Source organism: Schistosoma mansoni, chromosome W, assembly GCF_000237925.1.
Source record: "Schistosoma mansoni strain Puerto Rico chromosome W, complete genome".
Lineage (NCBI taxonomy): Eukaryota > Metazoa > Platyhelminthes > Trematoda > Strigeidida > Schistosomatidae > Schistosoma > Schistosoma mansoni.
The window spans coordinates 2264351-2408529 of record NC_031502.1 but is presented as its reverse complement, the minus strand read 5'-3'; the positions used below and the strand labels follow the sequence as shown (position 1 = coordinate 2408529).

The 144179-nt window shown below is 36.5% G+C and overlaps 7 protein-coding genes across 7 annotated transcripts in view; 2 read left to right on the top strand and 5 right to left on the bottom strand.

Moving 5' to 3' along the window:
- Positions 1–18686, bottom strand: part of Smp_142980 (putative palmitoyl-protein thioesterase) — a gene marked incomplete at both ends in the record, with an annotated part of 36809 nt that extends 18123 nt beyond the window's left edge. The window contains 4 exons of the mRNA XM_018799912.1: positions 7256–7294; positions 8635–8700; positions 11146–11344; positions 18603–18686. Of these exons, the coding sequence (XP_018653778.1) occupies positions 7256–7294; positions 8635–8700; positions 11146–11344; positions 18603–18686 (388 nt within the window). The remainder of the gene's footprint in view (positions 1–7255; positions 7295–8634; positions 8701–11145; positions 11345–18602) is intronic.
- Positions 18687–30358: 11672 nt separating this feature from the next.
- Positions 30359–44222, bottom strand: Smp_142970 (putative palmitoyl-protein thioesterase). The gene is made up of 7 exons (XM_018799911.1): positions 44097–44222; positions 43956–44062; positions 41454–41758; positions 36933–37023; positions 35572–35676; positions 33241–33312; positions 30359–30651 (listed from the first exon to the last, which is right to left on the bottom strand). The coding sequence occupies exons 1-7, from the start codon at positions 44185–44187 to the stop codon at positions 30526–30528; spliced, it is 897 nt and encodes a 298-aa protein (XP_018653777.1). The 5' UTR covers positions 44188–44222; the 3' UTR covers positions 30359–30525.
- Positions 44223–53544: 9322 nt separating this feature from the next.
- On the top strand, positions 53545–56533 carry Smp_038300 (hypothetical protein; the record flags this gene model as incomplete). The annotated part of the gene is made up of 3 exons (XM_018799910.1): positions 53545–53555; positions 53590–53726; positions 56207–56533. 3 exons carry the CDS (start codon positions 53545–53547, stop codon positions 56359–56361), a joined length of 303 nt encoding a protein of 100 aa, XP_018653776.1. The 3' UTR covers positions 56362–56533.
- A 2585-nt stretch (positions 56534–59118) lies between these two features.
- On the bottom strand, positions 59119–95202 carry Smp_142960 (glutathione synthetase; the record flags this gene model as incomplete). Its single annotated transcript, XM_018799906.1, has 10 exons — positions 59119–59242; positions 60169–60349; positions 61695–62007; positions 66951–67020; positions 87922–88004; positions 88790–89161; positions 91302–91697; positions 92830–92983; positions 94529–94938; positions 94960–95202. The coding sequence occupies 10 exons, from the start codon at positions 95200–95202 to the stop codon at positions 59119–59121; spliced, it is 2346 nt and encodes a 781-aa protein (XP_018653773.1).
- Positions 73830–74042, bottom strand: Smp_188430 (hypothetical protein; the record flags this gene model as incomplete). Its single annotated transcript, XM_018799909.1, has 1 exon — positions 73830–74042. One exon carries the CDS (start codon positions 74040–74042, stop codon positions 73830–73832), a length of 213 nt encoding a protein of 70 aa, XP_018653775.1.
- Positions 74878–75132, bottom strand: Smp_177650 (hypothetical protein; the record flags this gene model as incomplete). Its single annotated transcript, XM_018799907.1, has 1 exon — positions 74878–75132. The coding sequence occupies one exon, from the start codon at positions 75130–75132 to the stop codon at positions 74878–74880; it is 255 nt and encodes an 84-aa protein (XP_018653774.1).
- Positions 95203–108911: 13709 nt separating the features above from the next.
- On the top strand, positions 108912–134925 carry Smp_142950 (hypothetical protein; the record flags this gene model as incomplete). The annotated part of the gene is made up of 18 exons (XM_018799905.1): positions 108912–108962; positions 108995–109045; positions 109078–109214; positions 109253–109320; positions 109352–109420; positions 110961–111172; positions 115412–115554; positions 117363–117430; positions 119890–120028; positions 120941–121022; positions 122727–122786; positions 124579–124697; positions 126598–126689; positions 127814–128251; positions 129272–129594; positions 132252–132500; positions 134586–134711; positions 134908–134925. 18 exons carry the CDS (start codon positions 108912–108914, stop codon positions 134923–134925), a joined length of 2445 nt encoding a protein of 814 aa, XP_018653772.1.
- Between the last annotated feature and the right edge of the window lie 9254 nt (positions 134926–144179).

Sequence of the window (144179 nt, the reverse complement as noted above, 5' to 3'; positions counted from 1 at the left end):
TCTAATAGCTAACATCATAAATTGTCAATACTAGGAAACAGTAAATAACTATCTTGTCATAGTATGGGAAGCATCATTGATAAACAAGGGGGATCGGATGCACATGTAAAGGCGAGGATTGGCAAAGCAAGGACGGCATTTATACAATTGAAGAACATATGGAACTCAAAACAACTCTCAACTAATTTCAAAGTGAGAATCTTCAATACGAACGTCAAGACAGTCCTACTGTATGGAGCTGAAACGTGGAGAACTACTAAATCCATCGTCAAGAAGGTACAAGTATTTATAAACTGTTGTCTACGCAAAATACTCAACATCCATTGGCCGGATACTATCAACAACAGCGTTTTATGGGAGAGGACGAACCAGCTTCCAGCTGAAGAGGAAATTAGGAAGAGACGTTGGAAGTGGATCGGACATACATTGAGGAAATCACCATTGTGCATCACGACTCAATCCCTAACTTGGAATCCGGAAGGGAGACGGAAAAGAGAAAGGCCAAAGAACACATTATGTCGCAAAATAGAAGCAGATATGAAAAGAATAAATAACAACTAGAAAGAACTGGAAAGGATTGTCCAGGACAGAGTTGGATGGAGAATGCTGGTGGACGGCCTATGCTCCTCCATGAGGGGTAACAGGCGTAAGTAAGTAAGTAAGTCAGTATGGGGCTTCATAGTTCTGAACTCGCATAAAAACCGTTGAGATTGAAATCAGAAGCTTCAGGTTTTGCTACATGAGATAAATCTTGAAAATGATGGTTGTATCTTATTGTACCTTGTTATTGGGGTTTATTACTGGCCTACGATGTTTACGGATCTAGGGACAAAACGATTGAGCTACTTCAATGAGATCAGTTCTCTTTGAAATCGACAACGGCTATTTCCACACAACATAACAAAATCCTGACGGATAACAGAAAGGAAACGGTTTAAAAGGAACTTGATATTCGAGATAGGACAAGCAACACAAAACGAACTGGTATATATGTTGTTACTAAAGAAGCAAATTATGACCTTAAAGCATACAGAAATTTAGTGAACTAGAAATAGTGGCAGCCGAGCGGATGGCAAGGATTATGAAGGAAATCGAATTAGAAGAAAATGTGAGTGATGATCGTTGCCGAAGAGATTTTAGTAATTCTATAAAGATTTGATAATCCTCATGATCACCTTATCACCTTCCCTTTGTCGAAAATATTTTGCTACTTCTGAAATAGTATTGCCTGTGTTCGCTATCGTTTACTTAGTCGCGGTGATAACTCTTCAGAATCAGATCAAGTGCGCCATTAAAAAAAGAGAAGTGGGATTTTTCCTCATCAAATCATTCTTTCAGTTTTGATTGGGTCCCAAGGTATAAAAGCTTCCTTATTGCTTATTTAATTTGAATTTTCGGTTACAGTAACATAGGAGTTTCAGCATTTTGTGTTCATTGTCTATCACTTTTAAAGCTTATTTCACGGATGAGTTTTCTTGTTTCTGTCAATGATTTATTTTTTTCCGAGCATCACGAGACTTTTTGCATTTTTTTTGTTCGTGGGCTCAATTAACGATTATAGTGGTGCAAACCAAAACATCCTTGTGGTAAACCTAAATGCCTCTTCCCGATCCAGATTGAAACGCGATGAGATAATTGTGACAAGTAGTATCACAACGTGTTCAACGGACTCACAATGGGTGTGTATGAAAGGTTTTTCAGACCATCACAAAGTCTCTCTGAAATCGTGAGGCGATCGAGCTGAAAAACACAGATGAAATATCCACTTAGATAAGCAGCCAGCAACAAATATACAGCTGACAGATCTGGAAGAAGCAACAAGGGTAACTATATGTCCAGCTTTAGATCTGAAAGAAAACATCAAGTTGGTGCAAGAATAAACCTATTTGAAGCAATCTGATTATAACTCTAACTTCTCAGTGAGAAACAGTTGCAACTCGGAAGTCCGCATTGAAAGTAGGTGTTTACAGGTCCAGTTACCAAACAAAACGCAGGTTAATACCAGATATCTCTGGATATTAACGATCAGCAGAAAGCCTGCAAACTAAGGGATCTGAACTTTTAAAGAGACAAATGGTAAAGATCTCACTAACTGAGAGATGAAGGGAATCTTTAATGCCAACCTCGTAAACCGACTAAACCAGAAACTCAAAAGTGAAGAATATCCATAATCTCTAGTGCCATTTGAAAGTTTAAAAGATATTCAACTGACTCCCGGATTAGTATTAAAGAGATTAAATTCCGTTCTCTCAGAAAATTAAATAGAATATGACAGTACCCGACCTACAATACTGAAACGGTGCATAGAAGCCATCAGCACATCAGTGTGTCAACTGTCCTGACACTCACTAGATTCACACCAACACCCTTAACAAGGGAAGCGGGTCACTCTCCATCTCTACAGTCTTAAAACGGGGAGATAGAAAAGACTCAGACCACTACAGGCCAATCACCTAACCCTTAGAACTGTCGAAGTCAATGGGAGGACTGGTCAGCGAACTAATGAAGTAATACATGAATGAAAACGACGAATTTCAGGAAGCCCAACAAGGGTTCAGGAAAGACAGGTCCTGTACGTCCAATCTATTCACAGCATAGGAAAGCTGGACGAATTGCTGGAACCATACGATAGCTGTTCACGCAATGTTCCTCGATTTCTCAAGATCCTTATACGCAGTACCTCATGTTTTTCAACTGCCCCACTTTATCCTGACTAAAAAATTGTCTAGGGAACAGGATATTTCGCACCTAGGTAAATACAGTGCACGCGAGATGGAAGGTCTAAAAACCAGGCGTTTCACAAGGAACAGTCATTAGTTTACTTCCGCTGCTGATATTGATTAGCCATCTTAGCTTGACAGCACTGATCTGTCCAAACGATAAAAAAACTAGAGGTTCAAAAAAAGCGAAAACGATTTACTGGGGCTTCTAACGAACCATGTAATAAAAGAGGAATGGGCAGTAGACAATAGGTTACAACTTAACCTGTCGTAATGTCATGTCATGAAAATTCCGCCTCATTTCACACAAAACACTCACACTCTTCATGGAGTCCACTCCCAATTGCCTATTCCGAGTGTGATCTCAGTCTTGTAATCACTGGAGATGCAGCCAAGCCAAATGCAACTCTCCACTAAATATCGAGACAAGTAGGCACGGTCACCAGACAGATGTTCTCAAAACTGTCTAAAACGTATGAATTACTCAAACTTGAGGTAACCCCTCTTCAAAAGAGATATAAATTCCTTAGACCAATTACAGAGATGAGCAACCAAGTGGATGATAGGGATAAAGCATAAATCTTACGATGACAGACTCCAGCACCTGAAAATATTCACATCGGGCTGTAGGAGAATAAGAGGTAGTTTGATAACGGCACACAACATACTAAGTACATCGAGGTATGCCAACGCGAGCATATTATTACAACATCACCACCACTCATCTCAAGACACTACTCGAAATATATTGCACATCAAGGCGAAAACTCAATTACGTTTTCACTTTTCTCATTCAGAGTTATCCTCATTCAAAACGCTCTCTCATGTGAGGTGACCACAGCACCCTCAATGGATAGCTTTATGAGGAGACTTGATAAACACGTGCTCACTCATGGATTACCATCCCCCTCTCGGACCAGCTGTACCTGATGCATGTATCACAGCTTACCTACTGTTGTCATTACTTCATATCAGCAACTAGTTTCCATACCGCTTATTGTCTTCTCCGTTCCATTATTATTCATTCTATTTTGTCTTCTTAAATAATACCGATTAGGTAAATAATTTATTTATTCTTGGGACGATCATCCTCTCTTAGCATCCCTATCATCACTTTACCATTTTCATATTGTAACCAACCGACCATTTACCTGGTAATATGGTAGCTGTTAGTATCCAGAATCCACACAGCTCATAGACAAACGCACTCACTGGAATCTCATGATATACAAATCCAAAAATAACTACTAAACTAACCAGAATTATTGCAGTTGACTGGTTAAAATGCCACCCATTGGATATCACCAAATACCTGCAACCGTAATGAAACAGCAAGAAGTGAGCACAAAGACGTTAATCGGTTTATCTAAGCTCGTAATAAAGATATTGAAGAAACCAAATTTGAGGAAAATTTGTTAGTAGCTATCGTTCGTAAATTGGTGTTAGCAATTCTAATAAAGTATGATTATTCTTTTGATCGCCTTAGAAGATTTACCTTTTCTAATTTTATTCAAATAATTTTATCTTTATCTATACTCTTTATTTTCTTCAGAAAGTATTCCTGTTTTGTAGTTTTTATTTAGTGATTGAATATTGATCAGTATATTTTCCTCTGTGAAGTACTTTATAGTGTTATAGTTTATAATCTAGCGATACTTCAAGCAGTCGTAGTAGTAACTTTTTTAAGAAGTATGATATTTTGTATAAGTTGTTGTCAATTATGACTGTAATTTGTAAATTCCAAGTATTTTCCTAGTTGAATTTATGAGTCGATTGAAGCTAGACCACCATGGAAAACGTGGAAGCACTGGACAGCCGTTTCGTTCCATTGTGGGACTCCTCAGCAGTACATATCCACGATCCCGCCTCTCGAGATTCGAACCCAGGACCTATCAGTCTCGCATGCGAGCACCTAATCGATAGACCACTAAACTGGCTGGCATCCAACGGTGTTAATGTCTAAATCTACCTTGCCTCTATGTCATTTTAAGAATATAACAGTAGAGTTAATTAGGTTTAGATTTCAGTGAAGGTATACAATTTACAAGAATTTAAAGAAGTAAGTTATAAGTATCAAATATCCCCAATTTGTCCTATAACTTTTATAAGTTATGTAATATATTTGTAAAAACTATTATAAAATTGATTTATACGAATATTCGTTAAGGTTAGAAAGAATAGTTTTATAAAAATTGGGCGCCTAGTATGGAGAATTCATTATATGTGAAAAATTATATTTGAAATAGTCTTAGCGACTGAAATTTAAATAATTCCAACGTTTCATTCAGCTAACTTGTCTGGACTTCTTCAAGGAAATAATCAAAATCATCAAAGAAATATATGAAACTGATGAAATCAGAAAAAAATTTATTTGATTATTAAAATATTACTGAAAACAAATAATCAATATTTTTAAAAAAAAAAGTATATTGAAAAATAAAATTTCATTTTTGTCAGACTGATATTATTTTAAAAATCGAATTAAAATATTATTAACAAACCATTTATTAGTAAAATCTAGATGTTCACCACTTTTTTCAATAAGATATAAATCACCTCTTTTATCAAGTACTTGAAGACCTAAACGATCCTAAAATATAAGAATATATAATAAGTGATTAGATTATTTATATAATAGTTACCATGTAAATTAAATTAATGGAGAATCTTGATAAAAGTCATAAAAGATTCAATATGAATGATTCGGAGATGATATTCATTGAAAGAATATATGGTTTATAATGAAGATGAAAAAGATATCTTATTTGATTTGCATTATGTTTCAATAATCTGTTCATTGATTTCTATGTATTTGTAGAGGATTAATTCCTCTATATCTGACTCCAATAAATAAATAATATCCCGCTAACTGATTATTTACTGCAGGCTAAATCTCCTAGTAGAATTACGGGTTTACTCGAGATTATTCAAAAGCCTGAACACCAGTTATAGAGATAGTTTATTGTTGAAGCTCGGTAAAATCCGCAAGCGTACAGATAGCAAGCATATCGGGAAAACAAGTGTATGTGTGTGAGTGTCAAAAATCCATATATGTTTATGAGTGTTAATGGTTGTGGATAAATTACTGATTGTCTTTGTTTACAACCAATGAGAGAACAAATTAAGGATTGATGTGCAGACATGCGCTCAATCAGACTCACACATAAATTTACAGTGGGTTAAATGTTAGGATTACAGAGAGCACACAAAAATACAGTAGTTGAATGGGCTTGCTACATATAATTCTACTTTATCTATTAATCTTAATGGATAAATACGAAAAACAAAAGTCAGCTATTATCATACTATTATTAACTGAAACTTTATCTTATTCTTTTATATGAGAAGCTATTTAGTTAAGTTATTTCGAATGCATTCAATGGACACATTGAACCCTACTGAATTTGTTTAATTTAATTTGTGTAAACCAATAATCATGTCCGTTTAATGTGGGATACAACTTAAAGGGAATTTACTTACTTACTTACGTCTGTTACTCCCAATGGAGCATAGGCCATCGACCAGCATTCTCCAACCCGCTCTGTTCTGGGCCTTCCTTTATAGTTCAACTTTATACTATATACTCAATTTATTTGAAAATATCAAGTCGGCGTAATGTGTTCTTTGGTCTTCCTCTTCTCCTTTGGCCTTCAGGATTCCATGTGAGGGCTTGTCTTGTGACGCAGTTGAATGATTTCCTGAATATGTGTCCTATCCACTTCCAGCGCTTCTCCCTCATTTCTTCCTCCACTGGATAGAATCTGGTTTGTTCTCTCCCACAGTAGAATGTTGCTGATAGCGTCTGGCCAACGGATCCGAAGTATTTTGCGTAGACAAACTGTTAATAAACACTTGTAACTTCTGGATCATGACTTACGTAGTTCCCCAGGTTTTCACTCCATACGGTAGAACTGTCTTGACATTTGTATTGAAAATTCTGATCTTGGTGTTTGTTTACAACTGTTTTGAGTTCCAGATGTTTTTCAGTTGTAAATATGCTGCTCTTGCTTTGCCGATCCGCGCATTCACATCTGCACCAGATCCACCCTATTCATCAATGACGCTGCCCAGATATATAAAGGCTTTTAAATCCTCAACAGCTTCTCCATCAAGTGTGATCCGATCGGTGCATGCTAGATTGTATCGGAGAGTCTTGCTTTTCCCTTTTTTTATATATGGAGACCTACCGCTGTTGAGGCTTTTGTTACAGGGAATAAATGGCTATAAAAAAAGACATATCGATCTTATATGTCCGGTTAACTGACTGTTTCAGCTGTTATATATCAACATCATCAAAACTGTATTGATTGTTTAAGAGAATTCAAGTTTTTTTAGAATTTCTTAATTTGTTGTGAGAATCAATTAACAGAAAAACTTTTTCAAACTATGATCAGTTTCACTATTACTCTTTATTATTATTGTGAAATTTTATGATTTGACTATTAGGAAGGAAAGTTTTATGAAACAAGGGTTTAGTTAGTATAGTTGAATTGATTACTTACTTCAGTGTATAGAACACTATCTCGTAGCTTTACTATATGTGATGATGATCCAGTTCGATAGAATCCAAACCACTGAAGTAAAATTTAATTCATAAATATTAATTAAATTATTTTATAAATTCTCAAAATTATATGTATAAATACATGAGATGTATTGAGTGAAATGCAGATAATTATTGTACTATTTAAAAACCGATGAGCTTCCATTAGTATGACATTAAATCATATTGTAGTGGATGAGAACACGGGCGTGGACAATTGAAAGTATTTAATCACAAATTACAGACCATCTCAGTAAATTCTGATAACCATACAGTAAACAGTTAATTTACAAAATAACAATCCATTGTCTCCATCTTGACTGTTCCTTCTGCAAATATCAGTTCATCTTCTCTTATTCCATTGTTCATGCATTCTTCTACAAAATGCGTTTCATTCCTGTTCGTACCTTATCGATCTTCTGCCAAAATATATTCTATATCTGACCATCACCATATACTACTTATGTGGATATATGTAGACCACACCACAATATTTTTGAGATAAATGTATTAGCTTTCACTCATGAATACCAAGAGATATGATTAGTACATTTTCATATACTTTAGTTCTGATTAGGTAGATTAATAAATATATGTAAGAGTAAAATTGTTGGCAAGACTATAACTTATGTATGAATCATTAAGATTTAAGATTAGAAGTCTTGGATTTTAATTTGAAATTCATTGATCCATATGGCTAAATAGCATTTTAGCACTTTAGCTGGTGTCATTTCATGATGAGAACATTAACACCAATTCTTAATCTTAACTTGTAATTCTAACTCCTAATCTTAATTCCTCACACTGACTTAAAACTTTTTTGTGATCCTAGTAAGTAGGTGAATTTTCTCATTTTAGCTCTTGTCAAAGGTCATCCATGTATTATAGTCTCACCGAATCATCCTAGGATTTCATTTAATATTTATCTTGACGACAAATAATCTGACATCATTGGAAATTGATTACACAAGAGGTATAACATGTTAATCATATATAAATTAATACCGAAATTAACGAAGAATTACTAGGCATTTTTAGGATATTAACTCATTATATTCGAGTCATAACTCTTAGTAAAGATATACGTGATTACACCTTACTGTGAAGTAATATACTGTTCAGCATCCAGTAACTTATTTGTAAGCGTAACCAATTTATCACATTGAAGGTGATTTGATAGCAACAACATATCTTAAAGCTGAATTTGGCAAGTCGTGAACTGAAAATGTTAAGCATTTTCTGAATAAACTTAACATAATGTTAATAAACGAGTATTTACGATATTTATATTTAAGATGAAACAACTAGTAACCTAAAGTATATATATATATATATATGTACATTTCTATACAACGCAGTATGTATACTTACTGATGATTCGCTGGGAAGTACGACGGTGTCGTTGGTAAACTTCACCAATACTAAACGCCGAATTTTCTTCAGATTTTCACGATACGTTTCGTTTACTCGCTTAAAAGGAAAAAAAACTTTAAGATCATTAAAGTCTATGTACGTTTTGTTAAAAAGGACGGTTTTTTAACTGATTTTTTCAAAGTTACTGAAATCATAAAGTGATAAAGTGACAACTAGTCAATACTTTTCCAGTAAATTCTATGGAAGTTTACGGAAAGAAATGTACTCAGTAGCAACTGAATATCGAAAATGAAGTGGAAGTCTAAAGTTGAGAAAACGTTCACATATCCATAAGCAGATTAATCATACAGTAATTTTTCAAGATATATTTATTTTATTTAGCTTTAAATTCATCCTTGCTTAACACCGAATAACACAAGTTTGTGAACTAATTGATTATAATTTGCTAAATAATAAGAGAATCTGTGATACCCTGGTGCATTATAGGATATTCGCACCTACGAGTTGTTTACATCTGGCTGTAATTAAGAGGAAAAATAATAAAAACATTACATTATAAAATAATTACGACCTAGATGTCTTGATATTTGAAACAGCCACTGATGCACGGCGATCATTATCAGAATAATATTACGTGCATTGCTTTCTAAACACTGAAGATATATGTAATTCTTATAGGATAAAAATTATTTTTAAAGACATTTTTTTGTTATTCACTTTTGATCTAATTGTTTGAACTACCAGTTCAGTAGCTAAACAAGGATCTTTCATCAGTCTCCAAGTATTTGTATTAAAAGGAAAGTGAAATTTCTTCTCCTGTGTATATCGACATCAAAAGTTTGTAAAACCTTTAAATGTTTTAGAATTCTAATTCCAGACTTTAGTTAGATGAATTCATTCCTGACTAATAATGCACTTACATTTTCCTGATTAATATCAGCTAAAAATTGAGAATATTTGCGATAATCATTTTCTTTAAATGGATCATGCCAATATTGTGCTGGAACAAAGCTAGTTATGTAATACACAAAATGAAAAAAAATTAATGTTTAATAACATGTCTGTGTATATAAATATGCAACAATTTTTTATGTTTTGATTTAAAGTGACTTTCAGATTACTTACTTACCTACGCCTGTTACCCCTCATGGAGGAGCATAGGCCGCCCACCAGCATTCTCCATCCAACTCTGTCCTGGGCAATCCTTTCCAGTTCTTTCCAGTTGTTATTCATCCTTTTCATACCTGCTTACATTTCCCGATGTAGTATGTTTTTTAGCCTTCCTCTTTTCCGCTTCCCTTCAGGATTCCAAGTTAAGGCTTGCCTCGTGATGCAGTTTGGTGATTTCCTCAATATATGTCCGATCCACTTCCAAAGGCTTTTCCTAATTTCCTCTTCATCTGGAAGCTGTCTTGTCCTCTCCCACTGTAGACTATTGCTGATGGTATTCGGTCAATGGAAATTCAGTATCTTAGGTAGACAATTGTTTATAAATACTTGTACCTTCTTGACGATGGATTTAGTAGTTCTCCACGTTTCAGCTCCGTACAGTAGAACTGTCTTGACGTTCGTATTGAAGATTCTCAATTTGAAGTTAGATGACAGTTGTTTTGAGTTCCATATGTTGTTCAATTGTAGAAATGCTGTCCTTGCTTTGCCAATCCTCGCCTTTACATGTGCATCAGATCCTCCTTGTTCATCAATGATGCTTCCCTGATACGTAAATGTTCCCACTTCTTCCAGAGTTTCTGCATCAAGTGTGATTGGGTTGGTGTTCTCCGTGTTGTATTTGAGAATCTTGCTTTTTCCTTTGTGTATGTTGAGGCTTATTGATGCGGAAGCTGCTGCTACATTTGCTGTTTTCATCTGTATTTGTTCGTGTGTATAAAATAGGAGGGCTAGGTCATCTGTGAAGTCCAAATAGTCTTTCAGATTAGTTGAAGGAAATTTTTTGGTATTCAGATTTAATATTTTTACTTATGTTACTATGTAAGATATTAAGAAAGGCATTTAGAAAGATCTCGAATGAATATTTTATCAGATTGTTTTCATTGTAATTTAAAGGATAAACATAAAGAAATGATTTAGAAAACTAGTCCACACGTAGCATGCATTGTATTTAATATCATCAAAATAATTTATCCAAATAAGTATAAACAGAAAATTAAGTATGTCTTTAATTGTTATATTTAATAATAATCCATAAACACTAAAACCTATCAATTAAGCAGTGTAGTTTCCGACTATGGTGCTGGATTAGTTGTGCTGAAGTCAGGATGTACGCATATATTTGGGGCAGGAAGTCCATGTTAAAAAGTTTCTTCAGATATTAAGCAACAAAATGAATTATTAAAATTAATAAATTTAAATAGACACTTCAAAATAATTTCTCTGAATCTTACCGACTTTGAATATATTCAGTATACACTATATCAGATAGAAACTTATTTAACCATAAGCAATAGGGAATAAAGCCATTATTAATGCATTTTGGTATCCCAAATATACCCTGTTGAAGTCCGCCAATAGAAACAACTGTGCCGACGTTTGAGAAGTTGCATTTTTGGGCTAACGCTCTAACAAGTAATCCGCCTTGTGATATACCAATCATATGAAAACCATTGGAGAGTTTTTTATCTTTATGTATCATGCCACAAACATAATCCAGTTGCTCATTAATCGACCGAAATACCGTGTCTCTAACATCCTACATAAAAATAGGAAAGACATAATTAAAAATTGACAGCCTATTGAATAGTGAAGTGCAAAATTGTTTTATATTATTAAAATCTAACACGAATTTTATTGAACGTCAAAAAAAACGTTAAATAAAAGGAATAGCTGAATTCCATCATATTCTTATAAAATACTCAAAAGTTATTTTTTTCATCATAAATTTTAACTACTGGACCAATGTTTGTTACAGATTAGTAATGAGTTCCACGAAAATCGGCTTACGACCGAAATCTACCGTACGCTAAAAGTATACAGATTTTAAAAAATCATTTTGGTATAAATAAAGTCTTCAGACGTTATTTGATTTCCAAATGAAAAAGGTGAACTCATATATATACTTTGCACGGGATAACTAAAACACAGTAAACCCAAACTGGATAGAAATGTTTAGGCTCGAAAGAGATGATGTTGTCTTGTGGTCACGAAGAAAATGATCCTCCCGTGCAGAAAAGTGCACTGATGTTGACCGAAAAGAATAAAAAGCACGTGTAGGGTGGGAATCTCACGGATCCAAGATCATCTAAGCATCATTCAAAACAAACAAGGAGGGAATCACGATGAATGTTTTCCAAGATTATGAACCCAACAATGACAGCAACGACAACGATAAGGATCAGTTTTACGAGAGGTTGCAATCGACCATAGTGAAGTGCTCATAAAAGTACCTGTTAGTGGGACATAGATTGGATTAAAGCATGTTTTATGCATGATGGTGTTGCTGCGCGCTGATTGGCTAAATCTAAACCGATCAGCCCGGGCATATTATTGGAGAAAAATCTAGAAGCTTCTTATGTATATGCTATAAATATATGAACGTTATTCAAACTAGTGATTGCTGTTCACTCATCATTATTATTTTGAATACAATTTCATTCCTGTTCAAAGTGTTCTGATTTTGGGGTCTTGTCGAGTGTCATCGTATAAGAATACTAAGCAATAGGAATAGCTGGGTCGTTTATTAGCAAAATACAATTATAACAGTACCTGACCACCCTAATGGGAGGCCTAAACGCCAGAGTCGAAAAGGACAACACCGGGTATGAAGATATTAGGGCACGACATGAGCTCAGAGGAAGGAACGAGAATGGTAACAGATTTGAAAATTTATGTACATTCAACAAAATGGTCACACAAGGCTCTGAACTCCTTCAAAAACACATGCACAAAGCTGCATGAGTCTCATAGGATCATACTACACAGAACCTTATCGATAATATTTGTATCATTAAAAAATTCAGAAGGAGAATGGAAGACATGGAAACCAGGAGAGGAGCTTACCTAGCTGCATATCACCGTCTAGCGGTTGCCAACATGAAACTGAAGCTATATAAACACTGGACAGCTAGAGAAACAGAGTTTCAAAAGTTCAATACAACCTTCCTGCGACATATGACAAACTCACTGAAATCAAGTTGACTATCAGCAACTGGTTGCAAGACTTACAAGATCTATTAGAAGAAGAAACGACTATGAAGGACAACTAGAAGGAGAATCAAAGTAGCTTTAACCTCAACAAGAAGAAAATAACTAACGACATCTGAACAAGAACAGAAAAAGTGAAGGTACAAGCTGAATACACAGAAGCGAATAAGCAAGTGAAGAGGAGCTTTAAAGCGAACAGAAATACCCGAAACCCCTAACAACTATAGTGGAGAAAGCTGCGAGAGAAGGAAATATCAAACAACCATATGATTTAACGAAGAAACTGACAGGGAAATATAGTTAACCAGAGAGACTAGTCAGGGACAAAGAAGACAGGCCAATCACTGAGATTCAAGAACAGAGGGACAGATGGGTGGAACGTTTTGAGGCAAGCTTCATTAAATCCATTGGACATCGAAGCAGCATCTACAGATATTCCTATAGATGTCACTTCACCAACGATCGAAGAAATCAGGATGGGCATCAAACAAATGAAGTGTGAGAAAGCATCAAAACTTGACAACATGCCAACTGAAATACTGAAGTCGGACACAGAGGTAACTGAAAACATGCTCCACGTTCTATTCAGGAAGATTTGGGGAGGAGAATAAGTTCTTTTTTACTTTTTCAATTTGTTATATTGCTTAAGAAGCTTTGCTTCACCCAGAAATCATATAACCACTCAGCACTGTGAGAAAATACATATTTGAAAATAAATGCGCCAAAAAATATGCATCAGACAAACCGCCTTTTTATTTTTGAATTTATCCTTCAATATATGTAATGATTATATAATATGGAAACCCACTCATATGTTTATGATACGTTCTTCAAGTAAGTAAATAACTCTTGTGATTTTGGTACTTCAAGTTCTTTCTATGTCATTCAATAAACTGCTTTCCGTTCCATACAAAAATCCTCATATCTTAACAAATGCATCAGTTAATAAGTATGCTCATATGTATTGAAATACAGATTTATTTGCTTAATATGATCTCGTCATAATATAACCTTTTGATGAATAGAACACTTCTGAAATCTACATTCTTATGTTTGAGAGAGTGCTGCTCATTTTGCACACCAAATCTTAAATAAATTTCAAGAACTCAGTATTATTTTGACATTTGAAGGACCAGGTTCCGTATTTGTGCCCTCAAAATAGTAAGATTAGAGAACCTTTTTTGAAAAGAAATGGACTAACTAATTTTAGTGAAACTTATTTACTCAAAATTAGTTGTTTTTATAATGAGCAATCATTAATAACCATCTTATTAGGCCTTGATTTAACGTCAGTTAACAATGATTTTAGTATCCTAAGTAACTCCAGATTGAGAAAAATGGTAAAATTATATTATACAGGCATTAAAATGTAGAAAAATGTTCAATAGGATGCGACGACTTCGTAGTACCTCTGCGTTGTGTGTTATATAAGTCAATCCAAAGGGCATTTGTCAGAATTCACACAACCCAAATGAGGTCGTAAATGCTGTTCTAGACGTGTTCTTAGGCGCCACTGGAATGTGATAATGATAAGATCTGATTAGCCTTTGAAAAAATGGTGGTATCTTTTATATCATACTATTGTCGTGTATCTATGGTATCGAATAGTGATCAGTTACTAATTGTCTATTAAGAATGCGATAATTTCGCCTGATTTATCTGTTCTTTTTCGGGATTATGTGAGATGATGACTAAAAACTGTTGAAAGGGCATATGATGCCTAAATACATAAAATTGTTAAGTTTGTTTATAGCAACACCAACGCGTCTAGGATAGAGGCGTGTAGGATTTGCTAAGATTGTGGGTTCACCAATAAAAATGTGACATACAATGCTGTGCTTCCAATGTTCTTGTCTAGAAATTGATTGTAACCGGTTGGGAACACATTTTAACAGCTTGGTATACTTGTCAACGTTGAGCTGTTTCTTAACTACTAGGCGCATACATTTTTCCGCGGATGTCGTTCATCTCATGTCAACTTTTCAACGGATGCATGCTAGCTCATGGCATTTTATGTCTACTATTAGCCTACGAAACTGTAAGAAATCGATGCCGACTATAGGGGTCGAGATTTCGGCTGTGATAAAGTTCCAGAGTAATAAGTTATTGTTATCGAATACTGGTACTATGTGTCATCTCCTGTGAGTTCTTAAAAAGAAGCAATTAGCTGTTTTTTGTTGATTAGACAGTGAATCATGTTTTTTTATCTGTACGATGCAAAAGATGACTATACGGAGGGCTATGATTGATGACTGCGGCCGTAACTAGTCGTCGACTGTTCCATTTTCAATGTTGTTGAAGCCAGGTAAACATGGTTTCGTCTACCTTCTAACAGTGGTGTCGAATTTAACGTGACACCAGAAAGCTTTAGGGCAATTAGTGTGGCAGAACGTTTTCGGCGATTTATTAGCCGAGCTTTTGGAGGTTCGTTTACGGTAAACGCTTATATCAATGAACTGCTAGTAGCCAGTGCAACGGTTGACGGTCATCTTCAACAGTCAAAACAGTTATTTATGGGGTTTTACGTACACGCCATTTCTTTTAGCACAGAAAAGTGTTAGTATGGAAAAGTGATTTATAGAGATATCATTCCAGTTCCGATAGACGTTGCTTCTAACCGAAACGATCTGATATCCGAATCTCAGAAGAAAGTAAGACGGTTTTCCAGGCCAATAAATAATTCTAAACAATTCGTCCCAAACTGTGCAGGAATATTACAAACACCAACTAACGCCTTACGAAGACGTTTCTGGATGCCACCTCTCAGTAGAGACTATTCGTGGGAGCCCTGAACGAAAAGATAATGCTCGTTCAACGAGAAAGGAAAGCGCTATTAGCCATCATGACTGACGCATCGAACGTAGCAGGAGAAGCTGTGTTGCGGTAGTTGAAATGTGAAATGGGAAAACTACTTCCATTCGCTTTCGAAAAGGCTGAATTTTACATGGGTGGGGATCATAAAATTTATAAAAGAATTCCCGGCAATTCACTTGGTAATAAGACATTCTCGACACACTGTAGAAAGTACCACTTTCACTGTGCATACGGACAATAAAACTCTCACAAGAGCATTAACTGTCAAGTAAAATTATTTGAAACAAGAAATCCGACAATAAGAATTTGTTTCATAATTGACGTCCAGCTTACTACACGTTAAAGGGAACAATATTGACGTAGCCAATGCATTGTACAGGATAGCGACAGGCACCGTTAAAACAACTAGGACAGACCATTATAAACTAGCCAATTTAAAAAAAGCACACTTCAAGTTATCCAAATCGAAATCTTTCGTCATAACTCCCAAAATACTCACAACTGCTACATTCTTTGATGATAAACTAACGTATAATGTTTTAATGGGCCAAGCACGACCGTTGATTTTGACTTCATTAAGAAGTAAAGTTTCTAAAACTACACACATTAGCTCACACCGGAATAAAAGCCACCGTTAGGCCAGCAAGTGAAGGTTTCATATGACTCAACTTTATCAACAAACATGATAACTGACAGAGAAACACAAATTGAAAGTGGCCTCTACCAAAAACTGAAAGATCTCATAATCTAACGCATTTGCATCTCGAATGAAAGATGATGACCAGGACAATTCACAAGCTATGGCGGACTACGTTAGAGCACTTTTCACTCAAAAGCCTCTTCTAGACGAACGACTAAACCAAAATTCAAATTCACAGAATTTGCTGCTCAATGTGGACCTTGATTAAGATGACGTACTAAAGAATCTTAGCACTTTAGACACGGGACAATCAAATACACCGTGAAATCTTGAGAAAAACTGCATAAAACTTTACTTTCACATTCACTAAGGCATTATATGTGTCACTAGACAGAATTGGATTACGTTTAGGGTTGAAGGATGTTATGGTCACTCCGATTCAGGATTCAGTATCAAGACAACTTCCATCAAACTACAGATTTGTCATTATCACCAGCGTCATAATCACAATACTAGAAAGAATAATCACAAAGGCCATAGTAATATTCGTGAAAATCAGAAACTTGTCAAAAAGTGAACGTGGTTTCAGGAATGGATTATCTTGCATAACAAACCACTTGACAGCAGGAGGAAAATTGACAGTTTCTAGAAAATCAGAAAACAGTAGATATCAGCAAAGCATTTGATAAGGTGCCAAATAAAAAGACGTCTTTTGATGCTGAACAATATGGAAAGTGCCAAACCTCTTCTAAAGAGGAATGAGAATTTCGTGAAAGGTCACAAACGGCAAGTAAGAACAAATTACGAACGTTCCTCCTGGTAATCAGCACTTGAGGAAGTACCACAATGCTGTGTTCTATATCCTTTGCATTTTATACAGTGTGTAAATGAAACCCCAAGTGCAGTTGAGCAACCAATGCTACTCTACATGGTTGATGTAATACGTTGCCATTAAATAACAGAAGACGGAGATGTATGTGCTTCTCTGGTGGACTTAGATATACTGATTTTATGATTCATGCTTTTCAACACTGAAAAGTGAGTCTGTATTTGCACTGAAGACACAAAAGTAAAGAGACACGGCGTAGAGTAAGAGTCGCTATCCGTAGTCAAAACTCACCATGATCTTCTAGTAAGACTGAGCCATGAGCTTGAGGCCATGACACAATATCGTGAGGTTGTAGCTAAGGAGTCTACAACTTTATGGACTTTTAAATGGTCATTCACAAAGTTGTATCCTAATTTATTCACTAGAATAAACACTGCCTAGGTGAGATTTAATTTTGAAAACTGCTTTCAGGCTCCACGCTCCTGTTTATAAAGTGGCTTGAATATCTTGAATAAGCTACAGGAAGCAGCAACTCGTGCAATTTCAGAAATCCAAGGTTTACGATGCACATATTGGCTCGAGAAGTTAGACCACTTTACTCTGTTCTATCGCAGATTAAAAGGTGATACACAGATCACTAGAAAACGATTTTAAGTATGAAATATTTTTTTCATTTTCTTCCCGAAAACAAGAAATCGGAGAATATTCAAATCAAAGTACAAAAAGCTAAGAAAGAAAAAAGCTTATGTCATACAAGTTTTCACACCGAGTCGTCAAATCTTGAAACCTTTCACACAAAGAAGTGGGGTACATTTCTTCAAGTAACGCATGCAAGAGAGGACTAGACACTCTAAAAAGCTTAATAGAAAACGACAATCTTAATACGTAAACCTCCTGCCCTAAATATTCAAATACGATACTGAAATCTCAATCTGTCTGAAATAGCACATGACTGACCTAAAAATAACACCCTTAAGGCGACAGCAACGATGTGTATTCCGCAGCAACAGACCAGCTGCATTATTGTGTATTCCAGAACGGATGATATACAACGGCCGTTACAACTTGAGCATAATGATCACTATAGAAGTACTCCAGTTGACTAGCATGTTAAGGTGGATACTACAAAATTCAATATATATAAGCTTGCTTTCGTAGGTGTCAACGATACCAACGATAAGAGCAATGTGTTGACGTTCTATTTCATCCAACAGTTTAAATAACAAGTAGTAATGTCTCCAACACCTATTTGAATGTCTACCACTGATTCAGAAACAGAAACCAAATCACACAGACATGTCGACCAGGCATAAAAGTTTTCAGAAACTGGTATTTTTATATTGTTTCCGTAACGCTTATATTTTTCACTAATTTTTAGTCTTAATAATCAAACTCATCTCATGATTATAACCGTTAACTATAGTTAATATAATTATAACTACATGAGGACAATATAACAAGTTATCTGATTGTACAACTTAGCGACAAATATGGACGCATTCGAAAACAATACTTATTGTTTACCTCTTTAGCAAAACTGTTCGTTGAGATGGACTTTACATAGGTTCCAGGTATCGCTCGTTTAATCATCTGGGCTACCAACCCCATTCCATAAGAGGTTCCATGGTCACCTTTATAAAAATAAACAAAAATTTAAATACAAACTCATTCCGTGCCAGATAAGGACTGGCAATTTTTCAGATAAAATCCATGGATAATTAGAGAAAAGTAAAATCCACGTTAACACAATGTACATAACAAAAATATATTGACCTTGGAGTAGTACATAAAAAGAAAACTCTAATTTCAGTTTCAGTTTGGAAAGGACAGGAGGCTTGATGGCGCGTGTTAGTCCTGGCAATGATGGTCTCTCAGCTGATCCAACTTTCTTTTGAAGTAATCGACGGATGGAGCCTCAACCACGTGCTGAGGTAATGAATTCCACTCGCTGATTATTCGATGGGAAAGTCGGTAGTCAGCTGACAAGTAATTCGTTCTGGGCTTGTGAACTTTTTTGGAGTGTCCTCGTAGATTTTCTGTTTCGGGAGACAAGAAAAATGAGGGCATATCAGGTGCAAATTTGTCATTAAGCAATTTGAAAACTGTAATCAAGTCGTCTCTGATTCTTCTATATGACAGAGGGAATAGGTTTAGCTTGGTCAGTCTAGTACCATACGGGAGCTTCACTATTCCAGGAATCATCCTAGTTGCTGTTCTCTGAACCCTTTCCAAGAGTTCACTGTCTTTTTCTAGGCAGGGGCTAGCTGCTTGTATGCAGTACTCAAGTTTAGGGCGTACGAACACTGTATACAAAGTCAGAAACGTTTTAGCGTCGAGATGCCTAAAAGCCCTGCGTATGGACCATAAAGTCCTAAAAACTTTGGCGGCTATTGCATGACAGTGTGCAGTAGTCGTTAAGTCTTGACTAACGATGACGCCTAAGTCATTGTGTGCCTGAACAATAGGTAACTCAGTGTTATTCATCGTGTATGTATCTGTACCCTGGTGGCCAATATGCATCACAATACACTTGGAAGTGTTTATCGGCAATTGCCAGGTTTGGGACCATTCAGATAATCTCTCCAGGTCATTTGGGAGTTCTAAGCTATCGCCCTTGCTTTGTATCGCTCTCCATATCTTGACATCGTCAGCATAGAGTAAGACCGATGACGATAGTAGACGAGGGAGGTCATTTACGTACAGGAGGAATAACACTGGCCCCAAAACTGTACCCTGGGAGACTCCACTAAGCACAGTTTCCCAGCTAGACAACTTGGAGTTCACCCTTACTCTTTGTTGACGCCCAACTAGGAAGTCTTTTATCCACATCAATAGATTGCCTCCAATCCCGACATTCCTTAGCTTATATAACAGCCGGTTATGCGGAACTTTGTCGAAAGCTTTGCTGAAATCGATGTAAGCTACGTCTATATGTAACTTTTGGTCCTTAAGAGCGCACCAGCTTTCACGAGCGACTAATAAGTTTGTGAGACAAGAGTAACCTGTTCTAAAACGATGCTGCTTTTCGGAGAGGATCCGGTTTTCATCGAGATACTTTAACAGCTCCTTCCGAATAATCTTTTCTAAGATTTTAACAACCACATTAATTAGGCTAATTGGTCGGTAATTCTCAGGCTTATGCTTTGTACCTATTTTGAAGACTGGACTTACTATGGCGTTCTTCCAGTCTTTTGGTAGACGACCCTGGGTTACGGATAGATTAAAACATACACTTAAAGGGTTCGCAACAAAGTTAGCTAATTCCTTTAGTAACCTAGGATGCAGTTCATCGGGTCCAGTGGGTTTACCTATGTCAAGCTTAACTAGCAGACCAAAGACATCGAGTTCTTTAATGGTCACGCTGTCCAGTGCTTGTGTGGGGGGATTTTCATGGACTGGTGAGAAGGGTATTTCTATGGTGTATACATTGCTAAAGTACTTAGAGAATACTTGAGCTTTGCCAAAGTCGTCCTCCACTAGTGATGAGGCAGTACTGTCTCCCCATAGTGAAGGAACATTTCTTCTTCTTTTTGCCCTTTGGTTTATATACGAATACAAGCGTTTAGGGCATTCTATGGATCTTCTAACGACTTCCTCTTCGTACAGCTTTCCGGCCTTACGGAGGGTCGAGGCACAGGTATTTCGAGCCTTTTGATACTGAGATTTTGCCTCGTCAGTCCCCAGTAACCTAAATCTATCCCACATTTTCCTTCTTTTACGGAGAAGGATGCGAACCTCCCTACTGAACGACGGTGGGAAGTTTCTCGGCCCCTTAGGTGTAGTCCAAGGGATGTGGGGGCGGTAACTTTTAAGTATAAATTCCGGAATACGTCCCAAACCGTTTCGATTGATGACTCTGGGTCTATTTTCCGATCTACTGATGATGCTGATTTCATGATGTCTAGTATGTTTGCTTTCCAGACGTTAGGTCTGGATTGAGCTGAGGCGTGCTCGTGATCGACAGTTATATGGAAGTCAAAGGTTGAAACTGCATGATCACTTTTGCCTAGGGGTGGCATGTAATCCAGGTTTGCAACGTCGTCCTCATAATGAGTCAATATAAGGTCTAGTAAGGATGATGCAGAACCCGGGTCGTACCTAGTTGCTTCCTCCACGTGTTGCACTAGGGCACATGTGATTACCGCATCAACTAGTTCTTGTTCGAAGGAATTTGCTGACGGTTCAGTCCGCAGATTTCCCCAGTCCACCATGGGTGCATTAAAGTCCCCTAGGATTAGACATCGATCACTTCGTGATAAAGTGTTGAGACTGCTTAGCAGGACCTCGTTTACCTCACAGCTTGGACTGCGATAGATCAAACTAAGCATCAACTCTTGTCCCCTGCATTTCAGGCGGCAGCTAACTAATTCATACGTCCCACTCTCATGGGATACACTGTCGATAATGGTGAATGGAATAGCATTCCTAATGAATAGAGCTACTCAACCTCCTTTACGCGTTTGTATTCTATCGGCCCTTACTAATGTAAAACCCTCGAAATCAAGTTCCCTACTTGTTAGGTCGGCTTACAATAAACTCTAGAGAGGCTCATAAAGAGCCCAACCAATCAGCGATTAGTTAGAAGCTATGCTACTAAAAATGCTACTAAAATAACAAGGTCCTGATTGGCTGTTAACATACTGTTACTATGGGATCTCAAGGTCTTTTAATTACTATAAAACCCCTATTTTTCTGTACATAATTGAACCTTGTAGTAAAGTGCTTCTCTGATACTCGTGTCTTCTCTCTGGTCTTTCAAGTCGCTGAGTAGTGCTAGCCTGGGGTTATCCGAATAAAGCGTTCAACGTACAAGACATATCACTACTATCTATAGACGACGTCAGCCATGTTTCTGTGACTGCGATTATGTCTGGCCTAGTTGAGTCAATCTGTACACCTAGTTCCGGTAGCTTATTGAGTGAGCTCCGGGCATTGGCATAACAGATCCGAAGCCTATTTAGGTGGCCTCGTGCTTCACCCAGAGTGGCTTCGGCATCATCCTCTGTCGAAGCCTCACAACCCGAAAATTTACAATTTTCAGGTCTTTTTCGCCAGCTTGTAATCTGAGCTGTAGTTCTTTTTCGGCTTCCCGTCTTTTTACACGGTCCTCCAACGGTAAGTCCTTGCGGAGAAAAACTCTTGGACCCTTTAATTTGTGTCCATTTTCTAAGATTAAGTCGCGTTCGTTTGGGGATTTGAAAACGACTTTGAGCAGTCTAGACTGATTAGGCTTCAGATGCGCCGGGTTTCCTAGTCTATACACCTTTAGCAAGGTGACTCCGGAGATGTTTTGGGGCATAACTTGGTTGAGTAGTTGTTTTATCAACGCAATGTCATGCTCAAAACGAGCTTTCTATTCTGAGCTCTCACTCTCCTTGATTCTATGGAAAATGACTGATCTGTCGCTGTGATCAGAATTCGGCTTCTCGACTACTTTGGTGGGGGCAGGATTCTCTTTTACGTCGTTTTGTAGTTTTTTGCTTACGACCTATACCCAATCGTTGACGTTGTTTGGAGTAGTAACCACAGTCGCGTCAGGTGTACTGTGGGATTCCGGAAGATTCAGGATGACTTGGGAGGTTGGGTCATCTTTCGCGCTGGAAACCGATCGAGCCTTGCGATTTTGGGTTCCGGAAGTTCCCTTCTGGGTACCATTTTTGATTCGAGGGACAGAAGAGACTTTTTTTCTCGAGTTTCTGGTTGTGACAGACCTCATTGGGGATGTCCTTCCTCCTTTGGACAGTGTGGGTCAGAATGTTTTGGACTCACTTGGGCCTGCCCTATGTCAATCTGCGTGTCAACAGATTGAGTTCTGACCGATGTGTCCCGACTGCGCTTGCCGAGACACTTTTTCGCGGCATTTACCATTGAAATGGCCTCGGTTAACAGGCTATTTGCATCCAAACAGCACTGTTGACATAGCCATATGCATCCATTATTACTGAACCGCTTAAAAGCTGCAGGCGTTAGATTCGTGCAAACTTCGTGGTACCAACCTTTGCACTCATCGCACTGCATGCCGCTGTCAACGGGATATCGACATCCTGGGCGGTGGCAAATCCTTTTGTTGCACTTCAATATGTTTATCGATTACTGACAATCAGGTCAGGTATCGTAACTGTGAGACTCGTGTCTTGCAATTTTACCAAATAAAGTCGTCATAATTAGGGCTTTCTTCTAAGTACGCAGCTTTGATACGATCGATGCTGATTCCATCGGTAATTCCGTTCTTATCGATGATATAGTACTTAGGTTCATTCTGGAGGACTGAGAAAAGTCTTTCATATGCACACGTACAAACACGTGCGTATTAAGCCGTGGGATAAGGTGAACGAAAACATTAATTGATTACGATCGAGTGGAAACAAGTTTAAATGAATGTGTTGTGTTTGTACGCCTACTCGTGTGAAAATTTAAATCCATATTCATTGAAGAACGTAAACGATTTTGGTGTTTGTATGAAACAATGGCTCATTGTTATTGAGGACTGTTTGGTTGTGAATTCCAAATGCAATACATACGTTCGTGTTCATCTAATACTTCTTGAATAAGTAGAGTTGTGTAGCTGTAAATAATTCCGCAGAACCAATAGCTTTGTAAGTGTTCAACATTGGATGCTGACCACATTAGTTTTAGTGGACTCATTTGGCTGAAGGCACTCGATCGTGCATCCGTGCCAGATCACGTTTCAGAACGGCGTGCGAAACATCTCCTCAGATCATTAGCCAGATTAGATCAGTCACTTCTCGATATATTGATAACCCATCAAATATATCTTCCAACCTCCTCGCTTCTGACTTTTGATTTTACTGGGTGAGCGCGATTCGATTATAGGTGTTACTGGTAAAGAATTGTCAAACTACAATACTGGTGGTATCTTCAGTTGTTTACGGGATTTCTATTTCGTATCACAGCTCAAATATTTTTAAATATCATAATGGCACCGCGATGGAGCCTGCGTTAAAACAGTTGGACACTCATTCAACTTCTGAAGCTTTTGAGGAATATTTTGAAGGGTTCAAAATATGAAGCATGTCCAAGAAATGTATGAAGGGTGATAAAATTGTGGCACGTATTCTAGAAATGTTAAACATTCTGTGACAAATAAGACCCCATCAAAGCTATTAAAAAGAAGGATTCTTCGTCCAAATATGAGGTGTTTGAAGTCTGCAGAAATTATACATTACCGTAGGAATGATCTAGAACCCTCATTTACCAAATCACTTTGTCTTAGTTTCAACTGGGCAATAACACGTACCTAAACTACCTAGGCAGTTATTCTCCAGCCTAAACCTCAGTTTGTATTCGACAAAACGGTATACAGAAGTTGAGATAATGTTACCACCAAATGAAGATAAACATGGTCGAGACGAGCGTGGAAAGTTGTGAAAGAGCCCAACGGACATTTGTTGTGTCTAATCACCTCAGATTTTTGACAGCGTACACAAGAGCCTGTTTAATTCATCACGTCATTATTCGTACCAGGCCAGCGAAACCGTACTGCTACGGGCTTGGTGGATTCTGAACAGCTGGATGAGAAAGCTTGCACGAATTATTAAAGACGTCGCGTCACTAAAGTTTCTACACGATTGAACATATAGATGTGTCAAAGTAAAGCTTCCTTACATGTTCTTAGAAGCTTAATACATAGTTTCGGGTTTTCAAAGAAAACTCCTGTTGATGCTGGGTGAGTTTAAAAAGGTCAATTCCTTGAAGACTTCTCAAGGAAGTTATACGAGACAAGGCGTTTATAATTACATTGTTTGCCCCAGAAATGTGTTGTATTTCTGGAGTAAACTGCAAAATGTAGTCCAGTTGTCGAGACTATCGAGAGGAGTAATTGTCAGAACATGGGCTTAAATGGATGATGACAAATGAGATTCTCTGTCTGGACTTTAAGCAGTCATCAACATACGGATGTACGAAGTCGAGACCTTAGAAGACCTCATCGATGAACCTTTGACAGCTTTAGGCAGCGTTACTCAAGCCCAACTGCATGCACAAAAACTCGTAGAAACCGAAGGAAGTGATGGGAGTGGTTTATAGAATGTCGTCAGCAGCCATGGGAGATTGGTTATAGGTTTTAACCAAGTCGATCACCGATAATCACCAGTTGGACACCAGTCGTCTCGTATTTCTAGCAGCATTTCTGTTTCCGCGTCATATTGAATCTCGATTTTGTTGTCTGTCGGTTAGATCTCCATGCCTAAGAATAATCCATTCTAAATTTTCGTAAAGTGCCCAGACATCACCAGTAAATATACTAGGTGTGATGTACCTGCTGTAATCGGGTTGTAGTGCCTTTACTACTGACAGGAACTGGGCACATGGGTCTGTCTGGTCATGGAAGTCGGCATCTGTGTTGCAGAACCAGACTTCGATATTTTCGGTTAAAAATGGCATTAGCTTAAGTTTTGAAGGCGAAAGAGTCTTGATTTTAAGTAACCTAGTAATCTTTTCGGTCGTGAAGAATATAAAGTATAGTAATGAACAAGAAAAAAATATTCATATCCCTATTTATTTACTATATATTTTGGTAAAACGTACTTCGAAGCAGCAGATAAATAGTGTCTCCACAACTTATACAGTTAGTAAATTTTGTTATCTAAATGAAGTGAGTTTTTGAGAAAGATCTTCGAAACTATGAACCAAAATACGTATATTAAATTGCTATTCTACACAATTTCTTGTCAAAACACGTTTTAAATGTAGAGCTAGTGAAATTTCAATGAGCCCTAGCCAAATCATCCGGCAGTCAGGTCACTGAATATCGAACAGTTCATCGATCCTTGATAAGGTCAAGGACAACAAGTATTTGCATGCTATAGACTGACTTTGATGTTTGCTGGCTTGTCACACCATTCCAGTCTAACTCGGTAGGTAGCCAGTCATTCGATATAGGCATCTGAGTTGGCGATCTACGTAAACAACTGACAAGTAGTTTGATTAACTCTTCCTGTTATATTCACTTTCCACATCCATGTTATAAACAAAATTGCTTGTTAGGTTGCTGACGGAGTTAGACAGTAAATTAAGTCTCCGTGATTTACGATAGTGAAATGTAGACACATTTTTAATACTGTGTATCTTTTATTAGTTGACCGCGTCGACAAAACTCAGTTAATTATATTTCAATGTGAAGAAAATTTTTATTTGTGCGTATTTCAGGAATGTGAATTCTCAGTGGTAGGTAAACAATATGGGGAAAAAAGGATATATGGAGCATTAAAGTTCTGTAATGAAACTCGGAAAACAAGGTGAATCAGATTTTTGTAAACCACATTTGACACACGTGGGAGTAGATAGGGATATATGCATAGCTCCGAATATATGTATGAAAAATTCCAGATATACAAACCAATAGCTATCAAAGCTAAATATAAAGAAATAACCATTAGTATTAAAATAGATGCATGTCCAAAAACCAAAAGTTCGTTTGAATCCATACAAACCTTTTGACAGTGATTTCGCGCTTATTGACATTCATCCCCAAGATATAACTAGGCATTTAGAGGACTCCAACTCCTTTTCAGATTCAAGTGATCATTTCACGGTGTGACGGTTTGAGATGTTGTCATTGGTATTTTCCTAATCTTGAATGACTTTTTAAATTAGTAAGAGATTCACTTTTGTAATTCATTGGCTGTTAAGATCAGTAGGATATACAAAAGTTCTCTATACGTAAATTTGTAATGGTCAGCTTATGATACAGAATTACAAGTGTAATAATTCACGACTTTGTCACGTTTTCTGTCTAAGGTAGGCAAATTAAAATCTTTGTTTCGATATAAAATTTACTTAAAATTGATAATCTATTTTCTTCCATAAGACTGTATATACTTCACATTTAAAAGAAACATGGTGTCAATTAAAAAAATATTAATACTCTTTGTGGATAAGGGGTAAATAGATTAGAAAAATCCCCATTTCATCGAGACTTAGGAAACAAAATATAGCAAAATGACTCCAGATTTCAAGTCATTAACCCCAGAAAACATAACTGTTTAGTTCATAAAGAGTGACATTGTAGGTCATTATGACCTTGCATAGAAACCAGTTTCTAATAAACTATACTCCATACCTCAATAAAATATTCACTTACACAAAAGTTCTTGTGCAAGCACTGAACTAATAACAGTGTATGATTGACAGAATATGAATGTATTTAGTCTGTATAGATTGCGCATAAATGATTTCAACGAAAATACACCTGTTGTACTTGTTATTACTACGAATACTAGTATACTGTGTTAGCACTGTTTTAGTGACCCTTTAATCTGACTCCAGTTTAGATGGACGCATGAGTAGGCTATGATACAGATCTTCCATTTGACTCCATATTTCACCTACCCTGACCTCGTTTGTGTGACGGCGATAATTAGAAGTCAAATACGGGTTGTGTTGGAAGGATTCTTTTCAAGCGCTAGTTTATCGAGATAGATATTTAGAATGAGGAGAGAGAACGTGAAGACAAGCGTGGAAGGCTTGTGGGTCAAGTCGTCTTTATAAAGTCTAACTCAGAGTTTATATCCAGAAAAATATAAGCCAATAACATGTAATGAATAGGGTAAGCGATGTACATATATACGCACATATGAAAACAGTCAAGGTTAATAGGGGAATAACTGACGAGGTCAAATGGGGGTTCCAAGAAAAATGAATAAGGTGGTCTGTCCACAAGCTAAAATAACTCATGTAGTCTGGACATAGCACTAAATATTACAATGTGTCCACGACACACTTTTCTGTATTTCTTTGGCTTATAAGACACGTGTTCTAGTCTCATTTTGTTTGTGTAAGAATTCATGTGTTTTAGAAATCAAAGCTCGTATGATTCTATTCATCGAGCTTCAGTCGTCTCAGACGATTGTTAACCGTCTAATATACTGAAAAAAGTTGACATACGTACCTTCACCTATTAAAAAAAACAAGGAGGTTGTTAATCGTAAAAATATATGTTCGTGAAGTAACGACTACAGAATATACTCCAATTTCTTAGTTTCTTAGAAACACAAATATCTCTATGAATGACATTGTTTGTTTGTAAAAAATATCCACATTCGAAAAATAGCTTTCTTGGAGTTTATGAGTGGATGTTGTCCATGCAGGTCAATCTACGAAGTATTCTATATTTTAGATAATTCAGAGGTTTTTCAGGATTCGTTAAATTAAATCTCAGCACTTGGCTTTCCTACTTAATTAGCTACTATTTATTTTTTTAATGAATGGTAAACAAATGCTGTGAATCTAATAATGATATATATCACTTGACTGCTAATCAATCACAGCACAATTGTACACTAGGAATCTAAGAAATTGGTATCAAAAACTATCCAGGTAATTACCACTTACCTTTGTTGTAATTGACAATAAGGACGAATAAAATCGAACAAAATATTTCAAAATTCTAACAAAACATACGACTGCTTCTTTGTAACTAAACACAGAATATATACAGAAAAATAAAAATTGTCTGTTTGAAGATTTCTGATCATCGTTAAAACAGTAACGATAGTGGTAGATTATTAAACACCAACATGATAGAAGAATAGTTGCAAAGAAGAGTAATCGTGACTAGTTATTAGAGTAAGTTAGCTTAATGGTTTAACTGAATATATCATCACTTGAATAAGTGTAGTGAAGATACCACTAGTATCATAGTTTAACAACACTTTACCAGTAACACCTTCTATAATCGAATCGCGCTCACCCAGTAAAATCAAAAGTCAGAAGCGAGGAGGTTGGAAGATATATTCGATGGGTTATCAATATATCGAGAAGTGACTGATCTAATCTGGCTAATGATCTGAGGAGATGTTTCGCACGCCGTTCTGAAACGTGATCTGGTGCGGATGCACGATCGAGCGCCTTCAGCTAAATGAGTCCACTAAAACTAATGTGGTCAGCATCCAATGTTGAACACTTACAAAGCTATTGATTTTGGGGGTTTATTTACAGCTACAGTAGTATTTTTTGTATCCAAAGAAATAGATGAAAAATGTTGTCTACAAATATTTCACTCACATAAAACATTCTACTTAAAATAAACGAAAAAGTGATAATGTTATTTTTTCTGTTCTCTGTCACCTACTCATAAGTTTCCTGAGTGAATTAGTGCAGTTAATCGATTAATGCTTATATGATTTATGTGCTTTTAAATCGATTGTTATGTTTCATGGCTTATAAGACAATTGAAAAATTATTTCAGTTAGTTAATTTTGCTTTGACTAACAAAACACTAAAGTGACTCTTAACTTTGGCATATCAATGTCAAACCTTGATTCGAAACAATTCAAATAACTTTTAAGTTATCATTATACCTTAAGTGAAAGCTCTAGTTTGATTTTAGAAACAAATGAAATCAAATGACCCGATAAAAGGAGAGGATAAACATTCATCATCCTCTATTGACAAACACATAATCGAAACAGGCTGTAAGATTGATATAACTCGGATTTTGTGGTGTTGTATCAAGGTGTATAAGGGCGTATATTAAGGTTTATTGAAGCCTTAGCCACACGAAAATTCAAACCCCCTTTGTGTATTCAAAAACCGTTTGTTCTCACCTTAAACCTACTCTGGTAACATTAGCTTATTATCCAGAGTGTTTAGGTATCAAATTGTTTCCACATTATCTTTATTATTATTATTAGCCCCATTTTCAGACTAGACAACATTTTATTCTTATATATAAATGTTCTTAACAAGTATATGTATGGTCAGATTGTTCGAAATGTATTGCGCTGATATATCAAATAGGACGGAACGCGCGTCCTGGATTCCACTGCTAGCCATTATCCATCTTTGCTTATAATGCTTGTGAATTGAGGCTATATCGAGGTAATACGCACAGTATGCACATATGCCAATAAGAGACTGACCAGTTGCAGTCCTAAGCATCAATGGGAAGATTCAAACAAACAAAACTAAGTGAATTCAAACTTCACCCCATTGCACAAGCAATTGGCTATCAGGACTCAGTAGCTGAGTGGATAACGCGATGGCGTTTGAAGCGAAAGGTACTTGGTTCGAGTCCCACAGTGAACATTAACTCTGAGATGCAGGTACATCCAGCTGACGAGTCCCAAATAGGGCGAAACGCACGTCCTGGATTCCACTGCTAGCCACTGTCCATTTTTGCTTATAATATATCATATAGTTCTGATAATCTTCGTCTTCTTATTACACTATCGATATTAATTAATAATTTAATTATCATTTAGAATAGATAACTGATTATAATCTCTTAGGTTAATGAATACATTCCGAAATATATGATTTTCTAGTAAATTTATTTCAGAAAATGTAAAAAAGTTTTAAATGTTAAAATCAAGAAAGATTTATGTGTTCTTTGCAGTATGATAATTAACCGGTCAAAAATTACCAATTGACATATATACTACTCTGAAATGTACGAAGTAAATAGTGTATATTCTATGAATTAAAGTTATTTCAAAAAAGCAATAACAATCTTTTCAATAAACCAATTCACATCAAAATGTAAATGATCACCATCTTTTTCAATAAAATGTAAATCACCCCTTTTATCAAGTTCTTTAAGACCTAGACGATCCTAAAATAAGAGAATTTATGAAATCTTTTAAAATTTTTGTCAAGTAGTTCTGAAACAAAAAGGAATTAAATTTTGTTTTGAATAAAGAAATGATAAAATCAATGTAAATAATGATAAATTGTTCACCAGGAGACTTTCTATTCAAATTTTGATAGTTGAGACCATGAACCAATTGAAGCTAAACCACCATGAAAAACCTGGAAGCACTGGATGGTCGTTTCGTTCTATTGTGGGACTCCTCGGCAGAACAGATCCACGATCCCGCCTCGCGAGATTAGAACTAATGACATGTCAGTCTCACGCGCGTGCGCTTAACCACTAGATCAATGAGCCGGTATCCAACTGTGGTAATGTCTAACTTCAACCGATCCACGAAATTGAGCGACACATACACCAATGTCTTCAGTGGGTTTCTATCTCACAACAGAACTGGTTGAACTCCACTGGTTACTGCTTCTCATTAGAACTCCAGGAAATACCTCATCGAGCCAGTCACTAGTGAGCATATGTTGATTATTATCAGAATATATTATTTTGATTCAATTTAAGCTAGACCACCATGGAAAACCTGGAAGCACTGGACGACCGTTTCGTCCTATTATGGGGCGACTCAGTTTGGATTCGATAATTCTCTTAGACAGTTGATTTTTCTAGTTATCTGAAACGTTATAATCAAATTTATAGTTCATCCATTTGTTCAACGATCTCCTGACTAATTTTTGATCATGCTCAACATTTATTAGTCTTTTATTAAAATTGATATTGCATTGTCGAATAAACGTGATACGCTTTGTCCAATCTATTTTCCTCAATACTTACTAGGCACATCAATCTTCATGCGAGTCATCAGATTTTAACTAGACTTCATAAAACAAACCACTTTAATACACTGAACTTCACTTAGTATCCTCACGAATCCGTTAATTTAAACCAAACATTATGTCGCTTTGATAAGTCATTTAACGAATCAAAATCTCATTATTTATATCAACCTCTTATACATGGTTTAACAGCCGTCAGTCAAGTACATCGTGTTACTATCATTAAAAACAAACAGATCATCCAATCTGATTTAATTATCTGATGTATTTTGACCAAAAAACAAGAAAAGTTTACTGATTTATTTAGATGTAATATCTTTCCATATGTATAGTCTCATGATGTAACCTTCAACTTACATAAATGACATGCGTATTCAAGTTTTTGATGTCTGGTTACGAGAATTTACTTTTTGACTCTAATCTTTCTGTTGTCATCATTCATATGCTTAAACTTGTGATTGTCAGCAATCATCATATACGAACATGCTTTATGTACGAAAGTCACAGTTGTTAAAAATTTAATTAACAGAAGTCTTAAGCTTGTTACAGATAAGGAAGACCAACAATATGAATTGAATAGGATTTTATCTACACTTAGGGATAACAACTACCCAAAAGAGTTTTTAAAGAAGATTGTTAGAAAGGAAAGAAAAGCTAAACTACAATGTGTACAGAAAGATTGGAAGTCCACTGTAGTCATACCATACCGTAGTGAAACATCGGAAAAAATCAAACGGATCTTAAACAAGCATGATATAAGAGTGTATTTTAGAACCTATGACACTATAAGATCGTCATTGGTGAAGGTTAAGGATAGGTTACCAAAGGAAGAACAACAAAATATTGTCTATGAGATCAATTGTCAAGATTGTAATGTGGCTTATGTTGGAGAAACATCCAGACAATTGAAGGTAAGGTTGAAGGAACACAAACAATGTTTAAAAAATGTTCCCGAAACTTCGGTTGACTTAAGGAAACTTGAGAATAAGTCTGCAATAGCGTTACATGCGTTGGAAACGGGACACATGATTAATTTTGAAGGGGCTAAAATACTTCAGAAAGGTTTCAACACTCATAAAGAAAGATTGACAGCAGAAGCGCTGTATATATGGGCTAATTAGAACAGCCTAAACAGAAAGGATGGTATTCAGCTAGCTACCACTAGGCAAATATTCATCAACAAGTAATTTGACCTTTTCTTTTATTCAACCTGTTTACTTCACATGAATCGTTACTATGACTGAAATCAATATGAGTTATGTTTAACATTACAATTATGTACTTGATGATTCTCATTTTATTTGCAATTTCGATGATTCAGAAAGAAAAAAGAACTTTTCAACCTTCATTTTGCACTTTTATTCTTATTTTTACTTCACATAGAAACATATCAACACTGAATATCATTCATTAATAACTCATCTTTTACATACATACATACACACAATTTATGCAGTCTCCTTTAATTCACATCGTTGAACTTTTCACTTGATTCTCATTCAACTGACTCATGTTATCCTGTTTACAAAACTTCGACATCCAAATATGATTGGATTAAAAAGTAGTAGAGATTTTGATATGATTGTTAAAAAAACACTATATATTTCTTTGATGATTTTGATTATTTCCCTGAAGAAGTCCAGACAAGTTAGCTGGACGAAACGTTGGAATTATTTATATTTCAATCGCTGAGACTATTTCAAATATAATAATTTTTTCACATATAATGAACAATAGGTTAGTTTGGACATACTAATGCGTTACTTACTTCAGTATACAGAATGCTGTCTTGTAACGTTGTTGTATTTGTCGACGATCCATTCTGATAAAATCCAAACCACTGAAAAAGATTGTTTATGATATCAGAAAAAACTCATATTTACTGTAATTCATGCATTTCAAAAACTTCCTAAACTACATATAGAAAATATAGATCGGTTGAAATCATTTACACCTCACGATGAAATATAAACCACGATAGCCGTTATAGATTGTCAGTGATCAGGATCTATAGAGATGGTATTTAATTCTTCACAGTAAAAGATAACCAGTCATCGGAAACAATGAAATGATCCGTATAATTTGATCATACTTTAATTACAGAAAATTTTTTAACAAATGTCGCCTATAATATAAACACAGCTAGTGTGAGACATTCAACTAGTACACTATTGCTGACATTATGGTGCACCAAGGTCCTAGTACACTAAGTTTACTCGAATAAAGTTCAGCTAATTACTGGATCACCTCTATGCACTTAACTGAGTTACTTCAAAAATTCTGTGTGTTACTTTACTAAATATAAAATTAATGTGAATAGTCAAATGACACAACTACTACCATGAAACTAAAGTCGGTTAACTAATAAGTTAAGAGTTATCACAACAGTTGTAGATAACTTTTCAGTACAATAATTGGATTTTGTACTCATGAAAATATGTTTTTATTAAGTTCTTCAGATAACCAAAAATATAGGACAAATCTAAAACACGTTATCCATATTTACTATTCATGACTTATAAAGTAGAGATATTGAAGAGTGTAAGGGGATATTTTTATTTCCTTTTGAAAATGAAACTTACCAACTCATGTCGATAACTCGAATTGGGAATTTAACTTACGTTGGGAGATAGAATTTAAAGTCATCGATTTATTTTGATAAGAAAACGTGAGGTAATTCCTAACTGCAGAGTTTTCGACTTATATTTGCAAAAATTCAATTCAATCTACCCTTACATATTGAAAAAAGTCAATGGTCATATGCTTCAAGTTAAACCAAACTAATTGGGGATTCAATTACAGACTAGCTCAGATAAAAGACCATGATACCCTGTCTAGCTTGAATATAGTTCGACAAAACATGTTTTTGATGAGTGCAATTGATATGCAGCTTGCCGCATAGATTTTAAAACATATTAAAAAAGTATATAAAAATGTATCCTGAGACCGGAAGCTACAAAAACTCTAAATTAATTAATCTTTTGATTTATAAGTAAATATTTTTTATATATAGTTGAAATCATGAGCCAATTGAAGCTAGACCACCATGGAAAACCTGGAAGCACTGGACGGCCGTTTCGTGGATTGGTTGAAGTTAGACATTAACACCGTTGGATGCCGGTCGGCTCAGTGGTCTATCGGTTAAGTGCTTGCGCGCGAAACTGATAGGTTCTGGGTTCGAATCTCGAGAGGTGAGGTCGTGGATGCGCACTACTGAGGAGTCCCACAATAGGACGAAACAGCCATCCAGTGCTTCCAGGTTTTCCATGATGGTCTAGCTTCAATCGACTCATGATTTCAACTATATATAAAAAAATTATTAAAAAGTCTCCACAAACAACCCCCTTATAAGTAAATAGTTAAACTATACTGGAATTATTCGAAATATACTAACTTAATATAAATAAATATGTAAATGAATCTACACACATGGACAAGAATATTTATTCTGACATTAGATAAAGTCCAATGTTAAAATACTATTTAACAAAAATCATAATAGTGTAGGTGTGGATATAAAATGATAACAATATGTGTAGTCATCTATTAGATAATCTGATTTTTAATGTTCCAATTTTAAGTGTTAGTTTGAACATTGATTGGTAGATTGATACAACATCAGGACTAAGTTAAATGATATTAATCTAATTACATACTAAGAACATGGTATACTATCTATGGTCTGAAGGTTAAATAACCTAGACTTTAGGTCCTGATATTGTCGATTTTTGTCACTAAGGCATACTAGGTACATAGTATCAATAAGTATTAAAAATCGTGAATATTAGAATAATGTACTAATTGCAACGAAACTTATCATTTGTATCAGTGTTAACACTTACTTAGATGGTGGTATGTATAATATTAAAGATATAGTGACAAGCTTAAATGGCTAACTCATTTTAAAGTAGATTATTCCTTTCCAGTATAGTAATGACAGTAAATTTGATAAGTCTCGATTGTGAAATACTTTTTGTTTGATCAAATGCTTAGGATGAGTTTAGAAATTAGATGTTTAAAACAAAAGGGCACTTCCAATTAACCAATTAATCAATTATTTAAAGAAATATACATATTGTTTCAACTAATCAATAAATACACTTGCTTCAGATTCTTTGGGGATTACAATAGTGTCACCCGAAAACTTTACCAATACTAATCTTTGAATATTTTTCATTTTTTCACGATAAATTTCGTTTATTTCCTAAAACACCGAAAAAAAGAGTAAATGAAACTGACAAAAATGAAGTGGATATTCTTGTCAACAAGAGAGATTATAAAGTTTTTAGTCTAATTCAATACTCACCAAGTTCATTTAATCATGAAAAGTCATTCCAAATAAAGACTACTTATTCTTTTTCCTTGAATTTTGTTAGTCTTTAACAGGAAAGATCAGTAGAAGTTGAATATAAGCAGAGATGGATAGTGGCTAGCAGTGGAATCCAGGACGCGCGTATCGTCCTATTCGGGACTCGTCAGCTGGATGTACCTGCTAGCCACTATCCATCTCTGCTTACCATACTTGTGAATTAAGGCTATATCGAGGCAATACGCACAGTATGCACATATGCCAATTAGAGACTGACCAGTTACAGTCCTAACACATCGATGGGAAGATTCAAGCAAACAATACTAAATAAATTTGAAGTTGAATATAGACTGGAAACAGAGATGAATTGAATAACCACTGTTTAACTAATATTATACTGTATTTGCAAAATATAACTATTTCATTAAGATATAATTACATTCTTGTTTACTGTAGTGTATTAGGAGCTTCAAGACTGGTCCACTAAGAATCGAGTCAAGAATAATGCCAAGGTGAACAACTATTGACACTTACAGTTATGATTGAACCACCATAAACCGTTTATAACTAATAAATCATCCTTTATGTCCAATAATTATTTTACATTAACACCAATAATGCGATGTCTTGGTGTTGTAAAGTGATTTAAATCAGATGTATGTCTCCTTTGAAAAAAACAGACAGTCATTATCTGATACTACGGAACATGCTTCATAACTTTTAAAGACTTGTTAATATAACTTACATATCTTTCAGCATAATAGTAATCGTTAACAGAATTCAACAAGATACCTATTTTGGTGTAATTTTGACGGGACAGTTGCTACAAAACATTTAACAGTGGTTCTATTCTGATCGTCATTCGTCCGTAAGACACACTTACAAGCTTGTAAGAAGTGATTGTAGCTGTGCGAACTGAGACAGAGTCATTAAGTGTTATATCTAGGAATGTTACGCAGAACCCGAATAGGTAAGCTGCTAGAGATATCTGACTTTTAATAGAGTAATTATTATTGATTCATCTAAAAGTATAAGGGTGGTTTCTTAGGTCATGATTTCTGTGCCCACAAAGGTTACCAAAGATTTAAATTTTAGACAGTTTCAATCCAAACAAATATTATACAATTGTCTTTTAGCCCTACAAAACTTACATTTTCCTGATTAATATCAGCTAAAAATTGGGAGTATTTGCGATAGACATCTTCCTCCAATGGATCATGCCAGTATTGAGCTTGAACAAGGCTTGTTACGCAACAAAAAGAATCAAAGGATTTTTTATTTTTGTACGTGCATTTATTGAAAGGGATAATTTAATACTCTCGTTTCAAATGGTTTAAGAAGTGACCCTCGTAATTTAAAAAAACCTTTCACAACATTTTAAATACTAGAAGTATCTCCATGTCAAGGATTGTTACTGTAACTTATTTATAATAAGCTGAAATTAGAAAAAGAAGTAAAATGAAATTTTTAACAAATCGACTTTCTCTAGTTTGATGAGTTGGTGCAGTACCAAGAAGATCAGTTAATTATAGGATCACAAAAGATAATCATTTTTACGGAATCCTATTAGAATTAAACTACAGAAATCAGTAAAATGTCTGGATATGATCAGTTTACGTACTTACACCTGTTACCCGATATGGAAGAGCGTGGGACACCGACCTCGCCTTTACATCTGCATCAGATCCTCCCTGTTCATCAACGATGCTTCTCATATACGTGAATGTTTCCACATCTTCCAGAGTTTCTCCATCAAGTGCGATTTGCTTGTCGTTCTCCGTGTTACATTTGAGGATCTTGCTTTTTCCCTCGTGTATATTGAGACCCACTGATGCAGTAGCTTATGCTACACCAGTTATCTTCATTTATATTTCTCTCGTGTGTATGGGATAGAAGGGCCATTTCATCTCTGAGATCCCAATCTAATTGATTCAGAGTTTTTCATTGTATTCCGTGCTTCCTATCAAATGTGGAAGTCTAATTAATCCAGTTGACCACCAGAAGAAAGAGGAAAAGTGAGAGTAAACAACCTTGTCTGACTCCGGTCTTCACTTAAAGTGCATCTGTCAGCTGTCCTCCATGCACTACTTTGCAGTGTAGTCCGTCGTATAAATTCCAGATATTGTTGACGATTTTCTCAGGAACTCCAAAGTGTCGAATAAGATTCAATAAGATTCTCCTATCCACTCTCCCAAATGCCTAATCATAATCAAAGAAGTTGATATATAGTGACGAGTTCCATCCAATTGATTGTCCAACGATGATCCGTAGTGTCGCGATTTGGTCTGTACACGACCGATCCTGACGAAGTAAGGTCTGTTGATCTCGAAGTTGGATGTCCACCGGACTTTTCATCCGTTTCAGCAACACTGTTGAAAACATTTTTTGACACTGATAGTAGTGTGATGCCTCTGTAGTCCTCAAAATTGCTCCTTTCTGTGGTGTCTTGACGAGATATAGTTCCTTACAGCCTGATGGAACTTTTTCCTACTCCCAAATCTTCCTAAATAGAACGTGGAGCATGTTTGCAGTTACCTCTATGTCCGACTTCAGTGTTTTGGCTGGTACGCTGTCAATTCCTGATGCTTTCTCACACTTCATTCGTTTGATACCCATCCCGATTTCTTCGGTCATTGGTGGAGTGACATCTATTGGGAGGTCCGTAGGTGCTGCTTCGATGTCCAGTGGATTCAATGGAGCTGGCCTATTCAAAAGTTCCTCAAAACGTTCCACCTATCTTTTTCTCTGTTCTTGAATTTCAGTGATTATCTTTCCTTCTTTGTCCTTGACTGGTCTCTCTGGTTTACTATATCTCCCTGCTAAGTTCTTCGTTGTATCATATAGTTGCTTTTTCCGCCATCGTTGCTAGTTCTTCTATGTATTTCTGCTTGACTTCTTCTGCTCGTGTTCGACTGTTGTTAATTGCTGACTTCTTGTTCTTCCTTTCTTCAATCCTGTCCAAAGTTCTCATGGAGAACCATTACTTCGATGCTTCTTGTGCCCCAGATCCTCCTGACACGTGCTTCTTTGATCCCTTTTCAGTTGTCCTCCATCGTAGTTTCTTGTTCTTTCAGTAGATCCTGAAAAGCTAGGAACCTGTTTTTGAGAGTTATTTTGAATTCGTTGAGTTTGTTAGTATCTCGAAGAAAGGCCGTATTGAACCTTTGTAATGCCGTTCCCCCAGTTGTCCAGTGTTTCTCTAGCTTCAGTTTCATCTTGACCACAGCTAGGTGGTGATCAGAAGCCATGTCAGCTCCTCTCCTGGTTCTCACATCTCCGATTGTCCTTCAGAATTTTTTGTTGATACAAATATGATCTATTTGTCTCTCCGCGATTTGATCCCGTGAGGTCCATGTAGCTTTGTGTATGCGCTTGTGTTGGAATATTGTGCCGCCTATAACTAATTCGTTGAATGCACATAGATTTGCGAATCTCTCCCCATTTTCATCTCTCTCTCCTGGTCCATGTCGTCCAATTATATCTTCATATCCTGTGTTGTTCACTCCAACTTTAGCATTCAGATCTCCCATCAGGATGATCAGATCCTTTCTTGAGCACTTCGCAATAATTGATTGCAGCCTTTCATAGAAGTGATCTTTATCATCGTCGTCGCTATCATTGGTGGGTACATAACATTAGATAACACTTATTATGATCCCCTCCTCCTTTGTTTTAAATGATGCTTTGATAATTATGGATCCATAAGATTCCCATCCTATAGGTGCATTTCGTGCTCTCTGGACAGCATTAGAGCAACTTCCTAAGTATGTGGAGCATTCTCCTCTTCGTGACTGGAGTACAGAAGCATCTCTCTCGTATCTAGCCTTTGTTGTTCAGCTTGTGTCCAATGGGTTTCGTTGATTTCAAGTATTGCCAATTTATATCTTATTTCCATTGCTATTTGACCGGTCTTCCTGGACTTCCACATTGTCCGAATGTTCCATGTACTTATAAAAAGTGTTTGTCTGGTTGTTAGAAGTGGCATCGGCCTCGTGACTTCCGAAAAATCTCGGCTTTCATCATGAGGCGTCACAATTCTTCCCTCGATTCCCAAGGCAGAGTTTAGATAGTTTAATTTGTTTATTCTGACTGGTTCTTTTTAGCAAAGTTTTTTTCTACAGGATTGGGTTGCCTACCTCGTGCTAAAACCTTCTTGTTCACCCGAGCTTGGGACCGGAAGTAACTTTAGACGAGCTATGTGCGGATATGATCAGTAGCAAAAAATAATTCAAACCAGCGTTTACTCCTTAAAGACAGGCAAACGTTAATTGACTTCTTGCTGATATTTTCCTGAGTTCTGTGTTTGGTACTTTATTAGGTTGTATGGTCAGATAGTCAGTCATACTCATCGGTGAACTTAGAACATATGGACGTCTGTTCAGGTTGTCACGCTTGATCAACACATCGAGTTGCCGGAGTAGTGGACGTAGTACCAGGATCAGTGATAGTAGAATAAATTTGGTGTAGTAAAAACTCGAGAAAAGTGTAAAACAATAAAATCATATAATCAACACTCATTCTCTTTCATTTCTGGACATATATTTGAAACGAGTCTTAAGATTGACCTTAACCCAGACTTTGTGGTTTCGGCCAAATGTTGAATGGAGAGAATAAGCAAGTTTACTTAAGGCTTAATCGTACAAAATTTACCCCCTCTGTGAGTTCAGAGATAACTTATACTTTCACTTTAACTCCCTTAGTAGCACCAATTTAGTGACCAAAGTGGAGTGATTCATGATATTTTTCGTCTCCTCCAGTTTGTTTACTTAGTTATTTTTCGTATCAAACTTCATAACCAGTAAATGTATGATCGAATTGTACAGAAAGTAATGCATTAATATACTGCACAGTTCTAATAATGTTCATCTTCTTACTGAACAATTTAAATGACACAGCTAGCTTTTCTTGTAACTGAAGTAGTCACCCTATATATGACAGAGATGAATAACCCCTATAGACATTCCAGATGCAGGCTTATATCTTAGATGCTCAGTGAACACCTGTTTGTAATAAGATAATACACTGGTTTTGACCTTTTATACGATTGAAGATTCTTTGGCTTTTTTGAAAGCCATATGTAAATCCGGCCGCTTTTATGAACAGAAATTCACTTACTTAGTTGTAGTTCCTGATAATTTATGTACCACTCACATGCTTCAGTAGTACATCGGCCGAGTCAACTGTGCTCAAAAAATAACTGTGGTAACTTGAAGCGAGTTTTCAAACTGAGCAGTTTAGCTTTCAAATTTGCGTCTTTTAGAACTTATGCGTCTCTAATATTTTCAGAATTTTATCTAGAATTGATGAACACTGTATAGTTTGACCGACATTCTAATAAATCTGTTATAGAAAAGAGTAAACAGAAAAGTTCTCATATATTCACTCTTGATACACTCTAGTTTCACTCGTGTATTTCTTTCAGTATGTTTTTTTATCACCTAGTGACGAGAAAAGTCACAAGTAAACTTCTTGCTTAGGTAATAAGCTAGGTGTAATTTAAATTTTCAGTCAACTGTTAAAAAACTACCATTTAGACGCCTTGAATACTGACACGCTTATTTATGTATAAAACCTGGAATTAGACGTTCTCTTACCCAACTAAAAGTTGTGACAAAATACTCTCGTAAATCAAAAGCCACTAATAATTCTGTGTTAATTTGGCTAGCACTTACTGGCTCTGAATAAAATTTATATAGGCTCCATATGAAAGTAGCTCGTTCATTAATAAGCATAGATGAATAAAGCCATCATTAATGCATTTCGGAATCCCAAATATACCCTGTTGAGGTCCTCCAATCGAAACAACGGTGCCAACTTTCGAGAAATTGCATTTTTGGACTAACGCTCTAACAAATAATCCACCCTGTGATATACCAATCATATGTAAACCATTAGATAAGTTTTTGTCTTCATGTATCATGCGACAAACATAATCCAATTGATCGTTGATTGGCATGAAATATGTATCTTCAATATCCTACAAAGAGGGTGAAAAATAAGTGTCCAAAAACTGAAATCAAAGTCAGAAAGATTGCCAAAAAGTAAATAGAATTATTATCTCGGTACTGAATTGGTTGCACATAATAAGGCGATATATACAAACATTCTAAGTTTACAGTAGATGAATAAGTGGCCAGGCTGGGCAGGGGAAAGTAAGAGGACCAAATCAGGATGTGAAAAATTTTGGCGGTTGTCTGTATTTACTGTGACATTCATGAAAGTGAACTAATCTTATTTGGTGCTCCAAGTTGTTTATAAGTCTACAGATAACACAAAATGCTCGATAAGACTTGAATTTCATTGTCTAACGAAGGCGTATACTACATTGTTTGACTTGATATCTAATAATTCTTATGAATCATCATACTCGTAATTCATCATTTTTACAACAGTCTGTGTTTACTAGAATCTAGAACCAGAAATACATTTTTCAAATAACCAAAAGTGTACCAATACTAAAGTTGTTAGATTCAAGCAATAGTCCAATCTTTTAAAGTCGATTCTTCTAGACCATTTGATGTTTTAGTTCAATGTCCATCATATTTCTTTTCATAACTTGAGAGCTCCTTGTGTAGTTCTTGCTCCCGGTGATATGGGATGCATTCGGATTTTGAAGATGACATGCATGTGATAACGTTCTTTTCTCTTGGTCTATTTAATAAAGAAGGTGATTTGATTATATTACTGGACTAAAAGTTAGGTTTGATCAAAATGAATAGTTCAATAACGAGGAAATAACAAACATCATGTATTTAATGTTTGTTACTCGCTGATTCATCAATTATCTAGCTGCATATGCACAACAGTAATTTTTAAGTAATACAAATACTAATACTTGTATACTGACATTTAGCCAATTACAACACATATGAGGTTTTTTCTTCTTATCCACAACTAGTAGTTCAAAATATACACTTCAGTTAGTCAGTAATATAATGGTTATTCAGATGGTAGGTGTTCATTTCGGATCATCTTAAGTGAGATAATTTTTTCTACGGAAATCTACGTAAGAAAGTCAAATTTTATTATCCCCAGAGAGTCTGCAGGAACATTTAGTCTAACCGAAATCATTTTTGAAGTAATCTATTCAAAAACTCATTTAATACTTATCATTTTTATACTTCATCAAAAGTTCACTGTGTGTTTCTTACTTAAATATAACTTTGTTGTGCAGAATTTACACATGAAATGTACTATTTTAGTAAGGGGTCTTAACCACGACTTGGGACGCCTTGATTTAATTAGTAACTAATATCCTGTAAACAAAAGTGAAAGAACACCTATTCGTTTAAAATAAGCTGTCAGAAACTTATGAATTTCGAAAATCATTTGGATTCGCTGAATGAAAGTTTACCACAAATTATAGAACGATGAATATCCAGAGTTATCTGCTAAGCATTTATTGTTCGTTTCAAAAGCCAAGTAGCACCACGGGGTAGATAAGTGTTTATTAACTGCAACTTATGCTTGAACCTCTCCACTCCGAGTGTAGTTAAGGTATATGATTTCGTTTTAATAGAAAATGTCTCATTCAAAAAGGACTCATTCAGTCTTATTCCCCATAAACTGAAAATGTATTCAAAGTCTAACTCCGAACAAAATTACTGACCTAAACATTTGGTTACCTTAATATACACAGTTCTCCATGAAAATCAATTAAATTTCTTTTACTACTGGCAGGGGTCCAAATCAGTCTGACGTAACTACCGTGTGTAGTGCACAAAATCACCAGCAATTTATTTTCATCTTATCAATATTAAGTTGTATTATATGTAGTAGTATACTCCATTCTCTGGACACAGATTATTTTCAGTATACGAGGGCTCACTAGGAAGATAACTATGTAGTATTTTGTCACGTTTTCGAAACTGTTGAGATAGTATATGATCGCTAATTCCAAAAGTTTAAACAGCATAAAGAGTGCTTTCCTAAAGCTATTATTGTCTGTCCTTTAGGAAACTGAGAAGCACAGGATATCTGTTCTCACTCAACAGAAACTAAATTTGTAAAATATTAAGTCGCCATTTAGCTGTTCACTTATTTAGCTTAAGTAGACTTGGTACATTGCATAATATACACTTAGATAAAGTGTATATAATTTACACTTCGTATGATAACTTATTATCATGATACGTTATCCAGAAACACATGTTCCCATACAAAGATTCACTCACCTCAATTACTGAGTCACTAGTGGTAATGCATTTGACATATGTCCTAGGTATTTCGTTTTGTATCGCAGTAGCCAGCTTAAGTATACCCATACCCGTCCCTCGATCGCCTTCAAAATAAGCGAGCCGCATAAAACAACAAACCCATCCCGTGCCAGATAATAACTGGCAACTTCTCTGTCAATGTACATGACAACTTTAAAATCAGTAAAATCCACGCTAACAAATTGTGCATAACAAAAATGTTCTGACCTAGAGCCAATATCCAATATGTATGTCACGACCTTGTTTAAAGCGATCAACGTTTTTGTGCCCACTTCTTGTTGTTTCAGTACGGTTACAGGTATTCGGTAATGTCCAGTGAGTGATAGTCTAGCCACTCAACTGCACTAATTCTAGTCAGTTTAGTAGTTATCCATAGATTTGTATATCCTGAAATTCGAGTGAGTGCGTTTTTCTCTGAGCTGTGTGGATTCTGGATACTAGCAGCTACCATGATACCAGGTAGGAGGTTGGTTGGTTAAAATGTGAAAATCGTAAAGTGATGGTAGTGCTGCTAAGAGAGGTTGATCGTCCCAAGAATAAATAAGTAATTTACCTAATAGGTATTGTTTAAGAGGACAAAATAGGGTTAATAAGAATGGAACGGAGAAGACAATAAGTGATATGGAAACTAGTTGCTGATATGAAGTAATGACAACGGTGGGTAAGCTGTGATACGTGCATCGGGCACAGCTGGTCCGAGAGGGGGATGGTAATCCATGCGTGAGTACGTGTTTATCAAGTATCATCTTCAAGCTATCCATTGAGAGTGCTGTGGTCACCTCACATGAGATAGCGTTTTGAATGGGAATAACTCTGAATGAGAAAAGTGAAAGCGTAATTGAGTCTTCACTTTTTAATACGCATTAGTTTGGGTAGTGTCTTGAGATGAGTGGTGGTGATGTTGTAATAATATGCTCGCGTTGGTATACCTCGATGTACTTAGTATGTAGTGTACCGTCATCAAACTACCTCTTATTCTCCTACAGCCCGATGTGAATATTTTCAGGTGCTGGAGTCTGTCATCGTAAGATTTATGCTTTATCCCTATCATTCACTTGGTTGCTCATCTCTGTAACTGGTCTAAGGAATTTATATCTCTTTCGAAGAGGGGGGACTTCAAGTTGGAGTGATTCGCACGTTTTAAGCAGTTTTGGGAACATCTGTCTGGTGACCATGCCTAGTTATCTCCACATTTAGTGAAGAGTTACATTTGGCTTAGTTCCTGTGAAATCGAGGAATAATGCATGGACAGTTATCTTGTTGTCCAAGCGATTAGTTCTCTTACGTTGGTGTAGAAACACTTGATGTTTGGAGTAGACCTAGTGATATTCTGAATCATCCCCATCAGATGTAAAGGACTCATAACTCATGTAACTAAACAACCTATATTGATCTAAACACTTGAGACAAGTCAGAAAAATGGAGGATAAAGCATAATCAGGGAATGTGCAGACAGATGCACTATGCAAATGTAATATGACGACTGTCAGATTTAAGTCTAAATGTAAAATAATGTTCGGGCTCGGAATCCAACTGCCTAAGTAACCACAATAATCCGGACTACTTGGGAATTGACATAGTGAATGGGAATTTATACTTCACGATGTTTGCATTTTTAAAATGGTAATCAGTAATCTTACATTAAGAGAGACTTTAGACTCGTGCGACGCTGTAGCTATACATGGTCAATATTTTGGCAAATATATCACAAAAGTTACAAAAATGGGTTTGACCCATTAGCATAAACTGGCTAACGAACATGATGAACCTTTTTATCATGCAACCAATGAGCTTTTGCGGACATAAATAATATGAATCTTCTGACTGAGTTTATGAATCTATCAGTATTAGATCACTATGGCAGGACGGCCGTTTCGTCCTACTATGAAGCGTTGCACGTGATGCCTCCAGGATTCCAATGATGGTTCAACACTGATCGATTCATGATCTCGACAAAAATTCCCATAATATTCATAACCCAATCCTGATAATATAAATCTAAATAAATGTACGACGTTACAAAAGCTGAAGAAAACATAGTGCTCCATCAAGTTTTTCTGTCACACTACTCAGCAAGGCCTTGTTTATAAGGTTATTAGGATGTCTCGAAAAAACTACAAAGAGCATGAACCCGAGCAATTCCGGAAGTACGAGGTTCAAAACACATGCGTTGACTAGTGGAGTTAGATCTCTTTCCTCTGTTCTATTTAGATTAAGAGATAATATGGTTTTGAGGCGTATAAAACTTGCAAATGATTTTGGGCGTGATCTATCCTCTCATTTTCTTTTTAGGACAGTATAACTGAGAGGACGTACCAGGCAAATGCGAAAGCCAAGAATGAGCGGGATACTTGTGTAACACAGGTTTCATACCTAGTCATCAACTCTTGGAATTTTTTACATTATGAGATGATTTTCACCTCTTTAGCCGACCCATGTAGTTTTAATTTGGAAAGGATAGGAGGCTTGATTGCCTGTGTTAGTCCTGGCAATGATGTTCTCTCAGTTGATCCAACTGTCTTCTAAAAGATCCGACGGATGGGGCCTCAAACAAGTGCTGAGGTAATGAATTCCACTCGTTGATTGTTCGATGGGAAAGTCAATAGTAGGCTGACAAGTAATTTGTCAAGGGTTTGTGAACTATTCGGATTGTCCTCGTAAATTCTCCGTTTTGGAAGGTGAGGTCATCTCAGTGCAAATTTATCATTAAAAAATTTGGAAACTGTAGTCGCGTCACCTCTAGTTCTGGGCTTGTAAACTTTACTGGAGTGTCCTCGTAAGTTTTCTGCTTTGGAAGGCAAGAAAAATGAGGGCATATCAGGTGCGAATTTATCACTAAGCAATTTGAAAACTGTAATAAAGTCGCCTCTGGTTCTTCGATATGACAGCGGGAATAGGTTTGGCTTGGTCAGTCTATCGTCTATTCCAGGAATCAGCTTAGTTGTTGTTCTCTGAACCCTTTCCAAAAGCCCACTGTCCTTTTTTAGGCAAGGGCTAGCTTCTTGTATGCAGTACTTAAGTTGAGGACGCACGAACACTGTATACAAAGTCAAAAACACTTTAGCGTCGATATCTTTCGTACCTGTCTCGAAGACAGGACTTACTATGGTGTTCTTCCAGTCTTTCGGTTATCCACCCCGGTTTACAGATAGAATAAAGCATATACTTAAAGGGTTTGCAACAAAGTTAGCTAATTCCTTTAGTAATCCACGATGCAGTTCATCGGGTCACGTGGATTTGCCTATGTCAAGCTTATTTAGCAGACCAAAGACATTGAGTTTTTAATGGCCACGTTGTCCAGTGTCTATGTGGAGAGATTTGTATGGACTGACAAGAAGGGTGTTTCCATGTTACATACATTGCTAAAACGATTTGAGAATAATTGGGCCTAACCAAAGTTATCCCCCACTAATGATGAAGCATTACTGTCCCCCCACAGTGCTGGAATATTATCTTTTTTTGTCCTTTGGTTTATATGTGAAGACAAGCGTTTAGGACATTCTATGGACTCTTTAACAATTTTCCCCTCGTACAGCCTTCTAGAATTTAACGGAGGGTCGGGGCACAGATGTTCCGAGATTCTCGATATTGAGGTTTAGTTTCATCAGTTCCCAGTAACCTGAGTCTATCCCACATTCTTCTTCTCTTACGGATAAGGGTGCCAACCTCCCTACTGAACCATAGTGGAGAGTTTCTCGGCCCCCACGGTGTAGTCCAAGGGATACGAGATGCAGTAACTTTCAAGTATAATTTTCGAAAGGCATCCCAAGCTGTATCAATTAGGGACTCCGGCTCTATTGTCCGATCTACGGATGATTCTGAGTGTATAACATCTTGTAAATTAGATTTCCAGATGTTGGGTTTGGGTTCGGCTGATGCGTGATCGTTTCTGATAAATATAAAGGAGTCAAAGGTTAGAACTGCATGATCATATTTACCTAGGGGTAGCATTTAATCAAGATTCGTGACGTCATCCTCATAATAGGTCAATATGAGATCTAGTAAGGATAATTCAGAGTCCGGATAGTACCCAGTAGCTTCTTTCACATATTGTCCTAGGACGAATGTGATAACTGCATCGACTAGTTCCCACTAGAAGAAAATTTCTGACAAACCAGTTCTCAAATTTTTCCAATCTACTGCAGGCGCACTGAAGTTTCCAAGGACTAGACATCGACCACTTTGTGACCAAGTATTGAGACCACTTAGCAAAACCTCATTTACCTCACAGCTTGGAATGCGGTAGAACTAATCAATCAGCAGCTATTGTCCCTTGCATTTCAAACGGCAACTAACTAATTCACACGTCCCAATCTCATGGAATACACTGTCGATAATGGCAAATGCAATAATATTCCTAGTGAATAGAGGTACTCACCATCCCTTACTCTTCTGAATTCTGTCGGCTCTTACCCACGTGAAACCCTCAAAATCAATTACCATACTATAAATCGGCTACACCAGCCAGGTTTCTGCGACTGCGATTGTATCTGGCTTCTTAGAGTCAATCTGTACACCTATTTCTGACCGCTTATTGAGCAAGCTTCGGCAATTAGTGCAACAGATCCGAAGCCAATTAAAATAACTTCGTGCCACACCCATAGTAGCTTCGGCATCATTCAATTTCGAAGCCTCACAACCCGAAAATATACGATTTTTTAGTCTTTTTAGCCAGCGTCTAACCTAGGTTGTAGTTCTCTTTCTTCTTCTAGTCTTTTTACACAATCTGCGAGCAACAAATCCTTCGGGAAAAAACGCCTGAACCCTTTAGTTTATGTCCATTCTGTAAAGTAAAGTCCAGTTCTTCAGGAGATTTAAATACAACTTTAGACAACCTAGTTTGATTTAGTTTTAAGTTCACTTGACTACCCAGTCTATACACCTTTAACAAGGTGACTCCGGGGACATAAGTTGAATAAATAGCTGTTTTATCAATCCAATGTCATGCTCAAAACTAGTTTTAGGTTCACAGCTTTCACTGTACTTGATTCTATGAAAAATAAATGGCCTGATCAGTCTTTAATTCCACGAATACTTTTTGAAGAATGCTTTTCCTCTTATATCGTCATGTTTACGACCTGTAATCATTCATCAACTTTCGTTGGAGTATCGATTACAGTCGCGTCAAACATACTGTAGGATTCCGGAAATTTACCTACGACGTGAGCAGTTATGTTGCGTTTCCTGAAGGAGTAAGATCTAGCTTTGCGATTTCGATCTTCAGGCATTTCCTGCCAACTACCTTTTACAAGACAAAGGACAGAGGAAACATCCATTCTTGGGTTTTTATTTAGGACAGACCCCTTTGAAGTCGGTCTTCCTTCCGTTAAGCGATGTGAGTCAGTTGTTACAAGGCTTATTTGAGGCGGCTTCACGCTACTTTATGTTCCGACAGAGCGTATAGTGTTCGATATGTCCCGACCTCGTTTGTTAATACACTTTTAAGAAGCATTTACTACTGAAATGGCCTCGGTCGGCAAGCTGTTTGCGTCCGAGCAACACTGCTGACAAAGCAATGCGCAAACGCTTACACTGAACCTTTTGGAAGCCGAAGGCTTCAAATTCGTGCAAACTTCGTCCTACCAGTCTTTGAACTCACCCCACTACGTGCCGCTTTCAACGGAGTATCGATAACCCAGGAGTTGGCAGTGTATTCTCGGAAGCCCGTCGAATCGCTACCGAAAAACTTGGGTTAGCCAAAAACGAATTCGAGCATATGGTAGACTTAGGTATAATTCGACCATCGAATAGTCCATGGTCATCCCCATTGCACATGGTCCCTAAAAAGGACAGCAACGATTGTCGGCCAACTGGTGATTATCGGCGTCTGAATGCAAAAACCATTCCCGATCGTTACCCATTGCCTCATATTCACGATTTGACAGCTACCTTGAAAGGTTCAACTGTCTTTTCAAAAATCGACTTAGTTAAGGCTTATAATCAAATACCGATGGCAACCGACGACATTCCTAAAACCGCCATCATCTCTCCTTTCGGTCTTTACGAATTCTTGCGAATGCCTTTTGGTTTAAGAAATGCGGCTCAAACCTTCCAAAGGTTTATAGACGATGTCTTCTGAGGTCTCAACTTCGTACATGCGTATGTTGATGACTGTCTAATAGCAAGTCCGGACAGAGAATCGCATCTCAAGCATCTGGACATTGTTTTCGATCGACTCCAAAGGCATGGCATTACTGTCAACATTCAGAAATGCCAAATGGGAACTAACTCCTTAGACTTCTTAGGACACACTATTGATGCCCAAGGCATCCGACCCCTTAGGAGCAAAGTGGCGGCCATTCTGGATTACCCAGAACCGACCACGACCAAGCAGTTACGAACTTTTAACGGACTTGTGAGTTTCTTTAGACGGTTCATACCCAAATGCGCATCCCTTATGAAACCGTTAACCGACCAGCTTCGTGGAAATGCAAAATCAATTAGTTTGGACGACATAGCCCGTAAAGCATTCTCCACAGTTAAGGAACACATCGCTAAAGCAACCCTGCTTGCTCATCAGGACACTCAAGCGCCCATTAGTATCGCTGTAGACGCATCTGACTCAGCAATCGGAGGAGTCTTACAACAATGGGTTGACAACTCTTGGCAACCTTTAGGATTTTTCTCCAGACGGTTGTTAGACGCGGAATCTAGGTACAGCACGTTCGGTAGGGAACTCCTAGCTATGTATTGTGCTGTACGGCATTTCCAACATTCCACCGAAGGAAGAGAATTCACGCTTTTTACCGATCACAAACCTCTTACCTTCTCTTTAAATTCATCTTCAGACAAGTACTCACCGCGAGAGTCTCGACAACTGGACTACATTTCGCAGTTTACTTCAGACATACAACACATTTCTGGAGCAAACAATGTAGTCGCAGACGCCTTGTCTCGAATAAGTTCCTTGAACAGTTTCCAAGGAATCGACCTTCTTAAACTCGCTCAGCTTCAAAAAGAAGACATTGATCTTCAGCATGAGTTATCCTCGACAACTCTTAAACTAAGTGTTAAGCAGATGGGAACAGGTAAGCAAACCTTACTCTGTGACACATCTACAGGTAGGGATCGTCCAATAGTACCAAAACATTATCGACGCAACGTCTTCAATACGTTGCACAATCTTTCTCATCCAGGTGCTCGTGCAACAGTCAAACTTATAGCCGAACGCTTTTGTTGGCCTGGCATGAATAAAGACGTGAGGGGGTGGGCACGCTCCTGTGTAAGCTGTCAGAAATCTAAGGTCATAAGACACAACAAATGTCCCTTAGGCTCTTTCAAAACCACTGACGCTCGTTTCGACCACGTCCATCTAGATTTGGTAGGACCCTTACCCGACTCGAATGGATACTCATATCTCCTAACATGCGTAGACCGTTTTACTCGATGGCCAGAAGCAGTACCGATTAAGGACATTACTGCTGAAACCGTGGCCCGCGCTTTCGTCGAACGATGGGTAGCAAATTTCGGCTGCCCTTCAACCATCACTACAGACCGCGGACGCCAGTTAGAATCTGGACTTTTCCGTTGTCTGACCTCGCTATTAGGAATCACGCGCTTCCGAACGACCGCCTACCACCCACAAGTAAACGGGTTGGTAGAACGTTTTCATCGACAACTAAAAGCTTCATTATCAGCTTCAAACGTTTCACAGTAAACAGACGCTCTTCCACTCGTCTTGCTAGGTATCCGCAATGCAGTGAAAGCTGACATTGGATACACGGCATCTCAACTCGTTTACGGAACGACACTCTGACTCCCAGGAGAATTCGTGGATCCTTCAGCTTCTTTATTGAACATGGATCTAAACTCTTACACGAGTAGGCTTTCAAACGCTATGCGTTCAGTTAAACCTGCTCACACTCGACCTCAATCAACTGATGTTTTCGTTCAACCCGAATTACGACATAGTACACACGTCTTCATTCGTCGAGACTCACATCGACGACCCCTCGAATCAGCTTACGAAGGACCCTTCAAAGTTCTTCAACGCGAACCTAAGTACTATGTAGTCGATAAGAACGGTACGAACGATAGCATCAGTATCGACCGACTCAAAGCAGCGTACTTAGAAGGAAACCCTAGTTACGTCGATTTTCCTTCGGTACAATCGTACGACACGGCTCCTACACTCGTAGTACCCTACACGACAACCGACACACAACTTGATACTTCGTCAACGTCGATAGATAAACCTAAAACAACGCGTTCTGGAAGAAGAGTAAGATTTCCAGAACATCTTAACGAATATTGCACGTAGGACATAAGCTTTATCTTGAATTACCATTTCATAGTTTATTATAAAAAAATTTTCTTTAATATGCTCATTTTTTTATTTATATAAAAGAAACCAAAAAAGAACCGTTTTTTTCCCGATCGCTTTTACGCTTTTGTAAGTGTACTAGTTTATTTTTTCCGCTCATCTTGTGTCCCTACGCAAGTACGAGTGTATTTTCGACATGCACTCACACGTTTTATTTTTCCTCTTTTCCAGGACGGCTGGAAAAGAACGACGAAGTTTCGCAAGGAACCGAAATTTTCATTGTACTATATTTCTTTATTGCTATGTTGTACATTTTGGTCCCATAGTTTAAGGAAAGACGACCAGACGCTGCTAAACGAAGCAAGCTATCAGAAGAGTGTTTACCAACGACAAACTCGTTGGGTTTAAACTTCTGGCTGGTCACGTCTTAGGGGCATCACTACCTCACTAGGGGGGGGGTGATCTGTAGCTGTAAATAAATCCCCAAAATCAATAGCTCATTAAGTGTTCGAAATTGGATGCTGATCACGTTGTTTAAGTGGACTTGTTTAGCTGAAGGCTTTCGGTCATGCATCCGCACCAGATCACGTTGCAACACGGCGTGGGACACAGCTCATACGTTACAACAGCCAGTTAAGAACGAAGTCTCTCGATATATTGGTAACGAATCAAATATATCTTTCCTGTCTCTCTTCGTCTGACTTCTGGTTTCTATTCGACTGGGAACGAACGATTATAGAAGATACTACTGGATGCTAGTTGCAAAACTAGAATATCCGTTGTATCCTCAGCAGCTACTTTTATTGCACTGTCCAATCATTGATCTGAAGTCTTCAGACAGAAACCATATACTATAGTTCCCATTGACAAAAGTTATCTATGACCAAAAAAGTGTAAAATTATAAATTGATAAGACCAAAAGTGTCAACAAATACAATACAAACAAAGTACTCGAAAATATCGAGGATAAACTACTTTAGAAACAAAATAAACGATACTCCTGTCGCGTACTTCAACTGAAATGAATTCCATTAAAGTGTAAATGGTAGTCTTGATACTTTGTACACGATCAAAACAAATTAAAATTTACTCAGTGAGGAAAATACCTTAATCTTTTTAAATAGCGCGCTGTGAATTCAAGAGAAGACTGGATACTTCCATAAGCTTACTAGAAAAGGATTGTCATATAATGTAGGTCCAAATACTCGAATCACACCTGAAAAATTAAATGTCTCTTTGGATTTGTTACCTATAGTGTTAAACGGAGCCTCGTTTGAAAGTGACATGACCTTGGAGTTAGTCTGTCGTACCTAAACTTTCTAATTTTAGTGATGATAAATCGCGACTTCGTGCCTATATTAACGAGAGGCTTAGTCGCAGTGGAGAAAAAGAAAAACTGAAAGACCTTTTACGAACTCGCCTGAGTGAATGCGGCTGGAGCGAAGAACTAAAAAGCCATTGCCGAGGTTAGCTTTTCAATGCTAAATTAAATTTGCATTATGTAGTTGGGAGATTTTCTATTATGGTAATGATATTTATACACTTGTGTACCATAGCTTCGGGAAAATTTGGGAGACCGAAGATTCCTTGTCAACTAATAATTTTAGTAGCGCAATAGTATAAGTCAAGTAATGTCGCCCTCACATTCTAAGTTCACGGAATAATTTAAGATCTGTGTTAGTGTTCAGTGGGTTTAATTTAGCCATCTTACCCCAATAATGTAAATTTGTAAGGTATATTTCTCAAACCGTGTACTTTGAGGTTGACATATTTTGTATGTAACTGAGTTAGTTTTCCCTAAGTATTTAAGCTGCTTGAGGTGAGTGATGTCACTTCGCTAGATAATCTGGTTTGTTACATTAAATCTCCAAGATATAAACATTGGATGTTGTGTAGGTGAGATAAATTGTAGAAGTATAATATGAACAATTGTGAGCTAATGGTAATCTTAACAATCAAAGAGTAGATAGTGTGTGACGTAGAGAGATCAAGACATTTAAATTACTGTTTTTTCTTGTATGTTTATCTGTTGCTCCGACCCGGGAGACCACTGATGAGCTTTGGTCACACCATCTGATAAGGGATTCCAGATAACACATGCTCATACGAAAATGCAGAACTATACGTGTGTCCACTTACTGGATAGCAATTCCTCAAGAGTTACTTCATGGCTTGCTGTAGTCTTCAAATTAAGACATTCTAGACTAAGGATTTTCTGAGCATTTATGTGATTGCCCATTGTTCTTCAGTAACTTTTGGGCTGTAATTTTAGCTTGCGTTGTCAACTCTTGGATGATTAGTCTTTTAGTTTTTTAAACCTCTATTTTTGGATGTATTTGTATGACATCTCCGTATATAAGCGATAATCAGTTATTGTTATAGATAACAGTAAGTGAATTAAGTTCCAAGATACATAGATATCCTCATCAATGCACATTACGCACGCTGCTAAGTTTCACTGATATCAAGCTTTTAAATAGTTCTCCTTTTCTCAGTAAATTGTGTGTATATTATCTACTTAGTTAATAGAAATTTACGTAGATTTAGGATGCATTCATTTGATTACGCGCGTACACACAAATGTTATCTCACTTGGATCAAAAACCTTTATTTCATAAAGTAACAATTATATTCACCCTTCATTTCTCTAGTTATTACAACACTTTCCAACCAAGACTTATCAGGTAATGTCAGTCGAGTCTAAACTAACTTAACTTTCTTAAGTGCTTTGAATACTCCAGAGTATCCTTTAAAAGCGTCAATACAGAGAACTAATTGAAAAAGCAAAGTATTATAATTTGTAGTTTTGTTTGATTTCAAAAAACCACACAAAAATCAAGATGAAATATAACAAATGAGATGGGTAAGTGAAAATAATGAGGTGACACTAGCCAAAAGACGCGCAGAAATATAAAAAATGGGCGCAATGGAACCGCTGTCACCAATACTTTCCCATCGTTTAACGTATTTAACCATATATTACGTTTATTGCTTATTTCCAAATTAGGAAATGTACTTCTTACCCGTCTCAGGCCATCAGTCAATGAATTCATGATTCGGTACTATGTCCTGTGAAGGTGGAGATTCATAACCCAGGTGAACGGTTTCAGTCAAGGCTCATTCTCTGGTCTGAGTAGTTTTATTATGCTGTCGAATACCTCATTTTTACCTTAAGTTTGTGCTAATGATGCTGTTAAGAAGGACATTGAAAACTTCATGATCAAATCATTTGGTTAAGAGGATGAAACTCCGCCTAGAGCATATCTTGTCTGGGTCTCCCATAGACTTCCTACCTAGTAAAGTTATAGCCAGTACAATGCATCGGAGTAGATGGTGACTGGACGTGTGTAACACACGTATCAGCAACCTCAATCTGTGAAGGTTTCAGCCCCTTCAACCAACCTGGCACTTTTAGATGAAACGTAGGGAAAACTTTTGGTCTATGGTTTGGTTCTGACACTGCAGTCTTAAACACTTAATCGGTTCTAATAAACAGGAAAATGGGACTATGGGAAGTTGTATTGCCAAATACTGAATGAACGCACATTGTTCCATACTTGATTGCAGATAACTAGATTGACGCTGCCAGGGATTAGTTGGTGAAAAGTCCACACACATTGTATCTCTTATACACTAGAATCTGATGTACTATGGGACCTTATGTTGTCATACGACTTTTATAGGTCAGTATATCAACGTTTCAGAGCAAGTTAGTGGAGTTTCAAACTACCAAAAAACTTTAAAATCCCTTATCTATAGAATGACTGACTGTTCTCAATTAGTGAGATAAGTGGTAATTTAACTTTCGCAGCCTCATCAACCTAGAGTCATTGAAATCTGTTTTAATCACATATAGTTAAACCATAATTTTGCCTTCTATTGTAGTATCTCGAGCCTATCTGTATATTTAACTTGAATGAATACTCTCTCCATCTCCATATTTCAGATGTTATTCGAGAACGCGGGATTGAAAATCTAACGGTAGATGATTTGGTAGCTGAAATTACCCCAGTCGGTCGACGTATGGTACCAGACACAGTAAAGCAAGAGCTACTGGATGAAATCCGAAGTTTTTTGAGCAAAGAAACAGATATACTTTGACCGTTAGGCAAATCGTATCTCGTAATCTTTGAGTTTCATTCCTAGTATTCAATCTACGGTTGTGTCGTTATTCTGGATTTCTATTTTTCTCGCTAACCTCCTGTCTTTATAAGTCTATCAGTTTGTACTTTTCAGAGTAATATTAGGACTAATACTATTTCAGAGAAAAGTTAACGGGGTTATTGTATATATTCCTAATCTGTAGACTAATTATTCAGCGGTTGCAACATTTAGCTTCTATTCTGGTGTGAGCAGTCAGTCGGCGTCACTAGCTCTCACACGAAAGTGTGAGAAATAATGGTATCTACGTACTTAATTCAAGCTCGGGTTTATTCTGAAAATCATCAGCGTTGAAATACTCATATTATTTGTAATCCATCTGAGCGAGCATATGTAAGTATTCAACCACTCGTTAAAACAAATATCCGCTGTTTACTGGAGCATATTACAGATCTACAAAGGAAGAAGCTAGTGTTTTTCTTCTACCCCGGCTCACCATAGTATTTTGCAAACACTGCTATTCAAACAGTGGTTTGGTGAACTCTAATAGTGTAAGGGTTTTGAATTTGCTGAGCTAGTAGGTTTTTATTGCTATTTACTTTTCGTTGTGGAAACAATGGCTGAAGTACTGATACTGAGATGTCTACTGCCATCGTGAACAGACTTATTCTTTCATATTCTAATCACGATAAGCATGAGAAGCGGAAATCTGTATACAATCATAAAGAAATCATGTCATCTTTATGTGTGTTTTTTCAAGAACTAGTTTGTTGAAAGGGGTCGTAAGAATAAATCTAAAAGTCCCAGTAGACCAACACTAGTAAACCTAGGAATGGAGTGGATCCTTCTAAACTAAGTAGGTCATTGAGTTCCAGAGTGTAGCTATAGTGATGTTCAATATCTGTGATTACACGAGAACCTTGATGAGTTAACCGAATTGGCAGGTTTTAGGTTGATACAGTCAACATGTATTGAGGAATTTCGGGCAAACTACAGGTACATAGCCCTGTTTATTGGTGTTGTCTTGTAAATATTGTAGTTCATAAACTTGAGATTGTTGCTTCTCGTAAATTTCCTATAAGCTCGGATCTGAAAACTAAGATGAAACGACTAGGTTTCACTGAAGCTGACTATGCTTCGTATACAGCTGAGCAAGTTGCACCTCATAACTTGACGCCCCAACGTCAAAGTTTTACGGATGTTTTCTGCTCTTATAATCTATGTTCCCCGGTTGAAAAACAACGGACAGTGAGTTGCTACATATTTTCTGTATGAATATCGAGATTTCTGTCGACTCCCAAGATTTCATTGAGAATATGATAGGTAATTAATGTCTGACCACATACAACTTGGGAGGAGTGCTCAAGTATAATGGAGTCACCCAGCGATGTCAGATTTAGGTGTAGGTTACTAGGTTGTGATGGCAAATAGACTGATGGAGTTATAAATATTCATCCACTAAGGAAGTTAGTACATGTATTTAACGACTGAGTACATTAGTAATCAACAAAGGAGTATGCTGAGAGATGGTATCAGACCAAGGTACTATAAGAGCATAAAGTCATTTACAAAATGAAATCAAGAGGTTAAAAGTACGTCGGAATCCGCAAGAAAATTGTGAACTTTGTGTAGTATAATTGGAGACCAACTGAAGCGACCAAGTTGAGAACCTTTTATGAAATTCCTCGAAAACTTGATTTTCAATACTTCATATTGTAAGGGAAAATCCATAGTTCTTTATGTAGAACTACAATGGTAGTTCTTAAGGTTTTAATTTATTAGAATCCGACCACTATTAAGACCGGGTTAACATAGCTTTTATTTTGTGTAAGAAAATCAATTAGTGTCCGCAGTTCAGTGTTACTCATAAATTACTTTGGACCTGACCGTTTCTGGTGCGTTGCCACGATGTTTGGGTTTGCTTATTCTGTTGACTGATACACTTGTTCTGTTATATTCAGTAGGTCGGATGGAGATCAAGACCAAAAGCACCAAAGTTGAGGTTTAAAGGCTAATACATAATGCTAATCGCAACGAGGTGTGGCGGCAGTAGTGTTCCCCACGGATAAATAACAACCCTATTATTACTGCCTCATAAGGTGATTAGGAAGGGTCATGCTTTATTTTCCACGACTGATTACCAGTGCTCATAATAAGGTCTGTCAACCACAGAGATAACATATCGTGCGTCTTTGACCTTAAGCAGCTCACCCCTGGACTTGGCGGTCACACTTAGGTTTACAAGGACTTCGCCACTGATCCATTTTCTTCTTTAAACCCTTCAAAACGATGTGGGTAAGAGGGGAGTGTCAAACATCTGCATACCTAACAGCACTTGAATTATCCTCATTCACAATAAAACCCTTTCCTCGCTTCAAACAACCTAATACACTTTATTGGTCATTAATAAATGGATGCAACTCAGAAACTGCAGTATAAGGTGAAGGGAGTTCAGCTCGTAACAAACGACAAATATTCCCATTAGCTTGAACATGTTTAAGTAAATAACTTAAAAGTTCTGCGATTCCGAAGGATTTCACGTTAAGGTAGATCTGATAACTAATAGCTAAAACGATTATATTAACGTACAAAGAACTTAAAAAATTAATAAAATGGACTTAACCTAGTGAAATCACTAGTTTGCATTAAGGAGTCTATTTTTTATATTATAATAAATAAAGTTGTGGAATAATATATTTTTTAAAAATAGTTTTAATTGTTATTTTACTGAAGCAACATAAAAGTAATTGAAATGTATTAAACGAGGAATGGAGAATCAAGGCAACCGTAACCTGCTACTATTCCACCTTCATTCGATTCCAGTGGTTTTGATCGAAGAAGGTGACCAGAAAATTCATTTAGGAAGATTTCATCTTTACACCTGTTTGCAAGAAAATGCGTTGGGACAGTATTTAAATTACAGTTCGTAAGAAAAATCAATGAACAGTGCAAATTATACAACCCCTATATATGTCACTAATTGTTATATGATTAGGATATAACACTAACCCACTGGGTTTTCTGGCTACTATTCTCATCCCCACTTGTAATTTTGTCAGAATAAGTAAAGTAAACAACATTAGCAGTTAGATTAAGACCTCAAAATATATATGTTATGAAATTAATTAGAGAAGTGGATTTACATAACTATTTTTTAATATCTAGGTCTTAATCATTGAAATTGCATTTCCTTTCGTGGAGATTCTGCTTTTTAATTAGACTTTATTGCAAAAAATGTGATAGCTGTAAACAATATAAGAAATGGCAAACATGTGCATTAACTCATGTTGCCATATTATGTCAGCACAGAGATTCGGAAAAACGAATTCGCGAAATAAAAGATATAAAACAAATTTTAATTATGAATCTAGTAGAATAGGTGAATGCAGCTCCACAAATGAGCTTGATTTTGAGCCATATTTTTTAACCTCATTGCTAAACTCGACCAAGTAGTGTATACTTACCAACGTACGTTCGACCAATAGCCTATGATGTCATGTCTTTGTTTGGCTGTCACATAAAATCAATGAATCATAACTTCGAAAATCAAAAATGAGTTGAGTTATAATGCAATCATTTCTTATTTCAATCCGTCAACATTCTTTTCATCTGAAAGAATATAACTCATTCGAATCGCTATAATACTATCAGAGATGATGGTTTTGAGAGTTTAACCAATTTTTTATATACAGTAAACATTGTAAATTAACGACTACTAAGAAAACTATTCACTGACAGAGTATTTTGCATTGGCCAAAATGATAAACTAAAAATAAAAGAAAGTACACTACTAGTTGTTAAACTTACGCAAGAATTGCACCAAAAATACCCAACTCTGTAACCATTTTCTTGACTTTCAATTCTTCAGAAGCTGAAGTTGAATTCAATATAGAATTTTGAAAAATATATGGTTGTATACGCTCCATAAGTACATACAGTTTTCTTTCAGAATGATCCATAATTGACTTTAATTTCTGAACAAGTTCCTCTATGTATAATTAGTAAAGAGGATAACCGATTAACAATTAGATCAATCTAAATCATAGTCAATAATTTATTCTTCAAATGACATATCTATTTATCATTGATGATCAGGACTATTTTTGTATCAAACAATCCATCTGTATGATTTCACAACTCGTCCTTATAAAATCATAAGTGAGACTAGCTTTTAGCAGGATTTACCTATTTATCCAGAGTAATCAGCTCTTGTGTACACCTAAATTTGAAAACGGTACTGCTAATTTTAGTGTTTTCGATAAAGTGCCGATAAAGACTTACAAGAGTAATTGTATGAAAAACAAAGAGACATTTTATTTAATTTGATTATAGTGTTTCTAAGGTATGTAATTTATAATTAACTACAAATTGAAACTGGAAATATTTTTATTTACATATTCTTTAAAGCATCGCTCACATAGTAAGACTACGAAGTGAGTATTGCTGAGGTTATGGACATGATATTAGATAAATATGTTAAGTTAATTGATAACGCTGTAAACCTTGGTCAACCGTGATGATTAGGACAAGTGTTACTCTGTGCCCTGTCTAGGACTGTTAAATGAAATACGGGCAGGTTGGAAGAAAGCCAAGAATGAGTATATCGGAACACACTGGCGGTTCATGAAGTCATTGACTACTGGTTAGGAAGGTGTAGATTTTGGTCTAAAAACTTCTGGATATACTCACTACAAAACACTTCAATTTATTACAAAATAGCCGTTCTATCTTCACCTTCATCATTTATAACACCACTAAAGGTCCTAAAAAGTTAAGATTCTCAGCTCCCTCATCCTTTCATTATTATTATGCTAGGATCGTGTGTATGGATTATTTTACTTGATTCACTTTACCACTAATAACTCGGACAGAAAATCAACCATCAAAAGTACAGGACGTCTTACACACTGAACTTCTGGATGTTGACGACCATGGTGGACCTTGCGTTATTACAGTCTACTAAAATGCTTGATCCAATTTAAATGAGTCGTTTTCTTCAGTGTGTTATCTAACGATCTGCTTTTAACATTTTCTGGATTTCCATCAGTATTTTCACAAAGCTTCATCATCATTTGGAACATTTTATCTGGACATGCGTACACACATCTGTTTTTTTAGAAAAACCCGCTCATACTATGTACTTGTGAAGTGATAATAGTAATAACCGAAGAATCCAATATAACTCAACAAAGCATTTATGGACTGAGCCCGTAAAGAACATATTTACTGCATAAAGGCTATTAACGTAAAAAGTATCCACTAACAAAACTGATCAAATTGAAGAAAAATTAAAATGTCAGCTATCGAGAAAGATCTAACAAGAAAACCAATACCTCCAAAATAATTATTCCCTCCACCTTCTCTCTGTGGTTTCAAAACATAATTATCTGGTCTTAATAGACAATCGTTAATGGCATATTGAATTTCAGCGGAATCAGATATTCCCATTTCTTCGTCTAATGTATATTGATGAGCAAATGTAGATAAAATATTCAAATAACTTGAACTATCCGGTTTAAAAAATCTGGATAAATATTTCGGTTTTGATAGGGCGGCCTGTACAATTTTTGTATTGGCAAGCATATATTGTATACATGGGCATTTGATAGCTAACGACTGTTCAAGTTGATATTTTACATTCCATGTCTACGCAGGAAGTGAATAGAACACATAAAAAATGGAAATATGTGAAGATTTAATGGTTAAAAGTGTCATCAACCAGTTAATTTTGAGTAAAACATTCGCGTGGGACAAATTAATATTGATATTTTTACTAGATAATTGAGCAGCTAATCCGGAAAGTGTTACATATGGCCTAGAAGACTTATAAACCACAAGAGAATAGATGTGCAGATAAAGTATGTTATAGAAAGTAGGGATATAAAATACCACATTAAAATTCCGACAAACTTACGAAAGAGACACATCTACAATGCACACTGAAGACCTGTCAATAGGAGCGTGATGGGAACCTGAGTTTAAAGTTTTTCTTTATTTTTTGACCTGAATAGTTTAATGGTGGAGTTTTCATTGATCTATAGAACAACATCATTAGTACAGACTTCAGGTAGAAGTGAAATATTCGAACTTTTCCGCACATAACCTACTGATAGCATGTCCCGTCAAACTTGGTTTTGGTTAATTATTGTTGACCTTTATTCTGTCATTATCTGCATATTCATTTTGACAGGATTAAACGCGATCAAACTATCCAGTTCAGAGAATGAAACTCCATTAAAATAACCTACCTGAAATAGAAATCTTGTCTCCGCCATCACAAATATTTTCTACTAATTTAAATTCTGTTTATTTAACTAGTTAGATGTGTTATAACTTGTGGTCTGGATGGCCTGTTAATGCATAACGTGATAATACCGCCAATTAGAGAGCAGTGTTTTATCGATTGGTTTAATGATGCATAAAACCCGTGCGAGCAGTCTAGAGTACTGCTTTCTACCTAGCCCAGCCAGTTAAGTCCAGAACACCAATCTCAGCCTCTGTGGTATGAATCATTTACTTCAAACATACTGGGCTTATATACCAACCAGACAGACATCACATCATAAAATAGGAAACAACATTTGTACAAGATTTAACCAAATATGGCTGTGAATAAGGGAGATAGTGATTGATAGACTGAGGATCACTCAAGGACGGTAAATCATATAATGATAGTTCATAGGTTAGAATAAGGCTTATAATAAGAGAGACATGAATATGAATAGTTTGGTTAGCTAAAAACTATACAATAAAATATGTGTATCATATTGGTCCATAAATAGTTCTCAAATGTTACCATTCATATTTCTTATGGAAACATAACAAGATGCTTAAATTTCTAAAGCAGACTGCTGTATTAATCGAATCATTGATAAGGTTGTTTTTTACGGAGAGTAAACCGAAGCAGGTGGTTTTCTTGTGGGGCCACACCCCGAGCCTTCGACCTAAAGATCTGATCCACAAGGCAGTGGAGCATCGTGAGGAGATGCAGTACCATGGTAGCTGGTGACCAACGACTGATCCGTACGCCATTTGTTCCCTCAGGATACTGGAGCCCATGTGCAATATTGGTTTGGAATCAGGGTTTTCCAACTCCCCTAGGTGAACTTTCCGTGTCCACAAACCCGGTTAATGCGCCGGACATTCGCTTTTCGTCCTCTCACTTTCGTGAACAACACCCCCGCCACGAGAAGGCGTAACATTCTGAAAAATTTATTGCCATGATCTCAATCATTATCTGTGAGATAATTCTTATTACTGTGCATATCAGTAATTAACGAAACAGAAATTTGTTTAGTTTTACGACTGAACACAAAAAAATATTCCAGAGAGTACACGTGACAAATAATGTCTTTTAACCTTAAAAATAACGCACATTATTAGCATATTTGAGTTAATCAACATACGATTCATTAAATATTGATCATGGATTTTTATAACGAACTGAATTCGGATGCTTTTGAGTAATATGGGACCATTTATTATCGAATCATTCGGTATGCGGTTTGAGATTTTTTCGAGATAATACGCTATCTATTTTTTTTAAAAGTGCGGATGTAGTTAAATATAACTCGTCGAACAAAAAAGGTTTGTTCTCTGAATGGCATTCTCCTCATGCTATAACTTGATGTTAGGAAAGCTCAGTGACATGCTGGCCCTTAGTTGGTACCTAAACAGCATACTAAGCTAATCCCCTTTGAATGGAGGTCTGATAAACACATTTTTGCGGAGTAATCATGAGTCAATTGAAGCTAGACCACCATGATTTCAACTATAAAAATACTGAAATCTCCACAAAACCTCTTCCCAAATTCTATTTTTAACACTAAACGTACAGCCGCATGAAAATACAAAAACATGTGACATGAATGCTCCCTTAATACACATGTTTGAAACTTATGATTGAGATTTTTTAAGGATAAATATTAATGGTAGAATTGTTGATAATCTTGATTTTACATGTTCACATTTATTGATCAGTCATGTGTAAAACAAAATTTTATCAAATATCTTACGACTCTATGAAAAACGATCAGATACAATTGTTACATTCAGTAAAATACTGACATAAATGTTGAATAGCTTTCTTGATCATAAACGAAAACATACATCAAACAGATAATTGATGATATCAGAGAAAACTACGTTGTCAAATAATCCACATCTACTCATAAAAAATTTTCAACTGCTTTGTGTTATGATAAGTCTTGTTGTTTGAACGCTATATTCGGATCCTAAGCTGGTGTTGTACCCTCAAGCTAGAACTACACAGCGACTTGAACACGAGAGAAAAGGCACAAAATATGTAGGAAGCACTTTACCCCGAAGGTTCCTTTATGTACAGAAAATATAGGGTTTTTATGGTATTTTAAAAGTCCTTGGGTTTTCCCGAAAATTCTAGAATACTACTAAACATAGTAGCAGTGTAATAATCAGCCAATCAGAACCTCGACATGTGACTTTTCATTTTCGCGATGTTTCTAGCAAAACTTCTAATCAAACGCTGATTGGATAAAATGCTCCTTAATGTTTCCTGAGCTTGTCATGTCTTTTGCGAGAAATTTGCAGGATCATCCCAACATGTTACTTTGGAATAAAGTTGAAAATATTTATATTATTACGACTACTGTTCAACAACATAGTAACTTAGTCTTACGGCTTCCTGTACTTATTAGTATCAATGATATTGGCATTTAGGTGTTTGAATTCTTTTCAGAAACTATCAATTTTCTATGGTAAACACTATTTACTTGATATTCAACGATGAATCCAGATTACTTTTTAAAACACGTAAACTTAAGCGAAAACAATTTTTCGTAAATTGATCGAACTAATAGTTAGAACATTTCTTGTTATAGACGGATATATGTTATAACAGGGAAAAAATCAGATTACAATACACTATTTGCCTAACCACTCGATGATGTTGGTACTTTGGTGTCATACAACCATGAAATTTTGGCAGCCTACAAGCTGGATGTTATACTTATTGATCCTGGCCTCACGAGTCTAACTGAAGTCTAGGAAACGTTTAATTATTTAAATATTAGACGTTACTATGCTTGAACGTCATCAAACATAATATTCTGGAGTTGTTTTACCTTTTTTCCCCGGATAAATTGCACATAAGCCAGTATCCATTATACTTAACACAAATGAGAACCACATGGGAGCAAAGGTTTTTTAAAATAAATGCGGATGAGCAAACTGAAGTGTACGATACCCAGACTGCCCCATATGTCATCCCTGAATGCTCTATCATGATACAACACCCAAAATACGTATCCAGAACATAAGACTTCAATGTACGTCTTACTTGGTACTGTGGTAGAAATTCTTTCTACAAGAAGGCCATAATATCAGTTACCTGACAACTAGTAACAAAAAACAACAAAATATACGCAAAAAATTGTCCTTTTCAACTTCAAGCCTACTGCATCATATTTGCATTACTTACAACCAACAGTTCATTTCTGAAACGCAGTATCAATATGACAGATCAACTTTTACCTTGACATTTCAGCTTGAATTCCATTCATCATATTTTTATATACCAATATTTGTTGTCCTATTTTAGTAGCAAAAATTTCATCATGACGTGCCAACCAAAACGGGTTATCTAGTTTAAGGAGTGAATATTATAACATTTTTAACCATTTGATCTTCTCCGTAAATTGGCATGTCTCGTGTAACTTTATCATCATTTAAGAATAAACTATCATTGTCATTACTATTATTAGTCGAAGCATTATCAGACAGTTGGACCTTAATGAACATCACCTATTTTTTTAATTTTTAACGGTCGATGGTTTTAATAGCTTGGAAAAAACGATTGTGTGATGTAGAGGTGGTGGTAACTGGGAAAACATTCCATACATATTATTAGTCGTTCTATATTCAAAACCAGTATTATGAAGAATTTTTGTGGGTGCCACACTTAATAGCCTGTTTTTCTTCATAGTAGACATCAATGGGATTTCAAAGGGGAACGCGATTCGACCCTCTTCAGGGGCCCTGCGACAAGATGATTTATTAGTCTCTAGTTTACATGTTTTGTTACATAAACATAAAACCACAGCAGACAAATGTTCTGCGCCTTAGGCTAAATTGTTACTTACGTACGTTTTTTACTGAATGAGTGCCATCTGTAGCCTATAACAGGCTTATTTGATTTGCTAAATATTTTATATGAACTTCAATCATCAATAACTATTAAACCTACGAATGATTTCAAATGAACGTATAGTATAGTAGTATACAACAGGACTGGTTTGCAATTATATACAAAACACATTTGACAAAATGAAGATGATTAACAGTTATTTAAAACGTAAGCGATCATATGACGTGGAACATGAACGTCAATCAGTAGCCAATACACATGAAACCTAACCACCATGCCTAATTTATACTCATTATATCACCGTGAAGAACTTTACTGAATAACAGCTCTAATTCAATATTGAAAGACTGATAACAAAATAGTATGTGATAAACAAGAGGTTGAAAGATCGACTTAAAAGTGACTAATAATCCATTGGAAAAGACCACATAGCACAAACATAATCAAAAAGATATACGTCACTCACTTCGTCATCAGGGAAAGCATCTGGAGTATAGCCGGTTCTAAAATATACAACAGCTACTTCTTGATTGTCTCTACAAACAGAACAACACGAAATGGAATAAGCCTTGTTTAGTGGCAAAAAAATATATTATTATAATAAACAGCAGCTTATGCGAGCCAATTATCGATATACTGAGACGGACAATATTATTACAAGATGTTTGTGCAGATTGTTGAATTCCCGACTTCACATCACGGACTGACCTTAGTTAGACAGCCAATGAAAAATAGAAAGCACCAGACAGCTATTTCACACTAACATGGGACTCTTCAGAGGTGCGTACCCACTGACTCCACTGAAAATTGAACCTGAGACCCTTAGACCACTGAGCCGAGACCTAGTAGTTTATATGTGACACTATTCATGTGTGTAACTTCCTAACGCAGCTATTAAGTACTCCCAAGTTTTCAATGGTTCCCTGACGAAGATCAAACCTTAATATTATTTACAAAATATGGTATTTGTCTACGCTTCTATCCCTCTTAGCAGTACATATAAACAAGAAACACAGTAAGAATTATAAATAAGAGATAATAGAACCGTAGTTTATAGGATCTTCCGACTAAATAATATCAGACACGATATAATTATGTTCACACACACCAATTGTATTAGTGAATGTATATGAGGTTGAACAACGTGATTTATATTTCTCATGAGCTGCTATAATCAATTAGAAGTTTAACATCAGAGATGGTACTACAAGAAGGTAAACTGAAGGAAACTCTTAGATGCTTAAGAACATATATTCAAATGACTACCTTAGTTATTCTCTTTAAAAATGTTTTACACCAATTATGTGGTCTAGCTTACATCGACTCGTGAATTCAGCTGTGGGAAATTCTCTTACATTTAATTTTATGCCTTTAGCTAACAAAAAATTTGTATCAATAGATGAAGATTTCCGGTATCATAAGTTAAAATACAGTTTATTGAGTTCATGTTGAGAAAGGGCATAGCGTTTGAAATCCCTTTCTCACATGTCAGGTCTAAAAAAATGTTTTGAAGCTACTGTACATTTAACAAGTGGTACAGCAACTAATCATCATCATTATTTCCCTCCTTCACAGCAAGTCACTAATCTTGCTGAATCTTGTTTATCTATTCCAGTTACTTCTATTGCCTAGTATTTCTTAGACGATAAGTCAATTCGACTGGTCTTCAAAACAGAACACGGTTCAGACAAAAAAAGTGATTATATTGCAAAACAAAGCAATGATTTGACTAAGTTCACACAGTTAAAAAAAATGTCAGTATATTTATAATTTTTTACACAGAAAGATTATAATGTTTCCCACTTAACAGATTAGCGCAAATTAGCTAAAAACAAATGGACCAATCAACGTTCTAAAAAGTAATTCTGTATGGAACATGCCATAATTCAATCTACGTCCTGCTAACAAGTATAATTTCAGATCAACTTATTGAATGTAAGACACTTTAGTTTGCCTTATGAATCCATCAAGTTTCTGTGAAATAATTTATATTCGAATAAAGACCTATAGTTTCCTCACTGAAAAACCAGTTACTCAAAGAATTTATTTTGAGCTCAATCATACAACTGAAGTGTCACATTTCTAGAAAGATTCAAAGTATATGAATTTACGTAATTTGATGTTCACAATCAAGTAATTGAGCACAATAAACACGTGTTCACTATTAGCACAGTCTATTTATAACCTCAAAGATAATCAAAATACAGTATAACTAGGAAACATGTCAGAATTCATCTTAAATACACGTATGGTTATATGTACATATATGAAACATTAAAACTCCGCCTGTAGCTCCTCCAGGGGCTACTGCCGGTCCCAAGCCCGGGTAAAGGAGGAGGGTTGGGCATGGGGTTAGCGACCCCATCCCGTAGAAAATCAACTCGCTAAAAAAACGCTAACCAGAAAAAATCATTCAAACCATTCAAACTCTGCCCTGGGAGTAGAAGGAAAAATGACGTCTCATGATGAAAGCCGAGTTCCTTCGGAAGTCATGAGGCCGATGCACCTTCTTACAACCAGAGCGACAATTTTTATAGGTACATGGAATGTCCGGACAATGTGGGAGACCGGCAGAGTCTTCCAAATTTCTGCGGAAATGAGGAAATACAACCTGGAAGTGCTTGGAATCAGTGAAACACATTGGACGCAGGTTGGACAACAACGACTGTCTTCAGGGGAACTTCTGTTATACTCCGGTCATGAAGAAGAAAATGCCCCACATACACAAGGAGTGGCACTGATGCTGTCTAGAAAAGCACAAAATGCACTTATAGGATGGGAATCTCATGGACTGAGGATCATCAAAGCCTCCTTCAAAACAAAGAGAGAGGGCATTACAATGAACGTCATCCAATGCTATGCGCCGACCAACGACTACGATGAAGACGCTAAAAACCAATTCTACGATAGGCTGCAGTCAATCTTCGAGAAGTGCCCAACCAAGGACCTGACCATTCTAATGGGAGATTTCAATGCCAAGGTTGGAAAGGACAACACTGGATACGAAGACGTCATGGGACAACATGGACTGGGAGGAAGGAACGAAAACGGTGAGAGATTTGCAAACCTATGTGCCTTCAATAAACTGGTCATAGGTGGCACCATATTCCCACACAAAAACATACACAAAGCCACTTGGATTTCACCGGATCACACTACACAAAATCAAATCGACCATGTCTGCATCAACAAAAAGTTCAGGAGGACGATGGAGGATGTGAGAACCAGAAGAGGAGCTGATATAGCATCCGATCACCATTTGCTGGTCGCCAAGATGAAACTAAAACTCAAGAAGCACTGGACAATGGCGCGGACAACATCACAAAAGTTTAACACGGCCTTTCTTCGAGATGCTGACAAACTCAACGAATTTAACATAGCCCTCAGCAACAGGTTCGAGGCCTTTCATGACCTACTCAATGGAGAGGGAACCACCATAGAGAGCAGCTGGAAAGGTATCAAGGAGGCAATCGTTTCAACATGTCAGGAGGTTCTGGGCCAAAAGAAGCACCATCACAAGGAATGGATCACTGTTGGTACACTGGATAAAATTGAAGCAAGGAGGAACAAGAAGGTAGCAATCAATATCAGCCGAACAAGAGCAGAAAAAGCCAAGGCACAAGCCGAATACACAGAGGCAAACAAGCAAGTGAAGAGGAGCATCAGGACCGACAAACGTAAATATGTGGAAGATTTAGCGATGACAGCGGAAAAGGCTGCAAGAGAGGGAAACATGAGACAACTGTATGATACAACAAAGAAACTTGCTGGAAATTACCGTCAACCAGAAAGACCAGTGAAAAACAAGGAAGGCAAAGTAATCAACGATATTGAAGAACAACGAAACAGGTGGGTAGAACACTTCAAGGAACTCTTGAATCGACCAGCTCCACTGAACCCACCCAACATCGAAGCAGCACCCACAGACCTCCCAATCGATATTGGCCCACCAACAATTGAAGAGATCAGCATGGCCATTAGACAAATCAAGAGTGGCAAAGCAGCGGGACCAGACAACATCCCGGTAGAGGCACTGAAAGCAAATGTAACAGCAACTGCCAAGATACTCCACATCCTCTTCAGTAAGATTTGGGACGAAGAACATGTACCAACAGACTGGAAAGAAGGACTTCTCATCAAGATACCAAAGAAAGGCGATCTGAGCAAGTGCGACAACTACAGGGGCATCACTCTCCTCTCAATACCAGGAAAAGTCTTCAACAGAGTATTGTTAAACAGGATGAAGGATTCCGTGGACGCTCAACTTCGAGATCAACAAGCTGGATTTCGTAAGGATAGATCGTGCACAGATCAAATCGCAACTCTACGTATCATTGTGGAACAATCAATCGAATGGAATTCATCACTATACATCAACTTCATCGACTACGAGAAGGCATTTGATAGCGTGGACAGGACGACACTATGGAAGCTTCTTCGACACTACGGCGTGCCTGAGAAGATAGTCAACATCATACGGAACTCCTATGATGGACTAAACTGCCAAGTCGTCCACGGAGGACAACTCACCGACTCGTTCGAGGTAAAGACCGGTGTTAGGCAAGGTTGCCTACTCTCACCCTTTCTCTTTTTCCTGGTGATCGACTGGATTATGAAGACGTCAACATCTGGAGGAATGCACGGGATACAGTGGACAGGCAGGATGCAGCTTGACGATTTAGACTTCGCGGATGATCTGGCTATTCTATCACAAACGCAACAACAAATGCAGGAGAAAACGACCAGTGTAGCAGCAGCCTCAGCAGCAGTAGGTCTCAATATAAACAAAGGGAAAAGCAAGACTCTCCGATACAATACAATATGCACCAATCCAATTACACTTGACGGAGAAGCTTTGGAGGATGTGGAAACCTTCACATATCTGGGCAGCATCATTGATGAACACGGTGGATCAGATGCAGATGTGAGGGCGCGGATCGGCAAAGCAAGAGCAGCATACCTACAGCTGAAAAACATCTGGAGCTCAAAACAATTGTCAACCAACACCAAGGTTAGAATGTTCAATACAAATGTCAAGACAGTTCTTCTGTATGGGGCAGAGACGTGGAGAACTACGAAAGCCATTATCCAGAAGATACAAGTGTTTATTAACAGCTGTCTACGCAAGATACTTCGGATCCGATGGCCAGACACTATCAGCAACAAGTTACTGTGGGAGACAACAAACCAGATTTCAGCAGAGGAAGAAATCAGGAAGAAGCGCTGGAAGTGGATTGGGCACACCTTGAGGAAATCACCCAATTGTGTCACAAGACAAGCCCTCGCATGGAATCCTGAAGGTCAAAGGAGAAGAGGAAGACCAAAGAACACATTACGCCGAGAAATAGAGACAGACATGAGAAGAATGAACAAGAACTGGAAAGAACTAGAAAAGAAGGCCCAGGACAGAGTGGGTTGGAGAAAGCTGGTCGGCGGCCTATGCTCCATTGGGAGTAACAGGCGTAAGTAAGTAAGTAAGTAAGTAATGAAACATTAAACTAATTAAAGTGATTTCTTCATTGATGGTAAATAACGGTGGCCCCCAAATGCCCTGATACGGACGAGAGTGGGGAGAGTCAGCTCTCCTTCTCGAAATGCTCTTACATGGCCACGCGTATATAGCCTCTGCCAGGGAAGTCCTACTCACTGCCTTCTCGTGGCGGGGGTGTTGTTTACAAAATTGAGAGGACGAAAAGCCAATGTCCGGCGCTTTAACAGGGGTTGGTGGACACCGAAAGTCAACCTAGGGGAGTTGGAAAACCCTGATTCCAAATGGCGTATGAATCAATCGTTGGTCATCGGCTACCATGGAACTGCATCTCCTTACGATGCTCCACTGCCTTGTGGATCAGACATTTAGGTCAAGGGCTCCGGGTGTGGCCCCTTAAGAAAACCACCTGCTTCAGTTTGGGCACCTGGGCAGTATCACAGCCCTCACACAAATCAAATGAGATTTGTGAGGCGCATATGTATTCGGTGCTCCTTTGTACCAATATTTATGTGTTCAAATAAATAAATAAAAATAAATAACGGTAAGGAAATAGATTCTTGAAATAGATTCTTCAGAGTTAAAGACAACAATATAAACGTCTAGATATTTCAATACTGAATGAAAACTGAAATGTCGGACAACAACAATAAATATTGTATAGTAATAATATTTTGAAAATCAAAGTTTAGTACTCTACAATCATAAATTGTATTGGGTGGTTTCCTTATGTAACAATAAATTTCTTTTAAGCAATCCTTAGGAAAATATCTTCTGACTGGATCGATGCTTCTGATGACTGGAATCAAACAAAATCTTGTGCAACAGCTTATCACTACAAATTCTCGACATATTCAAGAATGGAATAACAACGGGAATCTAACATTTAGAAAAAATTACGAAAGAATAACTAAGAAGAATATATTTCAAAGTTTGGAATTTAACATTAAAAAACTGGGGGCCAATCAAATTGGAGGAAGTTTTAAGGGGAATAAGATAGGAAAATTTACAAAAAATACGAAAACGATGAATAATGTGGAAATGGACGGACAAACAACAGACAAAAATAGACAGATAAAACTGACTTGTTACTTGTTAATTTGCTTTCTGTGTTAATACGTAGTGCTTTGGATTAGGCTGATACATTTGTATTAAAACATACATTATAATCAGAAATAGATGGTGGCTAGCAGTGGAATCCGGGATGCATGTTTCGTTTTATTTGAGTACATTCAAATAACCAATACAAAAATGAATTAAACTTTACCCCATTGAACAAGCTAGTGGCTGTCTGGAGTTAGAAGATAAGTGGATAAAGCAATGACGTTTGAAGCGAACGGTACTGGGTCCGCGTCCCTGAGTGAACATCAACTCTGGGATGCAGGTAAATCAATTTGAGGTCCCAAATAGAACGAAACGCGTGACCTAGATTTCACTGCTAGCCACCATTCATTTCTTCTTATAATACTCGTCATTTAAAGTAATATCGAGGCGAACCGCTTAGGATGCACATGTGACAATTAGAGACCGGTCAATAGCATTCTTAAACATCATCGGGTAGATTCAAACAACCAATACCAAAGTGAATTAAAACATACATTCTTTATAGTAAATGATAGGGAAATGTAATATATCTAAGCATCAAAATGCTGATCACCTAATCATTTAACTCTTTTTTTCTAACAATACGTCAAAATTGTCTTGAATTTTAGCGACTTAAAATAAAATACTACGGTGTTGTTAGATCTTACTTAACACCAATAATTACTGAAGCTAAACACTCATTATTGATAACCAACTGACGTGATAAAAGACATAACCAAAAGATTAAATGAGTTAGGCAAGTAATTTTACAACTTACACAAATAAACGGGAATTCGAATCCAATTTTAGACCAGTTTTTAGATAATCAAATGAATGATATAAAACATTTACTTTAGGATTTTTCAGTAAAAGACAACCAATTAATGCTCGTTGATCATAAATATTTTTTTCATTATTACCAACAACTACAAGGATAGATATGTTTGATGTGATTAAATTTCTTCTAGAACAATCTTTGACATACATATGACAAGCAGATAATAAAGCTTCGGAAAATCTATCAGCAGAAAAGCAATCAGGTACCTAAATGTAAAATTGATGACATGAATGAAATTCTCAATATATTAAATTCATATCATTTGTATGATAGCGCCAAGTTCGAAACTATATAAATACATTCTAAGTCCTAAGGTGCTTAAATATATACAAAAATAAATAACCAATTGATAAAGTGTATATTACAGATTATCTAAGTCAATGTATAGAACAGTTCAATGAAATTGTTATTAACGATTGTAAGCCATTTAAAAAAATATAGTCTCAGGTAAGAGATACCTATCAGATAATATACATGTAGATAAATATATGTGTAAACAATGATTTCGGGATTCATATTTTAACTTAAGATACCACTTGTTGCTATTGCGTAATGCAGTCTTCAGGAAATAAACTATAATCCTAATTTCTAAATTATCCAAATAAATCAGTAAGATAAATTATCACATAGAATGACATTTTGTATATGAAACAAATGATATCAGGATTCGCTGAACTATAGGAAAAACTAACGTAGAAAGTGAAGTGATACCGCATGGACTCAAGAGTTTGTTGAGTAACAGAAATATCAGTAAGATAATAAGCTGAACAAGTCAAACTTTTGAAAGCACCTCTAACATAAAGGCACAAACCACAGTCTGTCAAAAAGGCAACAGAATTGCGAAATCACGAATAACTTTCAGAAAAAATATATGATTTACAACAAAATCTAAAATAAGCATCCGTTTTACTACGCAAGGAATTATACTCCCAAAAATGACTGAGATCATATATAATAACAATGAAGTGAATAAAATTATTATTCTTAACTTACACGATTATTTAAATCGCTTGAAATTCCATGCAAAGATAATGAAATACGATGCTGTGGAACAATACGTTGAGCAAGACCACAAAAACTACATGCGATCATATTGAATTCAACTTGTCGAATCAACAAACCATCCCAAGCTTCATCTTGAGTCTCTATATCAGACCGAGCAGCTACTACTGTACTTTGTAACCGATTCGCAATAGAAGTTCGTTTAGTATCGCATAAATTTTCTTGTACATGAAGCATATAATCAGATCGATTCAACCCTAACACTATATCCTGAGAAAACAAATAAAGAATAACGTTTGAAGGTAATTTCTTTGGTTTTAAGAAAAAGGTAAAGACTATGTACAAATGTTTCTGTTGACAAATTTGGAATGAAATTTTCAGACCTAGTAAGTGGACTTAATTTTCAAGCTAACGTCAAACGCCAACAGAACACTGTTATGGTTGAAGTGGAGTATACAGTTTTACAGTATTATGTATCTTGTTAAAAACAGCTGATATAATTTTAAGTTTCTAGTGTATATCTTGGCATTAAGTCATGCTTAAATTGAAGTTCTACTGCCATAAAACACATATTTGGCAGTAATGATACAGCTAATGAACAGATATGGAAAAAAGTCAGCTTTCACCTGAAGTTAGTGTATTAGTCTTTTTGCCTTATGAGACAAAAAGTAATGGCTATGGACTGAAGAAGTAAACATCCTACAGGGATCTTTGATCGAATCATGCAAAGGAAAGTAAGTTTGGTTTATGAGGCACTAGTCTGCTCAGAAGTTTGATTGCGTCATAACAGTCGACTGAAAGAAACTTCGATCTCTAGAGACGAGAACCAATGTGAAATGCCTCTTACTGTTCTGTTAGACAACTTTGAGAACATGCCCCAAAAAACGGTCAGCCCAGTTTCTGCACGGACGCAGAGTGATACTACCTCTTTATTGCCTATGAGGTAGATACATCAAAAACAAGAAACACGGATGAGAGCGCATCATAACGCAGAATCCCATTAATCTGCCCAAAGGGGAGGTTTTAGCAGGCTATATATTGGATTAACACATGTCCCATGCAGGATAATGCTAGGGCACGCTGATTTATCGTCTTTATTCCCCCTGATTTGTCGGCTTGGTGTGCAGGTTTTAAATGTTAAGGCGAAAACAGGGAAATAATCATTTACGATTCCATGATCTTTTATAGTCCAAGGATGAATCATTCATACTTAATTCATGTGGTACGCTCTACCTGAGAAGTTTATCAAATAATCTTTCATAAAAAGTCTAAACAGTCATGAAACTTCAAATAGGGATGGAAAGACCGTCAAGATGAATGAAGTCTGCGTAATCAATTCCAAACGAAATTTCTTCACCTGAGTAATTTCTTTGGTTCGAATTCGTGAATATATATCCCATAATGAGCGAAGATAAGGGTCAACAGAAAGAACGCTGAAAATTCGGAAACATTATAATGAAGACTTACGGCTTTAACACATCACCCAGAAATTCGTGATCCATTGCAACCCTGTGATACAACAAGTTAAAATCACATTGAATTGATTGAGCACGACACAATAATACTTTTGGTAAGGGAGATGGTAAAAGTGTACATGGTAAAATTGATGGGTTTCCATCAGCTACCTTAAGAATCCCTATACACCGTTAAACTATTTACGTAAGTATACCATTTGAAACTGCAAATTCAGATGCCACCTTGTGCATATCTAACGACCTTAAGAATGAAATTCGCCGTCTAGGTCAAGTTACAGCTGTGAGTCATATGTGGATGAATTCTAACACTTCACTTCTATCTAAAGTTTAGGCTGATGATATTACTCAGAAGAACAATAGAGCTCCACTACCAAACCACTTATCTCAGAGAACAAAACCTCACTTAAATTTAGTTTCAGTCCTCAGTGTCATTCTGCAAACATTTAGAAAGTTGATAGATCTATATAGTATGTAGTTGCACTTATTCTGTAGTGACCCGTTTCCTCCATGAGGACTCCCACTGACGAAACTGACTCCAGGTGCTCTGTTTTGTGTTCCACCTGAAAACATACTCTCTATCAACCTAAATCGCTCACTGATGGAGTGATTTGGGTCTGTAGGGTCGGTGAAATGTCACTGAATATCGAACAGATCATCGATCCCTGTCATGGTCAAGGATAGTCAACGCGCATCAATCAATTACACGCCATGGACTGGCCCACGCGGCAGTGGTTGTTCTTTCACTTCTGTAATTTCGTGGTTGTACCTTAACTAATATATTCTTGTAATAACGTCTTTTGTGTTGTACAATCTCCATAGCGTCCATGATCCTTTGATGCGTCGATGGTTCAATCCACGTAAGGGCTGGTCGCGAGGTTGACTTCAGCGTTAGTTGGTTCGTCACCATTCTCGTCTAACTCTAGTAGGCCCCCAATCATTTCGACATAGAACATCAACGTTGATGTTCTACACTGGTGAACAAGACTTCGAATAACGCAACCTATCACTACGATTTTTTCTATTGTACTCTATACTTATTATTTTTCCTTTTTACGTCTCCTATGTTAATCAGTTGCTCCGAACATTCGTTGCTTCATATCCTTGTTGATTAGTATTTCAACTGAAATAATTGGTTCAATCGATAGAACTAACCAATCAACTACGGCTATAATCGACTATCATGGTTCTTTAACAAGCATTAGCAGTATGTAAATGCTCCCGTGTAATATGTCTGTTAAAATATCAACCACTCGTAAGTATAGCCTTAAGGCAACACGAACGCATATCTGTTTGCAACTTATCCACTTGTATAACCAATACAGGATAAACTGTCGATTATAAATTCATCTTTCTGCTTAATCACTATCAACTAACTACTATCAGAAACTATCTACTAGAATATTTTACTTTCTTGACCACTGCCTGCCTAATTTCCAATTGCTGAGTTCCATGGCGAATCAGAGGATACAAATGCTAGAAATTTACGGTGAGTTTGAACTATAAATTTCCTGCAATGTTAGATCTTGTTTAGACTGTTTCGCCAGGCAATGCTACGTGTTTGGCTCAAATTAAATTTGGACGTATATCAATTCAGTCTACAACGCTTCGTTAATCTACGAATTCGATCAACAAATTTCAATTACTTGGGAGCAAGAGTAACCCAGGCGAGTTTCATAATTGAGTTAGTTAATTTCGTATAATGTTTATGATGTCTAATAACATTTCGCGGCTACTTTCACTTCGAGTAGTCATACATTCTGTCACTGCCGTCAAATTTTAGTCGAAACTATGTACATTTATGACTCGTAAGTCAACATATTCCGAAAAAACGTATTTCATGTACACGAACAATCTTAGTCCATGTCCTAATGAGACACTTCGTCGTACTTGATGTCACTTAGCGCTAGATAATATTTTTTTTACGAAACGATCACGTTATCTAAACCTAAACTTTAGTTACATTGGTGGTTACCATTTAAATTAATGTTTACTATGCGCTTTGTATTTGCTGTTATCTCACACGGTAAATCATGGCTCGATTTCCTTATTGCACGAAAGTCACTTTAATTCTGTCTTCGGCTCATTCACATGCAATACGGGTTTGGAAAATATCTAAACGACCTCTGAAATTCTCCACGAACATCACGATAGTCTTCGTACATGTTTGCTACTGCACATCCAATTACTATATTACCGATGCCCAAACGAACTTTCAGTACAGTTGTCAGTATACGAAAGAATGTTACTTCGATGTGACATTACAACACATCCGAACTATTGTAGTTATTCAACTTCGACGTCGTATTTTTTTTCATCTTATGAAGTATTGTTTCCGCGTGACTTATCTAATAGATGATTTCGGTACATCAATCGGCTGTTCAACTACTCGACGATCTAAAGCCTGTCCAGTTCAATTGGTGGTTTGACGACACTCATTCACGCGAATCATCGGTTTACGCAGTCGAGCGCATCTCCTGCAAACTGACAACGATATTGTCGTCTCGACCCCGACACTGACAGCATTTTTCACCGATATCATTGACATGAGTCCAGAGTGACACTCTTGGTTTCTTATGTTCTTTTCGACATTTTTCGGTTCAGTCATCAAACACATATTCAGCACTCACCGTTTATCATCTTTTAGAGATTTCATCGTGCCACCTTTTCGCTCTCGCTCTGTATTCTTCGACCCATATTGATTTTCACAGCAGTTATCAGTTTTTCCAAACTGACTGCAAGTTGATCAGAAGCTTCGCACAAGGAAACCACGATTTATCTTCACGGTTATACTTTTGTACTTACAGTTAGTCTGTTAAATATAGATATAACTAGAAATCAACGCTTACGAACAGTTTTCGACGACACTTACTGACTTTCTACTCTGAACCGATAGCAGTACAAGCATCGGCATCGATTGATAATACACTTATCGTACTATCACTGTGACATCACTACTCTTGCGGCAAACTTAACGTTTCTCGTCTGAGGAACTCAACCACTTGTCATAGCTGTATTTTTCAACGCGACTTGATAAAACTCTAAAATGTCATGTTTCTTTTTCTATTATTTCTATGGTTGATCGCTTAACATTCAACCAACGTCCTTGTTACGTGTTATTAATCGTTGTTTCCCGATCAGTTTCTGCAGCCTCCTTTCCATTTCTCTCACAGCTCGGCAATACCCGGAGGATTCATATTAATCGTCTGGCAACTTCCGGCGCGCGACTACTCCCAACATGTTTGGTATCGATTCAAACGGCCGTTGAATCTGGTGGGGGAGTATTGTAGGGTCGGTGAAATGTCACTGAATATCGAACAGATCATCGATCCCTGTCATGGTCAAGGATAGTCAACGCGCATCAATCAATTACACGCCATGGACTGGCCCACGCGGCAGTGGTTGTTCTTTCACTTCTGTAATTTCGTGGTTGTACCTTAACTAATATATTCTTGTAATAACGTCTTTTGTGTTGTACAATCTCCATAGCGTCCATGATCCTTTGATGCGTCGATGGTTCAATCCACGTAAGGGCTGGTCGCGAGGTTGACTTCAGCGTTAGTTGGTTCGTCACCATTCTCGTCTAACTCTAGTAGGCCCCCAATCATTTCGACATAGAACATCAGCGTTGATGTTCTACAGGTCCATTTCATTATATCTGGGTTATGAATGAGATGATATTTTTGGTGTTTCCGGTCGTTTTAACCGAGTTATTTTTTGAATGTCCCTTCTCCATACTAGTGTGAAATTCGGTCATTTAACATCAAGTTTTATAATATATGTGCTACTTATTCACATTTTATCATAATTTTCATAGTTAATTTTAGTGGATATCAGAAGGGGTTTTTGTGGATATTTCAGTATTTTCATAGTTGAAATCATGAGTCAATTGAAGCTAAACCACCATGGAAAACCTGGAAGCACTGGTGGTCTATCTTCAAATGACTCATGATTTCAACTATGAAAATGCTGAAATATCCACAAAAACACCTTCTGACTTATCATAATTGCTTGGATTTTATCTTGATGATCCTGGTGCATCACCAAGATAATTAAATCTACTTAAACTTCATATTGAATCAATCAAACAATAAGATGCATTCTTCCCTGAATCTAATGCAATCTTCGCAGAAACTGTAATGATTTATATACGAATAATCTTAGCTTTTGAACTGAACTTGATAAAGCAAACCGCACTGAATTATTACGACCTTCATCACACGTCATATATTCGTGTCCTTGTATTATCACACATATACAACCGTTTATTTGTGTGCGAATCTGTCACTCATTGTTTTATATAATTCGTCATTTTGTCACACTTCACATTGTCTGTTACGAACTATCTTAACTCTTGCGTTAAGTATCACATGTTGCGTTAAGTATCGCACATTTACCTCCTCTGCTTCGCCTTCCTACGTGTAGATTTGATGTCTACAGCCTAATAAAACCTTCAGCATTTCTAGAAAAGCTTATTTCACTTCCGTATGCAACTCTCAAGGAACTAATTTTAGACCACGTATGGTGTTCACATTTGGAATGCTGTAAAAGAGCAAAATTTCAAAAACTGATTCTTTAAGACATCATGAATTCCACTATTACTGCGTCATTCCAATCCAATGCGTACTCAAGGTTATTAAAATGACAGTTCATTGAGGAGTTGCGATACAGGTCACGTTTGGCGAATGTTTATCCTGAGGCGAATTTCACTCGTGTAATTTGTGTGTATTCGTGATGCATTATGCTTTAAATGTGGTATGATTGGACACATACATGCAGTTTGTAATACTACGATTCATTTCGTTGCAATCAATCGTAGACTTTGTAATTCTGATCCTCTTAAGTTGAGTGTTTTAAATGAATCATACTCCGATTGGATTCATGATATTATCTTGCCAGTTATGCGTTGTTCTCATTATTCATGTATTTCTAAGGAAATTATTTGCGAATATGTGGAAGATAATAATGATAATAATAATTTATTCTCAAATAACAGTTTGTTACATGAGGCATGCCGGTTTACAGGCAAGATCAAATTGTTAAAGAAGTTACAATTTTCACTGTTGAGAATTACTCAGCTGGGTTGATAATATATATATATATATATATATATATATATATGAATGTAAATGGATTTCGTAAGGAACATATCAGTATCACACTTTATGGAGGTAGCGTTGCAACATACAGCTGATGGTCGAGAATAGATACATGCGAAGTTGGAGGCTTTTAGAAGTTTCGAACTTATATCACTCCAGAATATCGGAAGCTATACCGAATGCACTAAAGATACGACCAGTATTCCAGTTTGACAACTATTTACTAGTAACACCTTCTATATTCGAATCGTCCCCCGCTTGATTAAAATCAGAAGTCAGATCCGAATAGGTAGGAAAGATATATTTGATGCGTTATCAATATATCAAGAAGCGGTTGCTCTAATCTGGCTAGTGAACGTAGGAGCTGTTTCCCACGCTGAGTCGTAACGTGATCTGGTGCGGATGTATGACCAAACGCCTTCAGTTAAACAAGTCCTCTTAAAACAATATGGTTAGCATCCAATGTCGAACACTTAAAGAGCTATTGATTTTGGGGAATTATTTACAGCTACAGCACCAAATCCCGATCAAAATTCTTGTCTTATTTTATCACATGTGGTTTGTCTTAATGATTCATTTATTTCTAGTGAAGTCCCAATTAAATGTGAGGAACAAGTTCCAAATTAGTTAAAATCTGGTTACAGTCCCTATGGTATCACATTAAATGTTACTTGTCCTCATATTGGATTTATTTATAGTGATATCCTTGATGAATGTGATAAACATGTCTCGAATGAGTCAAATTCTAGCTACACTTATGATGTTATTGTGTGAGTTGTTGGATATTCTCACAACCAGTGTATGTCCAGTAGAATCCCTAGTGAGTGGTATGGTGAATCAGAGGAAATAGAAAGTTTTTTCGAGGCAGTCAGAGAACCAGTTTATTCAGATGTGAAGTTCGCACAGGCAGAAAATTTAAATCAACCCCAGGGTTATCCTAATAAGTATCAGGCAGATGCATATTTTCCATTTGATTGTTTTGCAGGTGATCCAAGCCTGGATGAATCACATGAATTAATTACACACATCAATGCATATTTATCTCATAACTGGAACAATGGCATCTTGCATTCCAATGTGAAAGGCGAAAGGAATGTATATCACATTTTCATGCAAGTCAAATTATATGTCAGCGTGTATTTCCAAACACTCACATATATTAATGGAAGTGTGAGATATGAGAAGATAATGCAGATTCAGAACGTCAAATTAGTCATGACATCGTAACCTAAGGACCGTACATTATTTCCTGGAGGGAAAGTGTTGGAAAATCTATGCTTCAATCTCCAGATATCAGTAATTTCAGTACACAAACGACATGTTGATCATACACAATTCCATGACCCAGGTGAGTCTTTTCCTATTTCACTTGTTAATTGAAATACTAGTCGGTATATTCTAGATCATACACAGTCTACTTCCAATACACAATCGGACAGATACATGATGAACCTACGGTTAACTGCCAAAGTTTGGATTCTCATCTAAGTTGTGGAGGATGTGGTGTTTGTAAGAACTAATGATTTTTTATACTTGATATCTCCCTAGTTTCGAACTCTAAATGCAATACGTCTGTTTGTGCCCATCTAGTTATTATTATTAGCTCTATTCAATATTATATTTTTGGTACAATGTAGAATTCGCAGCACAAAGTATTTCAGCAAGCCTCCGTTTCTTAGTTGTTGGTCGATCCTTAGGATTAATATTGAGCAGGCGCTAATAAGATGCTAGGAGTTTAGGAATCGAAATCTGAATAATGTACATTCTTCTCCATGCGCATCGCATCTGATTGTGCTCTTTTCTAACTTGTACAGAGAAAGGTTGTGGACATTTCTCGAATGCACCTGAATAGGTTATGTGATTGTTTGAAATAATGATATGTTGAAACAAACAAGGAAACAAAAAACTTGTTGAAATATCTAGATGACGAGAACAGTTAACCCAGATATTCAACTAGGCCGCGCTGCGTTATGTCTGCGATTCCTAGCTCATATAAAAATCTAAATAATTCTAATGATCACAGTACTACTAACGGGACGCTGCAGAAAAAAGAAAAGCAAGCATTAAGTCAGTTGATCATAAATCCCCATGAATGTTTAAGCGTTTGAAAACGAACAGACAAAGTTATGCTGGGCAGAGATGGATGGTGAGTGGAAGCTGTATCCACAATACATGTCCCATCCTATGAGACTAATCAGTTGAATGTATCTGTATTCGAGAGTTGATGTTCAGTCTGCGACTAGAATGCAGTGCTATATGCGTCAAACGCTCTCGCATTATCCACCTAGCTACTGAGTCCAGGTAGCCACTGACTGGAGTGACAGGGTGGACTTTAATTCAGCATAAAAGTGGATGAAATGAAATTCATCACGGCTTGCAGATAGAGTGGGCATAGAACATGTACCACCTCTCGCGCATTGCCTTAACTAGCTAGTTTGATAACTCCAGCCCTGAGTTCCCATCTTACATCTACTATTATCGTGACAATACAGTTTAAGTTGTTGACTACTAGACAAAAACTAAGAAATCTCATGTTCAGTTTATTCGGTCGTACCTTCTGAAACCTGAATAATTTCCGTTTCAACTTTTTAATCGCTTGTAAATATTGTGAATGACATCAGAAACGCAGAACTCTCGAAACGTCTCATTCTTTAAACTCACAGTAGTGTGGGAGGCACTGTATTCGTTGTTCACCATCTGACACCCTCAGGGGCATATATATTCAAAACTGTCGAGAAAACCTTCAGTATAACTCCTATTCTTCATTAACGCATTTTATTCCTGCCTTCTGGAGATCGTATCCCATCACTATCTGGCTGTACTTAGCATTTTTTAAAAATCTGGTTATACTCCATAAATTCACTAATCTGATCGGTGTAACTGAGTTTACTAATATTACTAAATTCGGAAACCTTAGTTGAAAGTGTACTAGAACTTACTTATGTTGTAGCAGGAAGGAGCTTCTTTAGAACCTTCTCTCCGTCAAACAAGTGTCTCAGGATATGCTGTATCGAAGTGAATTGATTTTCAACATACAATTCTTGAAGTTGGACACATTATAAATGAGAGGATTATTATTAGCCGTCAAGCTTTTAGATAAGGTCAAGAAAAGTTAACGCAGAATTTTTAATGGGAAAGGAACTGTTCAACCATGAAGATATAGTCACTCAATGAATCCTCTTAGTCTTTTCATCAAATATATTGTTCGGTTCCAGGTAAAAAGTGTTTCTCGAAGGTTATTGTAAATAACTGTCCACTGTCATGGCAGAATGGGTCAGTATAGGCGATGACATAACTTCGACGTAAGCGCTTGAATGGTAAACAGTTCTATTATGGTAAAGTCACAATATCGCACTGGGTCCAATAATCGAGTATCAAAGATATGTGGTTGGCGTCCAATAGCGATTGACTATGATTGCCGCAACAGGAAGATTACGTGCCAGATATGGAGTTGTATCCCTCCGTAAACCGTAAATCAGAAGGCAGTTGACGAATGCAGTGAGATATGTTTGTTGGCAATCTCGTGGTATCGAATGCATACTGAGATCGTGTCAAAGTTTACAAGCTGAACTACTGAGTATAAGCGAGTTCGTGCAAGGTCACAGATAACAGAGGGATGTATGTGTTTTGTACACTTAAACAAAGAGTTACAGTAAAATAATCACTTGTACAACTGGTCATAATAATAATTGTTTCCATCATAATAATCACGTTCTCGTCATAGGGGCAGGTCACTACAGATATTTGCACCAATATCAAACTACATTTAGGTCTAACAACAAAACTGGTCAGAATATCTCCTTTACTTACTTTAAAAGCTTCTTAGAAGTTCATGAATGTTCCGTCGACGAGCAGACCATTATCTAGGACTTTTGTGCAGTTCTAATTCGCAATTAACAAGCTGATCTAGGAGACAGATATGCTCAAATTCAGTTTTTTCGCAAAATCGTCAAAGTGTTTGTTCCTCGGGTTCTGTGTTCAGGTAGCTGGTATGATCTATTGGTTATGGTGAGGTATGATTTTTGTTATGCTCCCTTATGATATGTATACAGTCAGGATAGGTGGTCTTACAAAAACCCAGCACACTGAAAGGACAAAAATGGTTCTCTGCTGAAACTATACTCAAGAAACCATCTGTTTATAGCTATCATCAACTTTAAATATGAAAAGTAACATTATTTCACAAAGCGACTCTGAATGTCGACTCAACCATGGGGATGAACAAAGGATATCATTGACCGGCCGTCTTTAAATAGGCTTGACATAAGACTGTTACTCACTCTGGCCAACATGTTTAGACTCTGACCACGACCTTTCGCCACTAATTGTTTACTATTTTCTTAAGAAAGGAAAAAAGAACACCCTGCTCAGTTCCGCCTAATAATGAAAAACTTCACGGTTTGTTTCCTGAACAACTAGAATACAACAGTGTCTGGCGAGAGGCAGGTTATCACCGAAGACAATGTAGGACGGTCGTGAAATATTAAGAATTGGTTTAAGTCGAACATTAGTACCGTTGGATGTCAGCCCAATGGTTTACAGGTTAAGCGTCCGCGCGTGAGATCGAAGTTTCTGGTTTCATATCCCGCGTGTGGGATCGTGGATGCGCATTGCTGAGGAGTCCCGTACTAGAACAAAACAGCCATCCGGTGCTTCCATATTTTCCATAGTGGTCTAACATTAATCCATTTGTAGTCTCAATCAAGACCAGAGAAGCAGCTAATTTATCATGAATCTTATGTGTACTAAATAATTTCGATTGCTATACAAACAGTTGGGCAGATATCTGCCGGTGACTTAAAACTCATTGAAAGGTACCCAGAAACTCAACCAATTAATCTCCGAGCACAATGAGGAGCCAGTGTGATTTAAATCGAAACTGACTAAAAGCCTCATCAGTTATCGAGAGGAGTAGTGGGTAGCGGAAGCAAAAGAGATTGAAAAGAAAGCGATGATGGCTTAGGACCATTAATTTTCCCAAATTATGACAGAAACAGGTATTGAAATGTCACGTTAGTGAGGCTGTATCCCAAATAAACATGGCCACGACCTAATTCCAAACTAAATGAATGTAGCGATTGGTGCGTCTCTCCAAGTGACAGATAAACGTTCTTTCGGATATCAACTTTTCGGAACAGCTGGGACTGTAAGGTGAAATGGACCCTCAAATCATAGTAAATTTGATGATACCATAGCTAGTCTAAGGAGAGGAATAGCAGCAGGCCTTGATAAATTAACCTCACAGATTTTTGCGGGTGGTCGATCACTTCAAGCAGTTGTATTGACTGAGATGTGAGCTAGAATCTGATACCAATAGATGATTGTTTCAATTTATAAGGCAAACATTCCCTACTGATAACCATATCGAAGTTAGTTTGCCCAATATAATGTCTACAATATAAACTTCCATGTACATCCATCGCTTAACTTTGAATCGTGAACGAAAAACCGGAAAAATCCATGCTGATTTCAGACGTGAAGCTGTATGTACTGATCAAACATTGGCTCTTCTTCCGACTATAACAATATTGCTTGACATTAAGACAGCATTCACATCTACTGATCGATAAGTTTTGTAGCAATGTCCTACAGTAAGAGGCATACCAAAGAAGTAATTCAACCTTGTATAGGCTCACTACTAAAACGTTTCCCGTCGAGCTGGAGCTTATGATGAACTGTTATCAGGATTGTTCTTGTCTGGAGAAATCTCGACACGAATTCAGAAAGCCCGGTTGACGTTTGAAAACTTGTATAACATGTGGTTTGTGTTGGTTGTTCCCCTTCCAAATAAAGAACGAGTATACCAACCGACGTTTTGCACCATCCTACTTTGTACCTGTGAAACGTGACCTCTAAGAATAGAGGATATCCCATGTTACTAGTACTCTGTTACAGATGCCTTTAAAGTGTTCCTCGTGTATGTTCGGACCAAAGTTGGTAACTCTGAGGTTAGACACACAAAATTAGGTACAGATGGAAAACCGATTGGTAAAGCAGTCTATGTTTATGACGTGAGATAGTTAGGACGTATCCTACGTATGGTCATCCACCGAAGACCTCGACGTGCAATGATGCTTCGTGTAGGAACAGGTTGGAAGAAAAGTTAGTGGTAAAACAAAATGTGACATCAGATTAAGAAATAACTGACTGATAGGATGAGCCGTGTAGTAGGTGTATACTTCTTGGTTATGATCTATGCGACCGACCCAGCTAAATGTTCAAGACACTGGGAGTCATGGCTCAAAATCCCTCGTAGTTGTACAGGCAGATTTACTGTTCGTCTCCCTTTAGACCTCATACTTGTTCTCCCTCCCGGCATGCAGGGTCGTTGGTGCTCACTACTGAATCTTATGTTAGGATGAACTGACCGTCCAGTTCCCTCAGTTTTTCAGTGGTGGTCTAAGATTGGTCGATTCATGATATCAGTGAAGCAAAGTTAAATACTCAAAGATAACTTGGAAGAATCCCATGATTTCATAACTGCAGATAATTTGTATCTTACATCAGCCTTATTCGACGTGAAAACACTACTCACAACCTAAACTTATGATTAAAGTTGAAATTAAATCTATTGTTCACACGCTGTTCATTTAAATTTTCGTAAATTTTCAAGTTAAAATATTCTTAGGTAATTTGTATTAATAACGTCAACTGATTCAGTGATCGAAGTCTACCTCATCTTTTCATAATACTTATTAAAAGCATTGGCGTTTACTCACATCAATGTCTATACGTTCATAAACACAGAGTAGACTGGAGTGAAGACCAACCCTGAGGTGCAGGTGTATCCAGCTGACGAGTCCTAAACAGGACGGGGCGCACATCCTGGGTTTCACTGCTAGGCGTCATCTATCTCTGCTTGTGACTTACTGGCAATACCGAGAAAATTCGCACAGGATACACGTCTGTCGAAACAGGTTGACCAGTTGCAGTCCTAAACATTAATGAGGATCCAAACAGCCAGTATATATGAATCGAAAACATGCTATGTTCTTGAATAAACAGTTGTAATTCTTAATATTTTAGTTCTTTTCGTTTGTATAGTTCGATACCACTTCAAAACCATTAGTTTACCTATGTTACACCTTGTTGTGAATTCATATTTCTGTCAGTCATGAAAATAGTAAAGATATACCCTTACAAGTGATATTTGCTTCTCAGACAAGCGCTTATATATATATATATATACGAAACGGAAAATGAAGAGGAGAACTAGATAAATTAAGGTAAGAACTCGTAAAATTATGATTATTTCTTTATATTACAGTTTTTCTATTTAACGTTTCATGAAGGACAATTACAATCACTGATAAGTTTATCTACCATTTCACCTAACAATTGTATACCAGGTGAACAATTATTAGTTTCTTTTATATGGATAGAATTATTGTTATCACTAACAATATTGAATTGTTCTGCATTGAAAACCATCTGGTCAAAGTATTCACGTAATTTCTGAGCTAATTCACGTCCAATTCGATTATATTCTGATAGGACTTCATCAATAACATCGACGAGCTTATAGTGCGTTTTTGATGAAGATAAAGAGAGTAGCAGAGCATCTGCAAATGTTGGTTCATTTAAACCATATTCTGAATAATATGGAATAACTGTTTGGTGTCCATACATATTGTTTTTCATATATTGCATTTCCTTTTTTATAGAGCAATTTGCATCAGTGGTTTGATTTGTAGACTTAAAGCAAAAAAAACAAATAGACGTAACAAATCAGAATTATGAAATTGCATTTCAACGAAAAAAGTCATGGATATCGATATCTTATTAACTACTATGTTAGCAGAGTTTTAGACGTAAACTATACACAGCTAGTTGTTTATGATACAAACATTTATTAATAAAATATGATTAATAGTTACTTACTAGGGTATACAGAGTCAGACCAACAAATCGCAGATTTCAATCATGTCCTACATTTCCCAGTTAAGATAAGCTAGTTAGGAGCACTACTAGCCCATATACAAAAGGCTTATAGTCGAATACATAAACTTGTACTTCATAAATATTTCACCGGTTTGTAGGTAAGTGATCAGAACACCGTAGAATTTTTACTTAGCTTTTCCTCTCATTTTAAAAGGACGTTGATTAGCCTAGCTTAGTTTGACATACAATTGGACTAGAGATTCAGTCAATTTGCTATTATCAATCCGTTTAGAATGACACATAGTGGTCACCAAAATCAAGATAAGTATGGTGTGCATCAGGGTTTGGGGAGAATGCGGATAAATACTAAAACAGGAGCAGTAGTCTTACATCTATCCATCTAAAACTAGTTATCTTTGCAATTTTTCTACAGTTTAATAATTAAAAACACGAAGTCCAGCGAATATATATATATATATATATACATAAATATTGGTACAAGGAAGCACCACATACATATGCGCCACACAAATCTCCTTTGATTTTTGTGAGGGCTGTGATACTGCTCAGGTGCCCAAACTGAAGCAGGTGGTTTTCTTAAGGGGCCACACCCGGAGCCTTTGACCTAAAGGTCTGATCCACAAGAGAGTGGAGCATCGTAAGGAGATGCAGTCCCATGATAGCCGGTGACCAACAATAGGTTCATACGCCATTTGTTCCATCAGGATCCTGAAGCCCATGCGTACCATTGGTTTGGAATCAGGGTTTTTCAACTCCCCTAGGTGGACTCGCCGTGTCCACCAACCCGGTTAAAGCGCCGGACATTCGCTTTTCGTCCTCTCAATTTCGTAAACAACAGTAATGCCACGAGAAGGCAGTGAGTAGGACTTCTCTGGCAGAGGCTGTATACGTGTGGCCATGTAAGAGCATTTCGAGAGGGAGAGCGGACTCTCCCCGCTCTCGGCCGTATCAGGGCATTTTGGGGGCATATATATATATATAATTCCGTGAGGATGTATCAACATTGAATAAACATGATGATGTAATAAGAAGGATATAATACTAAATTACATAGTGGACATAATAACAATGAAATATTATGTGTGTGTACAGGTAAAAATCCTTGTAAAATAATTGCGTCAACAACGGATTCTAGTGTGAACGGAGTAAAGCAATTAAAATGTTTTTGTCACAATAATTAAAGGTAATAGATAGGTTGAATAAAATGAAGCGATATCAGAAACAATTATAAATAAAATCATGGGGGTATGGGGAATAATTAAAAAATGGAATATTTCCATATACGAAATAAAATGATAATAATGACGATAGTTCATGGTCATGATAAAGATAAGACGTACTTCATTTGTACGCACAGTTCTAGCTTCATCTCGTGGATGGCAAGAGATTCGGCCGTTTTAAGGAGATGAATATGAAGAAAACTTGGTAGATTTCGGAGAATACTGTACGTGATTTTAAAATAATTCAATGAATCAGTGGAGCGACTAGAATTGATTAAATATTCATGAATAAAACTACTAACTGCTTTTCTCTCATTCTTATAAAATCACACTGGAAAATGTTCTCGTAACCGAGTTGAAAGCGAACTCTGGCTACGGTCTACAAACCTTTTTAATTATCTTATATCATTCACATTAGAATCCGTTGTTAACGTATTAATTTTACAAGGATTTTTACCTGTACACACACATAATTTTTCATTGCTATGATACACACTATGCCATTTCGTATCATAGCCTTCCCATTACATCATCGTTTTTATTCATTGTCCATATGTCCTCATGAAATAAATATTTACAAGTTCATACACAAACGATCGTACAGCTTAACAATGAAATCATTCAGTGTAGATATATACACAAATTAAAAAAGAGTATTAAATACTAGGTAAACTTTTTTCCTAAAACTTGGTTAGAAAATAATAAATCTTTACCCAAGTACGTTGAATATGTTCCCTCTCTTCAGTCAACCGTATTAAACAAGCCCATGTTGATCCAAAACGCTTTGCAATAGAGAAAAAGTTATTCCAATCTGGGTATATTTTATTTGTTGGTATAATAGGCAGATTAGATATATGCTTTTCGGTAAGAATTAAAGCAGCTTCGCAACAACTTCCCAAAAGAGCACCACGTGATAATTTTACGAAAGAAAGCCATTTTTCTTTCGATAATTCATATATATCATTAGACGTTACATTTGAATTGATATCAATACTACTTTCAACATAATGATTGTAATTATTGGTATTTGATGCATCTAAATTGATAGCTAACTCGTGAAATTCAGCTTCCATCAAATTTCCAATGGCTTCGGACACGACACTAACAACCTAGTATTAGTTATTTTCAAAATAGAATGGGGTACTTCAAAAGACTATCGGAATGACGATGAGTTCAAAGGAATGAATATGAAAGACCAATATGATAGACGTAGTTAATGGGATACAATTACTAAATCGTTTGATAGCAATGATTAAACATATTTTATACGTATACTCTTCAATACTTTAACAAATAGTTTGACAGAAATCGGGAGCTTAGTATGTATAAGACATTATAGGTAAAAATTATAATTGAAATAACCTCACAAATTGTAATCAAATAATTCCAACGTCTCGTCCAGCAATATTATCAGGGTAATAGTCAAAATCATCAGAGAACATATGAAATTTACTAATCAAATCTATACTAAAAGCTTATCCAGCCGTACAAAGATGTTGATTTTAGTCAGCATGGAGGAATGAGTCAGTAAGACGTGAACAACATGACTAATTATATATATATATATATATATATATATATATATATATATATATAAACACCACTGAACGATCACACATTGTACAAAGTATGACATGTATAAATTCTCGTTGTAGTTATCTAACATGCAGTAATTTCGCATTAATGTTATCTTTTATTGCCTGTGCACATTTTCGTTAGGTGTTAGGCCTTAAACTTACATTTATAAGTTGCAAGATTGTCCAAATAGGTATCAGACACTAGTTACTTAAGATTAAGATTTTGTTATGGGAATTCACCGTTGGTATATACAAAATGTGTCACTATATTTCCTATTCTTTATGAGCCTGTTTGTAAATATTATTAGGATTCGCAAGTATTAAATGCATACTGTGACAGAGTAACTAATGAACTGAGATTTAATGAACACTGAAAACCATGTTTCTATGTTTACTTCTTTATAATGAATAATATTAAAATGAATAAAGTCATTCATTATGTGCTTAGGTACGAGCCACACACACCAAGTTTGGCGGCTAATCATACTATACCGGCTGCCGAAACCGAAGTAGGGGAGGTAGAGTTCGGATCTGGGACTCAGTAGTCGGAAGTCTTTAGGATTATACTATGGAATACAGTTAAAACCAATTAAGCAAACTTTTTCTTAGATAGTTTTTTCTATTACTGTGGTATATGTATAATAATTTATCTAAATCGACGTACGTTAGCATGATGCAATTTAGCTAAGCTGGTAGAGACAGATGCAAGTAGAACATCCCCAGATAAAGTTGCCAATTTATTGCAGATTTCCATATTTTTCAACCATGTTTCATTATCATCAGTGTTTTGATTCAAATCATTTATATTGACTAAACTTCTAAAGAATAAACAAAGAGAAAAATAATGTGTAGAAAATGCGAGGATGATGTAGTAATACTTGAAAAAAATTAATTTCGCTTGTCAGTTGGTTATTACTAGCAAACAGTTAGTCAGTTGTAATGTAGAACCTGTTGCGTGTGAACATTGGCCCAAGATGTCATACCCTATTAGCGCAGAGAGAGTAGATTGTCAAATCGAACACCAGAATAGTAGAGGCAGTAACAATATCGGCGGTAATATAAAAGATTAGACACCGAATATATTATTTAAGGACATGTTCTACGAATGTCGTCCCAGAGACTTCCACGTCGTGTATTATTTGCTGACTCTGGGACTGGTTGGAAAAAGCGGAGAGGTGGTCAGTGCATGACATGGTGTCGTGGCATGAAAGAAAGCTACAAAGGGCTAGCTTCTGTTGGTCCTTCACGACTCCCTGGCTGGGGTCCGAGAGATGGTGCAATACAGTGGCTAGAGACGTTATCAGATATGGCTCAGAATAGAAGCCAGTGGCGAGCCTGCTGTAACCTTCTTTTACTTTCTTCATAAAGAGTGGTTCTAACTTTCTTAACTGAAAGAGTCTTCCGGTTGTATATTTCAGTCCCCCTTATCTCTTCATCCTTTTTCTTCCTATTTTCATTATTTTGTGTGGTGCATATGTATCTGGTGCCCTTTTTTACCAATATGTATGTGTTTAAATAAATAAATAAATAAAATAAATTTAAGGAAATATAAATCAGTAAGATAAAAACACGAAAAGAGTTATGGGAAACTCAGAAGGTCGGGACTCAGGTAAAGACAAAAGATGGGTGCACCTACACCATTGCAAATTATTCTGAATCATATCATTCGAAGTCGCTAATCACTGGTTATGATAATCACGCAGTCTACACCAGTTAACATGAGTCGGTTCGATTGTCAATGACTTCATAGAATAATGAGTGATACTCTCGGGCTGTTTAAATTAAGTAAAGCGGAGTTAAAACCTGTGACCACTGAGGTTTATGGTCACTAACCCATAGCTTTATAACATTAATTTCAAGAACTAGTATACCACATAGCTGAGCAAATGGACATGGACCTGGGTACTGGATTGAACTTCATATAAGGAATTACATGAGCAGTTACATGAATCTAAATTTACCACACACCTGAATACCACACGGTGACCATTAGTTTACTGAAAAGCACTTTATTCTTTTGTGTATAAACACATTAGAATAACTAACAACCATGATTCGTATGTACCACATGACCAGTCTCTAGTGATATTAATTGGAACAAAGGAGAGATGGAGTTGTCTAACTTTTTGAGTCGATTTAAACGCTAAACACGACGGTTGCTTGTGAAGTCGATCCGTTATGTTGAGTAAAACTTGTAGTCAGTCTGTGAACACTTGTTATATGAAATATTATTTTATGGACCGAGTGACTAATAGTTTAAGCAGTTATATAGTTATAATTGCATGGGAAATTAACCTTAAAATACTCACTTTCATTATGTTTTATGTTTACATGGACTTTACAATGCATGAAAATCTACTTACTTATGAATAGCTACTGCAGTATGAACAGTCTCGAATATTTCCGAGATACTGCGATGTTGACTACACAATTTTGTTGAGTTTGTGGGACTAGCATATGACTGGCCAACCAAAAGTATAATTAGCCCACCAGAGGGACGTTCAGATGTTACAGATTTTGAAAAACGATCCGATATAGCAGAGGAAATAGAAAATAAGTTGTTAACATATCTGCCTCGGAGACATGAGCGTACGGTTGAGAAAAATGGATGGTTAACATTTCCTGCCAGTCGTCGAGCTCGCGATGCTAAAGAACCAGCTTCAGAAGATAATATATTCCCTAAATTAATATATGGTGAGGGACCTCCGAGTAACTTTTCAGCCCGGGAAATTAATTTTGACCACGTTGTTGTCATGCTAGCACAGTTAACAGCCTGCAAACACAATGGTCACACAGACAGAGGAAGATTAAGGTGGGAAAGTAAGCTATCTAGATCAAGTTCATTCCAACGAATGTTATCGAAAATATCTGAATTTGAAATTTCAGGACACCGTTGAGTACCAAGATGTTGTGGCTCTGGATCGGGAAGTGAGTTAGGTTTGACCAAAATGAGTTCAAAGGGTAATATATCGTCTCTCCAGTCTAATCCAGCTAAATCAATTAAAGAACCATCAGGAAGATATTCACCATCAGACATCTAAAATAAATTAGACACAAGAACAGAGTTCTAGTCATACAAATTGTACACACATACTACACGAAACAAAGGAACTGATAAACTGAGATGCACTTTAATAATATGTATGGAGAAATTACTTTGAGTAAATTTACTTCATTACGTAAGAGCCATAATCTTGAATAAGGCACGTTTGTCAGAACAATATAGCTTCTGAACGAAAGTTACACACATCTGGTTTCGTTTTCCGAATTAGATCATTCGGCAAAAGTATGGTACAGAGACGAATAGTTCAGTATTAAGAATGCGACTTCTAGGATCCTGACCGAAAGTGATACACCAAGTATAACCAGCAGTAAAATCACTTTTTTATAGTACTCAGAACATCTGAAACGATGAAGGAAAACTAGTTTTGCCACCATGGGATTAAAGTGAGGATATTAAGTTCCCATCTCCTTTCCTGTATATTGTACATGGCAGGCAAACGGACATTATCCTTAGAATGTTACCCTAGATAAACAATCTTCAAATAAGCCTTAACCAATTTGGCAGACCAACCAGATAACATCCCTTAGGTTTTTAAACCCAAATTTGTTCAAAAATTAATTTATTATTATGGATGATCCAAGTTTACGGTGAAAATGCTAACCATCTACTTCTAATCATTACCATAAGGGCCTAAACCTAAACAAGATCAATGTAGACTTAAAAACCTACCTAGGTTCTTTTAGGGGTTTGAAAAAAACTGAGGACTCACTTTCCTACGATTTAATTTAGATCTTATTTTTTTCGATTTACAGACAGAGTAACCTTAAAAAACCTTAAACAGCTTTTTAGCCACGTAAAACTATTTCGTACTTTTGTGATATTGTCGTGTTCCTTCTTTAAAATCACTTGTTTACAAAAGCCACTATTCGGCTGGCAAATACTTATTGAGAGTCAATCGAGATTGTTTGAGGCTCTTCCCTAATCTACACTATTACCGACCATTAACGAGCGCGCTTTCTGAACGGGAAGTTTAGCCCTAACGTGATTTGCATTTCTCAACCTTTTGCTGTGTTCATAGGCAACAAAAGTACCCTTTCTTACCTAAAGAATTTATTCTGAGCTATACGCTCGGTAGACTACTTTTTTTGTTTCAGCCAACTCAATAGTTAACTGTAGATTTGCCTCAGCTCACTATTCAGTTTTTCACGTAAGGACTTGTTCCAGCTTATCGTAACCCGTTTTTATCCATTTTTGCTCGATTTACTGTACTGCGTTTCTTTAAACCGTCCTAGGCTTTCTGATTGTATCTATAAGACAGTTTACGTCAATATGGTCATGAAAAATTCATGCGAACGACCTGGATGCCGTTTTGCTCTTACATCTGGCATGCAGTGCGACAACTGCAAAGGTTGGTTCCACGAAGCATGCACAGATCTCACACCAACTGCTTACAACAGACTCAGCGAGTCGGATCTTAAATGGATATGTGTCATGTGCAACATGGATGCTGTAGTTTTGCGGAGAAACATCATTGCTCTATTGACAGGTCTGCGGAACAAGTTGTCTGGAAACTTGGAAAGTGACAGTCATACGACGGGTAGACAAACAAGGACGCGCAGTGTAAGCAAGAAGAGGGATATCGACAGGTCTACTATGGATGGAGGATGCGGTAGCACTTGTGATGACATGCTGAAACTCAGGACAATCATAACGTTGACGGTAATAGACTCCCTCAGCAAACTTGGGTCTCCCAGGACAGGGTCCTTGAGTGTAACGGTAGTTCCCCCAAAATCTGTAGGAAATCGGACCCACGTTAACAGAGTTAAAAAAGACCAGGCATCACCGTCTAAGCTGAACATCCCAAGTATTGTACGGAAATCAACTGGTGACTTGGCCGCACAGTCTACCCCCAAGAATGTCGGTCCAGTCATCAAACGACATAGGAATCAGAAACGCGCTTCGACCTCCAAACAACAAGGTGCCGGGCCTGGACGCACTGGAAAACCTAAAAATTCAATAACTGTTCGTCATGACTCTTTCATAATCATGAACCTTGAAGATAACCTTGACCTTCTCCTCAGTTTGCAGGACAAAAATGACAGGATGCTCTAGGGAGAATGAAACAAGCTTGAACTTCCTAGAATAGAGCCTCTGACTCACACAGTTGACTCGGGGGAAGGACTATAAGCATCAAAACCACCCAGGCTACTTCGTGTAACACTCAAGAATGCTTCCGACGTAGAGAACTTCTTGGTAGCTAGTCACTTACTGAAATCCGATGAAAACGTAAGAATACTGCCTGACATACCGTATTCTGATCAAAATCTCATCCTGAACATCCCTAAAGAATCTCGCGAGAAGTTTTCTTGCGAAAGAAATACTACTTGCACCATTTGAACTATATAGTTCAAATGGTGCAAATAGATGAATTCATTAATATTAATGAATTCATCTACACCATTTGTATTCCGATTAACTGATAACTGGATCAAATTTAGAAGGGTTAGTTCACAACCTTCAAAGTTGTAAAGACAGTAGAGTTTCAATGTGTTATGGGATGGAAACTCTTAACTTACCAATATGAAAAAGAGCTACACAACAGACTCATATGACCTTCGGACGACCTCAAGACGACAAATGTTGCGCGGTTGGTCATAAGTGATTAGACAGTTAAATGGGATGAATGACTGTGCATGGACAAAAAAGATTTCAGTCAAAAGGCTTTCGTATGTTGTAGAGGTGGATCACTGCCCCTCCAGATGGAAACCTGTGCATATTTAACAGGCGCAAGAGAAATAGCGTTTTTGGTTTCTGAGTGGAAATCATAGGAAGCAGAATAATTTATAGTATATATCTCCTAATATATTTCTCACGAAAATTAAAAAAGGTTGATATCCTTGCGCTTTTTCCTCGTTGTTTTGGTGCGACTACAAGTATTTGATAACGTCCTTGGTTGCTCAGGAATCTGACTCCAGTTAGGTCGGATGAATGATTGTTATTGAAATATATAAATGACTTGTAGCTGTAAATAAATCCCCAAACTCAATAGCTTTCTAAGTGTTCGACATTGGATGCTGACCACATTGTTTTAAGTGGAATTGTTTAACTGAAGGTGTTCGGTCATGCATCCGCCCCAGATCACGTTTCGCCCCAGCGTGGAAACAGCTCCTACGTTCACTAGCCAGATTAGAGTAAACGCTTCTCGATATATTGATAACGCATCAAATATACCCTTCCTACCTCTTCTCGTCTGACTTCTGATTTCTACTGGTTGGGAAAAGATTCGAATATAGAAGGTGTTACTGGTTTAGAGTTGCCAAACTTCAAGACTAGTTGTATCTTCAGTGGTGAGCCCGACGTGATACGCTTCTTCGCTCGTTTCTTGACCGACTACGATCATTACGAAATCGCAGATATCGTGTTAATGTATGACACACCCATCCTAGTATATAATTATCGACTTAACTCGCGTTGATGAATAACGTGAATAAATAGGCCAGATACAAAAATGGATGTTGAATATGTATATTTCATGCACTCAGTGACTTAAACAGGCAATAAGGGAGATGAAACAAAGAGGGAGGAGCGAAACAGATTTGAGAAGGCAAATGAGCCAACTCAGTTTAATCAAGCGTTAATCAACGTTTATAGTCACACAAAAATAAGCTACGGACATGTTATGAGTAGAGTAAGATGTGCACACACATGCTAACCCAAAAAGTCAGAATAAATATGTCAATAAATGACAAGGTGAAAATGTGATTCGACTGCACTAAGTCTAGTAATTCCGGCAGTCATCTGTGAACTTCCATATCTTCTAGTTCTAGTGAGGGCGTTTGTCTCACGATATTAGGGTTTATGGATACGAACACTGTGCACATTAAGACAGGACGCTGGTAGGTCGCTATGTGAAAAATAATAAAGTGACAATTTGGATGCTATGGGAAGACGATTGTTTTAGGAAATAAATAAATAAGATACTTTATTGGCAATGCACATACTATGAGACCAAAGTGTAGGAATAATAATCAGTTCCCAGTAGTGCCTTGGTCTCAAATTCTCGTTTTGTTTCCTGAGACCGTTTTTCCAAACGTGGTAACCATTAAGGATAGTCTGGTAAGCATCATGACTTCGTTTATTCTTACTAAGTTCCATCTCAAGAATCTCCACCTTTCTCTGTAAATTACGATCCCTTGACCTGTAATCCACTATCTGCTACTTCATAGTTTCCCACTTTATGTTTGGACTCGTTTTCCCTGGTATCGGAACTACAAAGTGACCATTGTCGAAGCGCGTGCCTCTTTCCACAATCTCTATAGCCGCTTTGTCTTCTACTGATAGTGATTTATCAATTGAATAGACATAGGCAAACTCCACATCATAGAGCTTATGTATTTGGTCTTCTAATGTCTTGTAGCTGTAAATAAATCCCCAAAATCAATAGCTCATTAAGTGTTCGACATTGGATGCTGACCACGTTGTTTAAGTGGACTTGTTTAACTGAAGGTTTTCGGTCATGCATCCGCACCAGATCACGTTGCAACACGGCGTGGGACACAGCTCATACGTTACAACAGCCAGTTAAGAACGAAGTCTCTCGATATATTGGTAACGAATCAACTATATCTTTCCTATCTCTCCTCGTCTGACTTCTGGTTTCTATTCGACTGGGAACGAACGATTATAGAAGATACTACTGGATGCTAGTTGCAAAACTAGAATATCCGTTGTATCCTCATTGGTGAGCCCGACGTGATCTGGTACACCAAGCCAATATACTGTGAGTCTGTTCCATTTTGGAATATTATTATTCATTGTTATTCTTTATTCGAATTTTATATATTGTGATATACTGTTTTTTCGCGAATTTTTTTTCCCGGATATATTTTAATTAGACATTTTTCGTTATCTATATTACTATGACGGAACACACCCAAGGTTTTTAAGTTAAAGTCTATTCCCCCTATTTCGATTCAGTTAACGCCATTTTGGCCCGACAATATCGAGTCCTGGTTCTGCTACGCAGAAGCTGATTTTTGCATGCACGGGATCACGGACTCGCGCACACGATTCCTCGCAGTAGTTAAGGCGTTACCGCGCGAGTTTAACAGGTACGTAACATCTAGTATGTTTACTAGTGATGTTTCGGAACCTTACGAAACTCTCAAACGTTCGATTCTAAAACGTGGAGACCTAACCGACCGACAACGGTTAGACCAACTCTTCCATAACATCGACTTGCAATAGGGTTCTGCGACAGACATGTTGCTAAGAATGAGAGAGGTTATCGGCCAACGAACTTTCGATGATGGCCTATTCAGACAACTTTTCTTGTCTAAACTTCCTCATCAGGTGCAGGTAGTGCTTGTTTCATTTCAAAACAATGCCATAGATGAGCCGGCTGCATCTGCCGACCGAATCTTAGAAATCACTAGATCTTCTAAGGCCGAGGTTTTTTCCGTCGAGGAAAAACCCCAATCGATCCCGACTGACATAGCCGAACTATGTCACACGCTTACACGATATCTTAGAGTTCGTAATGACCGTAGTCGGTCAAAAACCCCGCGTAGAAGTGTCTCACGTAAGCGATCTGCCTCTCGACCACGAGAGACAGACAACCCCGACTGGTGCTGGTATCACAACTAGTACGGTAAATCTTCTAGAAATTGCAGGAAGCCCTGCAATTACCCGAAGTCTAAAGCGACTGACACGATTAAGATTTCGGGAAACTTCCCAGCCGGCACGCGTTAACGGCAACCGTAGCCGGCGAACACAGCCGCCTCTTATATGTCACGGATGTGACTACGAAAGTTCGCTACCTCGTCGACACTGGAGCAGAAGTTAGCGTTCTTCCAGCAAATCCCGACGACAGACTTCGTGAGTCTGTTTTAAGTTTACAGGCGGCAAACGGAAAGCCGATCGCTACTTACGGTAAAAGGTACGTCTACCTTAACGTGGGTTTACGCAAACCCATACACTGGATTTTCGTGGTTGCAGATGTCTCTATGCCAATCATTGGTATAGACCTGTTACAATATCACAATCTACTCATCGACACACGCTCACGAAGGTTAATAGACGGAAACACCAAGTTATCTGTTTGCGTAACTCCTTGTTCTGATTGCAGGTTATCCCCAGTCACGATTAAGCACACCATAGACCCCTTGTACCAATCAGTACTCGACAAATACCCCGGGATATACCAATCGCAATCGAAATCGCCTTGTGTAACCAGCAATGTTACACATCACATCTCGACTACAGGACCACCTGTATTCTCGAAAGCCCGAAGACTCGCTACCGAAAAACTTAGGTTAGCCAAAAACGAATTCGACCACATGATGGACCTAGGGATAATTCGACCATCGAATAGTCCATGGTCATCCCCATTGCACATGGCCCCTAAAAGGGACAGCAATGATTGGGGGCCAAATGGTGATTATCGGCGTCTGAATGCAAAAACCATTCCCGATCGTTATCCGTTGCCTCATATTCACGATTTGACAGCTACCTTGAAAGGTTCAACTGTCTTTTCAAAAATCGACTTAGTTAAGGCTTATAATCAAATACCGATGGCAACCGACGACATTCCTAAAACCGCCATCATCTCTCCTTTCGGTCTTTACGAATTCTTGCGAATGCCTTTTGGTTTAAGAAATGCGGCTCAAACCTTCCAAAGGTTTATAGACGACGTCTTCCGAGGTCTCAACTTCGTACATGCGTATGTTGATGACTGTCTAATAGCAAGTCCGGACAGAGAATCGCATCTCAAGCATCTGGACATTGTTTTCGATCGACTCCAAAGGCATGGCATTACTGTCAACATTCAGAAATGCCAAATGGGAACTAACTCCTTAGACTTCTTAGGACACACTATTGATGCCCAAGGCATCCGACCCCTTAGGAGCAAAGTGGCGGCCATTCTGGATTACTCAGAACCGACCACGACCAAGCAGTTACGAACTTTTAACGGACTTGTAAGTTTCTATAGACGGTTCATACCCAAATGCGCATCCCTTATGAAACCGTTAACCGACCAGCTTCGTGGAAATGCAAAATCAATTAGTTTAGACGACATAGCCCGTAAAGCATTCTCCACAGTTAAGGAACACATCGCTAAAGCAACCCTGCTTGCTCATCAGGACACTCAAGCGCCCATTAGTATCGCTGTAGACGCATCTGACTCAGCAATCGGAGGAGTCTTACAACAATGGGTTGACAACTCTTGGCAACCTTTAGGATTTTTCTCCAGACGGTTGTTAGACGCGGAATCTAGGTACAGCACGTTCGGTAGGGAACTCCTAGCTATGTATTGTGCTGTACGGCATTTCCAACATTCCACCGAAGGAAGAGAATTCACGCTTTTTACTGATCACAAACCTCTTACCTTCTCCTTAAGTTCATCTTCAGACAAGTACTCACCGCGAGAGTCTCGACAACTGGACTACATTTCGCAGTTTACTTCAGACATACAACACATTTCTGGAGCAAACAATGTAGTCGCAGACGCCTTGTCTCGAATAAGTTCCTTGAACAGTGTTATAATTGTATTTTTTCCTATATAAACGACCCAGCAATTCTGTTGCTTAGTATTCTTATACGACGACACTCGACAAGACCCCAAAATCAGAACACGTTGAACAGGAATGAAATTGTATTCAAAATAATAATAATAAGTGAACAGCAATCAATAGTTTAAATATCGTTCATATATTTATAGTATATACATAAGAAGCTTATAGATTTTTCTGCAATAATATGCCCGGGCTGATCAGTTTAAAATTAACCAATCAGCGCGCAGTAACACCATCATGCATAAAACATGCTTAATCCAATCTATATCCCACTAACACCTCCCCCTTGAGCAGATTCGTAGGATCTGGTGTTAGGGCCCAACTGGTTTGTGCTTCCGGTCAGTCCACCTTCTAGGTAATAAGGACGTTGTATCATCCTTCGTTTGCACCTTGACTGTCCTGTCTGTTTCAGGTGTTTTGATCTCAAAGGTGTCTAGCAGAACATTAAGAGGTAATCTTTGCTGCGTTTCGTTGTTGGAGATAGAGGTTGATTTCAGTTGGTTAGCATGACGCACCCAGATTTCTGAACCAACGGACACCTCGTAAACCACATTTCCTTTCTTTTGCACGATCCGACCAGCTATCCATGTAGGATGTTTTCCTCGATAGTCCATAGCAAGTGCCTTTTGACCCACACTGAACAATCGTTTTTGTGCTCCATGATGACTATTGTACTGTTTCTCCATCATCACGTTTCGTTGCAGCTTAAGAGCTGGAGTCGGACGAATGCTGTCAAAATGTGTACGTATTTTTCTGCCAAGTAACGCTTCCGCTGGGGAAACTCCATTTGTTTTCTGAAGGTTCGGTGTCGAACGGTGTATAAACAAGAACCTCTCTAAGATCTCTTCGGTGTCCCCCTCCCCTCTTGATTTTTTAGAGCATTTTTGAACGTACCAACAAAACGTTCTACTTGGCCATTCGATTGCGGATGGAATGGAGGTGTTCTGATGTGCCTGATTCCGTTCTGCTGACAAAATGCTGAAAAGTCTTATCTGACTTCACCTGACGACACTGGAGTGTTTCGAATTGCCGCTGCTGCTACACACCGTATTTCTGGAAGCTTTTTACCTGTCTTTTTTGCATATGAAGTGGTATCTAATGATGGACACGACACGTTACACACACTGTTGATGGGTATATCCATTAATCCAAGCTTTTCTAACATATCTAGATCAAGTAGATCAAGGTTTGGTCGTTCTGTTAGATAGCATACTCCTTTACAGTTATTTCCATTGAAGGAAAATTCACACTGCAATTCGCCAACTAGTTTTAGTACGCCTCCAGATGCATTTTTAGCCGTTTTTTTCGATGGCTTCATTGTCAGCTTTCCCAGCAAGTTATACGTCTCTCTAGACACTAGAGTAATATCGGATGCTGTGTCAATTTGAAGAAGAGCCGCTATACCATTAATCTGGATCGTAACATACTTTCTCCGAATGTCATAGTCTGTTTGAAAAGCTGCTACCAGAGAAAGAGATTTAGACTCAGCTGATTTCACCACACGTGGAAGACGTTTATACTTCTTCTTGGGCTGGGACGTACGATCCGGTGGACAATGGCATTCTTTATGTCCACGTCTGTTGCACACCTGACATTTATGCTTCTTAAATGGACAGAACCGTACATAATGCCAATCGCCGCATAACCAACAGGCATCCGTTGGTTTGTTATGAGTTTTATTCGGCTTCTGACTTTTTAACCTAGTCATAGCATTTACACTACTGCAGGTTAAATTAGAGTTTACCTGTTCAATTAACTGATTGTCGTGTCTGATGTTTTGTAGTCGTTTACACTCATCTGTCGATGTCCTGAGTGTGACGTTTTGGTCTTGATCCAAACGAGTTAGAAGTCTGGTTCTAATTTCAGCATCTTGTGGTGACTGGAGAGCTTTGATGAATACAAGGCATTTAAATTGATCTTCTGTCAACGAGCGTAACTTGAACCGTTCACACTCTCTGTTGACGACGTCTGCTAGAGCACCATATTCATCGGCTTCACGTTTCACCAAATTCAGACACTGGTAGCGAATACTAACCAATGAGGAAGATTCACCGAATATCTCTGATAATTGCGTTACCGTCTCCTCGAAACTGAGCTCTCGAGGTAACTTTGGTAATATATGATCAGCATAACGTGCATGTTCATTGCTTCTCAACTTGCGCATCAACAACCGAGTCTTCCATGCGTCATCTTGTTGACAGAATTCTATTCTAAATGTATCTTCCCAACGCTTGAACCATGTGAGAAAAGTATTTCCACTTTCGGGATCATATATGAATTCTGGAATGCTGCTAGCAACTGCATCACAAGAAGTACTTGAAACAGCATGTGAACTCGAGTTTTGGATGCTAAACTGTTGCATCAGAGCCTCCAACAACCGCATTTGTGCATCAAGTTGTGCTTGCTGTTGTTGTAGTATTCGGCTGAGCTGGTCATCTGATATAGGCATTTTGAATGAATTTTCCTTTTTCCTCGTCGCCACTGTTATGATTGTGGTTTTTTTATATATAAAAGACCCAGCTATTCCTATTGCTTAGTATTCTTATACGACGACACTCGACAAGACCCCAAAATCAGAACACGTTGAACAGGAATGAAATTGTATTCAAAATAATAATAATAAGTGAACAGCAATCAATAGTTTAAATATCGTTCATATATTTATAGTATATACATAAGAAGCTTGTAGATTTTTCTGCAATAATATGCCCGGGCTGATCAGTTTAAAATTAACCAATCAGCGCGCAGTAACACCATCATGCATAAAACATGCTTAATCCAATCTATATCCCACTAACAAACAATTTCCAAGGAATCGACCTTCTTAAACTCGCTCGGCTTCAAAAAGAAGACATTGATCTTCAGCATGAGTTATCCTCGACAACTCTTAAACTAAGTATTAAGCAGATGGGAACAGGTAAGCAAACCTTACTCTGTGACACATCTACAGGTAGGGATCGTCCAATAGTACCAAAACATTATCGACGCAACGTCTTCAATACGTTGCACAATCTTTCTCATCCAGGTGCTCGTGCAACAGTCAAACTTATAGCCGAACGCTTTTGTTGGCCTGGCATGAATAAAGACGTGAGGGGGTGGGCACGCTCCTGTGTAAGCTGTCAGAAATCCAAGGTCATAAGACACAACAAATGTCCCTTAGGCTCTTTCAAAACCACTGACGCTCGTTTCGACCACGTCCATCTAGATTTGGTAGGACTATTACCCGACTCGAATGGATACTCATATCTCCTAACATGCGTAGACCGTTTTACTCGATGGCCAGAAGCAGTACCGATTAAGGACATTACTGCTGAAACCGTGGCCCGCGCTTTCGTCGAACGATGGGTAGCAAATTTCGGCTGCCCTTCCACGATCACTACAGACCGCGGACGCCAGTTGGAATCTGGACTTTTCCGTTGTCTGACCTCGCTATTAGGAATCACGCGCTTCCGAACGACCGCCTACCACCCACAAGTAAACGGGTTGGTAGAACGTTTTCATCGACAACTAAAAGCTTCATTATCAGCTTCAAACGTTTCACAGTAAACAGACGCTCTTCCACTCGTCTTGCTAGGTATCCGCAATGCAGTGAAAGCTGACATTGGATACACGGCATCTCAACTCGTTTACGGAACGACACTCCGACTCCCAGGAGAATTCGTGGATCCTTCAGCTTCTTTATTGAACATGGATCTAAACTCTTACACGAGTAGGCTTTCAAACGCTATGCGTTCAGTTAAACCTGCTCACACTCGACCTCAATCAACTGATGTTTTCGTTCAACCCGAATTACGACATAGTACACACGTCTTCATTCGTCGAGACTCACATCGACGACCCCTCGAATCAGCTTACGAAGGACCCTTCAAAGTTCTTCAACGCGAACCTAAGTACTATGTAGTCGATAAGAACGGTACGAACGATAGCATCAGTATCGACCGACTCAAAGCAGCGTACTTAGAAGGAAACCCTAGTTACGTCGATTTTCCTTCGGTACAATCGTACGACACGGCTCCTACACTCGTAGTACCCTACACGACAGCCGACACACAACTTGACACTTCGTCAACGTCGATAGATAAACCTAAAACAACGCGTTCTGGAAGACGAGTAAGATTTCCAGAACACCTTAACGAATATTGCACGTAGGACATAAGCTTTATCTTGAATTACCCTTTCATAGTTTATTATAAAATTTTTTTTAATATACGTAGGACATAAGCTTTATCTTGAATTACCATTTCATAGTTTATTATAAAAAAATTTTCTTTAATATGCTCATTTTTTTATTTATATAAAAGAAACCAAAAAAGAACCGTTTTTTTCCCGATCGCTTTTACGCTTTTGTAAGTGTACTAGTTTATTTTTTCCGCTCATCTTGTGTCCCTACGCAAGTACGAGTGTATTTTCGACATGCACTCACACGTTTTATTTTTCCTCTTTTCCAGGACGGCTGGAAAAGAACGACGAAGTTTCGCAAGGAACCGAAATTTTCATTGTACTATATTTCTTTATTGCTATGTTGTACATTTTGGTCCCATAGTTTAAGGAAAGACGACCAGACGCTGCTAATCGAAGCAAGCTATCAGAAGAGTGTTTACCAACGACAAACTCGTTGGGTTTAAACTTCTGGCTGGTCACGTCTTAGGGGCATCACTACCTCACTAGGGGGGGAGTGATCTGTAGCTGTAAATAAATCCCCAAAATCAATAGCTCATTAAGTGTTCGACATTGGATGCTGACCACGTTGTTTAAGTGGACTTGTTTAACTGAAGGTTTACGGTCATGCATCCGCACCAGATCACGTTGCAACACGGCGTGGGACACAGCTCATACGTTACAACAGCCAGTTAAGAACGAAGTCTCTCGATATATTGGTAACGAATCAAATATATCTTTCCTATCTCTCCTCGTCTGACTTCTGGTTTCTATTCGACTGGGAACGAACGATTATAGAAGATACTACTGGATGCTAGTTGCAAAACTAGAATATCCGTTGTATCCTCAGTCTGTACCTTACTGGTATGATTAATAACTCTTTTCCTAAATCCCGGGTATGATGCAGGTTCAAACACAGTACATCCCAGCAACGTTTTCACGGAGTATGGGTTTTTCCTCCCACCCAACCTCTGGTCAAATACCCAGTGGGCTTCCGGGACGTCACAACAAATCAGCAGTAGGTCTTCTCCAGAATCTAGACTATTTAATGGCACATCACCCAAATGCGGCCACTTCACTGGGCTGTTCATTGCCGACCTCGTTGGCTTATGCCCTGATATACGTGACACAATCAGAGCTCCATCAATCGTAACATGCTCAGACTGATCTAAAGAATATACTTCAGAACGCGCCTTCGTGATCTTTGTTCTTCTGTTACCACCTACGGTCTGAACTACCACTGACGCCTGGTCCTCCTTCAGCCCGAGCGATCTCAAACAGTCTGACATTTTATTATCTATACCAGCCCATCCTACGAGGTAATCAGGGGTGTGGTTTGGTAAGAACTTTTGATAAAAACACTCACTGACAGGATCTTGTATTTACAGATAAAGGTTAAACTATTACAATGGTCTCGTAGTATGACCAAGGTAAGATGTCTCAATAAAGTACCATCATTGACTTCAATTGACCTCAGCCGGCTCTTATCAAATGTACAATATCTATTGTAAGTTCTTTAAGTCAAGGCATGTTCAACTACAAGGACAATTTCATTGGGAACCCATTGTCACTACAGCCGTGTAATTTAAAACAGACACTGCCAAATACATTTGTTTAGTCAGGCATTCTGGTCATATAGCATAGCAAACCACCCGAGACACTTCTAATATACCTTAGGTTGTAAACACAGTTAGTCCACGTTTTTTGCCTCTGCAAATGATAAGATATATTTTCCTTCCGACCACTCTTATCATTTTTCATCATTTTGTGCGTAAAGCATTTTAAAGAGCATGAGATTGACACTATCCGATTTGACGCAACCAGAATAGAATAGCCGTTTTTAGTGCTTACAAAAGAGTGATATCTGGCTCTTTCGAGTAGTGTCATGTTCATTTGAATTGTCAATGTTCGACGTAACTGTTACCGTTGATATTGAACTATTGCTTTGTATTTCCCTCCACTCTCATGGACCAATCAGTGCCATAAGGGGGACCGAGGTTATTCAATAAAATGGATGTACCTGCAAAGTCTGGCGGTGATGAACCTGGAGTTCTGAAAGAGGTAAAAGTGTTCATATCCAGTAATGCTTGAAGGTTGACTGCTATATTTCCCCAGCTTTGCAGAAACAAATCCTATTGCTTTTGGTAGGTCATTTATATTACGTTTCTATATCAAGTATAAAAATCGAGAGAATTATCACACACTAGATAACGAGTCAATTAAAGAAGCTCGTATTAAGCCGAATCTTGATTTGCTTGAATTTGTTGTTAGGGATGGGCGGAGTTCTTGTGTTGAATCTGTCGGTGAGCAGATGTATGTATATGTTTTTTTCAATATTATCATTCTTTAAGAGACACATATTTACTTCGGTCAAACACCGTCACATTTCCGAGGACGTTACTTGGGTACTTTGTCAATGGTAAGCTGTATACCTATGTTTGATGTACTAGATGAATGCCACTTCATACCGCTTAAACGAGACGCTTTGGTTTTGGATACGTGTAAAGAAGCAGTTAAAGGTATGAATCTTTTTGTTGGAGTCTTAGCCATCTTTGTATACCATTATGTCTATTCAGAAGTGAAAATACCTCATATTTTGTTTCGATAACTTTTGAGTTGGGGATATAGATTCACCACCGATTTTGTAATCAGCTTTTGGGCTGCACTTCAGGAGTAAGATTGAAGGAGTGCCGTTTACTTTGTTTCTGTGCAAAATGTTCCTCTTTTTACTTCTATTCATCTCAGATGCATTCTACTAGCTGAATATAACTTACTGAGATAATCTTATAATCGTGTTTATTTTTCATAACTACCACATCTCATCAGTTTACATTATTCATGGATATGCGAGACTTTCGTTGAAACTCTCAGCTTGGTTTGAACAGTCAAGTAGTACCTGGCTGTCACATAATAATCACACTTTTAGGTCCAGCACATATATTGTCCATTACATTACAAACCATTACTGGATGCTACATACAACTTGGAAGTATAATATGGCGGGAAAGACTTAGGCCTGATAATCTAGTCTCAATTAATTAGAAAATAATCCTTGAAGTTGGTTTTATAAACGTATTTGTCTTTGTGTGATTAATCTGTCTGTAGACTTGTTGTTTTATACAATAAATCTGGCCTTTGAATCGGCAGTTGTCTTTCGTATCAGTTCATCCAATAGGTCATGTCAATACCCTCGTTTCATGATCAGTCATCACATGGCCATGTCGTATCATTATAGGTCATTTTGGTGACTGACATTTAAGTGGTGTTTCTTTCATAAAGTGCGTTTCTGCAAAAGATTTCTGCCTCACACAACTAACGTTTTTTAAGCCTCTTCATAGATACTGCTTTTTTGATCCTTTTGTACATTATTATTATTTAGCATTCATTCTGTAATTAGGCATTATCTTGTTGGGGTGATCTAGAAAACTTCTCACAAATGACAAGAAAGGCTCAGGAAACACTGAGAAGCATTTTTTTCCAATCAGCGTTCACTAGAAGTTTTGCCAGAAACATCACGAAAGTGGAAAGTCACATGTGAAGTTTCTGATTGGCTGATTCCTATACTGCTACTATGTTTAGTAGCATTCCAGAATTTTTGGGAAAACCCAAAGACTTCTAAAATACTATAAAAGCCCTGTATTTTCTGTACATGGATGGACCTTTGGAGTAAAGTGCTTCTCTCATATTTTGGGCCTTTTCTCTCGTGTTCAAGTTGCTGTGTAGATTTAGCTTGGGGGTTACGAGAATAGCTTAGGAACCGAGTGTAGCGTTCAACTAGCAGGACTCATCACATTTACTAATCTATTTCTCCCCTCGTATATTGCGATTTGATGCTTTTAGTGCCGGTCTCTGCATTTGTATTCTTACCTATGAAATAGACGTTATCTTTTTTACCTATCTTTTCTTAGCTATTCGGATATCATTTATTTCATTGACGAATAAATTTTTTTAGGGACTAATCTGATTTATTCATTATTAATTAGTTAACGAAGTACGTTTAGAATATTCAAAACTACATTTCATATGATCGTTTCTGTTTTCTTTCATAATACTTTTCAGTTGATAAGACAAACCAGAATTCTGATTCATCAACTTCAACTCCTGTGGCTCCTGCAGCGTTCGTTTCTGCCCGTCTTAGGACTGCCGATGCAATTGCACTACGAGGTCCTATGGCGAGTCGTCGTAAGCCTGCAGATAGTGATCCTGATGTTATATTTCTGAAACAACAGGTCCAAGCACCATGGTGTCCAGTACAATATAAACGATTTATTGTAGGTTCAAAATTAATTAGTAATATTTCCTGTGCCATTTCATAATTTAGTCTCGTATGATTAGTAATTTAGCTTTACAAATAATTACTAATCAAGTACTGTGTTTAGTACTTAGTAAGTACTTGGTATCAATGTACATGGATTTCGTATCTCCTAGAAGCTCAGGAAAATTAACTTTGAGCGAAAGTAAACACTTATTCACTGCATGAGAATCAAATCAAAAGTCCCCAAAGTTTATAAAAAAGTTAAGATTGAGCCCAGGACAGGGTTGAATGAAGAATGCTGGTGGCTGTCCTATTCTCCTCCATGAGGAGTAGCAGGCGTAAGTAAGTAACCAGCCACAACGTAGGACGAGACACATATATGCATCGGTTCCAGTTGTCGTACCTCGTTAGCACAATAAGATGAACACCGGATTCATATAAGTAGTTACTTCAATGATAGTAATATATGAAACAAAGATTGCGGATAAGGAAGAAAGAATTAGTTCGTAGAAATTAAGGTATAAAGTAATTTTAATCTCACGGCTTAAGGAAAAACAAATAGTATATACACCTACGCTATTGTGGTCGATTCTGAGCCATGTCACTCAGAGTCTAACCATTGGTTACGACAGTCGTGCGGACCCCAACCAAGTAGTCTGCATCTACTAACATGGCTCAGCTCAAATGCGACAAATATTTCTAAGACATCTTTGATCAAATAATAATAACTTATGAGTATCTTCTACTCCTAATGGCCATGTTTCGCAGCCGTAAAGTAGAACAAATTTATTTTATTTATTATTTAAACACAAATATTGGTACAAGGAAGCACCAGATACATATGCGCCTCACAAGTCTCATTCGATTTGTTACTGTCCAGGTGCCCAAACCGAAGCAGGTGGTTTTCTTAGGGGGTCACACCTACAGCCTTTGACCTAAAGGTCTGATCCACAAGAGAGTGAAGCATCGTGAGGAGATGCAGTCCCATGGTAACCGGTGACCAACGATTGATTCGTACGCCATTTGTTACTTCAGGATACTGGAACCCATGTGTACCATTGGTTTGGAATGAGGGGTTTTCAACTCCCCTAGGTGAATTTTCCGTGTCCACCAACCCGGTTAATGCGCCGGACATTGGCTTTTCGTCCTCTTAATTTTGTAAACGACACCCTCGCCACGAGAGGGCAGTGAGCAGGACTTCCCTGGCAGAGGCTATATACGCGTGGCCATGTGAGAGCATTTGGAGAGGGAGAGCGGACTCTTCTGACTCTCGGCCGTACCAGGGCATTTTGGGGCAGTAGAACAAAACGAACTGCCGCACAGTATACTCGTCCTTTCATTGATAAACGGGTATCTCTCCTTCGCGATAGGTGACTTAAGTTGGCAAAAGCCAAACGAGCTTTTTGAATCCATGCAGAGATTTCTTCAGACATCAACCCATTAGGGCTGATGAGACTTCCAACATAAGCAACGTGTTCGACTACTTCACTCCCTATCCTTAGGTCTATGGTCAAATCGAACAAAAATGGAGATAGTGGACAGCCTTTCTGTACACCAGTTAATGTCGCAAAATCAGATGACAGTTCTCTGTAAGCTCTGACTCGACTGGTGTTGTTTGAGCAAAGAGCATTCACAAGGTTTATGTACTTCTGAGGTACACCTTTCAATGACAGACACTGCCACCCAGCCCCTTGGTCTGCAGAGTCAAATGATGCTTCAAAGTCACTTACACTTGATTCCTTAATTTTAGTTTCTTTTATTAATCTGAAAAGCTGTTTGGTTTTACCTACAACCGCTGCCTTTTTCATCTCTTTTGCTTTCGTTCCCCATCATTGCTCACAGTCGTTCCTTAAACTTTTGGTTAACACAGATCTGATTTGTTTTCGCTCCTTATCATGTTCGGAGCCTGATAGGATGCGTTTACGAGTATCCATCAGTGCAATAGACTCAGTGGAAATCCACTGGTTTTTCGTGACCCTTTGGTTCAATTCACTGATAGATGTCGCTGCTGTTTTCATAGCTTTTCGTGTATCTTTCCAAGCAATGTTTGGGTCAGCCTCGTTTTCAGCATTCCTGGAATTCACCTTTGCTTGTATCGTCTCTGAGTTCAACTTTAATGGGTCTTTTTAATATGGCTTTTCTGCATTGAGTGAGGCGCAAGCAAATGCGTGCTCTTATTTGTGCATGATTAGTCCAAACAGGTATTCTAGAACGAGCGACAGTCTTCTATCAAGCCTCTCCAACTATGACTGATGGCAATATGGTCTATTTGAATCCATCGTTGGTTTGGTGCAGGAGATTGCCATGTTAGACGATGTCTCTTCTTATGCCTAAAATAAGTGCTTGTTAAGAATAAACGATTGTCTGAGCACAGTTGTAACAAGTCACCATTGTCTATTCACTTAGTCGGAATACTAATATGCCCACCTGAATGTCCTTCTGTTTGGCTTAAGCTACCTACCTGGGCATTAAAGTCACCTGCTACGAGTACTATATCTGAGCGTTTAGCTTTCTGAAGAGGTTCAGAAAGCTTTCTGTAAAGGTCATATTTCACTTCATCCGGGCTGCACTCAGTGGGAGCGTAGGCAGAAACAACGAAAAGGCAACGACGTGTGTCCCTATCCTCCCGAGTCCTTACGGAGCCATTTAGTCGAACAGCGGTATGGCAACTCGAACTGATGTACGTACGTACGAAGTTCTACGTTGTGACTGACTGATTGAGTCGAACAGCACATAGGCGACTGTTAACGGGGATCCACTCTAGTAGTTTGTCCCGCCCTCGTACTTAGTGCTATGCCTACACCCGCCAGTCCATGAGAACTAGCCATCGGGTCTTCAGATACACGGAGGGTGCGTCTTATCGGCTCTTCGTTTTGGCGAGGTGAGGTCAAGTGAATGCCCACACTAGGATTCTACATGTGTGTTTCGGAGACACAGCATACATCAGTGGTATGATATTCTAGGGTTTTAGCTAAGGAGGCCTGCTGATCGATTTGACATAGAGTGCGTACGTTGAATGCGCCAGTGTGTAGTTTGGAGCGAGGTTTCAGTAGCCTTGGGACAGTATTTCGCTCACTAAAATCGTTGGCTATGGTGACACTTGATGAAGAAGTCAAAAGAAGTTTAGTGTTGAAAGTCGAGGCGGAGAATTAGTAGGGATCGAAGAGGGAAATTGATTATGAATACAGTGCTGTTAGAGGTATGGGGGTGGTTCTCACTTCCAGGTTGCCCACACAGTGGAAGGGTTCTTCTAGTGATACCTGGAAAGGAAATTGGGTTATAGTCAAAGTTTTTTGATAAACGAAACAGATTTGTGTCGACAGTAGAGGAGACTATTTTCAGCGTACTTTTAGTCTTTGAATTTTATTCCTACTATTCACTCAACAGTTCTGTTCTGGTTATGTATCCTTTTTACTGAAGTGTTGTCTTTGTAAAGCTTATATTTCGTGCTTTTCATAGTACTGTGGTGTGTGCTAATTCTACGAATAGATATAAGTAGTATGTTTTCAGGAATTGGAATTTCGATGCTTACTGACAGAAGGGGAAAATGAGAAGAGTAAAAAAACCAGTTTGAGTAACAACAGAAATAAAAGGACGAGGAAGTTTGTAAAAGATAATTCAAGGAAGATGTGCAAATGGTGTATTCAATGTATTGTTTTTCATATATTACAAATTCAGTGTGTGATGTTGCATAATACAATAGATCGGTTTACCCTGCATAAACTCTTCATTCATTATAGTACTGATTAGTAGCATTTCTGAAATGAGTTAAGTCTCTCACTTTATGTAAAGCCAGATAGCGTGACTCGTATTTCTTAATCAATAGGGTGGTGATTCAGTGATTAAAGAAGTTGTATTCCAACTATTTGATCTCCGATTCAAACCTCCCCCTACCTAATTTGGTTTCGGCACCTGATTATTATTCTTAGCATTCACGTGAGAAGTGTAGCTCAAAGCCTAGTACATGAATCTTTACTTTATAAATGAGTGGGTGTACCATTTATAAATTGTACGACAGCTATATATTCTACGAGGTTTAAGTGGCGTAAATGTTTCTTTTAACAATTGTTGTTCAGTGTGTACTTCATTTTCACTAGACTAAAAAACCGGCTACAAAGTATCAGTAGAATGTAACTAATGTTATTTGTATTCATACATGAATAAACTTATTTTGAGTAAAGTAAAATAAAAACCAATTATTTGGCTATAATTTCAGGTGATTATAACAGCTGTGTAAATCATTTTATTTTATTAGCCTAGTGAAGCTTTTGAAAGGCGTATTCCTTTATTGTATTCAAATGATGATATGCCAGAATTGACTAGAAATCGTGTAACAGGCCCAAGTCAAGAAGAATATGTGAACAGTTTGTTAGCTTCAGTAACACCACATGTCGTTGAGTAAGTATAAAAATCATTGTGTTTTTCTTCAACTTGATTTTAATTATTATGAACACAGAACATCATTTTCCGTTTTGTGATTCCTTACAATTTCAATGGTAATAATGAAAGATTATTTAATTTATTTGAACACATAAACATTGGTACAAGGGGTACCAAATACTTATGCGCCACTCAATAACAATGAAGTCGTGAAGAGATGGAGAATGTAAAGTGAGTATGATAGAAAGAACAAGGGACAGAAATCAGTGTATGGGATTGAAATGAGTAATAATAATGGAAGAAACAGTTCAGGTAGCAAAAATATAACCAGGGAGAATTCTTTCAGCTTAGAAAGTTACGTTCATTTTTATGAAGAAAGTAAAAAAAAGTTACTGCAGGATCGCTACAGGCTTCTATTCTGAGCCATATCTGATAACATCTCTGGCCACTGTGTTACACCATCTCTCGGGTCCCAACCAGGGAGTCGTGAAGGGCTAACAAAAGCCAATTCTGTACAGCATTCCTTCATACCATGTCATAAACTGACCTCCTCTCAATGGAAAAAATCTCACTCAATTCTTTCAAATATTGACTAGTAATTTCCTATGTTGATAAAAAAGACCAGTACTCTGGTCTTCACTGATTATCGAATCCTACTGTTTTTGAAACATGATGTGGTCACTAAACTAAGTTACACCAGCATTAAATCAATATGCAGAATATGTGGCTTGTTCATTATAAATATGGAGTCAGTTCTCGATACGTCTATACAAATCCTTTGGTACTCAGATGGTATTACTAGTTCACAAATACACAATGAGCGTGGTGCGTAGCCCATCACTAGAGAATGTAAATTGTTTTTGTTGTACTAGTCAGTTACCACTTTACAATAAATTGGATTTTCTTATCGGATTTTCGGTGGGAAAATTTAGATGAAATCCCTTAAATTAAGTCTCGTTTTTTTATTAATCCAACAAGATTAAGGTGATTCATTGCCCTACCGAGATTTTAATTTACATTCTCCACTGCACCAATTGATAACCTATTCATTTCCATTACTTTAAGCTAGTAGGTCTAAACCCCAATAATAAAAATAGATTGTCATACCAGTTCGTGACAGTAGGTGTAAGACTTAGAGACATTATCTTCTTGTTAATTTTCAACAAAAATACCTAACTATTCTTAAACTGTTTGATGTAGATTGTTTCACTAAATTTCAATCTTTGTGTGAGTAGTTGGCTAAAAAAGGGTTTTTCAGCATATGTTATACAGAAATAAATACTTTACCATTTTTGAGTTCATACACGAGTTTTTCCCATAGGACTGGTTTAACGTTAATACAATTTATCGTAAATGGTGACATAATGGTCTAAGCACTTGGCTTTAAAATAATGAGTTGCAGGTTCGAACTCCGCTCCTTACATTTTGATTACGAGAACGTAACGGTTATTTTTGAGTTCCACAAAATAGTATTACTTAAAGCCTAGATCATAAACCTGTACTTGATGTATGATGAATTCAAAACGTTGAGTACTTGAATTAGCTTTACTTTCCACATGTACCAGGTATTTCTCTACGTTTTACATGCCAAGTACCATCTTGTAGGTTGAACATTCAGATTATACCAACTATGTCCTTGTGCTATATATATATATATATATATATATATATATATATATATATATATTGACTATTTTTCTTGGATGCATTAATCGCTAGTATGTTTTATTATCCTTATTTCTCTAATCAGTTAAGTTATGCTATTGACTAGTATTTATAATGTTTCACCAATGAATAATATATACTTTGTTCATTTAATTTTTCAGTCGTAGTCGCACGGAGCCTGTTAAACTTCCTACTTTGGGAGAACTCATTCAAACAATAATGATAAAAGGTAATATTCTTACTGTTAGTTATATATGTACAGAACATTAAATATGATTTTTGTATGTGAAGATATAGTTGGTTTGTTTAGTGTAACAAGAATATTTTTCAATACGTTACTTACTCTTTTCGATCTTTAGTTAATTATTTGTTAACAAATGAGTAAATTAGGCATACTTTCCTCGATTGAACATTTTTTACATTGAATCTAAAATCTAAAATCTTGAATATTCACATATTCAGCTAGTTGATTTAGTGATACCGTCTTTTGATATCCTTCAAGTTGGGTTTTGTGGGTTGATTCTGTGAGCAAACCATCAATTTAATCACTGTTGTCCTAACGGTTATGCATTCGCCACGATACATGAAGGTCATGTATTCGATCTCTGACAGAGTCTTTAGTGCATACTTTTGGGTAACCCTATGATAAAGCAAAATAATTATTCATTGCTATCTGGTTTCCAATAATACTATAACTGAGATCAATCTGTGACGAACACAATGTACAAATCCGTTAAATAATCATACCAATACGGTGAGTTTTCTTTGCAGCATTTTTAATTTGTTACTTCTAAAGATACAATCATCATTTTACGGGGCAGATTGTGGTTAGAGATTTCATAAGGATGAGTGGATTGTCTGGACCCAGATATTTTTGTAATTACTATAAATCAAGTTCTTACAGGTGTTCAATGCTCTGGATTCAACTTTTTAACTGGATAATTTTTGTTGACTTTTAAAGTTACATCATTACGTAAATGAAGTGATCTGTGTTATCTGAAATGTGATTGTCTGTTACCGGTAATGTGTATACTTAGTATCTGCACTCAGATTTTATTGTTGAAAGTTGTAAGGTTTGTTTGTTTCAACACTGTAAGTCGGCAAATAAACTAACTGATTTCATCTTGTTCAGTTTCTGCTACTAAATGAATTTATTTTGAAAATTTTCATAGTATGAATACACTAAGCTAACAGTTTTCATTTCACATTCCATTGTTTTTGATGCATAATTTAATGAAAACTAATCAATTCATTGTACTTTTCATTACTTTACTTCAAAGTGTAAGTTACTTTGAGGACCTGTAAAATATTGTTGAAAATGCTAAATTAGAAGGGGTTTTTTGTGGAGATTTCTGTATTTTCATAGTTGAAACCATGAGTCGATTGAAGCTAGACCACTATGGAAAACCTGGAAGCACTGGACGGCCGTTTCGTCCCATTATGGGACTCCTCAGCAGTGCGCATCCACGATCCCGCCCCGCGAGAACTTAACCGATAGACCACTGAGTCGGTATCCAACTGTGTTAATGTCTAACTTCAACCAATCCACAAAGTTGAGCAACCGTTCACCAATTGTCTTCAGTGAGTTGTTATCTCACAACAGACCTGGTTGAACTCCAATGGTCACTGCCTCCCACTAGAACTCCAGGACATGTATCTGAAGTCAGTCACTAGTGAGCATATGATCATAATCAGAAGGGGTTTTTTGTGGAGATTTCAGTATTTTCATAGTTGAGTTCAACCACGTCTGTTGTGAGATAACAGCTCACTGAAGACATCTGGTGAACGGTTGCTCAAATTTCGTGGATTGGTTGAAGTTAGACATTAACATCGTTGGATGCCGGCTCAGTGGTCTATTGGTTAAGTGATCTGGAGCGAGATTGGTAGGTCCTGGATTCGAATCCCGCGAGGCGGGATCGTGGATGCGCACTACTGAGGAGTCCCATAATAGGACGAAACGGCCACCCAGTGCTTCCAGGTTTTTCATAGTGGTCTAGCTTCAATCAACTCATGATTTCAACTATGAGAATGCTAAATTCTTAAATATAATATTAGGTAGAAATCATTTTTTTTAATTCACGTATTAATTTGGAGTAAATTTTATTCATCGAATTTTCATCGGTCCTAATTGATTCCTGAATGTTTCTCAAATTGATAGATTTTCTGACTAATAATTATTGGATTTAGTTTAGTCAACTTTAATCTAATATAGTTTTTCTGGGATCTTCAGTAATACATCTTCCTTATAAGACCTCTTTTCCATCAAATGTGGTACTTTTATTTTTGAAATATAGTATGTTAGTTGTTCAGTCTATCTAGTTCACATAGATCCCATTCTTTACTGGAAGAAATCGCATAATCGTTCGTAATCTCCAAATACCGTTTCCAATCCCCAATATACGACAATTGTTCAGGGGAGATAAGGATCTTAACCACGTCACTACCTTAATTAGATGTGTCAACATTCTATTCGAGCTTGGACTGATTCATCAAAAAAATTGTCATTTGCTTTGTCCAACTAAATGTTCTCTGAGTCGGCTTTATAGACTAATTTATACATACCACCTTACCACTTCTAAACCCTTATTTTCTGTTTTTTTTATGTAAATATAATGTTTAATCCTAGAAACGTATCTTTAATCTTTTTTATTTTTATTTTTTTGATGTTATTTCATTATTATTTTATAGCACAACTTATTCGATTCGACAAATTAGTTATTTGTTTACGTGAACGCTTCAAAGATCCACATTCAGTCACTAATACTAGTGTTTTGCAATACTTACCGACATTCGCTGTTCTACTCCGTGGATGGTGGGTCGCTAAAAGGTAACCAAGTGTTTCCATATATCCATAAGATGCCTTTTCTTAGTATTATTAGTTATTTGAAAGTAGTAGATAAGATGCCCTGTTACGCACCACCTAACACTCGTCAACAAGGTGTAACTAAAATCTTAAAGAAGTTGGTACTCACTATAGGATTTGAGCCCCCAAATGCCCTGGTACGGCCGAGAGTCAGAAGAGTCCGCTCTCCCTCTCCAAATGCTCTCACATGGCCACGCGAATATATAGCCTCTGCCAGCGAAGTTCTACTCACTGCCTTCGCACAGTGGCAGGGGTGTTGTTTACGAAATTGAGAGGACGAAAAGCGAATGTCCGGCGCATTAACCGGGTTGGTGGACACGGAAAGTCCACCTAGGGGAGTTGGAAAACCCTGATTTCAAACTAATGGTGCACATGTGCTCCAGTATCTTGAAGGAAAAATGGCGTATGAATCAATCGTTGGTCACCGGTTACCATGGGACTGCATCTCCTCACGATGCTTCACTGCCTTGTGGATCAGACCTTCAGGTCAAAGGCTGCAGCTGTGGCCCCCTAAGAAAACCACCTGGTTCAGTTCGGGCACCTGGACAGTATCACAGCCCTCACACAAATCTCATTCAATTTTTGTGGTGCATATATATCTGGTGCCTCTTTGTACCAATATTTATGTGTTTAAATAAATAAATAAGTAGGATTTGAACCGTGGTCGCTTCCGTACAATAATAATAACACTTTTATTTTTAATATTTAGTATCAATTTATATGAATATTTGTCAATCTTTAAACGAATAGTTTTACAGAAATTAGGCACTGAGTGTATTTGAAGACATTATTTCCAAAAACTTATATTTGAAATAATCTCGGGAGTTGAATTCTAAATATTTTTTTTCTGTATTTGTCATGTATTTTTTCTTCCAGTGAAATAATTTATCCTCCAAATTCATTTAGTGAACATAGTGGTACACCAAGTGCAATATTGATTCGGGCACGTGATTATATTGTAGGTTTCATTTTGTAATATTCTATTCGTTTAAAAAAGTTAAAACTCTAAATGTTTATATTGGAAGAATAAGAGTTATGGTAGAGATTATTTAATATAACGATAATTTGCATCACAAACTGACTCCATCTAGACAACCATAGGAAACAAGGAAACGATGGACTAGTGTTTTGTTCCAATATGGTACATCTTAGCAGTAGACATCTATAACCCTATCGAGAGTTGATCTCAAAAGATGTAGAATTCTGAGTTGGCGCATCATTATTTTTCTTGATATTCAGTGCTAGCTTGTATAGGTTTGTGATTCAGAAGGCAGCTGAACATGGCCAAATAAAGACAAGAAGTCTTGACGATTTTTCTCGAAAAAAACCATTATTTACTGTAGTATTATTTCATTTTTGTTGATATCCGCTTCTTGTACAACTCTTGAAACATAGTTTACATCAATCTACTTCTATGTTTAAATTCATAACTATAAGATAACCTCGTCAACTGCACTTTTGAACAATTTAGTCGAGTTACATTTTTCTTTAGTTTCGGTTGTGTATTTAATCTATATTACTAGATGTAAAAATATCAGTTTCCTTATCAACATCTAATTATAGTTATGTCTGTCAAATTGCTAGCGACTTTTAATTCTATCGATGATTACCTCTTATTGAATTGTTTGTTGCCAATAGGCACACTAAAAAAAGTTCACCACGTTTGCTTCATAAACGCTCATAATTGATCTAGGGCTAGTTATGAACCATTGTTCAAGTGAAAAAGATCGAGCGATATTTCTCTAGTCTATTTACTTTCTCGTTTCTTTATTTGATTTTGGACGTAATCTTAAAGTTACCAACTTCTCCAGAAGTATTTGATTTGAACTATTACCCAGGGGGGGGGTTCCATCGATCTGGAGTGTGTGTAGATGGCATATGTCTTTTTCTTTAGATTCCAAGTATTTTTTTTGTTTCATTATCTACTTTAATTACGGAGATTAACTTGGAAATCTATCCTTTTCACTTATCCTAATGAGCTAGTGGATGACACTCTCAAAAATAATATAATCTGATTGTGCCAGTTTACTTGTCTCATCAAGTACGCAAGCAAAATATCCACCTACCTATTCAGCGGTCAGTATAATTTGTTCGGTATTACTTCATATATGTAAAAGTAGAGTGTGTGCAAGTTAAAAGTGTTGAATCGTAAATTTCGTCTCAGCATTATTCTTCACTTATAGTGAGAAATAATAATACTGGATAAAATTGGTAATTTGGTTAATGATGTCGGGAATCTTCATCAACTTAAAATACTTGTTACTTATGTGTCTATTAAATGTCAACCACAAAGCACTATATTGTCTTGCATAATCATATAAAGCTTTTGTTGAGAAGTAACTTCAGTTGAACATTTGTTAACCAAGTACTGCTTTATATATAATTTATACTCACTACTGAGGAAGTTTTCATTGACTTGTATCGCTACAATATATCACATGAATTTGTCCAGTTATAAAGTGTCATTTGTTATACTTTAACTTGGCTAATTATTCAGTAACTTGCTAACCTTAGACCGATTTTGAAAACAATTCTAATTATAGAATGAATCAAAGTACATCAAAGCACTTATTCTTATAAATAGTCGAACTAAAATAAATTATTATTCTAGCGTTCTATAATCTGTATATATTATATGTATATCTCTATCGTTTCTTCTTAGATGGCTGTATTTCATCGAGGTGAACATTTAACTCGTAAAACTATTTCATGCATGACTAAGGTAGGTTAACTAGTAATTTTTATACTGTTAATTTTAACTCGATAGAAAATCTAATTAAAATATTGAATGAACTCGTTACAGAGCTTGAGTTTATGAAAAAACATATGCAAGTATAGAATAACAAATATAGCAGGACTTTGTCGTGAACAAGGTGATCTTAAGTACTGTTAAAGATGTGTGGACGGTTGACACTTTCAGGTTGCCCACACCGTGGAAGGATACTTCCTCGTGATGGGCTTGATGAGGAAACTGGATTGCTACTGGTCTTAGAGATCAGGGAGGATAATTTTAGAGCACAAAAGACAACTGCTTAAGGCTGGTCATACCCACTCTTTTATGACTATTTTCTGATAGGTCATAACTTTAAAGACTTTCTTTAGCGATGGAAAATGGTGAGACAGTTTGAAGTGTACTTTTTACAAGGGCTAACATTTCCTAACCCTGTCATTCTGTTGTAAGATGTTAGTGTCTCTATAGATGCTAGTTGTCTGAGCAGTATGCCGTACTGCTGTGACACCCCAGTACAACCGACGACATGACTTTTCTGTTGGATTATGAATTTTCTGTTTTTATCTTACCATTCTCCGACTAACTTACCGGGGATGGTCGGACTTTAAGGGACAAGTGTTTCATTCAATACTTTTCGATTAGATCATAGCGGAAGAAATCCCGAACCATCATGTCAAGGCAGCAGCTATGGTCAAGATTTAAATATGGGTTTAATACATCTAAACTATAACAATTCATTTTATTTACTCTGCTAATATTTTTAATCACCGTTCATTTCCATTATGACATGAGACCCTTCCCTATTCCAATGGTCTGGAATTATTCATCTGTCTTAAATCAGCAATGTTTAATTTTTAATTTTTTGTTTTCAATTTAAATTCCATCACTTATTTCAGCACATAAACATCGGCACAAAGGGGCTCCAAAATATACATGCGCCACATACAGCAGTTACCATTTAATTTTTGTTTGGGCTGGGATATTGTGTAGGTGCTCGAACTGAAACAAGTGGTTTTCTTAGGGGGCCACGCCCCGGACTTTTGACTGAGAGATCTAATCCACAAAGCAATGGAGCAACATTACTAGATGCGATCGCATAGTAGTCAGTGACCAACAACAGTTTCATACATCATTTGTTCCCTTAGGATCCTGGAGCTCATGTACACTATTGGTTTGAGATCAGGTTTTCGCAACTCCGTAGGTGGACCCACCGTACCTACTTACTTGGTTTAAGCGCCGGACATCCACTTTTTCTCCTCTCAGTTTCGTAAACAGCACCACTGCTGCATGAAGGCAGTGAGTAGGACTTCCCTGACAGTCGACCCACTTGAAAAGTGTACTCGATGTTACTCTAGGCCGTCAGTTGTATTGATGTTAAAGTTATAAGTTATCAAAACAATAAAATTAATAAATTACTATTTTAAAATGTTTTCTTTGCACGCCAATTTACTACTATGGGACTAAACCATAAGTACCACTGTGTAATTGGTTGTGTGTGTTTGGTTCTTTCTTCAAAAAGGGAACTAATCTAGGATATTAGACAGTTGGAAGTTTTGGACAGGAAACCCTATACCTACATGTCGTACTAGTTGGCACTTGCAAGGCGGTCGTGCGTACCTGTTATATTTAAGGAACTGATGCTCCTTGGCTCATTTGAATTGTCTTCACTAATATATTGCCCTGAAGCATGATTTCCTCATTGAATTCAAGTTCACTTTAATTTTCTATGTTTAATTAACCAGTTGTTTATGAAATAATTATATTTTCTTGTTGTAATATCTAGGTGCCTACTGTTGAAGCTACTGAAATACTGAAATCTTTAGCTTGTAAAATGTCAACTACTCAAAAAGGTTGTGCAAATCATTGGAAATTTTATCCGACCGATTATGATTTTATCAAAAAGTAACTATTTTATTATTCTGCTTTTTTTGTTTTATTCGTTTAATACTCGCCTTCTGTACGTCATCGAAGTTACATAATACTTATAAAATACACGAGCCTTGCATAAATACCGATTGTACGTCAGTTGATTATCCACAATATATATGACTTTGCACAAATCTTATCTGTAGGGTCGCATTGCCACAGGTCACGAGCATAATTATGAGAAATTAGCATAATGCAAAATGGGTCTGTGCTACTCATAAGTAACTCGTTTTTGTCGTACAATTTTTTCCCTTATATTTCATTGGTAATTGTAAGTTATCTGTGTTCCCCTGTTGATTGCGATATTTTTTATTTATCCCGCCATATTGAACTGACCATCTTGTGCTTTCCTATACTAAGGATTGAATATTGCTACTGAATTTGTCTCCTTGAATATGAGCGTCTTAACTTAAGCTGATAATTGTTTTTTCAGAACCACTGCTGGGGAGTCCCACAATAGGACGAAACGGCCGTCTAGTGCTTCTTGGTTTTCCATGGTTGTCTAGCTTCAATTGTCTCATGATTTCAACAATATAAAATTGCGATAAAAAAGGTCTTATCAATAGTTAAACGTTGGAAATAAGAGGTCAAACGTGGGTAAATAGACTTAGAATAGTCATCACAAAACATTAAAATCATTACGTAATAAGATGTAAATAATTAGATAGTGAAGAATACAAACGGAAAGAGGCGGGAAATTACAAATAAATAACGGATATGAAAATAATGCTAATAATAACAAAATTAAAAATAAAATTAAAAAAAATATTAATGTCACTTGTTAAGTTATATCCGGCCATGGAAGGGATAGGGGGGTTACAAATTTCTTCTGTACATATAAATTGGGGTGAAATGTACGAATTCCTATGGCTTCAGCTGTATGAAGGAAACGGGAACGAACTCCGTTGGGAAATGATGGAGGTATACGATAGATCACTCGAAATGATTTCGATTTATCTACTTTATGACCACTATCAACTAGATGTGCCAAGATAGAACTGCGTATTGTTTTTATCTGGTCCTTCCCAAACCATGCTGGTAGATATTCACCCATTCGTTGGTTAAGTTGTATAATAGTACGTCCGATATAGCTATCTCCACAGGAGCAGCTGAACTTGTAAATTCACATAGAGGAGGCCAACCCAGGTATAGCTGGTCGATTCGAGAAAGTCGACGCAAGATTAACTGCGTAATTTGTTATTTTCCGCCTCTTTCCGTTTGTATTCTTCACTATCTAATTATTTACATCTTATTACGTAATGATTTTAATGTTCTGTGATGACTATTCTAAGTCTATTTACCTACTTTTGACCTCCTATTTCTAAAGTTTAACAATTGATAAGACCTTTGTTATTGTAATTTAATATTCTTACTACTATCAGTACACTTGTCTTCCCACTATCAAATTGTACTTTTAAGTATTATGTGCGGTAACGTATTCTATTTCATTATAATTAATTCACGATATTCTAGGAACGGTAAAACATTGTTAATAAGTGAAATGAAAGCAGTATAAAATAGAATAACCCTTGTATTTAATCAATGATGGATAATGGCTAGCAGTGGAATCCAGGACGCGCGTTTCGTCCCATTCGAGACTCGTCAGCTGGATGTTTACGCAAGCAAAATATCTACAGTAATTCACTATAAAATAGTTTTTCCCACAATCTAACAAATCGAAATATATTTTTATTACTAATATTTACTAGTTGCATAAATGCTACAACCTATAGGATTTCAATCATAGTCAGTATATATTCTTCATTAAGTGTGTATCCTTATTTTTTCTTTTTTTAAAAAAAAAGTTTTTCAAGCGTAAATCAACTACATTCACAATCCTATTTTTCTTCCTTTTCTCTCTCTCTTTCTGTCTTAGATATCCAGATATCGTACAACAACAGCAAGTTGCTTGGGAAATTCGCATTCGTCAATTGTGCACACAGTTAAAACTAGAACATCTCGTATCGGGTATGCCTTCGTTTAATATAATACATACTTTACACATATACAGTTTTATTTACAATACGCAATATTTGCCCTAAGTATTAATCAACGTCATATTCGTCTAGTCGTTAACGTAGATCGAATTCTACTGATCACCTTCAACTACTTAATATGCAGAAGTAGTGTTGATGATGTGGAGTAGTCACTTTAACTAGTGGTCACACTGCAACTTGATCGATACAATCCGATTAGTGCTAAAAAGTAGATAAATACAACACTGGTTACTTCCAAGTAATTGTTCAGTACAAATATGTCAGTCCTACAGAGAAACCATTTTCACTATGAATATAGCCCAGTAATGACGACTGAGTGACACAGATTTGAATATTACATAGGGCATTAACTTTATCAAGAATGCAGATAAACTTCGATAATGAGTCCCAAATAACACTAAACTGAGGTTAAGACCTTATAAATACTTAAAATCCATAGATAAAATGTAATGTAATTGTTAAGTGGATAGTGAGAATATATTCTTAATGGGTGTTTATGTACTGTTTCTTAATTAGCACTCACAACTCATCACAGGAATTACCGAAAAAATACTTTTAATTTGGAAATAAATTGATTTTACCTGTCTAGTTTACATGATTGTGTACTAGTTTTCCAGCTGCATTTTTCACTTGAGACACTTAGAGGTACTGATCGGTCAGTCAAACCAGATTTGATTAGGCCAAAATTCACACCTATTGTTTATGGATGTAGTAGTGTTGTAGTATGTTACTAATTGGCCAAGTACACGTTCATGTATTTAACTTCTAGCCACGTTATTTGTATGAGAGTTAATGCTACTACCTACGTGTTCAGATTGAAATAAAACGGTTCGCGTTCGAACCTTCAACTTGTTGATTAAAAACTGAGTGGTTTGACCCGACCCATTCATGTAAATAATTGATTTTGTATTGGTTTGTGTTTTTATAAGGTGTTTTGGTATCAATGTGAGTCACCATTATGCCATTTAGTCTCCAACTGTCTTGTCGCTAGCTCTTTGTTGTACATGTTTTTCATTTATATAGTGAGGCTTAATAGCATATTCATTTTACATCACACTCTCCTTTATGTAATTTTTATTACTTTTCTATTTTAAGATGGAGTCCGACGTAAACGTAATCCTGGACAACACTCCGGTGAAAGTGGTTCAGACTCTGACACTGGCTTCAAATCACTTGTTTCAGGGGTACATATTTCAACTCCAAGTAAAAACACAAATCGTAAACGTTTACGTCAATCAAGTGTATGTCATACAACTGATACTGAGAAAGATGCCACTAATTCATTAAAATCACCTGATCGGAAACGTGTACGAACTCAAAGTCTTTCATCGAGTTATTCCTCTGGTTTATCATCTCCTCATCCTACTTCTACTACTACAAAATTATCTTGTCTTCAAACAGATGTTGTATCATCAAAGTTTTGTACACCTATCAGTCCACCACCTGTTAAAATAAATTCTCCGAAACTAAAAGTAAATAGTACACCTATTTCTTCAGAGCCTCCTGATAATTCATCAACTTCATTAGTATCAAGTAAGTTATATATATATATATATATATATATATATATATCCTTATAGTTAAAATAGTCCAAGTGTTTGCACAAGATATTAGCTATCTGAACTCAGTAACTCAGTTAATAACGAATTAGATGTTCAAATCGAAAGATACTGAGTTTAAGTCTCAGTGAAATGCAGGTACATTTAACTGACGAGTCCCGAATAGGACAAAAAAGGCGTCCTGGACTCCAATGCTAGCCACTATTCAACTTTATCAAAATCTAAACCAATTGTTGTATTGTTAATAAGTTCAATTAATTATTGTTTTATCTATGATATACTATTTCTCCTTTTTCCCTTACTGATTGTAATGGATGGCTTAAGGTGAAATGAGGATTTTCATCGTTTGACTTTCTATTCAGTGTGAATAATTGAATTGTTTGGATTATTCAACTACTTTTTTAGATTAATGGTATATCACATTCTAGTAATATAGAATATGTTTGTAGTGAATTAGCTTCCAGATAATTCCTTAGACTTATGTCACCCTGATAACCATTATTAAATAAATCTAAACGGTTTATAAATTCAGAAGACAACACGAAGCCCCAACTACAGTTTATTAATGAATAATAGCACAGATCACTAAGTCACAAACACACCAAGCAAATTCGATCAGAAAAGCTAATGCGCGTATGCGTGTAGGCTGTTACATGTAGTCATGCCTACATGTTCATGCACACATGATAATAACAGTAACACAAAGAAATGGATAAATTGTCACTGTTCGAACAACACTGTCTGTTAAATAAGTTAATCGAAGGGCTTGACAAAATAAACCGTAAGCAAACTTAAATGGAGTGAAGTGCTATATGTTACTGTAAGTACTCCGCTAAAACATTTATTAATTTCTGTTCGATTCGTTTTCGTTATTTTTTTTAAATCTCAGATTCAGTTAGTAATCAGACAGTTGCTTGCAAACTGGAACCTGATGCTCCGGAGGATCCTAATCCTGGTATCTCTGCTGCTGCTGCAGCTAGTGTTTCTGATTCAGAAATGGATGAAATCAAGCCTAAACTTTCACCACCATCTCATGATTTATCTCAGTCAGCTATCATAGATAACTGTCACAATGATATCAATGGTAATATTGAATTATCTAGTCAAACAGACCTTGTTGGTAATCGTATTGATTCGCCGTGTACACCTTCACAATATATTAATAATACTATTATGGACAATAACAACAATGATTTAAATTTTGACAATAACAATGAAATACCAGAATTATTAATGAATAATTCAATTAATTTTGTAAAAAATGTTTTAAATACTCAACCAATTGTAGCATTGTCAGCATTAACAAAAATCTATCAGGTTAGAAATACTGTTTTTCTCCTTAATTCAATTGTTTCCGAATACTTCTTTTTCGCTGCTTCCTTTTATTCTTTTCTGTAGTATATACAGCTTCCCTCTTATCTTACTTTTTACTAAAGAGGATTATATCAATTTAAGGTATTATAATTAACAGTATTCTTAAGTAAAATCTTTCTTTGTTGTAGCTAAGGTGAAATGTACACATATGTAAAATGTTAATTATTAACCAGTTCCAGCCTTAAAATGTTTGAATACCACACAACCTAGTTTTCTGTTAAATAATGCAGATTAAAAATATCAACGAAACACGACTTTCTTTGATGTTACCGAATAAGTATGAATCCTGAGTTGAAGCCATTTTATCGGTTAAGAGTAATAAATGAATTTGCATGATACAATGATCACATAATTATGAAAATGTCTAAATTGTGAATTGAGTGAGAAGCCTTGATGGTCCTTTGAAAGTAGTAGTAAAGCTCATGTACCTGAAAAGTTATGGGAGTCTCTGTGACAGTGTTGCAGACGAGCTCAATCCGTGCATAGTACGGGATAAATTTCCATATACGATTCTTAACCACCTTTATAACGATAGAGTCATTTGCATATCTTTAATCAGATGTGCGATTCAATAATATAAGCATTTTTGTCATTCGCCAATGAGATTCAATCTATTTAAACTGAGGTTGTCAGATATTCGTTATCGCCTAACGATTTATAATATTCGACGGCTGAATCGTGTAAGTTACAATGGGATGGAGTGCAAAATTTTTACTGCTAATTATTCAATACGTGTTAACATATTGAAACGCTTTTTTCAATGACTAGGTTACACTTTGTATATTTTGTCCCAGTGGTCGGACATTATTTACCGATTTTGGTGTAGTTGTAAAAGAAGGTGATCAATATATAACATAATGTAGTGTGAATGATAGTTGTATTATGTTAAGAATTGATGACTTATCGCAACTCTGTTCATTGAGGCGTGCAATTAGTTAGCTTTAAACGTTATCTGTCATACTATGGTCGAATATTTGTCAACCGTCGTTGTCGTCAGTACTGTTCTTTCTATTTTCACAAAAATCTACTTAGTCTTCATTGTCATTTGGAAGCTATTTGCACTAGATCTTCACTAAATTCCAACCTTTTTTTGTATTGATAACATATTTCCAAACATATAATGATATCCAATGAAACACTGTGTTTGAAACACTTATGGTATTAATAATTTTCTTCCTTACCATGTGTATTCCACAGTAAAAGAGCATATCAGTGTTAAATAGCCACTGATTTGTAGCTTAAATATTATAGTTGTATACCTAATCTGGATTACATGTAATCATTATTGTTCTTTCTTCAAAATGTTTACCCAACTTATTTGTTTGTTTAACTCAGATGAAACGCAATTACTGGTTTAAATTGTCATATTTACAAAAATTAGCTCATGTTTAAACAAATATACAAATATCCAAGAATTAAAATAAAATTAAATGTTTATATAACACCGCTATACATTTTGTTTTAAACGTTCTTTTAGCTTAATGTAACTTGTTTGAAACAATCTTCAAATCTAATTGACTTATGTATCATTGAATACAGTTTCACAAATTTATCAACTTATCTACCTTATATGCTTGAATCTACTGTACTGGTGAACTGGTTAGTTTGTTTGGCAAGGTTTTCTTATGTGATACAACTCATCATGGGTTAAATCTTAAATTGATGCAAATGTAGGCGTCAGAATTAGACCAAATAGAGAATTGAATTGTATAGAGAGTTAAAAATTATTCTACAAAGTCATTAAAATTTGTGTCTCTGTTGTTGACGAGTTTTAAGCATTATTTATTAAAAATAAAAACTTCACAAACAGCTTAGTTAAATGACTGGAATCAGAATCATATTAAATAATTATACTAGTGTTGAGAATTAATAGCGTTTTGGTGAATGTAGCTGTCTCTTATTGTACACCGTCAATCTCCGTTGTTCACCGTCATTTTGTTGTAGAAAAATACACTTTGTTGTATACTTAACCCATGATCACTATACACACAGTCATGATTTTACTGAATACGTCAATAGCAATTTAGCATTCTTTGTGTACATTAAACTATCTTCCTCAACCAGTTTATCACTCTACTTTTCTTTATAGGCACTAAATGTAAGATACTGAAGTATGTATCAGTATGAACATCATGCGGTGACGAAAATTACTCGTGTCGTTTTATACAGAAAAACTGTCTCTATCATATCTATGAACTGGATTCGTTTCAACCTCATTAATTGCCTACTGCAACATTTTTACGAATCAATTAATTACGTTATAATTGCAATTTGATGAGATTGTTTTTTGCGAGATGATATAATACTGAATCATTTATAATTTATAGTTCACATCAAGGACTGGCCCATGGTTAGACAACCAATAACGATAAGAAAGCACGGAACATCTCATCTACGGATCCCATCGGTCACCTCGCAGCGAACACTTAATTATTTAGACCCTTTCGTCTACATCCGGCGGTTTACATTTCTAACTTCAATCCAGTGCTTCATGCTGTTCAATAGTTATCTAACTAGTGTCAGTCCGTGATGTAAACTCTGAAAGTCAGTAATATCCCTAAATCCTACAATATATATGCATATTTATTTATTTATTTCAGCAACAGTTAGGTAATTTTGATGCAAATTTCTATTCTACACTTTGGAAGAATAGTCCACCACCTCCTCCAGGCTCTGAAAGTGAACGTGAATTGTTGAAAACGTATCTTTTAAAAGTTTTACATACAATTGATGCACGTCAATTAACAGTTTGTTGGCCAACTGTACCAACAGCACTTGAAGAAGAACCATTATTTGTAATAAAAGTAGCTGGTCCAGAATGTGGAGCTGTCAGTGAACCAATAGCACAAGTAAAGTGTTGTGTCAATCCGTACTTTACATTTTTGCTTTATTTTTTACTGTCATATATATATATATATATATATATATATATATATATAATATCGCCGTTGAAATTTATAGCCTTAAGATGAAAGTCGAAAAGTAACAAGTGATCCATACTAAGGAACAAATTTGAGGATAGTCTTTTGAAAGCCTTTGATGCAATTTTTTCTATTAAATTTCAACTACTCTCTGAACATTAAAGATTTCATTCACTCTCGGATTTGAAATGCCAAGGAAAGAGCAAGAGGAAAAGTGAACAGACAGCTCAACACCCATACATGATGTATTTACATTCAATGAGTAAAACAATTTACAACAATTAGAAAAATAGTAACACAGATCCATAACGTTTGTACTATTGGAGGTTCTGTAATATAAACAATGCTGAAGGTGATTTACCTTGGTATTTTTCTTCTGATCTCTCTTGATCTTCTCATGTTTTCCGTTTGATTTATATAAAGAGGCTACATGCTCTTAACTTTATTCGACATTTTTATGATTTGTAAATTATTGTATATTACCTATTATCTTTAATATTCCACGTTATTCTTTCCTGTGCTTTTGAGAAAAGATTTTGCTATATTGTAGAGTGATGATGGCAGTTAGCAGTAAATGTGGTAAATCTTTTGATTTCATTATGAATATGGTTGCGGATAGAAATTAAAAATCTTGTAAACTAGCAAATGTCATCTTAACTGATACTAACCGTTAACTTTATTCACATCTTTCTACTTGTATATATTCTGGTATAACGAGTTGCCATGCACCCAAGCAGAGGTATAAAGGCTCTACAATACCTTATCTAGCAAATATACTATGCGACGAAGAGGTTTTTAGAGTTGACCTTAGTCAATAACTTGTATTCTTAAACATGTTGCTAATTAAAAGTTGTATAGGTTCTTATCTTCTCAAAAATATCCAGCTAATTAAGTTTATTTCATGTATAAATGTGTTATGCAGTTATCGATTATTTTTTCTGTTCTTTTTTGTTGAAGAAACTTGTTTAAATACTTTGTGCCAAGAACTTCATATTTCAATAAACATATAATATTAAACATGACCATTAATAGTATTGCTACTACTACTTATAATAATAGTAATAATAAAAAAAAGCCAGTTCGTTGATAAAAACAAAAAATTGACCTAATAAGACTTCGAATGGATTGCACAGTTCTTGTGGTGAGGAAACAACATCTCAGTGCATGTCTGTAACGTACAGTACACAGATAGATGTATAAACATTTTCCGAACGTTTTATTTAATTACAGTTAATATTCAAGGATTATTATCACCAACCTGCTATGTATCTAATTTTTTATAAAAATCCGCATCAAACACTATGGTTACTTCATTTTTGAGTGGTTTGTTGAGTTGTTTTGTTTTCTTGTATTGACAGAGACTTCATTTTTATCCTCGGAATATTGCTTTTACTCACTGAGTTCTACGTATCTTTTTTAATGGTTTAAGATTTTACTAGTGTGGGAAATATTTACTCAAGAGTCTCTTTCTAAATCCTTTCTGTTGTGAAAAGGCAGTGTTGCTACACCTGCTGATTTCCTGAAGGAAACACACTACTGCTATTACACCCTTATCACGACTCCACACTGCGACTTTGAATTTGCTGCTTTTAATCGCACGGTTCCTCAACCGACTTGTCTTAAATGGTAGTATATATCTATATATACCAAATATAGTTTCTTATATTTGACTTTGAACCACGTTCTTTTGTGTTAAGGCTAACAATACCGCTCGTTAACTCAAATCAGAACAGGTTGAATAGAGTTTAAATCTCCTAGGGATTACTGAAACAAATACACACTTCTTTTCATATGAATTGGTTTGCTATAAGTTAATTCATGAACTGGCTGGTGATTTTAAATTGTCAAATATTCTTCATCATCGAGAAGTTAATTAAATAAGTTAGTACCGTGTGGTTCTTCTAATTTAAATCCATCTATTCTTTTGAAAAATAGGAGTTTGTCAGTTGAATATTTATTCTTCAATAATACCATTATTAAAAACTTTTTTTTTCATGAAAATCATATTTCTAGTTCCGTGATATAATCTTAGCACTTTATGAATCTTTGCCAAGTTTCAAAATGAAAGATTTACAAGAAAAATGTCCAGTCTTTCCGCCAAAAGGCATGTCTGATAAAGCTATGCGAACATTCATTAAAGTAAGTAGCAGTATATTGTGATTGTAATTTTATGATTTAGGTTATATCCTTCTTGGCTTTTGTAACCCTTCTTTTATTCAATTACAATATTTTCATTTTCTTTTCGTTTGTACAAAACTCGGAACTAATTATGTGAAACTGATAACTAGGATCAGATGGTCTCTATATTTGACTTAATTTTCCTCTATTAATTCAGGTAAAAAACTACGCCTAGGATACAGTGATTTAGGAATCTAACATTTTTATTTATCACTCGTCAGTCTAATGATTATCATTATTTTTGGGACAATAAGTGGGTTTCCGTATGATACTGTTTGAATCTGTGCCTTTCATATATATATGCTTACTACTGAAATATTTACTAGTAGGCTAATAATACTAACTAAATTTTAGTGGCTCTCACATCTCAATAACCTCAAGTTGTTTGTTTGTCCGTACGCTAGTTCCTTATAGGATTTTTTTTATAACTAGTATACAGTAATTAGTTAACAGAAGATTTCCCTTTAGAATGTGATGAAATTTGGAAGTCTATCAGGCTTATAAGAAGAACGGGAGAGGAGTAGCTATGAATCCAGTTACACCATAAGACAAACATCCTAAGAAAAAAAGTAACTCAGTCCGTTCTTTTTACCATCCCTTCTGACTTTGATTGAAAAGCGTCTCTTTTAATGTTGATGACTGATAGTACTAGCTAGTTTCAGTTATTCAGTTTCTTATATTCTATACCACTTTTGTTAAAAATACAACTGAATTTCGTATTATTTTTGTTGTATTCTTCATCAAGCAATACTGTATATTCAGACATGGGAGATACTTTCTACGTTGTACTGTTTCTGACGATTAATTTTTCTAAATAATCACTTAGTGAGTTACTCTATTTTCCTATGAAGTTTCTTTATACATACACACACTATATATATATAAATATATATATATCATTATGTTATCCATCCAATCATTTTTCCATATATATTGGTTTGAGATTCTAGGTTAAAATAGTACTATCTAAATGAATCAATATTATGGTCATCGGTTTTAACTCTCTTCATTATTATTGTGTTCTTCTGCCCGATTCAGTTGCTTATACACACCTTCTAGCCTCTTATCATTCAGCAAACTGAATTACGATATAGATCACACGGGAAGTTTTATCGTGTATAATATTATACACTACTTTTGAGTATATATTATCTATCAAACGTATCCTAACTATGACATATGAGTGTTGATTTTGGTTTGGTGAATAATACTTATAACAGTCCGTTTACTTTTCCATCGGTCATTTATCACATAGTTTTGTAACAGCGTTTGAGCCGTTCACATTGTCAGTAGTCAGAGGTTTTCAAAATAATAACAACGTCATTTTAGGACGTTCCCATCAATAAAACGAGGTGTTTTTACATGTTACAATATATTTCTCAACTACATTCGTATTCATCTTTGTTCATTTCTTATCACTGTGTTAATTTGTCCTAGTGAATTGTGTCAATACATAATTCCTACCTGGTTCCATATTATTTTATGTTTGATGATCTGACTGTTATTATAGCAGAATGATCTTATCGACAAAGCATATTTTATTGAACATTCTCAATACTAACTAACTGTTTCAGTAATTAACTGTAAACCTATATTACAAATTAGTTAATAGTAGGAAGTACATAATAGCAATCGTATTCGTTTGTCACAATGTCATACATATTTTGTACAGAGATTTTGGTTGATACTATTTGTTTATTTGATGCTTTTACTTATTTAGTTTTGTTTTAATTTTTTACCCGCGCACTTTAAATTTTTTCCCCCTGTTCTTCATTTCCAGGAAGAATTCAAATGGATTATTATCACTTTATATATTACTTACCTTTTGTGTGTCATATCAACACAGTTTGTATATTATAACTTTCTTTTTTTTTTCTGTGAATACTTTGAATTTTGCAATGAATTTATTGCATTGTGTATAAAATGAAATACAGTTTATTGTTTGAATTCAATGTTTTTGTTACACATCTGGTAGATGGGAAAATAAATTTCGTAGGAATCAGCTGAGATGAACGTTATTTTAACTTTTTTGACGTGCTTATATGTTAGCACAATTGTACAACAAAAAAAATAGTCTTGGCTTCACAAAAAAGCAGATATTGTTGTAAAGAAATAAAAGAGGGAAGATAAGCAAAATCCAAAGGAAATAAGAAGACGAAAATTGAATTTAGGAAGAGATAAATTTCAAATCAAAATACAACTATGTAGGATTTCTTTGATTTAAAGAAGTTCCTTCCATGAATGAAGAATGTAAAAAATATATATATAGCAGGATTACCATTAGCTTAACTAGTTATCTTTCCATTTTTTTTATCCAATCATAACGTCGCCGTATAATACACGGTATAAAATTTGCTGAGATGACACTTGTGAAATATATCCAAACCGCTGGAGATTGTCGCAAGACTATGGCATGAAGAGGTCAGGGAGCGTTAACGTAGACTGATTAAAAGTCAATACAATGATCGTGGGTACAAAAAGTAATAGAGATCTTAACAGAAATGGTGATAAGTAACGACCGACAACTCTGGACTTATTAAATAGAAAGTCATTAAGTCTAACTGTTAATGCAGCTATCCAAAACAGATCCGATTATGATTTAATCGACTCCAAATACTGAAACAATAGGTGGTACAATTCAACTGTTCTCCATATACTGATTTTCGAAACAATCAGAATGAGAGGTTGAGATAAGCCACTCAATCTAAGTGAATTTGTGAGGTTCATGTCTAATTGAATGAGAGGAACAGTATTGGGGATTGGAAAATTTACCCCGGAGGTCTCTTAATGATGCTAGTCCACTTTTAGCAGTAATATTGACTGTGATATTAGCTATAATCTAGGGACTCGGCATGATCCCATCTGACCTCTCAATGGCTAGTCGTCCTTATTTATAAAAAGTAGCAGGAGTTTACGTGTGATAAGTGGATGAGCTAGTTCGCTTAATATAATATCTTAATAACCATCCGTCTCCGAACTAGGGTTCACTAATAATAAACTAGAAAAATCCATTCACATTTCAGAAGTGGAAGTATCCATTACATATTTGCACTTGTGTTATATCGCGAAGAGAATTATGAATGGTAACTTGAAAACTATTTATGGACCAATGTGATACATACATTATTATTGTATAATTGTTAACTAACTACACTATTCATGTTCCTCTCATTATAAGCTTTATTTTGACCTATAGACTATAAAATTTACCGCTCTTGAGTTATCCTTAGTTTATTAATTACTATCGCTCTTATTTACAGCCACATTTGGCTAAATCTTGTACAAATGTTATTTTCTATTTTATGGTACGATGTGGTCTGTCTGTTTGGTATATAAACTCAGTATGTTTGAATTAAATGATACATATTGCAGAGGCTATCATTGGTGTTTTGGATTTAACTGGCTGGGTTAGACGGAAAGCAGAACCAACAAGTACTCTAGACTGTTTATACGGGTTTCGTGTGCCATTGGTTCGATCAATAAATCACTGCCCTCTAATAGGCGGGTACAAGTTATAACACTTGTCAAACGAATGCTCTTAAATTTATGTTGCCATTCACACGTGGATTCGGACTCGGTATTTTTCTATTCAAATCCAAGTATGGTATCTACTAAGATATCGAGTCCGAATGGTTTCTAGCTTGTCTTTAAGACAGTTTCAGCTTCAACTCAGACCGAATAAACGTCCACAAATTGGTTGTTTAAGGAATCCAAAAATCGTTATTAAATATCTAAATACGGAACCGTTTAAATGCTTTTTTCGAGTTAATAATCTTTTATTATTTTATGCGGTAAGGTTGCTAACCTCACTCCCAACTCATAAGAGTTTGGGACCTGAATAAACTCTAAAAGAGCTCTTAGCAGAGCTATTTAGATTCAAAAGAATCATTAAAGTAGTGAAATCACATACCAAACTTATTCACCTAATTTGGCTAGGTGTTTTCTTTTCCTAAATTAAATTTCATGACTATAAATCCGTAATAAAATAGAGTTATTTAATATTTATACATACTTGAAATCATGAGTCAATTGAAGCTAGACCAGCATGGAAAACCTGGAAGTACTGGACGGTCGTTTCGTCCTATTGTGAGACTCCTCAACAGTACGCATCCACGATCTCACCTCGCGAGAGTCGAACCCAGGAACTGCCAGTCTCGCGCCAGAGCACTTGACCGATAGACCATCGAGCCGGCATCCAATGGTGTTAATGTCTAACTTTAATCAATCCACGAAGTTGAGCAACCATTTCACCAATTATCTTCAGTCAGTTGTTATCTCCCAACAGAAAACCCCCTTAAATAATATTTGTTTAAAATAATTTCGCTTCCTGCATTGGTTATTATAAAGAGTTGTCATTATTAATATTTGTAGTAGTAATAGTATTTCTATGAATTTTACAGTTGATCGAACAATTTGACAGCTTCATTCTTGTGAAACCAAAAAAAATTATTTATAATATAAAACTTTCCTAGTTCCGTTTTTCAAAACATTTTTTTCTACTGTTATTATTTTAATCAAAGAGATTTTCTATTTCATGTTAATCAATCCTTAACCCCCTTTCCATACATACACAAATCATATAAAGTTAAAATTTGTTATCCCTTTAATGGTTCTGATTTGGTACTATAGTAATAATTTGTTTATTATTATTATTCTATCAGTTAATAAATCCATGTAATTCACCTCTCCTCCTAAATCCTTCCCATTGTGTGTGTGTGTGTGTGTATAAATTGTGTATATTTCATGTCATTTTGAGCATACTTGTTTTGTTTTTCTTTTTTTTTTTCAATATAAGTATGTATTGAAGTGGAACGTATACTGCCAAGTTAATGGTAACAATATTAGTAGTACTTGTCGGAAGTTCGGTGATTATCTTGTTTTAAAGCATTTTTTTTTTAAATTTTTTGCGCGTGATTGAATTTTTCGCAATATATTTAATTCTAGGTGGAAAAAAACATTCAATTATAATAACAATATTAAAGTAGTATATGTTAATTAATTAATAAGAATCCATATATAAATCCACTTTATTAATGTTATCATATTAAAAGGTATAAAATTCAATGGTATCTATTTCATTGTACAATAATTTTGTTTTTTTTTCTTTTTATAACATGATGATTGTTATTAGTGATGTATATAATCTGAAAGTAGGGGGGGAAGTATTTTTCCTTTTTTTTTTAATTTATTTATAATTATTCGTCACAGTGACTGTTTTTTTGGTTTTTTCAACTTTTTTTTCTACAAAATGAAACACACAAAAAAGAAAATTATTGAGGTTTTTTTGGTTTTTTGAAAGAAACAACAACAACAATATGTTTATATAAAAAAGTGAACTTCCGTTAAATGACAAATAGCGATACCAGTTTTTGGGGGTTTTATACAATTAAATTGAATATTATGATTTTCTATTTTTTTTTAAACAGAATATTATTTTTAATTATTATTGTTGCTAGGTGATTTAATTCTTATATTCATGCAAATATAATTATATATAAGGTATTGGTTTTAGTGATAGTCTATTTAAACGTTTATCATTGAAAGGGAGGTTTCTCACTTTGAACTAAGAGGATTTCCGTTATACTAATTACTTATGAGTTCTAAGATAAGATAAATGCTTTTTATTTAAATATTTTGTTGTAACGGTCGCGTTTTTCTTGTCTTTATGAATGGGACGTTAATTTACCTTAGAAGAATATCTACACTAGATTCCTTCCCGAGGGTTGGCAAAGCAAGGACAGCATTCCTGCAGTTGAAGAACATATGCAACTCAAAATAACTGTCAACTAATTTCAAAGTGAGAATCTTCAATACGAACGTCAAGACAGTCAGTCCTATTGTACGGAGCTGAAACGTGGAGAACTACCACATCTATCGTCAAGAAGGTACAAGTATTTATAAACAGTTGTTTACGCAAAAATACTCAACATTCACTGGCCGAATACTATCAACAACAGCGTTTTATGGGAGAGGACAAACTAGCTTCCAGCTGAGGAGGAAATTAGGAAAAGACGTTGGAAGTGGATCGGACATACATTGAGGAGATCACCAAACTGCATCACGAGACAATCCCTAACTTGGAATAGTGAAGGGAAGTGGAAAAGAGGAAGGCCAAATAACACATTACGCCGGGAAATAGAAGCAGATATGAAAAGGATGAATGTTAACTGGAAAGAACTGTAAAGGATCGCCCAGGACAGTTGGATGGAGAATGCTAGTGAGCGGCCTATGCTCCTCCACGAGGGGTAACAGACGTAAGTAAGATTCCTTCCCAGTATCTATTTTACAGGACTTCAACACAACTTAGATCAAGAATACGTAATTAGCCTGACTAGAACGTAAATATATTTCCACATCAGAAACCAACAGCAATCAATAATAATAAGGATAGAAGAAAATATAACTCATATCAGACTGTCTACAAGTCTGACTAAGCGGACAACCAATCATTATCATCCTCGCCCACACATCACATATCATCATCATCATCATCATCATCAATTTAGACACTTCCTCTAGTTCATTGAATAAGAATGTATTACTGTTTAACTCTGCTGAATAATTAATATAACCCTAGTTTGTTTACAATAATAGGTGCTTTTGAAATGTGTTTGATTCATTTTGAATATCTATATATGGCTATTGATTAGTGTGAATGCTTTTAATATGGGATATGAAAACCAACAGTTTAAAGTTTGTTATAATGTTGAATTTTGAACTAAGACGAAATATTTAATCTGACTATTGTTGTATAACATTGTTTACTAAAGTGCTTTATATGGAAGTTAGTAATTCATTAAATTATATCATATTATCAGTACGAAGTCAACAAATCGTATAATAAAATGGTTTTAATACTTCAATTCATGGGTCAATGTAAGCTAGACCACCACTGAAAACCTGGAAGTACATCATGTGCTCACTAGTGACCAGCTACAAGATGGGTTCTCTGGGGGTTCTAGTGAGAAGCCGTGACTAGTGGAATTCCAACCCGTGTCGAGTGGAGACAGGTAACGACCTCAGACAGTGGATGTAGAATTGCACAAGATCATGAACTGATTGAAGTTAGACATTAACATCATTGGATGCAAACTCAGTAATCTGGAGGTTAAGAGTTCACGCACGAAACTGAAGGTCCTGTGTTTGATTCCCTCTAATGCAGGATCGTGGATGTGCACTTTTGAGGAGTTCCATAGTAGGATGAAATGGCCGTCCTGTAGTTCTAGGTTTTCAATGGTATTCTTGCTTACATGGACCCATGAATTCAACTATTAAAATTACCACAATCTCCACAAACCCCGACCTTAATAATAAAATAGTCGTTTAATTTTATTATTTCCAATCGTCAATTTTTCGGGATTGAATACGTTATGTCTTGGTCACTTATAGATCCCTCATGTTAATCGTTTTACATCGCAAATGATAATGTTAAAAATTTGTACTTGATCTTAGATACCACTAGAACCCAGTTCATATACTTCATATTATTTAATCATTGGTTATATATCCATTGATGTTGAGGTTCCTTCCACTTGAAGAGTGAACCCTAGTATACAGTGCTTAAAAAATAATGTTATTTTATTGCCTTCTGATTAATGACTAAAAAAAATATTTTTCAGTAGGTAATAACTATTCCTAAACTTTATTATTTAGTATCTTACGTCAGCTGACAAAGCAATCTTTATACGTAATATGGAAACCAAATGTAATGAACTCGTTATAATGATACAGTTGATGTTCTGTTGATAGTTTGGCTTGTTAGCGAAGTCTATTAGGATGTTCGTTTTTCAGCAATCAATGCTACGGTTCAGTAGGATCTAATACATCGGAGTTGACGATTTCTTGAACAAAATAAGATGTACGCTTTGGGTTTTCAGTTCCTACCTATTACTGGAAGCACGTTAGCCAAGTGTAGTTGTCATTATCTTGTTGATTCAGACTTTACTCTCTTTAATTAAGAATATGAATCATCCTAGTAATTAATAAAATATTATATTTATTTAAAACTTCACAGGTTACCACTTCATTACTTGTAAAAATCAGTGACGCATATGGTGCAATGAATATCTTTTGTTACATATCACCTCAAGTACGTAGTTTGGAGACCAGATAAAATAACACAAAGACATCCCCAACGGTAGTACACATCCTCTAACGTAGGCTACAAAGGTTAATTATACAGAGGAAAATCATTTATTGCCATCTCGACTGATGATGGCAGAGTGTGAAATGCGAGGCTAATTATAAACAAGAATTAACATGATCTGGGGTACTAACTCTTTAGTTAGTTTTAGTTACCTGGATTCATCTTAACGTACTTATTTTAAAGGACTTCGGAATGGAAATTTAGAAAAGTCCTCTTTTGACTGATTTTTCGAGTAGTTTTACCAAATGCTCCATTTCTTGGCATCAAAGTATAGAAAGTTAAATAGTAGTCAACTCCCTAGTGACTTACCTTAATTTACTTTTCTAGTCTGAAGTTGTGACTGATGTAGTCCAGATATTTTGAGAATGAAGCGGTGGTTACCAGTGGCATTGAATAGCTGTCATGGTATGTCATAAATTGATTGAGGTTGGAATAGTACAACTGTACTTCAACCCAGTGGTTCAAGTAATTAAGCATTCGCCACAAGCTCTGAAGTTCTTTGCTTGAATCAGCCATCAGGTCGCAATTGTACACTATCAGGGCGTTCCCATACTAGGACAAAACAGTTCCAGAGAGTGGACAAATAAATGCAAGTATAAAGTATTTTTCATTGAATTATTGGTTTTCTATACGTATAAAATCAGTCTAAAAAAATAGATAGTAACGTAAATTTCATATGAACCCTATTTCATTGAGAGAATGTAAATCAATAAATGAAAGTATGTTGAATAACAATTAAAGTTGAAAAAACCAACATGTTGATTAAAATATCTGACTATCAGTGTGTTGACTACTATACTAAATCATGGTTAGTTACTGTGAATATGATGTGTAGTGAAAAAAGGGTAAGAAGACTTGTTTAATAATTCTTGCTCCCAATAAATTTTATCAGGCGATTTCAAAAAGTCTACCATTTTCTAGGTAAATAGTTTCAAATTCTTAGAAATAAACATAAGCATTTATTTGTAAGCATTCAAATCCATTGGTTACTGATGTTAAGATGTTGTGATCCTTAACGTCAATAACGGGAAGATTCAAATCCTTACCAATGACCAAATAAAAATCATTCCTGTTGAACAAGTTGATGAATTTACAGACTCAGTATTTCAGTGAATTATACTTTGACGTTAAGAGTAAAACTTGCTGTATATTTAGGTTTTAATATAAACATCAATAGAGAGATACAGTTATATCCAACTGAAGAGCCTCAAATAGAATGAAACTCGTATCCTAAATTCCACGACTAAGCATTGTCCAACTTCTTTTAAAAAGTAGGGATTAGG

Bases quoted from the DNA above. Each gene is read 5' to 3' on its own strand.
- Smp_142970 (XM_018799911.1), bottom strand. From the start codon at position 44,187: ATGCACAATTTGTTAGCGTGGATTTTACTGATTTTAAAGTTGTCATGT. The intron at 35,677-36,932 runs GTAAGTTTTGTA...TCGGTGTTTTAG, and splicing joins CTGATATTAATCAGGAAAAT to GAAATAAACGAAATTTATCG. The intron at 33,313-35,571 runs GTATTTATTGAT...AATCTTTTTCAG, and splicing joins CCAAAGAATCTGAAGCAAGT to TGGTTTGGATTTTATCAGAA.